Source organism: Rhododendron vialii, chromosome 7a, assembly GCF_030253575.1.
Source record: "Rhododendron vialii isolate Sample 1 chromosome 7a, ASM3025357v1".
NCBI classification, from domain to species: Eukaryota; Viridiplantae; Streptophyta; class Magnoliopsida; order Ericales; family Ericaceae; genus Rhododendron; species Rhododendron vialii.
In genome coordinates, this window is record NC_080563.1 from 19,816,976 (window position 1) to 19,949,273 (window position 132,298).

The 132,298-nt window shown below is 37.2% G+C and overlaps 5 protein-coding genes across 12 annotated transcripts; 2 read left to right on the top strand and 3 right to left on the bottom strand.

Annotated features, from left to right (window-relative positions):
- The first annotated feature begins 5,462 nt into the window (after positions 1-5,462).
- On the top strand, positions 5,463-16,519 carry LOC131331950 (probable serine/threonine-protein kinase SIS8). 2 transcript variants are annotated; one of them, XM_058365932.1, is made up of 14 exons: positions 5,469-6,159; positions 6,664-7,101; positions 10,145-10,248; positions 12,274-13,051; positions 13,124-13,400; positions 13,665-13,705; positions 13,833-13,901; positions 13,991-14,091; positions 14,322-14,400; positions 14,494-14,592; positions 14,719-14,787; positions 14,989-15,038; positions 15,148-15,324; positions 15,937-16,519. In XM_058365932.1, exons 1-14 carry the CDS (start codon positions 5,800-5,802, stop codon positions 16,046-16,048), a joined length of 2,754 nt encoding a protein of 917 aa, XP_058221915.1. In that variant the 5' UTR covers positions 5,469-5,799; the 3' UTR covers positions 16,049-16,519. The 2 variants fall into 2 exon arrangements, with proteins under 2 accessions (XP_058221912.1, XP_058221915.1); XM_058365929.1 differs by having other exon boundaries at positions 5,463-6,159; positions 12,274-13,400.
- Positions 16,520-23,258: 6,739 nt separating this feature from the next.
- Positions 23,259-63,991, bottom strand: LOC131333460 (uncharacterized). The gene is made up of 7 exons (XM_058367990.1): positions 63,927-63,991; positions 28,070-28,264; positions 26,711-26,781; positions 26,498-26,559; positions 25,928-26,413; positions 25,760-25,850; positions 23,259-23,626 (listed from the first exon to the last, which is right to left on the bottom strand). Exons 2-7 carry the CDS (start codon positions 28,209-28,211, stop codon positions 23,540-23,542), a joined length of 939 nt encoding a protein of 312 aa, XP_058223973.1. The 5' UTR covers positions 28,212-28,264; positions 63,927-63,991; the 3' UTR covers positions 23,259-23,539.
- A 3,946-nt stretch (positions 63,992-67,937) lies between these two features.
- On the bottom strand, positions 67,938-73,988 carry LOC131332833 (calcineurin B-like protein 10). Of its 6 annotated transcripts, XM_058367136.1 has the most exons (10): positions 73,951-73,969; positions 73,770-73,877; positions 73,410-73,581; positions 72,990-73,072; positions 71,147-71,206; positions 70,221-70,329; positions 70,077-70,129; positions 68,968-69,048; positions 68,764-68,876; positions 67,938-68,448 (listed from the first exon to the last, which is right to left on the bottom strand). In XM_058367136.1, exons 2-10 carry the CDS (start codon positions 73,791-73,793, stop codon positions 68,394-68,396), a joined length of 750 nt encoding a protein of 249 aa, XP_058223119.1. In that variant the 5' UTR covers positions 73,794-73,877; positions 73,951-73,969; the 3' UTR covers positions 67,938-68,393. The 6 variants fall into 6 exon arrangements, with proteins under 6 accessions (XP_058223119.1, XP_058223120.1, XP_058223122.1 ...); XM_058367137.1 differs by lacking the exon at positions 71,147-71,206 and having other exon boundaries at positions 73,951-73,975; XM_058367139.1 differs by lacking the exon at positions 68,764-68,876 and having other exon boundaries at positions 73,951-73,975.
- A 22,612-nt stretch (positions 73,989-96,600) lies between these two features.
- Positions 96,601-98,395, top strand: LOC131332835 (abscisic acid receptor PYL2-like). Of its 2 annotated transcripts, XM_058367143.1 has the most exons (3): positions 96,601-97,201; positions 97,295-97,398; positions 97,977-98,395. In XM_058367143.1, the coding sequence occupies exons 1-2, from the start codon at positions 96,788-96,790 to the stop codon at positions 97,349-97,351; spliced, it is 471 nt and encodes a 156-aa protein (XP_058223126.1). In that variant the 5' UTR covers positions 96,601-96,787; the 3' UTR covers positions 97,352-97,398; positions 97,977-98,395. The 2 variants fall into 2 exon arrangements, with proteins under 2 accessions (XP_058223126.1, XP_058223125.1); XM_058367142.1 differs by having other exon boundaries at positions 96,604-97,398.
- Positions 98,396-99,561: 1,166 nt separating this feature from the next.
- On the bottom strand, positions 99,562-100,140 carry LOC131332769 (uncharacterized). Its single transcript, XM_058367068.1, has one exon. The coding sequence runs from the start codon at positions 100,138-100,140 to the stop codon at positions 99,562-99,564; it is 579 nt and encodes a 192-aa protein (XP_058223051.1).
- Positions 100,141-132,298: the final 32,158 nt, after the last annotated feature.

Below are 132,298 nucleotides of genomic sequence, written 5' to 3' on the forward strand. Positions count from 1 at the left end.
ATAACTCACGGGCTAGCTTACTCGCACCTCATTTTATCATAGCGGCTCAATCCCACTACCTACTCAAACTGGGCTCAAAGAAATTGATAACACCTGAAATTTTGACCTAGAACCTTAGGAGGGAGCAGCAAACCCTAAGCCTGGGCCTTTTTTTGAACGGCCTAAGTCTCTAGGCCTTGACTATCGTACCAATTCCTTGGGGTTCCCACATAGTTTTTCTTGTCAAAACTATAACAGGTGATATTACAGATTCAAGAAACAGCACATCAAGAAAAAACTACATCTCTATACAAGGGATCAAGAAACCAAACAGGAGGAGACTTAGTCTTTGGACTACACCCAACGCCAAATAAACCCACCACTCCAAACAGACAGAGCACTACAGAAAATAACCAAAAACACCCACACAAGAGTGATAGAAGCCCCACAAATGAGGAGAAATTCCACATAGGGGACACCAAAAAAAAGAACCAGAAAAAAGAAGAGAAAAACACCGATAACAGAACCGGATAGAGTTTGCTGTACTGAGCAGACTTTATTAACCAACCTAGATCTCCACAAAATCACACAGACATGAGAGAGACGACTAGAAAAGAGACATGAAAAAATATTTAAAATGCCAATATAGGAAATAATGTATTCAATTTTTTTGACTTGTTCGAACCTAGTAAAAATTAGTAAAATCGAGATCGAGAGAGAGATTTTACAGAGAGGAGATTAGAAAAGATACAAGGAACAATATTGAAATTACATCATACAAGAAATAAAAGATCGTACCAATTATTTTTACTTGCTCAACAAATCTGGTGGATAGTAAAGATATTGTTGGATTTATAAAGATTGAAGGCCTAAATAATACCTGAACGGTAAAATAAACAAAAGTCTTTGTAAAAGAGGACCCCAAATAATCTGAGAATAAAGATACTCCCAAAACGAATTTTGAAGTGTTATTCGCTAAATGTGGATTATTTTTGTTTTAAGTGGACTTTTTAAAAATTTGTTATGACAATTTTGTAAATTTTATATTTCTCCCCTCGAGATGTACTAATAATTTACAAAAGTTTGACGCTGAAGTCAAAACTAACAAAAATATAAGACTGAATTTTTTTCTTTTACAATTATCTTATAGTACTAATAAAGTTAGACGAAACCCCCTAATTTTGTTTGAAAGTTTTTTATCATAAGAATTAGTAGTCAGACCACGTGACTCGATTAAAAAATTATATTAAAAGACTTCGACATGTTTTTAAGATCATCAATTTTTAAGACGAATTTCAATACTTATTATTTAGCTCTGCTCAGATCATTTTGGACCTACTCGTCAGTATTTAACAAACAAACTCGTTGATCAAATACAAAAGTCGGGAACATAAGACTTTCAAATCAGACGACTAAGAGAGAAATTTTTTCCTAATTTATTATTTTGGCTTATTTGAATTTTTTTTGTTAATTGTGAGTCAATTTTTTTAGTTTCTAATTCATCTTGACATGATGGATTTTGTAAGAATAAATAATTAAACCAACAGATTTTCTGTTGTTCTTTTTATCATTTTCTAAAAAAATTTCAAACTTTATTTCCTTTTCGTTATTTCTCGAGACAAATAAAGAAAGTTAAAAAACATATTGACGAGAGAAATACACACAAAAAAGAAAGAAAGAAAGAAAGAAAAGAAATCAGCAATAACATAAAGAATAAAGGTCATGGCAGCTCCACCTAAATCAATAATCTTATAATTTTTTCAAATTACTCTTTTTGTCTTCATCAGTTTACACACACCATGATTAATTTTAAAGAATCAATTCACCTTTTATTAGTGGGTCTCAATAAAGTAAGACAAGAGTTCTCAATGGATTGGCCTCAAAAAATTATAATTAACACGTTAATTATAATAAAGAAAATAAAAGAAAATTATAGAAAGTGAAGTGAAAGAAAAGAAAAAGAAAATTTATTTTTTTTCTCATATCCGTTTGATTAAAATGGAAATTTTGCAAGAAAATAGTAAAGAAAATAAGATATCCTTGTTTGGAGGGAATAAAATTACCGATATTGAAGAAAAAAGGTAAAGGGAAAAGGATAAAGAAAGAAGTTAGAGTAATTGTTGTTGATTTTTTCGAGAAAATAAAATTTTCCTACACATTTTGTGAGAAAAAGTAAAGCAAGCTCTCATGCTTTAGAGGATTATACAGAAACGTTCACTTTCTACCACTTTCTAGGATTCTTTCTAAGTGAACACACACACAAAAATGCATTTTTCTTTCATTTTCTACCATTATCTCGGTAATCAAAAGAATCATGAGTTCTACGCCTTGACTACTGGACCAACCATTGTAGTAAATTGTTGTTGCTGCCTGTCCAAAATATTTTTCGGTCTTTCCATTTCGCTAAAGTTCTTATTTTCAAGTATTTATTTTTCACTTTACGACACATGTCATTCTCTCAGAATACATCACATTTAATTCAAGAAATAAATACTTATTTTAAGGGGAGTGATTTTGACACTCTCCAAATTGATAACCGCACTCCCTCAGCCTTAGGGAGTGAGGAAGTGTGGTTATCAATTTGAGGAGTGTCAAAATCAATTCTCTATTTTAATTAGGCTGCGCTCTTATGAACTTAACTTAAATCTGATAGTTTTGTCCTCATTTGAATTTTTTCATATTTATTAATTTTGCGCCAAAATTTTGTGGGTTATTGATTCGTATTGACGAGAGGAATCGAAAAAATAATTTTTTTTTACTTTTACTCAAGTATTTTGAGAAATAACATATTTTTAGAATAAAAAAAAAAGTCACTACGTGAGGGCATAAGAACGTAGCCTTAGTAAAAAAAAAAGGGGGCAATTTTGTTCACCCTCCTTAGAGCATCCACAGTGGAATAATCAAAAGTGGATAATCAAAAGTTGTCACATCATCTTTTGGTTATCCATTTTAAGGGGTTGCTAAGGATAGCAATTTAGAGGTCCACAATGGTACAATCAAAATTGAATAACCAAAACTTACAACATCACCTTTTTAATTTATAAAAATCTAGAAATTGTGACATAGAAAATAAATTTTTTTAAAATAGTTTTCAAACTAATAAAAATAGGTTATTAGAAAAAGAGAAAATAATTTTTTAAAAACTTTGATTAAAAAAAATAGTTTTTGGAAAAAAGTTTTAAAAAAAACAGTTTTTGAATAGAAAAAGTTTTTTTTTTCAAAAGAACAGTTTTTGAAAAAAAAAGTTTTAATAAAAATACTGTTTTAAAATAAAACTGTTTTAAAAAAATTGGGAAAACAGTTTTAATAAAAAAAACGTGCAAAAAAACTATTTTTGCAAAAAAATAAAAACTATTTTTACAAGTATTTTTGTTATAAACATGTTGAAAATAGAAGAAAGGGTTTTTGTGCAATGATGGTGCACTTGATTGAGAAAATGTGAAGACAATTAAATTTGATTATTGGCAAAAAGTTGGTAGTTTTGATTATCCAATATCCAAAATTTAATGAGTTGCTTAGATATTTCTAAGTTTGGTTATTCCAATGTGAGCTATTTTTGAGCAAATGTTGCTAACTTTATAAACTTTTTTGTTTTGATTATACCATTGTGGATGTTCTTATAAAAGATGTTGATTCCATCACAAAGTGATATTATGCTTACCATGCAATACATTTTTTGGTAAACATGACATCACTTTTTGCTAAAATCCACATTGTTTCAATCAATAAAAAAAGAGAGAGGTGCTAGGGGCACATCACACCTCAGCCATACCCCTCTCACATACAAGTGGGGTCCGTTTCAGTGGGGTCCATCTGTATGTGAGAGGGGTGTGGTTAAGGTGTGCTACACCGATGTGCCTCTAACATTTTTAATAAAGAAGAGGGTAAAGATGGTGAACAAAACTCAACTTTAAAAAGAAGGGGAAATTATATTAAGCCCCCTCCAACTATACCTCGGTAACGAGTTGCCCCCTTCATTGTTTAACTCCGACACTTAACCCCCTTCATCTTTTATCTCACGCAAAATGGAAGATGCCGTTAACGGAATTGCTGAAATTACCAATTTACCCTCTTTCAGCCCTAAATAAGATGAGGAGAAATTACATTAAGCTCCCTCCAACTATACCTCGGTAACAAGTTGCCTCATTCATCGTTTAACTCGGACACTTAACCCCTTTCATCTTTTATCTCGAGCAAAATGGAAGATGCCATTAATGGAATTGCTAAAATTACCAATTTACCCTCTTTCAGCCCTGAATAAGATGATACCCTGATGATAAACCGGTCAGCCACTCGGTCGACCACCAGGTCGTCCACCCAGTCGACCACTCTGTCAACCGGCCAGTGTAAAATGACCTCCAACGGCTAGTTCCCACTGTAGTTCCTACCAGCAAATTCCATACTAGCGTTCAACCCATTATATACACGGGCAAAACTAACCCGTTCTAGCGTTATACCCGTTCGATGCACGGGACAATTAAAAAAAGTAGGTTGTCTTTTTGGGTAACAACTACCATTTCCAGTACTTTGTTTTTGTGGGTTGTAATCTTTATTGGAATGCACTACATTAATCAACCAATACTCATTCATATTGTACCTAAGCCAAAGCAGGGTACTTTTCAGTCACCATTTTCTTGTACATGCGGGATAAAAAAAAGAGAACAATCAAAAGAAAACCTATTTTCTTCCACCACGATTTCTTCTTCAAACATAGGACTTCCTTCTGCATTTGCCCAATTTTTTTCTGCATTTGTTGAACTTCTTTATGCATTTGTTTTTTCATTGCTTCCAACACTTCCACTCTACTTTCCAATTCATCAACCTTTCTCTGCAACTCTAACTTGCGGATCTATAAATTCTGGGTGCTCTCTATGTTGGACTGGATGCTCTCAGATTTTGGTGGGTCAACCCAGATGAAAAATCCACAACCAAATTTTGTCTGCAACTACAAATACAATGAGACCCAGTGCTACATTCCATCACACAGAGAGAAAGAGAGAGATTTTAGAGAAAAAGAAAGAGGGAGAGAGTATCGTTGGGAGGAGCAAAGAGAGATTTCATAGAAAAAGAGTGAGAGAGAGAGAGTACCGTTGGGAGGGGCAGAGAAATAGAGAGAGAAAGAGAGTGTGCGTGTGTGTGTACCGTTGTATATATTCTTGACTAACGGCTCACTAACGAATGGTGGTTAAGTGTCACGCGATAAAAGATGAAGGGGGTTAAGTGTCCGAGTTAAACGATGAAGGGGGCAACTCGTTACCGAGGTATAGTTAGAGGGGGCTTACTGTAATTTCCCCTAAAAAGAATACACCCTCCTTCACGCACGCACTCATATTACGACGAGACTAGCGTCAAGAGCACACGAGTTGGGATCAAACGGTGTAGATTACATGAGGTCCAGTAAACTCGCTGCAGCCGCAAACCACCAGAGTCCAGTACACCTCGCCTTGACTTTTCAGCAATAAAATAAGTGCTGCGTACATTTTCTGGGTACAGACTACAGACTAGTAAGGCGAGGAAGTGGATTGGAGGGAAGGAAGGTCCAGAACGGTTAATTTTATACTCCTAGTAATTCCCAGTGGTGGAACGAACCAACGAAAGCTTGACGAAGAAGGTGTCCGCAGTTTATAATCATAATCGAATCTCTCCCTTTCCGTCCATCTGTGCGCTCGTTAACCCCATTAGAGAGAGAGAGAGAGAGAGAGAGAGAGAGAGAGAGAGAGAGAGAGAGAGAAAATATCCAATTCGTCTAGAGAGAGAGAGAGAGAGAGAGAGAGAGAGCGTGAGCGATTGTGCGTCGGTCTCTATGCGAATCGATCGGCGATGTCAAAGATGAAGCATCTGCTGCGAAAGCTTCACATCCACCACCACCACAGGGTGGATCCTCCTCCTCCGCCGCCGCCCCTCCCGCCGTCTTCGGCGGCGTCCTCCTCGTCGCCGTCGGATTCGGCATTGACGGCGAGGACTAGGGAACCGCCGGCGGCGGCGGCGGCAGCGGAGAATCCCGTCGATTTCAACTTCTTCGAGGAGGAGTTCCAGGTTCAGCTCGCCCTGGCTATCAGCGTCTCCGACCCCGATTCGCGTGACGATCCGGAGACAGCGCAGATCAAGGCCGCCAAGCAGATAAGCCTGGGCTGTGCGCCTTCCGAAACCCTCGTCGAGTCCCTTTCCCTTCGTTACTGGGTATGATGCCCTTTCAATCTCTCGCATATTATTATGAATTTGACCTAATTGGTTCACTATTCATAGCTCTGATCTAAATCATTCTGTTTTCGCACATTCTTTTGTTTTGCAATTAGGGTTCAGTTCTTTCTGATTCCACAGTATCCAAGTTACATTTAATAGATGCTAGATGTTCCATAGTTTTCTTTATCACCGCGTAGTTGGATGCTCCTATTATTGGTTCTAGGGTTATGAACGATTATATGGCCAAAGAATCTAAACGAATCCTGTCCCGCCACATGTGCAGTAAAATAAATTGGTGATATGAATAAGTGATATACGACGGCACTCTATGTATTCACTGCTTTTGTTAACCATTAGAATAACTGTTAGATGCAATTACCTGTTTTGTGTTTGTGTTTGTGTGTGTTTATTCTGACTCGAAAGTTATTTTCTTTTTGAGGAATTGCAGTTTTCTTATGGGCATATGACTGAATGGGGTAACCATGTATTTGGTATGTGCAGAGTCTTAATTTTGTGAACTATGATGAGAAAGTGATGGATGGGTTTCATGATGTATATGGTATTCCTTCGAATTCAGGCGTGCAAGGGAATATGCCACTCCTTCTAGATCTCCAAGCAATTAGTGTTTCAGATAAAGTTGATTATGAAGTTATTCTAGTGAACCGTGCCATTGATCCTGCCCTGCGCGAGCTCGAGGAAAGAGTATATGCTATTTCTGTTGAACAGCGGGATTCAGAACAGGGTTGTATTAGTGGCTTGATCCAAAAAATTGCTGATCTTGTTGTTGATAGGATGGGAGGTCAGGTTAGTGATGCTGACGAAATGCTAAAAAGATGGACTCTCAGAGGCTATGAATTGCGTAAATCACTGAAAAGCATCATTCTTCCCCTTGGCTGCCTTGATGTTGGACTTTCACGCCACCGGGCATTGCTCTTTAAGGTTGTAAGAGATTTCCTTACTTCATACACCATTGTCGTGTTGCATGATAGTTGTTGCAGTTTATGTTACTGGGACTGTATGACTTTCTTCTGTTTTTTCGCATAGATGTTAAAGTGAATTTAATTAGTTAGTTTTGCATATTTTGCCTTGCTAGGGAGACAAAGCTGTTGCTTTCATAGAGAAGATGTAGTTTAGGACTTGTTTCCTATTTTCTGAACTTTGCTAGCACATTTTATAGCAATAGACGTGGGTTTTTTTTATTTTAATTGAAGTACGATAAGAGACAAAAGGTTGTCCATTGGTGAAAAGCATCGGTTTTCGACCAAAAGAGCAGGGACTCTTAAAATAAGGTGGTGTGTCCGTGTCGGACACGTGTGATGTATCATCAGACACCAACACTCCTTGGACACATGTTCGATACTCTTGTTGTTGTGTCTATAGTCGGAAAAAAAAAATCTTATTCAGGACACGTGTCTAACACTCTTTCAGCAACGTGTCCGAAACGTCATTCACCTCTATGACTAAGGAACTAACATATGATCGACACTTCTTGGACGCTTAATTGCGTAAATGTGACAATCAAAGATATCAAAATTTGACATATCACATTGATATGGAAAGTTGAAAAAGCAGTAATTCTTGCAATTTATCATATTAAATTCCAAATGGAATTTGTTAAGGATTTCTTGAAGATTCCTGACCGTGCCCATGTTTTGTTTTTTTTTAAGGATTTCTTAAGTCTCATGTCAACTAGATTCTTCATAACTTATCGTATCTTATCTCCTATATAGTTTGGGGCATGTACTTGTAGTGACGTATATTGATTACAATATATTTATTTATATGTAATTGAGCGTATCCTCTTCGTGTCCGTTTCCTACACTTTAAAGAATAACGTATCCGAGTGTCTATGTCTGTGTCTTGTCCTTGTCTGGTGTACTTCCTACTATCAAATGCTATAGAACAGACTACCATGCAGATAAGTTAGGTGTGCTCAAACTCTTACGCTACTTGTCAAGTGTTGAATTCAAGTTTCCATGCCAAAGTTGTTATATTCTAATAAGGAATTGTATTAGAAAGAGAGGCTTGAAGAGGTTTTTTTATCCGTCTTGTAGCTTTCGTCCTTGAATAGTGAATACTACTGCTGTATGTTCTTGTACTCGTTCCCAATAGAAGTAGCCAATTGGTTGTACTTTGTTTCTTACGTGTTCTCGGGAAAAGGAAGAGAGAAGAAGGGAGAATTTATTTCATTTCTTTCTTTCATTTGCCTTATTGGTTATCAAAGTGAGAAGAAATCAAAGAAAATTGAAAGAAAATATTGCAACAAGTTTCTTTTCGGGGCCACCAATTTTCTTTCTTACCCTTCACCAAAATTAGTAGATTTTGTTGGATCTTTAACAATATCCTTTGCAGAACCTACTGGAGGATGATATCTGGACTTCTTCTTTCTTCTCTTTTTTTCTCTCCTCTAGTTTGCCTGTATTTCTCAACAAACACAGCATAAGATGGAAGGAAAATTTGTCAATGAAGTTAACAGCATTCATGCAGATATTAATGCAGTTTTTATAAGTTGGAAGTTGAAATTGTTCCACCACATTGATACTTGAGCTTCAGAAATGTTACAACTTCTTTGATTGATTCCTTCTTTGTGACTTTACCATTTGATGGGGACTTATTGTTTCTCTTTACTCGACTTTTCTTTGGAAATGCAGTATCCTAATCAAAATCACGCTCAAAGTTAGTAGAGTTTGCCTAAGTTGAATGGGGTCCAATATTCTTCCATACCCTTTGTATGTTTGATTTTTAATGCACATGAGCTGGAAAAACCCAGCAGTACAATGCTACTTTTAGCGAGAGCGATTTTGTTCACCCTCGCTTTGTTCACCCTCGGTAAGGGTATGCTCATTCCGTATCCCAATTTGCTGATTGAAACCGTTTAGTTTTTCCAGATTCATTTGTTAGGAGATCATGTTAAAATTCAGCTCAATCGAATATCGTGCTTCATCTAGGAGTTTGTTTATTTTCATTCAAGTTCTTGACTGAAAAATTGAATTCTTAGATTGAGCACTTGCCAATATCCGATTAAGCTGTATTTTTGTATAGTCTCCTAACAAATGAATCCAAAAAAAATGAGCGGTTCCGATTATCGTAGTATGACACGGAATGAGCATACCCTCGCTGAGGTGACCAAAACGAGGGTGAACAAAATTGCTCTCACTTTTTGCCATTGTGTTAATATTTGTAACATGCAAATTTTCAGTACAGTACTCTGCCAATATGACTGAGTCGTTTGTTCTCCCAATTGGTTTGGTTATGTTTACCCTAAGTTTCTTGTGTTTTGCTCCAAGTTTCATACCTTATAGGTTGCTTTGTACAGGCAGAATGTGTGGCTTAAAATATTTTCTTCTTTTTTATCATCCACAGAGGAGAAATTTCAACTGGGGCTTAAGCATGATCAGGGGAATGATCTATATCCATACTTGTTTTTGGGCATCATGCTTTACACTTCATTAACTTTTTATGTTGATAAATGCACTTCATTAACTTGAATTAAACATCTATGCATTGAAGCTGAGTATTCCTAGAATTAATCTATCGGTACATTGTTTCAAATTGACGCTGTAGTCTTGTATTTCTCAAATTCCTGGAAATTTAATTAAGCAAAGCAAATTTTGCTATTGATGTTAAAGAATTAAAAGCTTTCCCAGTTGCACACGTATCACTCTTCACCCCTTCAAAACGTCTTTTGAATGATCCAAATTATCTTGGGGTTGTTAGGCTTCCTTTTGTTTTCTTCCTCTGATCAAAATCTTGTCTATTGCTCTATAGATTTCTACCATGGTTAAAAAGAATAGAATTGCTAAAACTCAAAATAGGTTATTGATTGTTCAATAACTACAGAATTCCTACTCATTTTAGTGGTGAAACAAATGCTGTGTTTTCCAATGACATCATGGCATATTGTCCCCAACCTTTACTCATATGTTCTGCCCCATCCTTGAATCTTAAATGAGAGATAATTATTTCATTGTTCGGGTGCTAGGTCCTTGCTGATACGATTAGCCTTCCATGTATGCTGGTCAAAGGAAGCTACTATACTGGCACTGATGAAGGAGCTGTGAACCTGATCAAATTTGATAGTGGAAGGTAGTAAATCCAACTCAGTCTTTTTAAGCATACTAAAAGAAACGCTTCAGAAAATTTGTTTTGCCGGTCATATTTTGGGATTTGGTGTATGTTTTTGTACCCACTGCCGGCTTTGGGCTAAGGCCCAAGAGGCGTGGGCCTTAAGCCCCCAAAAATGTCAAAAAATTAGGGCCCCTACTTATTTTAGGACCTAGTATATATGTATTGTTTTGGAGCCCAATTTTAAACCCAGGAAGACATTTTACATTTGGAAAAATGGAACACGGAACGCAGAAAAAAACAAAAAGAAAAAAAAAACAAAAAGGAGGAATAAAAGGTCACGGATCGCCAAAATCCCTTGGACGGTTTAAAATTATTCAGTGTGGTGGGTGCATGGATGCATATTTTTTTCTCCTTAAACACTACTACTCCAGTACTTTCCATTACAAACAAATACTATATCGGAATCAAAATTATTTAGTGTGATCGACTTTTTATTTGATTTTCGTTTACAATTACTAAGGGCCTCACTTTTAAAGATCGTCTTAGGCCTTCAAAATCTCAGAGCCGGCCCTGTTTGTACACATCCTCCCTCTCTTTAACTTTTTATAGAGAAATGGCTATTACCTTCAGATACTTCTAGGCTACGTTTGTTTCACGGGATAAAGTGACTGTTGGAATCCTCAACCAACAATATCTATTTTGGAGTTGCAGAAACCTGATGGGATAGGCACTCTGTTTTGGACAATCTGTGCCATATAGGCGGGAAAAACTTCATTAAGATGGATAGAGGGAGGGGTAAGGCTGGCATAAAGTCCTGTGAAATAAATGTGGGGCATCCACTTGACCCCGTATTTAATCCTGTCCCTACGAAAATCAGATCGCATCAGATTGAAAGAGATGATAGTCTTAGGATTGAATGTACTGGCAAAGTTGTCGTCTGATATAAAGTCCCCCCTAACTCTATCCATGCAAAAAACTCAGCCTTATCACTGAGACAATTATTTTCCGAACCTAGTAGCTTTCCGCATGATTTGCATACGGAAGAATATTATTTCTACTGGTAAGTATTTCCATTGTTAACAGTTGATAATTTTTCCCTCAAGAACACAAGCTATACATAAAAGCATTTCACGGTTTCTGTTGCTGCTCAACATGTCACAGATTTTCAAATGATAGTAATTTCTTCTGCGAGCTTCTTGTTGTTCTTGCATGGCAGAAATCATAAGATTGTGAATGAACTTCTTGTTCGTATGTTGTTCTTAAGTAGGCAACCATATCAAGAGATAGATTAAGGGAATACAAAGAGCCTAAGCTCTAATATCATTTCTTTAAAATCATAAAAACTAAAACATTGGAGATGTAGACACCTATTTATAGACTCAAGGACCCTACTAACTCTTGCAGACATAAATTGAAATAAAGCTCTCTAAAGGACTGCATCACTTAAATTGCTGGATTTGTATGTTCCTATGTTACCTAGTACGCAGATTGTACCAGTATGAGGAATGGGAACATCTACGTGGTATCCCAGCATAAATTGTGGTACGCTGAGGGTAGACTTCTATTGATAACATAATTATAACTTACTCGTCCAAGTGATAAACATTTAGTAAAACTGAGAATTGTTCTTCTAATTCTTTATCCAAAAACATTTCTAGGAGCATAATGACCAATTTTTTTACATTTTCCTTGCCAAAATTCCACGTGCTCTAGATTCTTATCTTAATAAGTTGATTTTTCTAAAACTTTTGGTGATCACTTTGGATCACTAAATTTACCCTTTTGGAATGGGTGTGTACCATGTTTTGGAACGTGCATATCAAAACGTAATTCACTAGGGTATAAGCGTTCCCTGGTAACATTCACAATCTTCCTTTGTTAAACAAGTGTAGTCAATCTTCATGGAAAATGTTGCATCTTTTCCACCTTGCCTTAAATTGTCTTCTCTCACTTGCCACAAAAGTACGTTTATACTTATAGGACTTCTAGAAATTTCTGACAAAACGATTTGTAATGACATAGCTGATTGTTGGTTTGATGCAGTGAATACATTATAGATCTCATGGGTGCTCCGGGCACGTTAATTCCTGCTGAGGTACCCAGTGATCATCTTCAAAATTCAGGTTTAGATAGAAGAAGCGGTTCAGATTATGCTGAAACTGTCAAAATTTTGTGTCCGGTGCTTGAAAAACAAATTGAGCCAGTGGCATTTTCACCCAACGTTGGCCGAGTTGCAAAAGATAGCAGTGCCGATTTAGCGGAAGCCGATTTAGCGGAAGCATCTTTTTCGGGCATTCAGACAAAAGGCAATGGAAAAAATGTTGACGAGAAAAATCGAACCGAGAAGTTTGAGAATGAGTTTGGTAAACTTCTTCCATCCCTACATAGATCAAATGAAGGCTTGTCTGGTACTTGTGGTAAAGCGTCCGATGCACAAAAAATGAAAGTTAAAGATGTTTCTAAGTATGTTATCAGTGCATCTAAAAATCCAGATTTTGCTCAGAAACTTCATGCAGTTTTGTTAGAGAATATCCCATCACCACCTCCTCATTCAGTTTTGTCAGAGAAAGTGACATCACCACGTTTGATTCTGGATAAGAAGTTTTATGAGCTGAGAGATATGCAAATGCCAGAAGAAATCCATCTGTTAAACTGCGAAAAAGTGGCTGATGGGGCTCAAAATTGTGCAGATGTACCAGAAAAACTTGAATTGGCTTCTAATGCTGCTAACTTTGGACATTCATTTCCTTCTGATACCACCACAAGTGAGGGATTTGTGCTTGTTAACTGTGGAACTAATGAAGTGAACCAGACTGGTGATGTGAGTTTAGGTCTTTTTCCTGTTGATTCACCTGGTATATTTGTAAGAGCTTTGCATGGGGTTCAATCTCAGGAATCGTCGATGCCCTCTGCAACTGAGTGTTTCGAAGGACAATCTAAAGTGGTCTTCTCTGGTGATGGTGGACAGTATGTTGGGGATAAAGTGGGAAGGGTTCTCAATAACTTTGAGAGAGAGAGAGAATTTGTTGTGAGATTGACAGAAACAGCCAGTAGTGGTCTTACTGTCGCTTGCAGTACTCATGTTGAGAGGATTAACCCAGAGCTGGGGGATGTTTCAGACTGGGAAATTCCTTGGGAAGATCTTCAGATTGGAGAACGAATTGGAATTGGTAAGTTACCTCTGGCTTAATTCAGGCATCCGTACTGAATTCAACTTTATCCTACTGGTCACTGTTGCCCTCCAAACGCAGATTCCAGGCACTACCAAAAGTAGCATTTTAGTGTGCTTACTTGGACTAAGTCGTGATGTATCTGCTCTTCTAGTGTAGACAGATTTATTTATTGGTTTCTTCTTATTTGACCTGTATAAAAGTTGATCTATGGATTGCTTATATTTGCTTGAATATTGAATGGCTGCTATTACCACCTTGCAGGTTCATATGGTGAGGTTTACCGTGCAGATTGGAATGGCACTGTAAGTTTTCATCTGCATACCCTAGGAACCCAATATTTTGTTGCAGGAACTGTAAATGATGTCCTAACAGTTCATGTGGTTTAGGACCTCATTTTGCTATTTTCATGATGACCTTATTCCATGGCAGGAAGTTGCTGTGAAGAAGTTCATGGACCAAGATATATCAGGCGATGCACTTGCTCAGTTCAGAAGCGAGGTGTCTAGTTCATTTCTTTCATCATTGTTAATGATCTAAATTATTTCCTTTCTCTGAATGAATGGACAACTGGTGGTTGTTTTGAGCAGGCTGAAATCATGCTGAGGTTGAGACATCCTAATGTTGTTCTTTTCATGGGAGCAGTCACCCATCCACCAAATCTTTCTATACTGACAGAGTATCTGCCGAGGTAGATTTCTTCTGCTTATTTGGATAAGTATTACTAATTAAAAAGAGGCTATTTTATTGCCTTTTCATCAGAGGCTTGCCTTTATTTTCCTAATGGTGTAGCCTGTAGGGGGGGTAGGGTATCATTGAATCGTTGACCATGCAGGAAAATGGAACTCAATGCAGACTCCATAACTGATCTATTTATCGCATTGCTATGTGGTGTTTCTCAATCATGTTTACTCTATGCAGGGGAAGTTTATACAAGCTACTGCATCGTCCAAATAATCAACTTGATGAAAAGAGGCGAGTTCGAATGGCTCTTGATGTGGTATGAGCTGTAGTATTTTGTTGCCCTCTTGTTTCTGCGCTCTGGTTCAGTTTCTTGTCACTAAACTTGCTAGTTGCTTTTAACTTCTTGTAGGCTAAGGGAATGAATTATTTGCACACGAGCCATCCTACTATTGTGCATCGAGATCTGAAAACTCCAAACCTTCTTGTTGACAAAAACTGGGTTGTTAAGGTTTGCTTTTGCATGGCCGACGTTATTCTGACTCACTGTGGACAGTGTCACTTTTACTGTGATCTGCACTTTTTAATGCTTATGGTGTCCTTTGTAAACTGTCCAACATACTGGTTGTATCTACAGGTTTGCGATTTTGGCTTGTCACGCATGCAGCACCATACATTTCTATCTTCAAAGTCTATTGCTGGAACGGTAACGGATTCATGATAGATTAAGCACTCTATTCAATTTTTTGTTCCCTGTTCTAATCTCGTTTTTATTTACTCCCAAAATAAGTGGAAAATGGAGACTGACAAATGTGCACACACACACAAACAAACAAACGGAGAGAGTGGTTTAGTTGGAATGTGAATATTGCACTCATTGTGAGGAATCTATGTCCTTGAATTGCAGCCTGAATGGATGGCACCCGAGGTTCTGAGAAATGAGCCGTCCAATGAGAAGTAAGTGAAGTTTTTTATGCGACTTAAAAGCCATGAAGGGCATGTAACTCATTATTGAATGTCTCAATCATTGATGTCTGGCTCTAATATGGTGTGAGCCGGTTTCCAGGTCTGACGTGTATAGCTTTGGCGTGATATTGTGGGAATTAGCAACTTTGCGAGTGCCATGGACTGGGATGAACTCAATGCAGGTTGTGGGAGCTGTTGGCTTCCAGAATAGACATCTTGAGATTACAGAGGAGATCAATCCAACAGCTGCGCAGATAATATTGGACTGTTGGCATCCGTAAGTTTTCTTTTTCGACCTTGTATTTATCTGTTCTATTTGTGGTATATGTGACTCTAATCCTGAAATCCTCTACCCTAACATAATTCATTCTTTCCTTGGTATATTGGTCTACAAGGCTACCCAACATTATTGACAATTGTATGGAACTCTTAAGTTAATATGACATGCTTTTAGCACCTTGACAATGCTCTTGAGCATCTCCAATGGTTGAATCCACTTTTTTCAGGCCAAAGCCATATTTTTTTGGCTTCGTACAGTTTCACAAAATTTTGGCAAAGTTTCTCTAGCGGAACCAAAACCATTTTTTGTTAAGCTTAATCCATTACAACAGTTGGATCATTTGGAACATTCCATTGAGATGTGGAACCATAAAACATAGAACACCTAAATGTTGGTGTAGCAATAATTGGTTTTTTCATATTTGTGCCAGCTTTGTCTGAAGAAAGGGCCAGAATGTTTTTTTGGTTGACTATGCAATCCATTGGAGGTCATTTTTTGCCAAATAATGGCTTTGGGAAGAGAAAATGGAGGCACTCTTACTTAATTTGCAGGTGGCGATGATTTATTGTTTTCCATATTGATAACCGCCGGTTTTGTCTCTTCCCGCAGCAATCCACAATTGCGGCCCTCTTTTGGTCAGCTCATTTCCCGTCTCAGGTGTCTTCAGGGTCTCCAGATTTCAGCTGTTCAGAGATCTCAAACTCATTCACTTGTACAATAAAAAAGAGTTGTGTAAAATATCCCTTGAGCTTCTTTGTGGGCTCGAAGAGCCTCCATCAATGGAAGGTTTAGTTGCAGTAGAGAATGTATCGGATTGGGAAGTGTTGGTTCAATCAAAGAGAGGGGGTCAGCACAGCCAATTCAGAACAGAATGGACAATCCTCCGAACAAGGTGCAGTGGAGGATACCATTTGGTGATGAAAGTAGGTAATCTATTATGTGAACAGTTCAAGGAAATACCCAAAAAAAGAAAAAAAATAAATGAAAAAGAAAGAAAGATAGAGAGAAGAAAAGAAATTGAAACAATTTATAAGGGAATGCCAAAAGGAAAAAAAAAAAACAACGTTTTGTGTTATGTAGCTTCAGGCGATAAGTGTAAGTAGTTTCTTTATTGTAAACATTGTCTCCGCAAGGTTCTGTTAAAAAAAAAATTAACAGAATTTGAATGATATATTTGCATCTGTTTCCCGTATTCTGCAAAATATATAGGTTGGTAAGCAGAGAGAGCAGCTCATGCATGAGAAATTGTTTCACAAGACTTCACAAACGCAGCTATTATGTTTTGCTTTTGTGCTGCATGAATCTGCATGTGCTCTGTAATTTGGTGTCCGTATAAGATGGTAACTCTTTTTTAACTGGAGTATAAGATGGTGACTCTTTGATGAGGATTTTATGACCAGATGGGGGTTAGAATAATCTTCTTTTTGTTAAATTTTCATATGAAGTATCTTCCATTGATGTGGAAACCGAGGGGCTTCTTGTTGCTTAGGACACAGTAGGCTGCTGAATGGGCATCATCCTGAGTCAGTCCGAAGTGACTCAGGAATGTAAACTGAACCGTTTACTTCGTCGAGCATGGATGTATAGAGCCCAGTGTGCCTTAGGTCAGTAGGCTCAACTGAATGGGCATCGTCCTAAGTCTCCAAATGTTATTCAAACCGCTCACTTTTAGAGCTTGAAGCATAGAGTCTAGAACTTGGACGTTGATAATGACGGGGAAAAGTGAATTTGCTACAAAATTAAGTTGCTCAGACAATGATGAGGATGGGGACAAAAAGACTAAAGTGGATTTGCTGGTGAACAACAATATTAAGCTTCTACTTAGCAAAAAAGAAAAAGAAAAAAAGAACGACATTTGGCTTACGTGCATAACCATATTTACCCTCACCTGGGTTTAAAAAAGAACGAAAGGCTACATAAAACCCTATTATTATGATGAACGGAAGATCGAGTAGCTCCGAGTGCACAGAACTATGGAACAAGCTCTGCACTTCTACTCCACTGCTTTTTCACACAATGAAAATACATTTCAACTAAAAAAAAAATGAAAACGAAAACCCTATCAACAAGAATCTTACATGACCTGTGTCACCACCCCCAACAATTCATGTGTGTCTGTAGGGTATGGCTTGATCCAACTTCAAGCGTTGTTGGCTTCTGGAATTCTCTCTTGGCCAACTCCGTGTTTCAACTTGCAATCAGAGAGAGAAAGGATTACTATGCCATGGCATTAGCAAACTTTCGCTTTGGCCTTTTCCGCGACTAAACATAACACACACAAAGTGGCAGATCCAAGAACTGGTTATGTTTAAAGAAAAATTAACAATCAGACGCAGTAAAATTATTTAAAACTCCAACATTCATCATTAAACAACAAGATGTATAATATATGATTAAAAGATGTTTTCGAAAAGAAGCCAAAAGGTTAGATAAGTCTCAAAAGTTTTTCATGAATACTTTCGCGGTGTGCCTCTAATGTTCTCATAAGATTATCTTTTCTCAAATTAACAGTTGAGGAAGTTAAAAGCATATAATCAAGACCTAATGCAAGTTTGTCTGGCTCACATCTGTTATGGGTTACTCGCTCCCGGCGGCGTACGTTTACAACGGATCGGTTCTTGGCTTGCTTGATGCCGGATGGTGGTTCAAACAGTTGTGGCACATCGTTTAGTTTTATTATTTTTGTTGTGTCGCACACACAATATACACACATTCTATGATGTCCTCCATTCCTTGGGCTTTTTGTTGGTCTTTGCTCATCGTCGACGCCCTTATATCTTCTGGCGATAGCATAATTTCCGTGTCTGTGTTTTGCAGATCAGTACTGATACACCACCGAATAGAGGTGGCTTTGCTGACTGAATTTGGCAAAGTCCTAAACCCTTGTTGGAATGTGGGAGAAAACGTGCATTGCACTGAGTAAAGCTTGGGCCGTTGAGTTCATAATTATATTAATTTAATGGGGAATTTTTAGGTCGGCCCCAAAAAGTAGGTTCGGACTTAATTTAGGCATGACAAAAATATTTCTCCTTTATTTCAGTTCTTTTTTCTTGACTTCTCATGCATTTTTACCATTTTGCCCATTCTTAACTTTTTGTGTACATGTCCGTTTTTAGTAAAATTTATATTCTTAGAATCAACTCTTTGACCCGTATTATTTCGGACAAAAATACCCTTGGCTATGTGAACTGGCTACGAGAACTGCCAATTCTCATAGCCAGTTAACATAATATTTCGGACAAAAATATCCCCGCCAGTTCACGTAGCCCAAGTTAACATATTATTTTGGACAAAAATACCCTTGAACTATGGCCATGAGAACTGAGGCTATGAGAGTTATATTTTTTAGAATCAATTTCTGAATCATATTATTTCGGACAAAAATACCATTGGCTATGTGAACTGAGTTATGAGAACTGGCTATATGAACTGAGTTATGAGAATTGGTTATGTGAACTGCCAATTCTCATAGTCAGTTTTATGAGAACTGCCAATTTTCATAGTAAGTTCTATGAGAATTGACTATGAGAAGTGACTGTTCTCATAGAGAACTAGCTTTGTGAATTGATTATGAGAACTGAACTATATGAACTGGCTATGTGAACTGAAAAAAAGGCAGTTCGCATAGTCTTACCACATACTAAAATATCATTGGCTATGTGAACTGATTATGAGAACTGCCAATTCTCATAGCCAGTTAACATAATATTTCGGACAAAAATATCCCCGCCAGTTCACATAGCCCGAGTTAACATATTATTTTGGACAAAAATACCCTTGAAATGACCATAAGAACTGAGGCTATGAGAGCTATATTTTTAGAATCAATTTCTGAATTATATTATTTCAAACAAAAATACCATTGGCTATGTGAACTGAGCTATGAGAATTGGTTATGTGAACTGTCAATTCTCATAGTCAGTTCTATGAGAACTGCCAGTTTTCATAGTAAGTTCTATGAGAATTGACTATGAGAAGTGACTGTTCTCATAGAGAACTAGCCTTGTGAATTGGTTATGAGAATTGGACTATGTGAACTGAAAAATAGGCAGTTCACATAGTCTTACCACATACTAAAATAACCTTGGCTATGTGAATTGGCTATGAGAGCTGCCAATTCTCATAGCCAGTTAACATAATATTTCGGACAAAAATATCTCTGCCAGTTCACATAGCCCGAGTTCACATATTATTTTGGACAAAAATACCCTTGAACTATGGCCATGAGAACTGAGGCTATGAGAGCTATATTTTTAGAATCAATTTTTGAATCATATTATTTCGGACAAAAATACCATTGGCTATGTGAACTGAGTTATGAAAACTGATTATGTGAACTAAGCTATGAGAACTGGTTATATGAACTGTCAATTCTTATAGTCAGTTCTATGATAACTGGACTATGTGAACTAGCTATTTAAACTGAAAAATACACAGTTCACATAGTCTTACTACACACTAAAATACACGGTACTCATAAAAAATATATAGTTCTTATAGAAAATATACAATTCTAATAGACAGTTCTCATGAACAATACATAGTTCTCATAAAAAATATGTAGTTCTCATAAAAAATTCATAGTTCTCATAAACAATTCTCATGAATAACACACAGTTCTCATAAAAAAAAATACAAAGTTCTCATAGAAAATACACACACGAACAAAAATTGAACAAAAACAAAAAGGTAATCAAAATCAAATATAGTTATAAATGTTCTCACCGCCATGTCTTAAAAAAGTAATAGTTCACATAGGAAATAAATTGATTTAGAATTGAATTTTTAACTGCCAAGTCTCATACTCAGTTCTATGAGAACTAACTGGCTATGTGAACTGAGCTATGAGAATTATCAATTCTCATAGTCAGTTCTATGACAACTACCAGTTTTCATAGTCAATTCTATGAGAATTGGCTATGAGAAGTGACTGTTCTCATAGAGAACTAACTTTGTGAACTGGCTATGTGAATTGACAATTCTCATAGAAAATACACAGTTCTCATAGAAAAATATACAGTTTTGATAGAAAATACATAGTTCTAGCAGAAAAATATACAATTCTCAAAGAAAATACACACATAAACAAAAATTGAATAAAAACAAAAACAAAAAAATCAAAATCAAATATAGTTATCAATGTTCTCACGGCCAGATCTTATATGGAATACTTCTTAACAATTACAGAAAATACAAAAATTTATTTACAAAATTGAAAATGTACGGGTGGAAAAAGGTGTCCTACCAGAAGCAAAACAAAAGGAAGTAGGCGTCCACTAAACGACATTTCGAAAGCTCAAAGGGAAGCCACCATGGCCTCCGCAGGAGGAGGAGATGCCAAATTGAACTGCGGCGAGTATGACGGCAGCGACTTCGAATGTTTAAGCGGCGGGGAAGATGGTGGTGGTGCGGAGGCAGCGAATAAGGCGCAGAAGCCAAAAATTACGGTGGCTGAGGCATCTCTTCGTCCATTTCTCTGTCGTACATTGTCGGGTTTTTTTCCAAGAAATCGAAGTTTCTGACGAAGAAATTGGAGGACTCCATTGACGACTTCTTTACTCGCTCTCTAGGGTGTTCGGCGGCAACGGGGTTGCGCATCAGGCAGCTTTGGTGTGTGGGTGTGTGTGTGTGGGGGGGGGGGGGGGGGGGGGGGGGGGGGGGGGGGTTTGTTTATGCCTTCGTCTAGGCTGCGAGCGCTTTTATTTCGTTTGTTGGGATTTGGGGCAAAAACATCCGTCACATCACATAACCAAGCCATTCAGCTTCGGCGAAATATATTAGGGTTGGGATGAAACCGAACCTAAAATGGAGGATTGGCCTCTAATTTTCTATAATTTAATTAGTTAAGTAAAGTGAGGGATTTTTTTTTTCTTTTGTTTTTGCCAATATTGTATACATTTGCGGGATTAGTAGGGTGTTAAAATGTTAGTCAAGAGAAGGTTCAGAGGATGTCCATAGACTTGAATTCCAAATCCACCCCTTGTGGGACTTGAACTCCAGCCTCCACTGAAGGGGAAATGAGATAATCAACTCACCAAGCTTGAATGGTTTCTCAAGTGAGGGATTAGTTGAGCTGGGTCAGTTGTGGTGGATTAATTGAGACAGTTTTTCCTTGTTTTTGTTTCGTGTATGAGAGGGGAAGGAGCTATGAAGGGCATGTTGAAAAGTGTAACCAAAAGCAATTGAGACAAGAACTCTCAATCTGTCAATCTCAAATCTATCAATAAACTCTTCCTTTCTTCTTCATTGTTCTTACTTCTTGTTCAATCCATAGCACCAATCATATCAAGTACTCTGTGTTCCATTCCTTAGACCTTTGTTGGTTTTCGCTCGCCGCCGGCGCTCTTTATCTTGTGGCAATAACACAGTTATACTTTTCTTGCCATCAATGAAGTTTTTTACGCTTCCAACAAAAAAAAAAAACCTATGTCGAAAATTCCACAAAGGACATAGGATGCGTCCAGTAGCAGAACATACTGGGTTGTTCCGAGTGTATTGTATGATATGTATAAATAAGTACCCTTACCCCTTTTTTTTTTGACCCGATGTACCCTCACCCTACAAAATATTAATATTAATATTTTTTGCGTTAATGTATCCTGGGAATAAAAAAACGAACCTTTACACTTAAATATGCACCCTCACCCGATTTGAGTTGAACTCACATAGCTTGGCTTACTCTATCAAGCAACTCGTGTCTTACCCTTTCTGGCAGGAATGGGCAAAGGGCAAAACCTATCTCATAAACAAATTAACCACTAAAACACAAACAAAAGGGTGCGGGGCAATACTGCCATTATGATCACAAAATCTCAAGGCAGGAGTACAAAGCTTGCGGAACCACAAGACTTTCACTCAATCAAGAACTCGTGAAAATTCAATGTTAGCAAGTGAAACCTATCTCGGTTAAGTGTGTGATAAACGATATCAACATGCTCCAAAACATGATTCAAGATGCAAACCATGCCACGAACAGTAATCCATTATGCCCTAAAAGACATGAAGTCAAACTACAATCTCAGGGACCCCTATTGCCAAGGTGACTCGAAAGACCTACTCGGAGAATTCAATGTAGCACTTGCTGCACTTCTACCAGGCCCCCGGAGCAAAGGTTCACATATCCTTATCCTTGCAAACAACTCAAGGCAAAAATCTAGAAATTGACATCATAAACTTCATAGACTCGAACCCACTTTGCCCAAGCAACATAGACAATGTTGTGCAAAGAGAGTGCTTCAATTCACCATCAAAGCTCACAAACTAAAGTGAATCGATGAAAAAGTCTCACCGAAACAACACTTGAAAGTTTTATCATGAGTAGCCAATGTCAAGTAACATTTATGCAGTGACTCATCATTCATCAATCATAATGAACCACCAATTTTTGGTTGCTGCTTGTTATGAACTTTCCCAGTGGTTCCATTTCAGCAATAAAAAGACATCGCAATAAGATCTGGTTCATGGGTTCGTGTACCAAGTGTGACACTAAAGAGTGCCATGTGTGATGTAATGCATAGTTGCATACATTTAGCGATTCAAAACCTTCCCGCAATGGACTTGATGTTATTTGTGACTCTTTACTTTCTGCTATCTTGGCCTCTTTATATGAGCTCTATAATGATTCTATCAGGGGTCAATTGGAAAATATCAGAAAAGCTTTCACATGCAGAAATTGCGTAGTCCTGAATATCAAAATTGCGAGAACTGCTCTGATGGTGGTCAATGGAATGTTGTTTTACTAAAGAAAATGCTTGGTTACTTGGAAAAAAAATGATATGGTGCCACTGTTCAATGGCCAGCGTAAACAGAGAACCAAACAAAGCCAATGCTCTTCATCCTCCAAAACACAAGGAAATGGGGTGATAACATTACTTGATTATACTTCAGAAGGCTTCAATGAATAAATACGAAAGTTAATTATCAAAATCCAATGACAAGATACAGTATATCACATTTATTTATTTTTTGGAACTTCAGAATATAAAGCACAGTATCACATGGTGACCAGCCAACACTGATTAATGAAAGTACATATCACGCGAAGAGCAATTATTATTACAACTGCTTTCAAAATACCAACCTCAAGCATAACATTTTAAGCAGTCACAAATGTTTTTGACCACCAGGGTGGCTCCTAGTTCCACCTCATAACTTTGCTTTAAGTTAGAAGTCAGAGATCTGGTCACGCATCTAGGTTTTCTAGTATTCTACCTCATGCTCCATATTTGGGGGCCTTCCAGAGCTTAAATGCAATTTCATGTAGAAACCTATCAGCCGGTATTGTAAGCAATCCACCATGCTGCATGGAAAAGGAAAATACTTGGTAATATAAAGTGAAAAGTCGAATTATATATGGTGTGCTCAAACACATTGAAGATGTATAACAAAGAATTGGTGTTTGCACCGGGCAGGATATTTTTGTACATGTACTACAATCATACTAACATTTCTTGAACTACAAGAATTGGGCAAATGAAGGGAATGCTTAAAACAATATCTATGAAATGAAATGTTTAGATAGGGATTTAGATTTTTGTCTTTCTTTTTTTGTTTATTCAATTCAGATTTCTCTCAGATGAAATGAAAGGAGGGAGAGAGAAGGTTAAGTGGTCAAAAATTTAAGAGAGCTCCGTATTTAGAATTCTCTATCTTCATGTTTGAATTTGATTAGGATGCCCTTACTCGAGATGAGGAACATGGGATACTCTCCCTAGATAGAATATGTTCGTAAAAGGGATATTTAAATGATGTCCACATGGGTAGGAATATAAGATTAAAAAGATTAGAGTACATATCATTTTCCTAAAACATATTATGGTTGACCTTTGATGTGCAAGAAATAGCTAAATTAGCATCCTTATAAATTCAGGTGCCTTTTGGAGGATTCCAAACTCTTATCCCCGTTTGAGATCAACCTACATGGAGGTCAACATCACTTGCCTGAGGCAATCACATGGTATATTCTCAAATTCTACCCATCTTCGTTATTTTCTCTTGCCATATTAATTTGAGTTATTGACTGTCAATGCGGGTTGGTTCTCGTTGCTTATTTGCAGTAAAAATACTCTTACTCTACCGGAGTACCCTTCAAAAGATCATCTGAAGGACAAACTACTTTTTACCATTCAAGAAGCCAGTGAAGGATTTCAAATCCACTGATCTTTCAAAGGTGCGGTTAAAATGGAAAAAACATCTTTCCTCGTTGTTAGTTCTCTGGACACAACCAGGAAAGCTGTTTTCCATCTTAATCGCACCTTTGAAAGATCAGTAGATTTGAAATCCTTCCTCCTACCTTCTCGAATGGTAAAAAGTAATTTGTCCTTTAGGCGCTCTTTTGAAGGGTACTCCCGTAGAGTAAGAGTGTTATACTGCATAAAAGCAACAAGTAAGCCCTAATTGACAGCCAATAACTCAAATTAATATGGCCTGCAAGATAAAATAACAAGGATGGGTAGAATTTGAGAATATACCATGTCATTGCTTCAGGCAAGTGATGTTGACCTCTTTGCAGGCTGATCTCAAATGGGGATGAGAGTTTGGAATCCTCCAAAAGGCACTTGAATTTAAAATGATGCTGATTGAGCTATTTCTTACACATTAAAGGCCAACCATAATATGTTTTAGGAAAACGATATGTCATTCAATCCCCCTCGCCAATCTTTTTAATCCTACATTCCTACCCATGTGGACAGTAGATTTGGCCACAATATATTGCCACGCATGTTCATCATTTAAACATCCCTTTTACTAACATAGAAGAGAGTATCCCATGTTCCTCATCTTGAGTAAGGGCATCCTAATCGAAACCAAAATTCAAACATGAATATAGAGAAATCTAAGTACGGATCGAGCTCTCTTTAAATTTTTGACCACTTAACCTTCTCTCTCCCTCCTTTCATTTCATTTGAGAGAAATCTGAATTGAATAAACAAAAAAGAAAGACAAAAATCTAAATTGCGTAGTAGACAACTTGAGTAATTATAGCAGATGTTGGTCAAAGCAAAGAATGAAATGCTTAAAACACTACACATGCTACGAAACTCTTAACTACCCATGCACAACACTCAAAGTAAGCGTATAAAATAAAGACAAACGTAAGTTCTTGGACATCCCACCCAATAAGCATAGGTAGTAATCCAATTTACTAAATCCCAATGAACAAAACTTTAATCATATGCATTAAATGCTCTATTGCCCCGTGTAAATGCCATTTTACCATCACATTAACCAAATGGAAATTGTGTTATGTGTCCACTTGTCCTTGGACACAAGAATTTGGTGCACCAGACACTATAGACATTTACACCACCTCCCCTTACCCCCGTATTCGAGTCCATGTAATATAACATTTATGGCAGCATATAATATCAGAACGTAAAGGTTCACTCAAAGCAATCACAGTTTTGTAGTACTAATCCATTTCAATTGGTACCTCTTTAAAATCTGCAAACAAAAACGTCTCTACCGAATCTTTGCGGGTTACAGCATTCTGCCATTGTGCAGTTAACATTGGACAATAGTGCCTGTTAAAAAACAAATCAGCTGGAGTAAGGAGGCACATAAAAGTTCTGGACGCAAACTATCAAGCTTCCATTTTTACCTAACATTGTCCCGTAGATTCCTCCCTTTCACTGTGTAACTTTGGCGAGGGAATAGTAAGGAAAGATTAGAGTTGTTCTCATCTTTACCCACAACAGAATAATTAAGATCATCACTCTCTGATACAGGACCATAACTCATCACAAGGGACAGGTGCAAACGGGAACTGATTTCATGTTCTTGTTCCTCAATGTGCATGATTTGACCAACCAAACCATTCAGATTGCCTGTGCTTTTCTGACCATTCTTATCACCTTCTCCAATGTGAATAAACACTAAATCGAATGGGCTTTTTTCCGAAGTCTTCCCTTGTTGAAATCCAAGTAACTTCAGCACCTCAAAGGCCACAACGTCAGGTGGTGACTCATAATTGGGATGACTGTTGTCAATTATGTCACTCCATTGCAACATCGTGAAGCCTAGTTTGCCTCCAAAAGTTATCAAACTAGAGTTGTTTGTGATTATAGCGGATCTCATTCCCATGAACCTGATGTTAAGTAATTAAACAAACTGATCCTACTACATCATATGTAGAAATCATTTTAAAGTGGCATGAAGGAACTCTGGTAACCTGTCCGAAACGCTAGGCACCACATACTTCTGATATCGAATTTCAGCAGTATCTACCCCACTCTGAAGAAAACAAAATACAACTGTCATTTTTTACTTGAGAAGAAAACATATTTCTATATAAAGCCCTGAATAAGTACAAAATACAACTGTCATTTTTTACTTGGGAAGAAAACATATTTCTATATAAAGCCCTGAATAAGTGTGATCTCACTGTATTGTGATAAGTTTCAGAAGCATCCAGTAGCTCTGCAAACTCTCTAACTATCCTTGCATCCTCACTTTCTGCAATCAAGTAAAAATTCCAAAATTGACAAATGAGACAAGAAAGCGAACAAGATTATTTTCAGGTATTGATTGGAAGGGGGAGAGGCCAAAGCTTCTCATTTACTTTTGAGCAACCAATTGGCTTCAAACGTAGTAGCATGATTCCCAAAAGATACAGTGATGTATCAACAAAGATTAAAAAAACCGAGAGAGAGAGAGAGAGAGAGAGAGAGAGAGAGAGAGTTGCAAAAGGCACAGAAGCCAGAAAGGACAATTTCATCAACAGCCAAATTGTCCAAGCCTCAGCAAAATAAGCACCTCAGAAGTTAAGAATGCGTTATGCTCAACCCTTGAGAGGAAAAATAACATCCATAATTCTAGAACCAACAAGTACCTTGATTCTAGTTCTATACTTGCATCTTCTTCTTCTTTTAAACAAAATCAGAATTTGTTTGATGTCATAAGTAGTTATCTAGGACTAGGATTGAACCCGACATTTAAACCTTGGCATGGTCAGAGACAAAAGCTTGAAATTTGAATAGAAGTTTCAGTCACATACTATAGCACAAAACTCATATCTACATTGTTTACGTACCTGCACGGAATAGCGACAAGCCGACGACAAGTCTGAGACTTGATACGAAGTTGGGAAAATGGATACACAAGTCCCTCTCCGATTGATACTCTCTCTTTTTTTCTTTTTCTTTTTGAAATGCAATTACAGTGAAAATTGGGTTCAAAGCTTGATCTTATATTTCGCAGTTCAAACGGTTTTGATCACATCAGTTCTAAAAGTTTCCTAACTTCGCCTACAATCTATGTTAACTCCTTTCTTATGAAATAATTGCACACTCCAATCCTCACTCTTCAAATAATTCATCAGATTCCATATAAACAGTCGCAAGGTTTTCCATATAATCTTTTTCTTTTTATATTTCCCAAATCCTTATCATTCGATGAAAGAAAATGAATGCTCCAATCCTCACCCTTTAAACAACTCATCAAATCTTCTTAAACAACCCAACGCTTATCTCCAAACCCTCTTTGCCTTCAAATACAATTACTCCTACATCTACCAAAGATGAAAATTTAAAGCCCAAAATACAGAAATTTTGATAATGATGGGGCCCGTTTTTTAGACGGGACTAATTGCGAAGGATTAATCCCGTTGGATATATAAAGCCCATCGGAGTAACAGTAAGGATTAATCATATCATATCCCTGTGGTTATGTGTGTGTGGGTGTATCACATCCTGTGGTATTTGTGCACTCATCCAATACAGTGGAGAGAGAGAGAGGATCGAACCTGAAGGAGGGGAATTGGGAAGGGACAAGAAACCACAGGAAGCTCGAGATGCGAGGGAGTGGAGTTGGGTATGCGATTCATTGATGTAACGAGCCAACCCATCTCCGTACACCACCAATCCTCTGCTCGGCTTGTCCGCCATTGATCTTCTCTAGCTACAAACCCACCTCAGAGAGAGAGAGAGAGAGAGAGAGATTACGGAGGAGAGGTGTTTAGCAATCCCCGCGTCAGGGGTCTGACACGGGCTTGTTACCAAAATTCTTGTTTTCTTTCCGATCGATAGAGAATCGACCGGAAATCGTATAGTAAGCTTGCTGGAATGTGAGTGTGAAAAGTGTGGAATTTGGTTATTGTCGTATTTCAGGACTTCTTTGGAAACAAACAATGAAGTGGATGGAGTATGACAGAAGATTAACAAAATGGACTTTATTAACCTCGAAGTAGAAAAAAAATCAATCAAGATGATTGAGTGAACAATTACAATTTAATTCTACTCCTAGAAAAGAAAAAATAAATGTCTGATTGACATTGTTTGTGTGTTCTTAAATTGTCTTGCACTTTGATTATAAATAGAGATCCCTTCATTTTTGAATTCAAATCTTCCCTCCAAAGTAGCAGTTGGAACTCCTTCAACTTCTGGCTAAATAATTTCTTCAACTGCCGATCATGCCCATGTCTGAAAAACTATCTCGTTAATTGTGGTTAACATGGAATCATGGGACTTAATTCCCTTTGACATCTGTCACCTGATCAACGGACCAAAGGACCATAAAAATACGCCACGTGTTGGTCAATCGACGGACAAGACTTTTCTTAGTTTCATTATCGATTCAATTCCATCCTAATTAATTAAGGTGAGTCCATTTTATTCTTTTATTGGCCCATATTTACCCTTGCCACGTGTCGCCCGATCGACGGGTAAAAGGAAATCTCAATTATGGTACAAATAATGCCCCCCTTATTTATTTGAGTTAAAATCATTTAACTCGAATAAATAATTCCTTCACCTTTTTAAAAGGCGTGATCAACACACGGGGTTCTCCCAACGTATATATACCCTTTCGTTTATAAAAATTAGGGCACCATTACAAACAATCAACTCCGGAATTGATAGCGCCCTAGAAAGCTCTACTAAGCAAAGCAATGGCCTCAAAGGCTTCTTCCAAGTCATCGACTCCTCAGTCAATCAAGAAGAAAGAATCGAGTTCTCAGAAAACTGAGATCCCAACGGAGTCATATTTTCCAAGGTACCCTCAATGTCTAAAGGAGGCACCTCAGTTACCTCTCTATTTCATTCCTGTAGTTAATTATCCCTCCAAATTCATATTGGGTCCTATTTACTCTCCAAATTCCCCTGACGCATTACCGACTTACTTTTCGGTGAGTTTCGACGAGTCTTTGCTCTTTTCGCTCCCAGGTCTCCATCGCACTGGCTGGAATACCAAAGGAACAATTCGATCATAGCCCACCGTGTTCCCATCTTGGGCAAAATGGGTTGATCGTATGAAGAGATATTTACATCTCTCGTTGCATGCAATGGGTATTTATGAAGCTATAGACCTATCTACACACGCCTTCGAATTTAACCCTAATTTGATTGTTGCTGCTGCTTGTTTTTGGTCTGTTTCATCCAACGCTTTTGTTTTTCCGTATGGCCCCATGAGTCTCACTGTTTTGGACGTTATTCATCTGACTGGCCTATCGAGTACAGGCACAGAAGTTAATGCTGCCCTGGATCATCACCCTTGTGATCCACCGTTCGAGGATTCTGATAACTCATGGAGTTATGCAAATTTTATATCCATTTTTAGTACTTTTGATCTCAGAGAGCCATCATTTACTGAAAAAGTAGCATTTTACTTGTATTGGCTCAACAAATACGTACTATGTGTGTCTGGTTTGAAGATTACCAGGGAATATTTTTGCTTAGCCATTTGTTTGGCTCAAGATGCGAAGCTTGCATTAGCTCCCTTCGTGCTAAGGACATTATATAAAGGATTGTGGACATTCACACAGAATAAAATCACCTGCAATTGTGGTGGTCCGTTCTGGATCCTCCAAGCATGGCTGTACGCCTATTTTCCATATCTTAAGCCCATGAGTTTTTATCCGAAGAGGAAAGATGGGGGCGAATGCTTGAACTATGCGGAACACTTACTAGCTCATGAACCCAAACATGAAGATTCATCTTTCAAGAGGTATTTCAAGGCTTTTTATAGCCCTGTTTTTGAAGAACTACCTAATTGGCTTCCTTTTAAGGACTGTCATTACTCAGCATCAAAAAGGATAGAACCCATCCTTAAATTCTTAGTTCCAACCGAAACGGTCAATGAATTTTGGGCTAGTATCTTGATCTCGAGGTTCCTATCGATAGGATTCTCTCCATCAATTACACGCTTCTCAAACTGCAGTTTTGAAGTTTATATGCCAAATCAATGTGCTAGACAGTTTGGCTTGGTGCAAGGGATCCCTGTCCCTCATACTCATCCAAGGATTAAGGATTTGGCTAAGACAAGGCCAAATGTAACTCAAATTTCTTTGATCACGGAATTGATTGGTCAGTTTCAAAGTATCAAGGCCAATTTCCAGCTTGTGAGTTTTGTGGCCGATCCTTCTTTCACTTCAGAATTCAAGTTGTTTTAGGATTGTATCAAACCTACCATATTTAACAAAGAGTTGAGTAACTGTCTTTTGAGGCTTGACCCTGAAGATTCCTTGCCAGGTATCCTCTATTATGTTTATGAAATCATCCTTTACTTAATGGTCATAAGGGTTATATTCTTACTATTGATTTCTCATAATTTCAGTTCCTAAGAAAGTTCCTGTTTCTAAACCAAGAGGTCCAAGAGGTCAAGATAAAGGGAAGAAACCTGAGATTTTACCTCCAACAAAGAAAAGAACCAGGAGTTCTCAAGTTCAAGATACATTGCGAGATCCTCCACTTATGGCAAATGCAATGAAGGGACTTAACTTACCCGATCGACAGACAAGTCCGACAGAGATAGCTGAAGACTCAAAGATATTGGTAACATTTCAAAGGGTAATAATTTCATTTTTTCTGCTAATTTATTGGACTTAGATATCATGTCTTAGTCCTTTATTGATTCACTTCTTTTCTTTTATGCTAGAAAACAAGGAGAAAACTCCAACTGACACCTCAATTAGATGATGAAGGTGATAAAGACAAAGGTTCGATTACAAACCTGTTAACTCCTGTCAATCCCTCTTCTGTCAATAAACCTGATCTTTCATCTAATGCCCATTCACCTTTGAAACGTCCAGCACCAATTTTGGATGAAGGTGACAATATTTCTGACATGGGAAACATTTCAACTTCCCCAGGGGTTTTACCATTCGATCCTATTACTGACCTCATTTTGAGTTCAGTTCCTAATTTTCCTACGATTCTGGAAGTTGAACCTCTTGTAGAAAAGGAGACTTTTAATGTTGAACAGCCAGAGATCCATTCCCCTACTCAAGGAGAAATAATGCCAGAGCCTTTTCTTTCAATGGAACCATCGATTGAGGCTACTGAGGTCCTAGAGCAGCCACAGACTGAAGTGGGAATCGACACCCCAGATTTGACCATTAAATCCACAACTCCAATGGCCTCTCCTCCATCTGTTAATAGGACTGATGCTGATTTGACAACCAATTCACCAACCTCTGACTTGGACCTCATGCTGACTAAAACCAAGAAATATTTTGAATTCTATTCAAGGTCCATTTCTGAACTTTCTGAATCTTTGACTCCTCCAAATTCCTCTGAACTTAGTGAAGAGACCAAAGATGAAATGAAAACCTTCTTTGAGTTGCTTGAGCTTCCTTTATTGGAAATTGCTACTGATCACACTACAGCTTTTACTAGCTGTGTGAATTATTTGATATCCAAGAAGATTTTTTCATTATCTGAGCAAATCAAACTTGAGGAGTTTGGCTCAATTATAAGCGAGAGTCTGACAATAACAGCCTATTGCCAGAAAGAAATGAAGAACAAGCAAGATACTCTCAGTCAATTTGCAGCTATTTCAACAAAATTGGACACAATGGGGAGCAACATTCATCAGCTAAGGGATGAATTGCAACAAATTGAGAATGAAAAGGTTGAACTCCTTGCACGCTTAAGTCAACTCGATGAGCAACAGAAAATTTTATTAGCACGGAAAGAGTTGATCAATCATGAATTGTCCAAGATTTCCTGTGATGAGCAAGGGACTAAAGCCATCATAACAATGGCCAACACTGACTTTCTGAAATATTAAGAGAAATACAATGCTACAAATAGCAAGTGGAGCTACTTCTCCAAGTTGTTCTTGGAAGTTAAGTCCAAGAATCATTAGCTAGTCTGTATAGTACAACTGTAAATTTGGCCTATATGTTTCAGGCTTCTTTAGTTGTATCTTTTATTCTCTTGTAATGTTTAACCTACTTTTCAGGCTTTTATGGCTTTTGTCTTATGTGATAAGAACATTTATATTAATTTTGAGTATGTTTATCCCATTCCTGCATTTCTCAAAACTCTAAGGATCTCTAATCAATTCCCGTTTGGAATCGATAGGGAAATACCAAACCTCACATGTTTACCTCTTTACACTTGAAGCAACAAATTATGACTATTCATCAACCCTTATTGATAGGGTCACTTCATGTGGAGGCTTCGGTCACGAGCCCGGTGACCGTGCCAGACGCCGGGAACCGAGGTCTAGGTAGGGATTTTATTCCGAAGTTCAATACAAATAGGTCGTGACGTATTGTTGGGATAAACGTCCGGTAGAAGATCCTTCTGTGCCAGCCTTGGTAAACTACCAGCAACACGCAATATAATTGCGTAGACGTTCGCACAGAGCTCACGCAATGAGAGTTTGTTATGCCAGAAGGGATCAAAAGAAGATATGTGGCAGACACAACAATTATGGTCAGATCTGATCATGTGCTCCGTAACCTTTTTCGCTCTTGTCGTCACATGTGACGTCACCCGAGGCGGTTACCCGAGCGTATCTTCCATGTGCTAACTTGGAGGGCAAGCAAACCTAGGTCTATAAATACAAAGGGATACTCATCTTTTAGAGGTATGTCATTCTACCCTAATCCTAGATCTATATTCTCCCATGAGGTCTGACTTGATCGTCGGAGGGTCACTGGGCTACTCTAGCCCTAGTGACTTGTTGCAGGTCCAGAAGCAAGAGAACGAACCTACGGAAGGAGAACCCTAACCCAGGCCAAGATCCTGTCAAATCGAACCCCTACAATTGGCGACTCTGCTGGGGACGCTAGCCTGATCTTGAGTATTCATCTCCTGTTCTCCAAAAGGCCATCCAGATATTGTGGAACTTGAAGAAACGCACCGTAGCGACACTACCCTAGGATTCAGCCCTCTCGGAGGCCATGACCTGACCCCTGACGGAGCCAACGCCCAGGGAAAAGCTCATTTGTCCATCAAAATCAGAGCCGAAACCTCAACACCAGATGGCACTCCATCCTCTGAGCTCCACTCCTAAATCCGACACCTGGAAAGGAAAATCGACAACCTATCAACGGTTGTAGAATGGGACAAACATGTCCGAGACGAGCTGGCAGAGATAAAGCACCTCTTGCAAATCTCTCCATCTCAATCCTCCGGAAGCCGCGGCGGAAGAAGACACCATCACAGCCCTTCCCGCAGCCGTGAAGGAGGCCGCCTGGTGGAACACCGGCCCGACCCTCAGTCAAAGACCGTTTGGAGCCACCAGATGCAGTTGACGGCCGAACCAACTGGGAAGCAAGGAGCAGAGAGCATTCTCATTCTCCTAATCAATCCCGTCGGAGGTTATCCGCCTTCGAAAGGCTCGGAGCAGGAAGCATCTCTACCTCTTCCACTCATTCGGTTTGGATCGGCAGGAAACGGCGTGAATCCACCCCAAGCATCATAAGGCCCACCAAGGAAGCCCGTAACAGAAGCCCGGTTACAAAGCGCCTCAAGCCTTCCCCCCGGGATAGCCAAAGAAACCACGAACGCTCCCCCCGTAAGTCATCAAGCATCATTCCGAAGAGAAAGGAGTATGAGAGGCTGGATCAACTTGCACCGAAAAAACGCACCGCACCTGAACATCCAGACGGTTTCAATCGTTCGATCCGACCTCACCGCGATGCCAGACTCGAAAGACTCACGACCTCTTCCTTCACGAGAGAAATTGACTCGATCAGCCCCCCGAAAGGATTTACCCAGCCTAAGTTTGCCAAGTACGATGGCAAGACCGAGGCTTACACTCATCTGGTACAGTACAAGCTCGTCATGTCCCTTTTTCTTCGGAACGAGCCTTCGGACGATGCTTTCTTATGTAAGGTTTTCTCTACAAGTCTCGGCAACCTGGGCCTCACATGGTTCAACCAGCTCCCAGCACGGTCGATTTCTTCTTTCGACTCCCTCTGCAATGCCTTCATGGCTCGGTTCGTTACGAGCAACAAGCACGAGAAGGAAATTGATTCTCTCATTGCTCTCCGAAAACGAAACGACGAAACACTCCGACAGTACGCCGGTCGCTACTAGGAGTTGTTTAACGAAATAGAAGGCTGTGATGGTCTCATCTCGGCCCGGGGATTCAAACTCGGTCTAACCTCCCAAGACGAACAGGTCTACGACGACCTCGCCCGCCACAAGCCCAGCTCCATGAAGGACCTCATGACCCGTATCGAGGTCTGGTGCCAGCTCATCGAGTCCAAGGCCGAGAGGGGCATCGAAAAGTCCACAAGTTCAAAAACAGCATCTGCTTCGGTACCCGCCCCAGCTCCCATACCCGTCTCGATCTCGAAGAAACAGGTCAACAACATCAAGCAGTCCCCACGGAAGGGACCGAAGCCAAATGATTTCAACGCCGAAAAAATCGTCTTTACCATTCCTATCTACCGGATCATAGAACAAGTAAAAGATCAGCCCCTTTTCTCCTTCCCAAATCAGAAGCTTGGAACCGAAAACGGGAAGATCAAAAACCCTATCGTTCGGTGCAGTTACCACAATGAACAAGGTCACTTCTCCACCGCTTGCAAACCCTTTATGTCTTACTTAGAGCAGCTTGTCGCGGAGGGTCACCTTGATAACCTCATTGACCACGAAAAAACCAGGGCCCGGGTGCAGCACATAGAAGGCAGCACCGAAGAAGAAGTTTGAACGATTCATGTTATTCACTGCCCTCTCAATTCCGAAGCCGCTCGCGTCCTTCGTGCCGAACTATATGATGCCACTTCCTCCAAGCATGTCATGATGGTTGGTCCCGAGCCCAAGCGCCCAAAAACAAACGACGGCTCCAAGTGGACCATCACCTTTACCGAGAAGGACCTTAACCGCGTCCAGCTACCTCATAACGACGCCCTCGTGATCACGCTGCGTATCGGAACCTTTAACGTCCGACGCATCCTCATTGATCAAGGTAGCTCTGCCGAGGTCATGTACTACTCTCTATTTAAAGACCTGAAACTCTCGGATACCAACCTCCGTCCCTCTGAAGTCCCCCTCATTAGGTTCAGCGTAGCCCCGGTATGGCCCCTCGGTATGATCACTCTCCCCGTTCGTGCCGGTTCGGTGGTCCTCGACATGGAATTTGTGGTGGTCGATGTTCCTAGCCCATACAACGCAATTGTCGGGCGTACCTGGCTACACAAACTAAAGGCCATCGCCTCCACTTATCACCAGGTGGTCCGTTTCATCGGCGCCAATGGGCGACAGGAAGACGAATACGGAGACCACATCGGGGCCAAAAGATGTTATGTCAACGCAGTCCGAAGCAGTAAGCAGACCTCCCGGGTCAACTTCATCGAGGTTCCCGAGGACCCAGTTCTAGAAGACATCGGCAGACCTGCCGACGAGAAATCCGAAGAAGACCTCGTCACCTTTCCAATCACTGAAGACGGTTCTCGTTTCTTTCTCATCGGTTCCTCACTCTGTGATTCCGACAAGAGCGAGACGTTCGATTTCCTTAAAAGGAACTTTGAAGTATTTGCATGGACCCCATATGAAATGCCCGGGGTCGACTCCTCGTTTATCTGCCATGAGCTCAACATTGACCAAGCCAAACGCCCCGTTGTGCAAAAAGCACGGCGATCCTCCCCGATCCACTCCGAGGCCGTCATAGACGAAGTCAACCGGCTCCTAAATGTAAAGGCTATCCAAGAAGTGCAATACCTTAGATGGCTAGCAAACACCGTCGTGGTCAAAAAGAAGAATGGTAAGTGGCGAGTCTGCGTTGATTATTCCAACCTCAATGATGCTTGCCCGAAAGACTATTTCCCCCTCCCGCGGATCGACCAGCTCGTCGACGCCACGGCCGGCCATGCCCGACTCAGCTTCCTGGACGCCTACCGGGGCTACTATCAGATTGCCATGAGCGAAGGCGACATTGAAAATACAGCCTTCATCACCCCTCATGGGATCTTTGGGTATCTCATTATGCCCTTTGGCCTGAAAAATGCCGATGCCACCTTTCAGCGAATGATAACCAAGATGTTTAAGCGTCTGCTCGGTGACGCCATGATAGCCTACATTGACAACATGGTAGTCAAAAGCATGGTTGCCAGCGATCACCTATCCCACCTCGCCGAAACCTTCAAAATTCTCAAAAAACACAAACTCCGTCTCAATGCCGAAAAATGCACCTTCGGCGTAAGCTCCGGTAAATTTCTTGGCCACATCGTTTCCCGACGCGGTATCGAGGCAGACCCTGCTCAGCTAGTTGCCATCGAAAGACTCTCGGCTCCACACAACAAGAAAGATGTTCAGCGTTTAACAGGCATGGCCGCCGCCCTAAATCGATTCATTAGTCGCTCATCCGACAAATGTCAGCCATTTTCCGCCCTCTTAAAGGGTAGCCGACGGAGCTTCAATTGGACAGAAGACTGTGATCGAGCCCTTCAGCAGTTGAAGACCTACCTATCTACAGCCCCCTTCCTCGTCATGCCTCGGGGTCAAGAAAACTTGTTCCTATACTTAGCTGTCTCTCCGCACGCTATAAGCTCGGTGCTTGTCCGAAAGGATGGACGGGAGCACCAGCCCATTTACTACTCAAGCAAAACAATGACCTCCGTCGAGACGCGTTATTTACCATTAGAAAAGCTCGTTCTTGCCCTCGTCTCAGCTTCCAGGAAGCTCGCCCCTTACTTCCAGTCACATCGCATCATCGTTCTTACCGAATACCCCATCGAGTCTCTCTTCCGGAAGGCAGATCTCTCCAACCGAATCTCTCAGTGGGCCGTTGAACTTGCCAATTTTGAAATCCATTTTCAGCCTCGGACAACAATAAAAGCCCAGGTGCTCGCCGACTTCATCGCCGAACTTACTTCGCCCGATACACCTGCTTCGGCTCCCACCCCAAGCACCAAGGCAGCACTCCAGGCCAACCCTAGCACAGCCTGGCAACTTTTTCATAGAGATGTTTGGAAAATGTACGTTGATGGCGCCTCCAACAGCCGAGGCACAAGTGCAGGCGTCGTCCTCCTTTCCCCCTCCGGTGTCCTGCACGAAAGCTCACTCTCCATCAACTTCCCAGCCTCTAACAACGAGGCCGAATATGAAGCACTAATCTCAGGACTCAAGACTGCCGAAGCCATTGGCATCGAAGAATTCGTGGTTTACAGCGATACTCAATTGGTGGTTAACCAACTCTTCGAGGAATATAAAGCTCGGGATGATCGCATGCGTACCTACCTCAGCGCCGCAGTCCAGCTCATTAAATGCTTCAAAGCAATCAGAGTCGAGCACATCTCCAGGGAACAAAACGCCCACGTCGACGCCCTTGCAGGGCTCGCTTCGGCATGCTCATCTACAGGACACCGTTCCATCTCCTTCAATTCCATTGACAAGCCCAATTTTGAGCTCGAAGCGCTAGATAAGGAGGTACTCAACATAGAGCTTGGCCCGAGCTGGATTGACGAAATCGTCGGTTACCTGCGAGATGACTCCCTTCCCCCCGACAAAAAGGATGCTCACCGACTCCACAACAAGGCCTCTCTCTTCTGGCTCAATCCAAACTAGAAACTCTACCGAAGATCCTTTACCGGTCCATATTTACTAGTTGCACACCCACACCAAGTACAAGGCATCATTGAAGAGCTCAATTCCGGCGACAGCGGTTGTCACTCCGGTGGGCGGTCCCTCGCTCACCAAGCCATTTCCCAAGGGTATTGGTAGCCAACAATGAAGAAGGATTCTGAAGAGTTCGTCAAGCGTTGCAAGAAATGTCAAATGTTCGCCCCTATCATCCATCAGCCAGCCCGGGATCTTAGCCCTCTCACAAGCCCTTGGCCTTTTTCCCAATGGGGCATGGATATCGTCGGTAAGCTCCCTGTTGCTCCAGGAGGATTTAAGTTCCTCCTAACCGCCATAGACTATTTCTCAAAGTGGGTCGAGGCCGAACCCTTGGTAACTATTGAAGAAACAGACGTCATTCGTTTCGTTTGGCGAAATATCATTTCACGCTTCGATGTCCCTTTCGCCATTATTACAGACAATGGACAGCAGTTTATCGGACAGAAATACCAAGCCCTATTAGATGAGTACGGCATCAAATGGGACACATCCACTCCGGCTTACCCCTAGGGCAACGGACAGACTGAGGCTGCAAACAAGGCAATTTCATCCAAACTTAAGCGACGACTCGAGTCACGCCGAGGCAAGTGGGCCGAAGAGCTACCCAGGGTACTCTGGGGCTACCGTACTACACCTCGGCGATCCATCGGTCGCACTCCTTTTTCCTTGGCATTTGGAATGGAGGCGGTCATCCCCCTCCAAGTCGGGCTCCCGACAATGCATACAGAAAACTTTGATGAGTCGGTGAACAATGACAGCATTGCTTCGGATCTCGACTTAGCCGAAGAGGAACGTGACAACGCAAGGATCAAGCTCGTGTCATACCAACAAGAGGTTGCAAAAGGCTACAACCGAAGCGTCCGCCTTAGGTCGTTCAAACCTGACGATCTCGTCTGGAAAAAAGTGGTGGAGAAATCAAAAAAGCGAAAGCTAATGCCCAACTGGGAGGGCCCCTACCGAGTTCTTAAGCACCTTGGCTCAGGAAATTACAAGTTGGAGAAGCTTGACGGCTCTCCCATTACTAAAACTTGGAACTCAAATAACCTGAAGAAATTCTATGGCTAGCAACCTTTCGGCCCCAAAGATCCGTCGCTCTACTTTCTTTCAGTTTTACCTAAGTTCGTTTTGGTGACAGCCTACTTATGTAATGACAGTACCAATCAAGTGTTAATGAGAACAATCTTTCCTTGCCAACGTTTGTTCTTTTTTGTTTTTATTATTTATCTTCACTCGGTTCGATCATTGATCGGACCGTTTTATTTCGACTTTCGGGGTTATGTCCTCTCTTGGGTAATTCCCTCGGGCAAAACTTCCTAAAAAGTCTCCCCGATCTTAGTGATCATTTGGACTCGTGGTCGTTGGCTTTAAGGATACTCGGCTTTTCCCGAGCCCCTTATACTGACCTACCTATAGTCATTCGCTGCTCAGTTTGGCTGCATCCCGAGGTCCTGGCCAACGCTATCTCACCTTCGAGACCCCAGCCCAAACCCCCTAGCAGTCCTACCGACTCATGAGTTTACACGAGTTTGCACGTCACTCGTCTACTCTCCCAAGTAAATAGCCGAACCACCCTATCCCGAAGCAGGGGCATGAAAATTCAAAACTCAATAAATACTTGCTTCGGATTCCATAATTCTGTCCCTTTCGACCCCCCTAAGGCAGGGGCTTCGGATTAAATCACCTTTCCCTGAATAAACATCTTTTTTATGCTTAGCAAAATGCTTCGGCTAATGATTCGGTTAAACTTGTTTTACAACTCTTCAAATCTCCCCAAAGCAGGGGCATCATCACCCGAGCAGCAAACCAATCATACAAGCATTTCAAAGATAACATTCAGGAAAAGAAAGCATTCATTCACAAAGTAAAATGAGTTATAGCACCAAGTCATAAACAAAAAAGTACAGCTTCGGTATCAAATATTTACAAACTCTGGAACGGCAAAACTCCAAATGTCTGAAGCCGTCCAGTCGACTGACAAATCAAAAAGATTGAAGTATTTCCAGAGATAAGAGGTATGAAGTTTTCAGGAGCAGGGGCACTGGGATCAGCTTGCTTCTTATAGACACCTCAATCTGATTTCTCGATCGTTTTACTTCGTTTTCGGTTTCTTGTTTCCCCGATGATGAATCAGGTCGAAAACAGTCTCGAGAACTTGGAATGGCTTGAGTTTGGCGCATGTGGAACCCACCCTTAGCCCTAAAAACCCTTGAATCCAAACCTGGGCCCCAGGTTTGACAGTCGCGCGATGCACTGGAACCCTCGCGCGATGCTTTTCTGCCAGGTGGTAGTCAAAGTCAAAGTTTTGACTATTGACCCTCGCGGGGTTAGCTTGACCCTTGCGCGATGGTTTCACTATCTCGCGCGATGGTCAACACCTGTCATTTTCACCCGGATTGCGTGGTGATCAGGGGGCTACAGGCCTATGTGACCCCGTTTCGTCAACTGAACAGCGTTCTGGGGGGCTCCCCTTGCACCACCTCTACCCCATTCTCCCATCACCTTTGCCCCCCCACTTCTCCACCAACCAATTGTGACCAGCCTTGTTGGCTGGTTGCATGGCCTTGTCTAGCCACCAACCAACTCCTCCTTTTATAAGACCCCCCCCCCCCCCCCCCCCCCCCCCAATGCTTCATTTCAAGGGGTTACCAATTTTTCCTTAAGAAAAAAGAAGAAAAGCTTGAATATAAGCACCCCATATTACACTCCCTCCCACATGGTCACTATCCAAGCCTCACCACCTCATTCAAGCCATCTCCAAGACACTCAAGCAAAGGTATAATACCTTTCTGCTCGCTGTTCGAACCCCTGAGGGGGGCTGGCAGGGTCAAGGCTGGTAATCAATACCAGTTCTGGCCCTAAAGCTAGCAAGGTTTCAAGAGCCGTTGCCAAGCACTCCCTCGCGCGATGGTCTCATTCACTCGCGCGATGGTTTTGTCTGCACGAGATTGGACCACGTGGGGAAGGGATGTTGGTCTTTAAGCTTCTTGTCGTGTTTATAGTTGCTTTCCAGTCTTTTAAAAGTATTAACTCACTGCTTCGCATGTTAAAAATCATAGTTTAGCTTAGTTTACAACTTCACTTGGTTCGGAATGCTCCTGGGGATACTCTTGAACATGTCTCAGAGCCCTAAGCATGCAAAGCAATTCCTACAAGTCCAGTCTGAAAAATCGCGCGCGTGTATCACTCCCTCACGCGAGGGTGCTTTGTTTTCCAGGGATTGCCCTTGCATGAGCAGCTTGGCCTTGGCCTCTATTTAGACACCCCCACTGTTTAGGGGTCATGTTTCCATAATACTTCCATCTGTCTGTTGTAATATTGTTTACTTTCAAGTACTTATAAACTGCTTGGTTTGCACCTGGGTGAGCACTGGTCCTTCCAGAGCCTAGAAAGGGGGTGAAATTCAAACCATTGGTGAGGTATCAACACTCGCGCGAGTGTATGGTATTGTCGCGCGACGGTTTGCTTGCATGCAGATGGATTCATGCATGCAAGCTGGCCGTTTTTTCGTACCAAAGTCATACACAGCATTGTCTTGACGTTTGATTGATGTTTTGAATTTCATTCCATTTAATTACTTATTATCTCGCTTATCCACGCCATGTCTATCACATCCTGCAAACTGTTACAGTTTTAAATTCCCGATTAACTGTTCCCCCGCCCTAATTGGCTAAAAATTGATTAATGAAATAGAACCGCAAAACAAACATTTTTCGCAAATGCCTAAGTAGAGACCAATCTCCGGATTGGGCGAGAGGGGTGCCATAAAACCCTTCCCCTCTCGTAACCTGGCTCCCGAACCCAGATATGGTTATGACGGACTGGTTTCTTAAACTTTTTCAAATCAATCAGCGCGACAAGTGCTTCGAAATACGGTTCCTTGGGTGTCGGACCTTCAAACCCGAGTGGCGAATCTGTATTTTCGCTCGCGCTTGCTTCCCCGCTCGCGCTCCCTCAATCCGGGCCCTTGCATTTTAGAATCCGAAAATTCCAAGGGCACGCTGCCCACATTTCTCGAACGCTTACAACCCCGGGTTTGGCACTTGCTCATCCTCTTCCTCGGGCATTACGAGTTCTTTGGGAGGTGGCTGAGGCACGGTTCAAAGCTCGGAGTCTTCTGGCAGATTAAGCTTATTTACTAAGGCTTCGTGGCCATACCGAAGCCCATCCAAGAATCGATCTCTGAAGAGCTCGGTTTTGATCTCCTGGACTTGTTTCTTATACTCCACTCCGGCTGCGTCCCAGCTGCGTCCCAGCCTTCATCGTAGCCTTTATTCCTTGCAAACTCGACCTCCCGGGCTCCAGTAACCCTCAGGGTGTTAGCGTCCTCCTCGGCTTTTGTGGCTCTTCCCTCAGCAGCTATCCGTTCCCTGTCGCACCTCTGAAAGTCGGCTAGGTAGAAGTCACAAGTCTCCCTCGCCACTTTCAGATCATCCTCTCTCTGAGCAAGGGCTTTCTTTAGTTCTTCAATTTCCTGCTCTTGTGCCTTACATCGGTCATTAACCACCAGTGCCCGAGCGCCAGCTTGCCAGCAAGAAAACCAAAGCTTCATAAAGATAGAAATTTCCAATTCAGCAAAAAGGTTATGGAATATCACAAAAACATACATTGAGGAGGGCCTGTGCGATCTCTCCGGTCATGTCCTTGGTACAGCCCTGCACCACTCTGGCATCTTTCGGTAAAATGCAAGATTGAAGCATCCCGAACGTCGTGCCGATATTAGAAACACTGTCAGCATGATGAATTTAGCGTTCGGCATAGTGGCGAAATTCTGGAGTCTAAGGGAGATCCCTCGGATGGATCCGAACCTCGGTGTCGGTCTCCCCTCCGCTCCTCCTTGGCGATATGAATTATTTTCAGTTCCTTCCCCTGATCGCCGCCCCCTTCCTCATACCGAGCCCTCTTCTCCGGGGGCCCTTGAGGAGAAACGGGAACCGCACTCGAGGTACCGGCCCCAAGCGTACCGGAGACCGTGCCAGTGCCTCTGTCCCTCGGCCTCTGATGCCTCAAATTCAGCACTTCCCTGCCTCGGCCTACCATTTCACCATTTAGCCCGGTCCTTTCTGGCGTTTCTCGGTCGATCTCCTCGCGTATGATACCCCGAGGTCCTGAGGTGCTACTTCCTGCTTCGGTCGTTCCGCCTCCTCTGCCTTCTCCCCTTTCGCTCCCCCTTCCTCTGCCTCGTCCTCGCCTTTGGAACCCTCTGTTGCCGCGGCCTTTTCTTCAAGTAGCTGGTATAAGAAGGGGTATAACCGAGCAATTCAGGTGCGTACCGATTCGAGATAGGAATGGCGAAGGCGGCTGTTATCCATGCACGGACGGCTTTCTCCCGAAGCCCCGCAACAACACCATCGGCTGCAAGAAAGCATCAACAGAAAGGTCATTACGTGCAGATCTAAAAGATATACATATGCAACATGCGTACCGAGAAAGAAATTCTACCGACCAGGAACTCCGGGCTCAAATTGAACCGTGGTAGCGGTATCTACACTCTCCCCGGGCCCAAACATAAAGTTTTCGGTGACCGAGACATAGATATTCGCCCACTCTTCAGAATCAGGAAGGTGGTCGATAAGGAATGTATCGTATCCGGTCCTGCCGGAGAGATAGTGACGGTCGCTCTCTCGATTAACCCCTAGCAGGTATACACCGAATAGCTCTTTGAGCCCAAAGGTGAGGTTATATTGCATTCTCAACTCTATGATGCTGGTGATGATCCGATAAGAGTTCACCGTGAGTTGAGAAGAAGTGAGGGAAAGGACTCGGAGCACCCGTCGGACAAACAAATGAAGGGGAGTCTCCCCTGTTGAAAAGGGAGATCTTTGGGATCGTCGTTCTGTAAGAGCCGGACCTCGACATCCTGGGGAATGCTGTAAACCCTCTTGAACTCAGCATAGGCGGCCGAGGTACCGTCGAAGTACTGGTTCCTATACGGGCAAGGTCTCATCGGTCTTCTCCAACTTCGAACCTCCTCGGGAGCCCCTGTATATGGTCCCGGCCCTTGGTCCGAAGTACAAGGAGCTTCCATCTCACGAGGATCGAATGATGTTACTTCTCGAGGAGCTGCGGAAGGGTCAGGAGGTTCAATACGATCAACCGGGGTTCGAAAAAGTGCTCGAATTTGGAGTACTTAACGGATGTCTTCGGGAATCTCGACAGGAGAATCTGAACTACTGGAACTGCCCGAAGAAAGCTCAATGACCATTCGCCCCTTCCTAACTAAAGAAAAGAATTCAAGAACCTGTTAGCTATGTGCTTGGGGAAACAGGAAAATCTAATGCACGGGATAGAATGGTCATTGCCCTTCGGAGTTTCTAGACTTCGGTCTTTGACAAAGGCAATCCTCCTTGATAATAACTCCCACGGTCTATGATCATCCTTACGGCCTCGGGAAGGACATAGGCCTCGGGAAGAATCTAGGCTTCGGGAGGAACATGAACAACGCCGGAGAAACCCAGCGCCGCCGCGAACTAGATGAGGGTGAGTGGTTGCTTAGCCGTAATGCGCGCGAAAAACGACGAAAAACGTGAAAATAATGGTCAAAACATGAAGATTGAATCAAGGAGGTCAACATACCTTAGATTCGCGTGAAGATCCCTGATCAAAATGCTCAAAATCTCGATCGAAGTGCGGATGACAATGGCGGCGGCGGTTTGATTTTAAAATAGCGGAGGAGTGTCCCGTTCTCTTTCTCTCTCCCACTTTATACCTAGACGGTTTAAGGGGGCGCGCGGGAAACGAAGCGTCGCGCACCGAGTCATTGGATCACTGACACGTGGCATCATCCGACGGACAAGAGTGACAGTTCTGCGCCGAGGTCAGAGTGCCGAATTACCGAGCCATTGAATCTTTGACGGGTGTCATCGGAAGGACGACCCGTACCAATCAACTGATATGGCACGTGCCGAGACAGCTATCAACTCCTAACACTTCGACGATGATCAACACGTGGCCTCTAGTGCTGGGATTGACGTTTCGATCATCACCGATGTCGTCCTTTCTCTCCGGCAACCTATGTATTGGAAGTCAAGGCATGACGGTTCACGAAAGAGATTAACTCCTTAAAGTAGAGACTCGACGCTTCAGTGAGTCAAGGGGCTATTGTGGAGGCTTCAATCACGAGCCCGGTGATCGTGCCAGACGCCGGGAACCGAGGTCTAGGTAGGGATTTTATTCCGAAGTTCAATACAAATAGGTCGTGACGTATTGTAGGGACAAACGTCCGGTAAAAGATCCTTCTGTGCCAGCCTCGGTAAACTACAAGCAACACGCAATATAATTGCGTAGACGTTCGCACAGAGCTCACGCAATGAGAGTTTGTTATGCCATAAGGGATCAAAAGAAGATACGTGGCAGACACAACCATTATGGTCAGATCTGATCATGTGCTCCGTAACCGTTTTCGCTCCTGTCGTCACATGTGACGTCACCCGAGGCAGTTACCCGAGCGTATCTTCCACGCGCTAACTTGGAGGGCAAGCAAACCTAGGTCTATAAATACAAAGGGATACTCATCTTTGAGAGGTATGCCATTCTTCCCTAATCCTAGATCTATATTCTCCCCTGAGGTCTGACTTGATCGTCGGAGGGTCACTGGGCTACTCTAGCCCTAGTGACTTGTTGCAGGTCCAGAAGCAGGAGAACGAACCTACGGAAGGAGAACCCTAACCCAGGCTAAGATCCTGTCAAATCGAACCCCTACACTTCATAAAACCATTAACCGACTATTCCGTTTCTTGATAGTGGATATAAATTGTGGCTAAATATTAACTCTTCATCGATGGGATAAACCAATGACATCCCATGGGAAACACCAACCGCCTCCTCCACTTCCTGATAGTGGAGATGATCAAGCGTAATAACTGCTCGATCAACTGCTTAGAAAACTGAACCGTTATTGATCTTTTCTTTTATACATTAAACCTTTATGGAATGGTTTCACATCGACTCTCTTTTATTTTAATTTGGCTTCTCATTTTTAGTAATTTTTTCTGCTCATAGTCAAACTGAAGCCATGGAAATTGATCTAACCACCCCTTCGTCTTCTTTCGATGCCGTCGATCAGCCACTCTCTCCCATTACGGCCATTTCTGGCTGGGATGACCCTTTGCCATCCAATCCTCCAGCCAGTTGGAGCGTTAAACCACCCACTGAAAGGGTGGTCGTGAGAATGGAGGATCCTCCTCTGTATCCCAACTCAAGTATTCGACGCTCATATGTCAAAGTCAGCTATCAATTCCCCTGGGTCAGAGAGGAACCAATGGCTATGCTATTGGATTCACTACTTTCCATGCCATATAGGCCAATGCCATTCTGAAGATTTTCTAAACAAATCATTGCCTATTATAACATAATTAATGGCCCTTTGCTTTATATTTCTATCTGTTTTTTCACTCGGATTCTCTAGGAATTTCCTTATTGGAACTCTCCAATCATCAACCAAATTTAGTTCTATAATATCAAAATCATTCTTATCTCTTTCGATAGAGAAATGCAAGAATCTCTTTTGGACTCTTATTAATTTTTCATTTTGTCCTTCTGGAATCCTAATTTCAGAAGCAATTTGTGCCTTTTGATTAGCATCACCATTTTCTAATCTATAAACATGTTGTAACTATACTTCATCAAAATATGATACAAGAACTTTAACTTTCTGTAGTTGTAATTCTAGCAAAGGATGATTGCACTTATATTCTCCTGTTATTTGTCGAATCGCCAATTGTGAATCCCCCGTAACATTTAAATACCTAATATTCAATTCTTTTGCAATCTCTAAACCGATAATCAAAGTTTCATTCTCAGCTTGATTATTGGTTAAAATCCTACTTTCATCTAACTGAGAAGAAAACTGTAAAAGTTCCCCTTTCGGAGATGTAAAAACTATGCCTGCTCCAACCCCTCTGTCAGTTTTAGAACCATCGAATGATAATTTCCATAGTTTTATTTCAATCATATGTATATCAAATTCATCCTTTTCCATTAACATGTTAGGATGATCAGCTACAAAATCAGCTAAAGCTTGCCCTTTTATTGTCTTTTGAGGCACGTACTGTAAATCATATTCTATTAGAGATAACAACCATTTTCCTTGTTTACCTCTTAATATGGGCCTTGTTAAGATATATTTAATGATATCTGTTTGTGCAATTACATGCACCGTCGACGGTAACATGTAATATCTTAACTTGATTGCACAAAAATATAATGTTAAGCATAACTTCTCAATAGGCTTATATTTTATCTCACATTCATTTAATCTCCTACTAAGATAATAAATGGCTTGTTCATGACCATTTTCATTATCTTGAGCCAAAAGACAACCAATTGATTGGTGTCCTGTTGAAATATACAATTTTAAAGGTTTTTCAATTATTGGTGGCATCAGAACAGGAGGTCTTACTAATGATTGTTTTAAAAACTCAAAAGCTTTTTGATGTTCTTTTTCCCATTTAAAATCTTTCTGAGACTTTAATTTCAAAAGTGGGGAAAAAACAAGAGTTTTTCCAGATAAATTGGAGATAAATCTCCTGAGAAAATTTACCTGTCCCAAAAACTGTTGAAGTTCTTGTTTATTTGTTGGAGGCTGTGCTTCTATTATAGCTTTAGCCTTATCTTTATCAACCTCAATTCCTTTCTTATGAACCAGAAATCCCAAAAAATTTCCAGCAGTAACTCCAAAAGCGCATTTCATTGCATTCATTTTCAACTTGTATTGTCTCATCCTCATCAAGACTTGCCTTAAGTAGTCTATCTGCTCATCAAATATATGTAATTTTACTACTATATCATCAATGTAAACTTCCATAAACCTTCCAATTAGGTCATGAAAAATTACATTCATTGTTCTCTGATAAGTAGCCCTTGCATTTTTTAATCCAAATGCCATAACAATCCATTCAAACAGTCCAATATACCCTGGACATCTAAATGCAGTTTTGTGTGTATCTTCTTCAGCAATAAATATCTGGTTATACCCAGAATAACCATCCATGAAAGAAAGAAATCGATGGCCTGCAGTTGCATCCACTAAATGATCTACAACAGGCATATGATACTCATCTTTTGGTGATGTTGTATTTAAATTTCTAAAATCAATGCATATTCTTACCTTACCATTTTTCTTAATTACAGGAACAATATTTGAAATCCATTCAACATATTTAACAGGCCTAATAAATTTGGCCTTAAATAATCGTTCCATTTCTTTCTTTACTTCTCTTTGAACTTCAAGTGTCATCTGTCTTGGAATTTGTTGATATGGAACAAAGTCCTCTTTAATAGGAATTTTATGTTCAACCAATGATCTATTCAAACTAGGTATATCAGGATAGTCCCAAGCAAAGCAATCTTTAAATTCAGACAATAAGTACTTCAAACGATCCTTCATTTCATTAGGTAAAGCAGCACATACATGAAGAATTCTAGGATTTTCCTCTGTTCCTACATTAAAATCCTCTAAAAGATCTTTTACTTCTGCTTTATAATCATCAAGTTTAGCAGGAGCAGCTTTAAGATCTTCCATAGTCAATTCCTTAAAAGTCAGAGGACTATTATCCACTACATAGTCTGCCCAATTACAAGAAATAGGCTCATCAGCCTCTAATTTCCTAGATACAATAAAAGAAAATAATCTCTTAAAAGTAGCTTTTAAAGTAGCTAACTCTTCATTTACATGGCTCAGATTGTCACTAGTCATAAGAAATCTTTGATTTAGAACCACTAGACCTTAGTATCATGTTAGGTCTAACAAAATCTCTACTTATTTCCTTAAAACCATCTGTAATGTATTTAAGGAATTGGCTTTCAGTAAGGCTCACCCCTACTGACTTTACTTCTGAACCTTCAAACTTGATCGGCCATAAGTCTTCATCATATAGACCTGCCTCCACATTGTTGGTATCTGCTTTGAATGGATGTTTGTCTGCCCAGAAAATTTCCATTCCACCAACATCTTCATCCTCTCATTGTTTCAAAAATATTAATGCCTGATGTAAAGAAGAGGGAACACAACCGTTTATGTGAATCCAATCTTTGCCTAACAAGGCATTATATATGGAAGAAGAATCGATAACAAAGAAAGTAGTGTTCATTTTTCTGTTTCCAATTTGTAATTGCAAAGAAATCACACCTTTAGCAGGTGAACATCCTCCTGTAAAGTTTTCAACTGTCACTTCTGTTGGGATCAAGTCTGACTCATTTTTGTTCAAGATTTTCATCATTTTTTAGGGCAAGATGTTCACTATAGCTCCATTATCAATCAAAACCTTATTAATAGGTTGTCCATTGATATGAATCATAATATATAATGGCTTTAAATGCCTGACCAAGGCATTTTCAGGAGTCCTCAAGACAACCACATCTTTTCCTTTTGTGTCTTTCTCAATTTGAATAGACTTCTGTTTTGAGTCTTCCTCTTGCTCATTTATTTTTACTATAGCATCTGTTTGGTCTTCAACATCCCCTTCTAAACTTGTGGGTTGATTAGGTTTTGCTTGAAAATTTTTTGGCAAAACTAAAATCATGTTGCAATGGATTCTAGTAGGGGAAACTGACCCGAATTGGATTGTATCCAGTGCTTGGCCAAAAGTGGTAGACTTTTGAGAGTCTACTTCATTCTTGTCATCTTTTTGAAATCTTCTTTCATCATATCTGAACTGTTAACTGACAGTAGATCATCATCTTCATCATCTAATTCTTCCATCTTCTTTTTTAAGCTCTTCTTGAATTCCGCCTTTTGCTCCTTAATCGATAGAGCAGGGGATGAACTTGAGCTTTGCCCCCCAAGCCTTTGAGTAATGGTTGGTTTGATAGTTTGCCCCCCAAGCTTTTCTACCTCTTTCGCTTTTTGTTTAGGCACTGTTGAAACTGGTATAGTTGACTCTCTAGTCCAAACCATAGGGACTGTCTAATTTAGAACTGTTCTGGCCTTTATTTCTGGCCACTGTGTTGAATCCATCATTATCTATTGGTCTCTCCTTTCTCTTTCTGAAATCTTCCTTTGTAACCTCCTTTTTTGAGTGTTGGTAATGGGAACAAATTCCCTAACATTTGGGAATTTGGGATGTCTCACTGTATCCCACCCGTGATGCTCGATATTTGGTGGAATTACCATCCTTCCTTGATATCCACCTCTAACAAAAGGCATTCTTCCCCTTGATCTTGCACCCCTTGGGTAAAAACCTCTTCCCCTTTCATTCATAAATGAAGGAGGATAAATTAGGCTTGTATCTGGTTTCCCTGGTAGTGCTGGAATCACAGGATACTCTTTAAATATGAATGGTCCATCATCTTCTCCGTACAATTTGAGTGATTCAGAAGGTATAAAAATCCCAGGGTCTTCACCTTCAAAGATCAACTTTGGTCCTACATAAATCTGCAGATCATTACTTCCCATAGTATTGAATCTAATGGAACCTTTAGCATAGGTACCATTATACTCTTTTTCTGCAATAATCTCTTCCCCTGACTTGATCTCCTCATCACATCTCAAACAGAAATAATTCTCAAATTTCTGCCTCACTTGTACGTCCTCTTCTCTTTCCATAATTTCTTCTTCTTCTTGAATCCTTCTTTCAATTTGAGATGCCATTTTTCCTTTCTTCAATCTGGCAGTCACCATGTTGACTTCCACTAAAGGAAAAGGATCAATATCAATACCCATCACTTCCTTATTTCCCTTAGCATATTGTAACAGGCCCTTCTGGATTAGGTCTTGCACACAATTTCAAAATGTAACACAATTGTTAGTATTGTGTCTAAAAGAATTATGCCACTTACAATAATCTTTTCCTTTTCTGTCCTTTTCAGGAGGAATCATATGCCCTGGTAATAAAGTTAAGAACTTTTGATTAATTAGTTCATCAAATAGTTGATCAGCTTTGGACAAATCAAATGAGTATTGTCTAAAATTTGCTTGATTTCTCCTATTTGGATGAGATGAAGGCATATTCACAGGCTTCTCAGCCTTTGTTAAAGGGTCACATACAATTGGTGCTTTTCCAATCACTTGGGCAACATCAATCTCTACGTCACCCTCTATATCTTGGTAATATGTACCAAGTGATTTACTTTTTCTGTATTCTCCTTCCATAAGAATAGCCTCATATTCTATGGCTTTGGAAGTAAAATCAAATAAATCTCTGAATTCAGTTCCAGTAAAGTGTTTCTTAAAATCATAGTCAAGCCCTTCCTGGGCTATCTTAACTATTTCAGACTCGGGGATGTAAAAATGACACTGATTCCCGATCTTTTTGAACCTGTTCATATATTGTTCAACAGACTCTGAAGGCTTTTGTTTGATTTTAGCCAAGTCTGCTACTGAAATTTCTGGTGCATGCCCAAAGAATTGAGTATGAAATTGTTCTTCCATTTCTCTCCAAGAATGAACAGAATTCGGAGGCAAACTAATAAACCAAGAAAAAGTAGTTCTAGTAAGAGAATGGGGAAACAACTTTCATTTTAGAGCCTCATCCAAATCTGCTTCACCTATTTGCAGGCAAAATCTTCCAACATGCTCTATAGTTGACTGATTTTCTTCTCCATTGAAAAGAACTAAGTCTGGAATTCTATAATGCCTAGGAAAAGGTACATTATCAACCCAATTTGGATACGGTTTCCTAAACATAGATTTTTCAATTCTTCGTAATCCAGGACCATACATGTCTTGCATAATATTCGTAAGTTGAGCCCTTAGATAGGGCTCCTGAATTCTTCCAGTTTGATTAGGACGAAAAGGGATTTCAGATCTAATATCATACCCATATGGATAATCTTGTCTTTTTATGTTTGGTGGATCGTACCCATAAAGATTTGGATCACCATTAGCCATATTTGGAATGTTTCTGTTATCATTCCTAAAAATGTTTGCATAAATATTTTGCCCTCCATGGGCATTATTTCCAATCTCTGTTCCCATAGGGACAGTAGTTGGTATACTTTGATAAAAGCTCTGATTTTGACCATTGCTAATATTATTTGGAACTCTATTCATTCCAGTAAAAATAGTTTCAAAAGTTGAATTATCAAATACCTGTGCAGAAGGTACTTCAATACTATGGTTAGCATATCCACTGGTCTGTCCAGGGTTAACGTTTACGTTAACTGAGACTTCTACCGTTGGTTGATTTCGTGCCATTGCTGCCTTAGACATAGCCATCAAAGTTTTGGCTATTCCACTTTCTGGATCATTTAAGACTCTTGCAAATTGTTGGACCAAATCACATGACTCGATCTCTTGACCATTTGGTTGGCCACTTTCTGGACTCCTCTGGTTTGGATTCACAGTATTGATTCCATTTGCATCACTTCCACCATTAGTATTGGCAGAATTGTTGTCATTGTTGCCATCTGTTGGCAATTTATTCCTAGTCTTTTGTGCCATTGCTTACTCCCAAATTAGTAAAGAGCCCTCCTTCTAGCGCCAAAATTGTTACCAAAATTCTTGATTTCTTTCCAATCGATGGAGAATCGACGGGAAATCGTATCGTAAGCTTGCTGGAATGTGGGTGTGAAAAGTGGAATTTGGTTCCTTGCCGTATTTCAGGACTTCTTTGGAAACAAACAATGAAGTGGATGAAGTATGACAGAAGATTAACAAAATGGACTTTATTAACCCTCGAAGTAGAAGAAAAATCAATCAAGATGATTGAGTGAACAATTACAAGTTAACTCTACTCCAAGAAAAGAAAAGATAAAGGCCTGATTGGCGTTGTTTGTGTGTCCTTAAATTGTCTTGCACTTTGATTATAAATAGAGATCCCTTCACTTTTGAATTCAAATCTTCCCTCCAAAGTAGCAGTTGGAACTCCTTCAACTTCTGGCGGAGTAACTTCTTCAACTACCGATCATGCCCACGTCTGGAAAACTGTTTTGTTAATTGTGGTTAACATCCTCTTTAATCGTGGAATCATGGGACTTAATTCCCTTTGACATCTGTTACCTGATCGACGGACCAAAGGACCATAAAAATACGCCACGTGTTGGCCAATCGACGGACAAGACTTTTCTTAGTTTCATCATCGATTCAGTTCCATCCTAATTAATTAAGGTGAGTCCATTCTATTCTTTTATTTGCCCATATTTACGCTTGCCACATGTCGCCCAATCGACGGGTAAAAGGAAATCTCAGTTATGGTACAAACAGGGCCCCATCCATTTCCCGATTTTATCCGAGAGCTGGCCATCCGGTTTTCCGGTTTTACCTATGCTCTCTCTCTACCCATGCGCTCTCTCTCTCACTTTCTCGCTCTCTCCTTGCATTCTCTCTCTTATTTTATTTTTTTATAAAATTATAAATGCTAATAATTTTTTTATCTATTTTTTTAAAATAAATTTTATATTTTTAAAATCTAGTCAACGAAATCTATCAAACGAGCTTAATATTGATGGTGAAATAATGTAAAACGGAAAAATTATATTTTTTTGGTAGTTTAAAATGTATAAAGAGATTGAAAAATTAAGTGTTCCAAATTTCAATCCGTTTGAACCGGTAGAAAGATTTTAATTTTCTGATCATTTTATCCTAAAAAGTCATAATTAAATTTTTATTATAGGACTCTCGTTGATTAACCCTAAGAAAATCGTAGAATCAAATATCTCTTAGAGTTAATCAACGAGAGTCTTAGAGTCAAAATTTAACTATGACCATTTAGAATAAAATGATCAGTACAATAAAATATTTCCACTGGTTTAAACGGATTGAAATTTGGAATACTTAATTTTTTAATCATATTTTTTAATATATAAACTGTCTGAAAATTTTGAAATTACGTATTTTTTTAAATAAATTTTATATATTTAAAATCTACTCAACGAAACCTATCAAACAAGTCTAATATTGAATATGAAAAATTAAATAATTTTTTTGGGTCCAATATATTATCTCTTTGTTTTTTTTTTTTTGCCCTTCATTTTTTGAAACTTCTATATTTGAGTTTTCAAGTAAATTATGTATGTTGAATCCACTTAAATTTACTTTATATTTCTCTGAACAGTCAATAATGCAAACTGAAATCGAATTTCATTTAATTATAATTGAGTATATAGAACCAATACATGAACATAAATAAATACACAAATTTAGTCAATATTTCCGTCAAATTGTGGTTGTCGTCCCAGCGGATCTATCTGCATCACTTTGTACAACAATTGGAGGCGTGATTCATAAGGATGAGCCCATCTGTGTGCTTCATTTGATGTATTTGGCCTCCACCATATGATGATGGGTGGTACAGGGTAATGACGATATAGGGAAACTTGCACGAAGTGATTGTCATTAATACGGCCAATAGCTATATGTGTGCGCGTTTCTAATGGAACTGGATGGGAGCTCAAGTGAGTGAAACAACTCGAAGCAATCATATCGAATGTATGTAGTACAACATTGTACGTTGATGCAATGACAAGTCCCAATGATATAGAATCCATCCAATGATCCTCTGGTGCCGATGGCTGGAAGCAACAAAGTCTTTGTAGCACTTGGGATACATAATTACGTTCTGGATAAAGCTGATCGTACAGGACCCTATTTTGTTCAATCTCTTGGATAAGGTCCTGTCGTACTTGAGCCCATTCATCTTCAGAACCATAGAGTTGCGCGGCTATCGCCCTGAAGCCACAATGACTGCCAGCTCGAACGTCAACACAGTGGGAAATATAACGTTGATACTGTTGAGGAAATTTCTGAACGAAATGATCCCTCCCATTGCTCCTTCGCGATGTTGGAATACGTGAGGCCTGAGATTCTGAAGTGGATACTGTGAAGGAAGGTATACGACATCTATTCTACTCATCTCTGCCTATAGGTCGACCCCTGTGTTCTGTGTTGTATGCTGGAGATCGAACTTTGCAACGAGATGGATCCGCCATATCGAGAAACCTGTCCATCATAGACTCTCGACTGTCAGAATCTATTTCATTTAATCTTTCAATAAGCTGAGCTGCCCTGTCAGGTCGTGCTCCCTCATTAGTATGCCTTTAGGCTTGCATGGACAACGTACTCCAGTGAGGGTGTATAGAGTTTAGCGGAATTGGTCTGTCCTCAAAAAGATAAAGTGAAATATTGTGAAAACATGGCAATCCGTGTGTCCTTGTGATCTTACAAAAGCAAAGGCCGGCTTCGTTAGCAGTGCGTCGTGCCTGCTTATGAATCAAATTCATTGCCTGTAATGAAATGCGACCTCTGATTTCACTATAAATGCCTTCATGTAGATGTATGTGTCGTAGAATGTTGAGAGATTTTTGGAACGACCCCTGAATATCTCCAAACTGATTGCTCAACATCTTTTCTATTTTCTAAAAAGATGTTTGAAGCGAGGACATGGTATCTCCCAAGTATTGTTTGAGTCTCGCATGCGCAGATTCCGCCTTGCAATTTAATAATACACTATGTTAAATAAGAAAGTTACATAAAGCATTCTTTAGTGCAGGACAGTAAATGTACAATGACTATAGGAAAGTTACATTTGGCTTGAATTGCTCTCGAGGTACATAAACTAGTTTATATATGCTGCAACAAATCGCTCTTTGTAAGGACCTAACCATGTATCCCAAAAGTATTGTATGGCATTAGAGTATTGCTCAAACTTTTCGCACATGACATTCCACCTCTGTTGCAAAGACATCGGTGTCGATGAATGAATAAACAACTACCATGCCTCGAAAAACTCGTCACACCTCGTACCAAGCATAGGGCTCCACTTCTTCATTACACACTGGTTTATGTGCCAAATACAAAGGATGTGTTCTGCGAAGGGGAAACATATTTCAATGGCGCCAAGAAGTGCCAGATCCCTATCTGAAACAACCACCGATGGCAACGCTGTCCCTTTTCCAACCATCCATCTCTTTAAAGTATCCAATGCCCATATCAGTCGCTCTTTTGTCTCATTATTTAAATATGCAAACATAAGAGAGTAAGTTTTCATTGTGGATGTGATACCCACAACTTTCAAGAGTGGAATCCGATACTCATTACTCTTATACATCGCATCAATAATCAACACAGACGAAAAATTGACAGATAGCTCTAGGCTTCTAGGATGAACCTAAAGACTATCTGTGATTTCGTTGGAGTGTTTATTTGTAAGATAGTCATAAATGTAATTTTTCTCTTTTAGTTCATTGAAGATGTACTCAATAGGAGATAGACCCCACAGTTGCTCTTTCTTATACTGTGCCTTCACATTGTAAATACTCCTGATTCCTGTACTAATTGACGAGTCTTGTTGTCTCAGGAAACTAAGAATTTCTCGAGGCGCGGTGCTGCTAGACATATCACGAACTAATTGCTACTGGATTGGGGTCAACCTTGACGGGTACTCATGTCCCTCAAAATTTTTCGTTGGTTCATGGTTATGAAAACCTTTAACAACCTTCAAACTTCACATGACACCGTCTGGAGGTTGTGGTACACCTCGCAACTTAAACGGACAATCACATTTTTTAGTTCCAGTAATCCTTTGTATTGAATGCCCTTCCAGTGGCGGTCTGTACAATCCTCTCCTTTCACAAACAATAATGCACTTCGACATCTTATTGTCCTTTATACTAGCAGATTTACTTATGACAATCACAAAACCATTTTCCTTACCAACTCTCCGCACCCAATCTACCATGATAGCTCTAGTTTCAAATATCTATAGCAAAAAAATATGAATACCTATAAGCACAATGTAATATCCCGTATTTTAAAATATTGATTCTTGCATGTAAGCTTTAGGTGGCATATAAGTGAGGGTGTGTGCACGTGAAAAGCTGGTAAACTTGAAACATGACAAAAGAGTAATAGATATGCTCATACCATATGATAGCAGTGAGGACTCTCACCTAGATAATACAATTACGATTAGGTGTTATGGTATAATGAATAAGTTTTAAAAAATTTCTAATTAGTCTACTACGCGAATTTGGTATTTTTCTGAGATGGAATCCTGGACAGTTTTTGTAGGCGCTCGCGCGGCTACACACGGGATTTTGCATGGCTAAGTGGCCGGAATAGATAAGACATGTTGTAATTCTAGGACAGATTTTTTGAGCTTCAGTTTTTGCCATTTTTGACTCTTTTAAGCTACGAATTGTTACTGGGTTTCTTCAAGTAAGTTGTAGATCTTTTTGTTGGGAAGATTTAGCCCCTGGAATCAACTGAAACGGATTTAAAATGAATTAGTTATGATTTTTTTTCTGCAAGCTGCATGTCCAGTGTAGGACGAATCTGGAAATACCCCTTTTGTTTTGAGATTTTTGCTTTTGTTTTGTAAAGAGAGTCACTATATTATTTTTTTCTAGAGTTACATCTATGGATTAGTTAACTTTGGGGACTAGTATTACTTTGATTGGATTAAAAATGAGCGAGTTATGCTCTTTTTGTTAAAAAAAAATTGAAAGTTAGTAACTTTAAAAAAAAAATGCTACATTTATAATCTCAAATCTTAAGTCTTTTGGCAACTAGTCACAAATATGTATAATTACAACAGTAATAACTAACTCGGTCGATCGTAAATTCGGCTTTGTAATCATGGCCAACGTAGGAGCTGCTTTCCTCACAAGGAACATCATTCGCAACATCGTTCTCAATTGACCAACTATCCGAAAATAAAAAATTATACTGATCCACAATGTTCTTATATGAAATACAAAAATGAAATGAAAGTTGAGGAAATTGTGAGGATGTGGTGAATGAGAGTAAGTGTAAAGTAGTTATATATATATAGAGAATTGAAGATAAGAAGAAAATCTGAATGAATTGTTAAAAATGAATATAAGGCATTGAATTTGCATCGGGAAACTGAGTAACTGGCATATTGAAGATAACGCATTGAAAATCTAAATGGTATCAACTAATGCTGCACTTGCATGTGTCGAAAAAAGGGAAAATGAAATGCAACTAGCAAATTGAAGATAAGGCATTGAAAATCTGAATGCTATCAACTGTTGCTGCACCTGCACCTATCGAAAATGAAATGCTCTGTTGTTGCACGTGCAACTGAGTAACCCAGCCTTATCTCTCAAATTGTGAGCCAATATCTCTCACTCTTCTATGCATTTAAGGATTTTGGTATCATTCGCTGGTTTTATATTTTGGGTTTAAAAAATATGATTAAAAAATCAAGTATTCTTAGAGCCCGTTCTGCAAACGGAAAAAAATCCTTATTTTTTAAGAAGACATCCTTATTTTTTAAGAAGACAATTTCAAGTTGAAAAATTATGGATTTTATTGAAATCTAAAAATATGAACTATGGATCTTGTTTGAAAGATCTCGATGAGATCTTTTATACGATGTAAAAATAAATAAAAATTTATTTTTCATTTACATTATTTTGAGGTTGAAAATGTTAAATAAGCTATTTATTTTTTAAGAAGGTTTCTCGAACGGTGCCTTAGGGTGCACCCTAAGACTCCTTAATTTTTGGAACCTCATTAGACAGTTTATACATTAAAAAATTAAGTATTCTAAATTTCAATCTGTTTGAGGAAATTTTTTATTTTTTTATCATTTTATCTTAAATGGTCATAATTAAATTTTGATTCTAGTGCTCTCATTGATTAACTATAAAAAAGTCGTAGAATCAAATATCCCTTAGGGTTAATCAATGAGAGTCCTAGAGTCAAAATTTAATTATGATCATTTAAGATAAAATGATTAGAAAATAAAAATCTTTTCACCGGTTCAAACGGATTGAAATTTGGAACACTTAATTTTTCAACCTCTTTAGACAGTTTAAACTAGCAAAAAAATATAGTTTTTCCGTTTTACATTATTTCACCATCAATATTAGGCTCGTTTGATAGATTTCAAATATATAAAATTTATTTAAAAAAATAGGTGAAAAAAAAATTATTTGCATTTAAAATTGTATAACAAAAAACAAATGGGGGGGGGGGGGTTAAAAGGGGGAAGCTGTGCCCGTGTCAGGGGGATTAGGATTTGGCTTTTATCCCCACCCCTCTCTCTCTCTCTCTCTCTCTCTCTCTCTCTCTTATTTTATTTTTTTTATAAAATTTTAAATACTAATAACTTTTGTTTCACATAGTTTTTTAAATAAATTTTATATTTTTAAAATGCACTCAATGAAACCTATCAAATCAGTCTAATATTGATTGTGAAATAATGTAAAACGGAAAAACTATATTTTTGTGGTAACTTAGACTGTCTAAAGAGGTTGCCTTGTTCTCTTCCCTATTCAAAAAGCATTTTTCAAAAAATTCCCCATATATTCTTCCTACTTCCAACATTTCTCTCTTTATTTCTCTCCACTTATTACCCCTACTATTTTTCAAAAAACTTTTTAAATACCAAACCAAACACAACATGTGTGTTCCAACTTTCAATCTGTTTGAACCAGTGGAAAGATTTTAGTTTTCTGATCATTTTATCCTAAATGGTCATAATTAAATTTTGACTCTAGGGTTCTCGTTGATTAACTCTAAGAAAGTAGTATAATTAAATATCTCTTAGGGTTAATCAATGAGAGCCCTAGAGTCAAAATTTAATTATAACCATTTAGGATAAAATGATAAAAAAATTAAAAATCGTTCCACTGATTCAAACAGATTGAAATTTGGAACACTTAATTTTTTAATCATATTTTTTAATATATCAACTATTTAAAGAAGTTGAAATCACGTATTTTTTTAAATAAATTTTATATTTTTGAAATCTACTCAACGAAACTTATCAAACAAGTCTAATATTGAATATGAAATAATTTGTTTAAATTGGGCCCAATGTATTATCACTTTTATTTTTATTTTTTTGTCCTTCATTTTTTTTAAACTTCTATATCTGAGTTTTCAAGTAAATTATGTATATTGAATCCACTTAAATTTACTTTATATTTCTATGAACAGACAATAATGCAAAACTGAAATCAAACTTTATTTAATTATAATTGAGTATATAGAACCAATACATGAACATAAATAAATACACACATTTAGTCAATATTTCCATTAAATTGTGGTTGCCGTCCCTAGCGGATCTATCTGCATTACTTCATATCACAATTGGAGGCGTGCTTCATAAGGATGAGCCCATCTGTGTGCTTCATCTGATGCATTTGGCCTCCACCATATGATGATGGGAGGTACAGGGTAATAAGGGTATAGGAAAATTTGCACGAAGTGATTGTCATTAACATAGCCAATAGCTATATGTTTACGCGCTGCGAATGGAACTGGATGAGAGCTCAACGGCAAGTGAGTGAGACAACTTGAAACAATCATATCGAATGTATACAGTACAACGTTGTACGTTGATGCGATGACAAGTCCCAATGGTATAGAATCCATCTAATGATCCTCTGGTGCCGATGGCTGGAAGTAACGAAGTCTTTGTAGCACCTGGTATACATAATCACGCTCTGGATAAAGTTGATCGTACATGACCAAATTTTGTTCAATCTCTTGGATAAGGTCTTGTCATACTTGAGCCCATTCATCTTCAGAACCAAAGAGTTATGCGGCTATCGCCCTGAAGCCACAATGACCGTCGGATCGAACGTCAACACAGTGGAAAATATAACGCTGATATTGCTGAGAAAATTTCAGAACGAGGTGATCCCTCCCATTGCTCCTTTGCGATGTTGGAATACGTGAGGCCCGAGATTCTGAAGTGGATACTGTGAAGGAAGAAGGTATGCGACCTCTATTCTGCTCATCTTTGCCTATAAGTCGACCCCTGTGTTCTGTGTTATATGCTGGGGGTCAAACTATGCAACGAGATGGATCCGCCATATCGAGAAATCTGTCCATCATAGACTTTCGACTGTCGGAATCTATTTCATTTAATCTTTCAATAAGCTGAGCTGCTCTATCGGATTGTGCGCCCTCGTCAGTATGCATTTGGGCGTGCATGGATAACGTACTCCAGTAAGGGTGGATAGAGCTTAGCGGAATTGGTCTGTCTATAGAACGGTAAAGTGCAATATCATGAAAGCATGGCAATCCGTGTGTCCTTGTGATCTTACAAAAGCAAAGGCCGACTTTGTTATCAGTGCGTTGTGCCTGCTTATGAATCAAGTTCATTGCCTGTAATGAATGCGACCTCTGATTTCACTATAAATGCCTTCATGTATATGTATGTGTCGTGGAATGTTGAGAGATTTTTGGAACGACTCCTAAATATCTCCGAACTGACTGGTCAACATTTTTTCTATTTTCTGAAAAGATATTTGAAGCGAGGACATGGTATCTCCCAAGTATCGTTTGAGCCTCGCATGCGCAGACACTGCCCTGTAGTTTAATAATACACTGTGTTAAATAGAAAAGTTACATAAAGTATTCTTTAGTGCAGTACAATAAATATACAATGACTATAGGAAAGTTATCTTTGGCTTGAATTGCTCCCGAGGTGCATAAACTGGTTTATATATGCTGCAACAAATAGCTTTTTGTAAGGACCTAACCATGTATCCCAAAGGTATTGTATGGCATTGGAATATTGCTCAAACTCTCCACACATGGCATTCCACCTCTTTTGCAAAGACATCGGTGTCAATGAATGAATAAGCAACTGCCATGCATCAGAAAACTCGTCCTACCTCGTAGCAAGCATAGAGCTGCACTTCTTCATTATACGTTGGTTTATGTGCCAAATACAAAAGATGTGTTGTGCGAAGGGGAAACATATTCCAATAGCACCAAAAAGTGTCAAATCCCTATCTGAAACAACCGCCGATGGCAACACTGTCCCTTTTTCAACCATCTATCTTTTTAAAGTATCCAACGCCCATATCAGTCGCTCTTTCGTCTCATTATTCAAATATGCAAACATAAGAGAGTAAGTTTTCTTTGTGGATGTGATACCCACGACTTCCAAGAGTGGAATCCGATACTCATTACTCTTGTACGTTGCATCAATAATTAACACGGACAGTAAAGTTGACAGATAGCTCTAGGCTTCTAGGATGAATCCAAAGAATATCTGTGATTTCGTTGGTGTGTTCATTTATAAGATAGTCATAAATATAATTTTTCTCGTTTAATTCTTTCAATATGTACCCAATAGAAAATAGACCATCCAGTTGCTCTTTCTTATACAGTGCCTTCACATTGTAAATATTCATGATCCCTGTACTAATTGACGAGTCTTGTTGTCTCAAGAAACCAAGAATTTCTTGAGGCGCGGTGCTGCTAGACATGTCACAAAGTAATTGCTCCTGGATTGGGGTCAGCCTTGACGGGTACTCATGTCCCTCAAACTTTAAGCTGGTTCATGGTTATGAAAACCTTTAACAACCTTCAAACTCCACATGACACCGTGTGGAGGTTGTGGTACACCTCGCAACTTAAACGGGTAATCACATTTTTTAGTTCCAGTAATCCTTTACATTGAATGCTCTTCCAGTGATGGTTTGTACAATCCTCCCCTTTCACAAATTTGAATACATTTCGGCATCTTGTTGTCCTTTATACTAGCAGATTTATTGACGTATGACAATCACAAAACCATTTTCCTTGCCAACTTTCTGCACCCAATCTAACATGCTCTCTCTAGTTCCAAATATCTATAACAAAAAAAAATGAATACGTATAAGCACAACATCATGCAACCTACTTTCAAAATAAGTAACAAATATGTATAATAACAATAGTAATAACTAACTTGGTCAGTTGTAAATTCGGCTGTGTAATTACGCCCAACGTAGGAGCTACTCTCTCCACAAGGAATATCATTCGCAACATCGTTCCCAACTAACCAATTATCTGAAAATGAAAAATTATACTAATCCATAATGTTCTTTTATGAATTACGAAAATGAAATGAAAGTTGAGGAAAATTGTGAGGATGTGATTACTCAAAAATTGCTCTCAATCTCAATTTATGCAAGAGTACATCATCAGATTATAAAGCCAAAGGAAATTAACGTTGAGCAACGGGCAATTGTTGATAAGGTGCTCAACCATAGGCATATTCAATGCTCTGTAAGTTCCTGCATCTCTAAAGTTGCAGCTGCTCTGCAAGTTGATAAGGTGCTCAACCATAGGCAAGTTGATAAGGTGCTCATCTCTAAATTTTTTTTGATTACTCCTACTTTCTTCCCCACTGTCATCCAATGTTTAGTTTATTAAATTATACCAAGTGATGCTTAGTCATCAAGCCCCAATTCACCTATGTGCTTCACGTCCAAAACTCTTCAAGGCTCACATGCACACAAAAGCACCACGTGCACTACAAGGCACCGATTGCCTCTCTTTTTTCTTTTTTTTCGTTTGAACCAGTGGAAAGATTTTAATTTTTTGATCATTTTATCATAAATGGTCATGGCTAAATTTTGACTCTAGGGCTCTCGTTGATTAACCCTAAGAGATATTTGACTCTAGAGCTCTCGTTGATTAACCCTAAGAGATTTTTGATTCTACGACTTTCTTAGGATTAATCAACGAGAGCCCTACAGTTTAAATTTAATTATGATCATTTAGGATAAAATGATCAAGAAACTAAAATCTTTCCACCGGTTCAAACGGATTGAAATTTGGAATACATTTTTCAACCTCTTTAGATAGTTTAAACTATAGAAAAAATATATTTTTTCCGTTTTACATTATTTCACCATCAATATTAGGCTCCTTTGATAGGTTTCGTTGAGTAAATTTCAAAAATATAAAATTTATTTAAAAAAATACGTGAAAAAAAAGTTATTAACATTTAAAATTTTATAACAAAAAAATCAAATAAGAGAGAGAGAAATTGCTGGGAGTGAGAGAAAGAGAGAGAGCACCGGGGGGGGGGGGGGGGGGTGGGGAGTAAAGGAGGAAGTATCGGTCGTGTCGGAAAGGCCTGACACAGGGGGCGGTTAGTAGTTTGCTTACGGAGTGATGCCAGAGTCGTCCGGTCCTCTCCATTCATAGGTAATTGGAATTCCAATTCAATATGCTTGGATTGCCCAAGTAACTCCAGCCCGAAAGTTCCATCTTTTATTTTACTAACATCCCGTTACTTTTCAAATATTTTCTAGCCCTAAAGTTCATTTGGTATTCTACGAGTGCTCAATTACTTTTTTAAATATTCTCCAATTCTATAAGCGTCTTCCCTCTCCATTAAACCTGCCTACAATTATTTTTATCAGTAAGCCTGTTTACACGGACTTTTTCAACACAGATTGTGCACATATCATAGTGTGGGGCCCATTTTGGGTCCCACATAAACGATCCAATCCATTCATTTAATGTAAAATATTTTTTCAAAGGCTTCCGCAACATAAAAGCTCAATCCAACACCTATAAGTGCTTGATCCAATAATCTAAATTTTTATTATCCTGAAATCTAAATGGAAGATGAAATTAACAGTCCTGAGATTAATAGTTCCTAGACTATTTGTCTCAAATTAATTTCATTCCTAATTTAACCCAATCCCACATTTGATTCGTGTAGGATTACTTATGGGATAAGAAATAATATTTGTTAAAAAAGTTTCTGAAAAACATTTTTCAAAAAGAAAAGTTTTGAAAAAGAAACAATTTTATTACAAAACAATTTGGGAAATGTTTTTTGTAGTACTAATTTTTGAAAAAAAAAATTCTTAAAAAGAAATTGAAAACAGATTTTTGGGAGAAAAAAAACTAGTTGAAATCAATCCCAATATCATCGAAATATTTTTAAAAGCAATATCTTATTTGTTAATCCTACGTAATCCCATCCCCCCATATAGGAATAAATTAACATTGAGATTAATAATTCCGACAGTCATTTCGGGAACCAAAAGTGGAATAATTCGGAATTATGGACATTTAGTCCTATCCCAGACATTTAATTCACGAATCAAACTAGACATACATGAAACTCTCTATGCAAACACAATGGACGGTCCAGATGCACTTTCAAAAAACACAATAGATGGTTCAGATTCACTTTAAAAAGTGAAAATAAATCTAGACCGTCCATTATGTTTTCATGGAGTTTCATTTTTTTTTTTTTCATGTATCCTATCTTTTCTCTTCATACTAGGGTGGCGTACTTTTTTTCTCTCCTTTCTCTGGGAAAATTAGCAAACAGTGGCTGTTAGTGGAAGTAATTACCACTTTGATGGTGCCAGTTTGGAAATCACCAAAACCATGGTATGTTCTTCAAAACTATTGAGCAATACATGGTACCGTTACTTGTCTGGACTATTTTGCCCTTATTTTATGGTGCAAGTCAAACAAAATAAAGGAACACATCCATTAGGAATGTCGAAATAGTGCACTTAATTTCCATTAGGGATGAACTCAGTTTTAATTACCTCCAAGTACAACCTCATGATAAAATTACTTTTTTACCTTGTAAAACTATTAAAATTCACTAAATTTGATTCATTGAACCTTATGAAAGTGCCTAAACCCCCGGATACCTTAGGGTAGGGTAGTTTTCTCTAAAACTAAGTGGCGACTCTCAAAACAATAAAGTGTTGCGGCACTTCCGAAACAAAGACACACCGCAACGGCCAACGGGTGTCGCGCAAAAAGCGGAGGTATCCACAATTGTTAGGTAGTTTTTTGTTATAAAAAGAGGAGGTGAGAGGAGTGAAGACATTCATTGAGTTGTTTGTAATGAGTTGGTACGAGAACTCCCTGACGAATCTTATTAGTGCCCAATAATGCATATTCTTGATACTTAAGTTCTCTAGTATATTGTGTTTGTACATATATGTTGTCGTATTTATGCAATATCGCACGTAAGGTGGTTTTTGTGTATTTCAGGTAATTCGTATAAATAAGGTGTGTTTGAACGCCAAAGAATGCTCCGGGTGCAACCAAGTACTCAAGGCCACGTGCCACCCCATTGTGGTGCATGAAAAGATGGTTTGGAGGTTGCTCGGGTCGCCCAAGGGTCAAGGGAATTGAAGGACATGTAAGGATTTTACCAAAGTAATTCATCTTCCGACCAGCTGAGGGTAGAATCATCATAACTTTTGATGTACAAACTACTTTTGATCCAAACTACTTGGGTTAAAAATTAGACTCGACAAGCTTTCCAACGGTCCAAAGAACACCCAAATCCGAGTTCGGGAGTGTCCGGAGCGAGCCCGCGAAGTTGCCCAAAAAATCTGTCAAGCAGGTACCGGTACTGGCCAACTCCCAGTACCGGTATTGGGTGTCCAGAGATCAATTTTTCCAGCCCGTTGAAGCCTTATACCGGTACGGAGGCATTTCCAGTACCGGTATTGCATGGAAAAATCTGTAGAAATTTGTTAACTTTTTCAACCTTCCATTTATGGAAAGTTTTCACTTTTGGAATATTTTTTGGATATTTTGGGGACTTTTTGGTCCTTTGTAACTTATCTTTAGAGTCCTATAAATAGGCTTGTATGCCTTTTATAGAAAGTATGGCCATTTCTAGTCTTTTTTAGGCCTAAGTCTTTCTTTTGCTTTTTAGGAACTCCATTGTTAGTCTTTCAAGCTTTAGAGTGTATTTCTTTCAAGAACTCCTTAAGGTAATTGTCTTATGTTATTTTCTTGCTTGTTAATGATGTAGCTACTTGTTTGATCTTCTATAAAATCAAGTTTATTTCCGTTTTTATCAGTTAAATTTCATGTCTCTTTTTAGCTTTATGTCTTGCTCTTTTCATTATGTTTGAGTAGTCGATTAGGCTCGGCTATGGGGTGAATAACGCTTCGTGATTTAGGTTAATCTTGTCTTTCTCAACTCTAGACTTGAAGGTTGGCTTGGAAAATGAGAAGGTTTCGCCTTTTATGAAAACTTACCGATGTTAATCTCCGGTGATCATGTGCTTGCTCACATGGTTCCGGAGCGATGTCTCAGTTCGTGTTTGCCAAAAGAACAAAAGACCTCACTTGTTTTCCATACTACACTCCTAGATTTATTGGTTTCATAGTTAAATCTTCCAGTTGATAGCCTATGCCGTGCGATTCAACCGAGTTTTTGTTGAGAATAGTTAGATGACTTAAGTTACGGGCGTTAGTTACTCCAACGCCTTGCCGCTTGTTTAATCTAGTTAAAACTCATTTTCTAGTTTTTTTCATAAGAGTGTTTCACCACCTTTCAAAGTAAAATCAAAAGTTGGCCATCTAAATGCCGGAAACCCTTACATCTACAAATCCGAATTGGCTATAAAGATTATCTCTGTGGGTACGATCCCGGACTTTCTGGTATTTATACTAACAATGACCTAGCCCTACGCTCGGTGTAAATTTTGGTGGCGATACCCCATGCTAGTCGATGATTCATAAAAATCTTTTGGCAATGTTAATTTACCACTATTTGTTTGAATAGTAGTAATTGTTTTGTTTTATTAATTATTTTTATACAATAAAACGACGACTACTAGGCCAAAAAAGGGCTTGGCGCTAGGCTTCTTTGTGTTCTTTTGGGTTTGGACATGTTTCCTTAATTGATTTGTTTTGCATCAAGAGTTCAGATATTCCATTTTGGGCGTCATTTCATTATCATCATTAGGAATACCTAGAATTCAGCTTAGAAAATACAAATAATCAAAATAGGGGTTTTTACAAGAAAGAATGATTTTTATTGAATCTTGCTACATAACGATATTACTTGTGCTTCTTTTTTTTTTCAGCTTTGAATTATTAAACTCGATAATGTGATTAATGCAGGTGCAATCTAACTTTTAATTAATTAAAACTCATATTAAAAAATTAAACTATTACTGTAGTATTTTTCTTTCAAGAAAGAAAAGTGCAAAAAATCAAGCCCTATATAACCCGGGCTCAAGTTCAATCCCGAACCTTTTGGGCCAGGCAGGCTGTTTTTTCATCCATAGTCCAAATGCTCAAATTGAACGACTTACAATCCATGGGTGTTTCGTTCCTTGGCAATTATTCTCTTCAGGGAGCAAGTGGTACTCTAAACACAAAGGTCGTTGAAAATTAGTTAAAAATCCCGGAATGTATACAACCTTCTTCATGTTTAGAACAGGTCTCATACAAGTTTTTGTGGCAGCAATCACTAAATGACCCCTAGTTATATCTATTTTACAACTCTCAAAAATGCATAACTCCATCGATCCAAGTCGAAGGTGTACAGAAAATAATTACACTCCAAATGTTTTCGAAGTTTTTTTCTGTTTGAATACTGTACAAATACAATTTTTCTGGATTCTGCAAAATGAATGAGTGTCATATAATCGAGCCACGCTGCAGTTTGGAGACTTGTCTTGGAAACACTGCATCTTCACCATTTCCAGCAATGATGTACAAAATAAGGACATGGATCGAAGCCTTTTTGGGAGCTAAATGCGGCAATGCTTTAAGCTCAAAAGCCTCCAATCTTTTTTATGTAAGGATTTCATTCCATAGGCTTGAAGGACCTTGAAATCTCAGTCTTCAACCTCGGTGTTGAATACAAAACTTGGAAATGCTGTAGTGATGTCCCTGGAGTTGAAAATCACAAATAAAGGTGGATCGATTAAGTTCAATGTCAAGGAGACAGTCACATTCCATCCAGTCAAATAGATACTAAAACAAGCAGATGCTCTAATTAAGCAACCAGAGTTTCAAACCAAGATTGACATCCAAATTATGGACTTCGGTGATGAATAGTGACAAAGCTAACATTGTTTTGACAGTTTTTCCTTTACCAATTTTTTCCTGAGAGAGAGAGAGAGTTCTGAATTTATTCTCATCTCAAAAGTTTTGAAAGAAAGAAATAAAAGAACAGAGCAAGAACACATGCGAGCAAGTGTGTACTTCAAATAAGGAAGAGTCATGTTCTTTAAGAGGTTGGGATGCCGAAGAACAAAGGCTTTCCATTCATCTTTGTCAATTTTACCGTCGCTGTCAGCATCAGCATCAGCAAATGTCTGTCCGAGGAATGATCCAATAATTATCATATGTTCCTTAATGGAAGCAATAATTGAAAGGAAAGGAGTTCAACAATTGACAAACCCTCACCTTGTCAATAATAGCCTCAAGAAGATCATCAGATAGCTTCATGTCAGTTTCCATCATGATTGCAATCACCATTTGCTTCACCTGAAAAAAATTGCAATTTGCTTGTAATTTCAAGATTGTCTCAAGGATTGCAAAGAGTTAATACGACGAAAAAGGTAAAAGATCATTGAATTTACGCAAATAATGAAATGCAAAAAGGACATCTTCAAATAATCTTGGATTCTGATAATTTTACAACCTCTGGACAATTTAGAGATATTATAATGACAGAAATCAAATATAGGAACTTCAGTGGAACAAACAGGTCTAAGGGCCGATCAAAAAAAAAATACAGGTCTAAGGAAGGCCCTTCAATTATTCACTATCGACTCCATTCTTTATTCTTCTTTTTCCTTTTTCTGATCCCATTTCTGTTCTCGCTGTCTCTCTCACGTATTACAGATAATACATGAATGTTAAGAGACAAATGTAGTTGTAAATGAAAGTTCCCAGGCGTTTGAAATAATCAATTCAGCAATCTCATTCAAACAGCTTGCAAAGCCTTAATATTGAATTCAAAGGGTTCAAAAGCCTTCAAACAGTCAGTGCTATGAAGCACCAACACCTCTAAACGTCGAAGAATCGCAGTGTAAGGACACGGGGACACGGCGGGACACCTCGGAGATACGTATGGGACACGCCACGTGGCGTGTCCCATATTTTAATATTAAATTTTGAGGGGGACACGGCTGGACACCACTGGGGACACGGCGGGGGCCAAACTGCAATTTTTTTAAAATTTTGGGGGCCAAACTGTAATTTTTGAAAAAATTGGGGGTCAAATTGTAATTTTAAAAAAAATTTGGGGCCAAATTATAATTTTTTTAAAATTTCTGGGTGTTAAACTATAATTATTTATTTATTTATTTATATAAATAAATATACAAGTGGCGTGTCCCCCGCCGTGTCCGTGTCCCCATTTCTTTAGAATTCCCGTGTCCCGGTGTCGGTTTTGGTGTCCGTGTCCGTGTCCGTGTCCGTGCATCATAGAGTCAGTGTTTCTTGGAGCATATACTTGTTTTCGACATTGGTTTTGTCAAAATTGCTAAATCACAGTGCAGTATACTTACTTCGTCTCGCTCTATAAACCCAGTTTTCCTCAAGTCATAAAGCCTAAAAGCAACTGCAAGACAACATAAAGGTACCACCAAGAGGTTAAATTTCTGTTGATGCATTTGGTTACAAGAAACAAAAGAAAGCATCTGATCGCTTACAGTCTATTTTGTCTTCCTTGGGCGCATATGGATGGAAGACGCTGAGTGCATGGACAAACTCATCAAATTCAATGACACCATTTTTCTTTTCATCAAACAGATCGAAAACCTAGGAAAATTCAAAAGTACAATTGTATGAATAATGAATATATTCAACTAACATCTACTTGACCTTGCTTTCAAATTACCAACAATGCATAAATAAAGCACATACTTCATTCATGTCAAAAAATTCCAGCAATAACTCCAGAATATCTTGTGACGGCAAAATTTCAAAAAAGCAGCCCTGAAACTTATCTTTTACCATTTAAGAACCATGCAAGTCTTTTTCTGCCATACGCAACCCTCGCCCAAGCCCTTTTCCAAAACAACCCCAAAATTCAATTGTGGGAAGCAGTAGTAGGTGAAAGTTTCCTAACTTATCCTACATCACTTCATATAATTGCAGCATCTTATTTCACACTTTCTATTTCAATGTAAAAACTAAAAATCCAATGTCACAGATACGGATGATTTCCTTCCCCTATTCCCGAAAAAAGGATGAGGATTTCATTGAACCTTTGCCCTTTGGACAAGGGGGTTTATCCCCTTTTGAGAGCCCTTTTGACAAGGATCAATGAGGGTAAAAATAGGGCCTTGGGAAACTTGGAACCTTAGGCAAGGGTCTAATAACCTAGGGAAGGGATAGCTCTGTCCACAATATGAAATTATATGTGATGCGCACAGTGGGTCATCTTCTTTTATTATGTTAAGAAATTTGATCCTTCTTAGCAGGAGTCCCATACTTTTTCCAAAAGTGAAACTTGAACAACTTGGCATATGGGAAAAATCCATGTGGTAGTCAAACCATGTTTTTCATCCATGCAAACGAACAGGAGATTTGTATATCAAAGATAAAGGGATCAAGAATAAGTTGTTGCTTTTACCCGATCTAGAAAAAGATTTTCGCCATATGGAGATCTGAGCAACGCCAACTGAAGTTCTTCCTGTAAAGTCATATAATCCAACCAAAAACTTAACATTACCCTTCAGCCTTCGGTAAATGTTGAAAAATAAGTATAGGTATGATGCAACAACAAATTATCACAAATTTGATCAGATTATATGATTGGATAGGTGTTGATAGTCTACAGATAAAATTAAAATAAACACAAATGAGAGGTATTGTAACTAACAATAATTGCCTAATCGAATACATTTTATCTTTTCCGTAGCTTTCTAGGATGCTCGGTTAGTAAAAGCCAGCTTTCAAATTATAAGTTACAACCTGAAATCGGCTCCCAGTATCAGCAACTCATTTACTACCAAAGACATGAGGGTGCAGTATATACTATATACTACATCATGGAGAAAGTTAACATTCTATTACACTAAGCTTGCTTCATGAGCTTAATTTTCCCAACAAAGATGTGATTCAATAATGAACTTCATTTCTCTAACGAGAAGAAAGACATGAAATAAATATTGCATTGGTGCCAACATGATCAAGGACGGAGAAGTTTCACTTTTTGCTAAGTCATCTGCTTGATACAGAGGCTCTTCCTATTCAACATGAAACCCACAATCCAAAATTTCTAGTAGCTCAGAAATAAAAGGGATGCTCATAATTTTATAGAAGAGCCGCGATTTCCCAAACTCATTTCCGACATCCTAGGAACTAAATTCACCAAAAAAAAAAAAGAGAGGAACTGGAGTTACCAGGGTGGCAATGGTGCGGGGCAAGGTCCGATTTGACATACCCCATTCCCGATTCCAAATACTAGTTTATCTACCTTTTCTCCTCTCCAACCTCATTAATTAACAGGGAATCAATTTGTCCCATGATCCGTGGGACCTAACGGAAAGAGTTGCAAGAAAACTCTGAAAACTTACCATTTAAGAAAATTTTGACTCACCAATGCTTTGCACACAAGAGGCAATTCATTGACATCTTGCAATGTCACGCGATCTATTTTGCTGAGGTGAATGTCATTGTACTTCCCTTAATAAAGTTCAACTATCTTCAGGTGCTTATTATAATTATTCTCCTTTTGCTTGTCAAAGTGGATGCCAAACCTGAGGTTTGGTCGCTTTTTCATTCAAGCACAGTTAGATCAGATCTTAGTTCTAGAGAGAGGAAGATCCTGGTAACTAGTATCAAATAAGATTTGGCCTCCTGGTCCATCGTGTCAGGGTGAAAAGTACAGTCTCATATTTCCACTTTACATGGCCCTATGACCCTATCAGGACTGAGTTACTGTTTTGGATAGTACCTAAGCAGCACATCAACCAGCCACAGCTGAATTAGCAGGTTCACGCGAAGGTAAACTAAATCCTAAACTACAAATACACCAAAAACAAATGACTTGAAAGCCAGTATGAATGTATAGCATAATGACAAATTTTCCATTCTTGTTGATACGTATATAAATTGATTGCAATTGTCCTTAACCTCTGATTATGATTTGGCCTTATCCCAACTGTGAATGGAATTGCAATAAAAAAGTCACTAGCAGCCTGTATGGAGTTGCCTCATCAACAAGTTATTACTAATCATGTTATTATTGCACACACAAAAAAAACACAGAAAGATAAGTCCCACTATGTCTTACCCAAAGTAGCATAAAATCTAAAAATACAGACAGATAAGTCTCACTATGTCTTAACCAAGGTAGCATAAAAACTGCAAAATCTAAAACCCCTCCCTTGAAAAAGAAGGAAATAACTAATTGCAACCAATGAAAGAAGGAAACAACTAATTGCTATCAAATAGTGAAAGACAAGCTATACCTTGTGAATTAAACCGTCGTCAATGATTGAACAACTTAGCTTCTTGAACAATTCATATAATGCCTCGACTTCATTAACCGTAACTGCAAATGAAAAACAGAAACTAAGGTTGCAATTGGTTGTTCAAGTTTCAAACATGAGTTCGAGCTGGACTCATTTAACATATAGCCCAATCTCAAACGATTTTAATGGAGCCGAGTTGAGTAACTTGATTCTTTCAAGCTTAACGAGCTGGTTCAAGCTAATGAGCTTACAAAAGTGTGTTTGCAATTTTCTTTTTATCATTAAAATAATTTTTTAACGAGCTGAGCACAAACAGAGCTCGAGCAGTTTGGTTTGTTTAGCAGGCTGATAGCTCTATCTGAAAATCAGAACGGAAAATTGAGAGACAAATGGAATTATTTAAGGAAAATTATTTACATCGAGTTTCCTCAGCGAGTAGAGATAGCTCCATGTAGCCGTACCGACTTCTCTTGGTGGTCTGCTGGCAATCGAAGCAACTGGAGACGGCGTAAATCAGAATCTCGACAATGGCAATTATCGGGATGAATGCAACGCAGATTCGCTCGCCTATAGTCAGGGAACTCGAAACCTAATCAATCAAATCAAAATCAACACAACAGATCACGAGACTTCATCGAAAACAAAGTAAAATTCAGATCCAAACACATAAAAACGAAATTGAAGGTGTGTGTGTGTGTGTGTATATACACATATATATAATACATAGATGAATATTTATGCATCTGCAGGGACAAAGGGGGGGAATTATTGGAGTACCGATGAGTTGCTTCTTGGATCCATTGGTGTGGGAGCTACGAATCGTCACATTTTTCTGTCTAGAAAAGAAATATAGAAATTCTCTCTCTCTCTCTCTCTCTCCACGAAGATGTGGATAGGGAAGAGGAGGAGGGAGGGAGGGGAGGAGAGAGAAAAGTAGGACGATGGTCCAGGTCGGTACGATGTTGCGTCCAAAGCAACCTTATCTGAGTAGTCAAGTATTTTAATTATGTTGTAATAAGACTAAGTCTCTGTTTGGAAACTATAGAAAAGAAATGAAATGAACGAAAAAGAAAAATAGAGAAAAATGAGAGGAAAAATTTATTATTCACTGAATTTAAAATTTTTATTTTCTTCTCTTTTTCTCTTTCAACCAAACAATGAAAAGAGAAATTTTTTAAATTTTCTTTTCTTTTCCTTTCTTTTCCATAAGTTTCAAACATAGCCTAAGCTTTTGCAATCAATTCCATCTTGAAAAATTTGCCGACCCCCTCTCTCTCTCAATCCTAGCCACTACAACTCCTCTTCTCCTTTTCCCTTACCTGCGGATTCCATACCCGTGTGCAGCAGCAACAGGAGAAGGCCATGGCACTATTCTGACTCACTTTCTTTGTTGTTTCCTTTTTTTCTTCTGTCTCTCCAAATTAACGACTAGTCATCTGATCTATGGGAGTTTTGTCTCTCATTTTACGAGAGTTATTAGTTTTGTCTTTGGACGAATTTTGTCTACAAATCGAGTTCTCTCAATCAAGGTTGCTTCATAACGATATTTGTGCTTCAACGTTCTATTCCTACACGATATCTTTGGCGAGGCAACTCGTGGCGGCTTGGCGGATCTGTAGTTTTTAGGAATTCATTGGTGCGTTCATCCATGGTTGGAGTGCATCTTATCGTCTGGGTATTTGGTGTCTTTATCCTTAACTTTGCACTTTTTTCGTTTTAAATTCCTAATTAAATGTTACGCAGAGTTATGATAAAAGATATCGATTGCCTTGTGATTTACTCGTTTTTATTTGTTAGACGATTAGTTTGATTTTATCCAAGTTCTTTGTAACAATCTCCGTTTTGTAAGTGTCGCTGAGTGTTCATCAATACAATATTCTATTCTTTTTAAAAAAAAACCTTATCTGAGTAGTCGTTGGTGTCACACGGAATGATGGGCTCTAATCCGATCTTATACTCTTTACATATTTTATTACTAATTACCTGCGTATTACATGCACCGTCCCTCCGATAATGGAGAAAGCTACCGAAGAATAACCTTTCTATTTTTAGGATAATGTTATTGTTTCTGTAAATGTCACAATATTTAGGGCATAAACCCCACGGATAGCTTAGGTGACAATCTGAATGAGCTATAAAGTGTAAACCTAGACGTCTTGAGTTCGAAACTTGATAATTTCGATCTTAGGACTAAACCGCAAGAAGTAAATCACCTGTAGATTTTCTAATCCAAAAATTATTTTGACATTATCATTTTAAGTATAACTCGGAGTATTCTCAACTACGGTCGGAAAAATCTGCTTATGCACCAACTATTAAGATTGATATCACCTGGAAAAAAAAAAATCTCAAGCATGAAACCTTAAGAGGAAGAAAATGTTAAAAGCCTTAACCAACAGATTAGCCCTTGGGTTTTGACAAGTAAATTTTTAGTTTTATATGTTCAGCTAAGGGTTCTTAAAAAATAAGAACTAGTTTATTTGTAAATTTTTAAACTTAAAAATAATGTATTTATGAAAATAATTTTTTGATTAATTTTTTTTTTTGACAATTCAAAGAGATCTCATGGAGATTATCTAAGTGACAAGATAGTCCTAAACAGAACTCAATTAAAAAAAAAAAACAGAATTCAAGTTACTGATCCCAATTAATAGAGACAAAGAGGTCGGTTTGGTTTGATTCAATAATGAAACCTTTTTTGGTTTGGTATGGTTTGGTTTGTCATGTTTGGCTTTAATTAGAGCATCTCCAATTCACCTCTATTTCTCCAAAATAGAGGATGGATGTGACACATTGAGGGGAGATTTTATAATTTATTCTCTTTTTTCTTCACTTTTTGTAATTTTTGGGAGAATTTTTTAAAGACCCACCGTCCTTTTTAGAGTTTGGTCCTCTAAAAGTAAATTTGGTCCTCTAAAAATGGAGGATCAAAAGTAAATTTGGAGTATAAAATTCCTCCAAAACTCTAAAAAGGACGATGGGCCCTCAAAGATTCTCCCAAAAAGTACAAAAAGTGAAGAAAAAATGAAATAAATTACAAAATCTCCCTTCAATATGTTACATCCATCCTCTATTTTGGATGGATTAGAGATGCTCTTAGTACTCACAGTTTCTTTGGAAACCAAAATAGGAGCAACACGTTAGGATGAAAGGAACCGTCTCAATCAATGACTGTGGAGATGGTTTTCAGCCGTCCAATTTCAAGACTTTTGACTGGTCGTACCGTGCAAGTGATTATTCAACGTTTCTACAGTATCATCACGTGGTGTTCCATGAACCTTTTCCGTCACAGACATTGGTGGTGGTCACCAAATTGTGGAAGTCATACCAATACGTGGCAGACACTTTGGTGCTCTAGAAACATGTACTCCCTCTATCTCATTCTGTTTTTGTTTTTTTTTTTTTATGTTCGTGTCAATTTTTATTCGCTTATATCTTCTAATATGAATCTAAAAAATATGCAATATAATTCAAAATTTTTAAAATTATGAAAAATATTATAGAATAGAACATATAAGTATTCAAAGAATGACATGAATAACAAAAATAAACAAACAAAATAAGACGGATGAAGTAATAATTTTTCGTCGCACTGAGACAGAAATGTCGCAAAGATGGTAAGAGAGAAATTGTTCAGCAGGATCTAACTATAGTATACATCCATGAGTCTTCTTTCGATTATATTTTCAACTTTTATAATATATATATCGTCTAGGCAACGGTAAAAACTTCGTTGAAGTATCGTAACACTAAAAAATAACGATCAAGCTATTTTTTTTATAACCGGATGTTCAGTTCAAGTTAGTCTGCACGCACAGCCCTTGAAGTTAATGAATAGAAAAACTCTCGGTGGTCCTAACATTTGGAATGTTTAGCCTTCGTAGGATTTAAGCATGCGATCTCATTGGCAACAATCAATATTAGCTTTCTCATGTCCACTTTGCCAAATCCCTTTTTTTCCCACCCCCAATTCTTCCTCTCTTCCTTCATTCTAAACTCTCCGGCCGTCTCCCCACTGTTTGGATTTCTCTCTCTCTCTAGTTGCAAGATAGTTGAGACGCTTTACTTAGGGTAAGCAGTTCTCCCACTCCCCTTATCATTTTTGGACTACAGAGGCTCAGATTTGGGAAGTGTTGGCTCTTGAAGTCAATCAGATTGGCCACATATTTTTGAGCTTTCCGAAAACAACGATAAAGGCGTGTCCATCTGATGATCTAGCAGTGGAAACAAGCTTATCAAGAGACAACATCCATGGACTCTCCACCCATCCCCAAGAATAGAATGATGGGGCAGACACCAAATCTGTTTTTTATTTTTTTTCTTTGTACTTTTGACGTTATTGGTTATTTTTATTTTGTTTTGTTTCATTCTTGTTGTAATTGTTTTAGTATTTACATATAATATGTCTCTGTTTCCTAAAAAATACAGGAGATGTTGTAGAACCTAACAAAACCTACGAACATTATTTTACATAGTGATGTCTCAATCATTGGTAAAACTTTAGAAATTGAGATGAGGGTTGATAGGATACGTTAAAATGGTCCATAAAAGAGAAATCAAGATTCACCGTATACCCTTTTCATGTATCAATATCATAACATTTTCCAATTGAAATAGGATTGACTTCAACAAAGAAATGTGCCATATGAATGAGTAAATTAAATTTGTTGATTCGAATAGTGCTAATAAATTAAAACTAATCCAGTTTATAAGAGTGTAAGACGAGCTTAGTTGAGTAGAAAGTAGGAGTATTGGCTATGCAATTCTAACGAGTTTCAAAAAGTATTTATATGTGGCATTTAATACTGTATACGTTTGTTGAGCGAAACTCATAAAACTAACATTCTTTATTATGTGTTTCAACGTAATTTCTAGATGGAATTATTGTATGTGAAACGAGCAAACCGAGTCAGGCTTGTTAGTCATGAGGTTATCGGGTCAACCTTTGCCAAATGCAAAGTTGATTACGTCTTCCCCATTATGAATGCTCTTTGTTTAGTTGGCACTTTTCCGAAGAAAGTTAACCGTGGACTTGCTTACACATTTGAGTGTATACGTTGATCACCCATTCGATATAATATTCATAACGTTTAAAATATTTCTCCCATCAATCGACGAAAACAAAAACAAAAACATTACCAAATAGGTGTTACTATTACATATGCAATATTGGGAAGCCTAAGAAAAATGAGTGAATAAACTTACGATATGAATTCGATTGTGCCCTATATATTTAAGAGACCTAAAAAGCAATAACTATAAGACCATAAACATTTGAAGGTCCCAAAAGGGCAATTTTGAGGTTTCTGCCCGGGACCGGCCTTGAGTTTATATCCAAGGCATGCAACCTTGGATTTGCAAATATATATATATATATATATATATATATATATATATATATATATATATTTTATTGCATTCTAATTGGTCCAGCTAGAATGCATTATGCACGAGATGATTTATTAGTTAGATTCACGGGAGTTGGGCTCCCAAGCTTGAGCTCTAGATCATCAGGTGCTGAACTTGGAATAGTGGACTGGAGTTGAATTAGCCCAACAGGTTTTGAAGGCTGATGATGGGCTTTGCGAACTTTTACTTCTCTGGAATGGGAATCACTATTTGTCCTCTCTGTCCCCACCTGCTAAAATATGGGGAAAAAAGTGGATGGATTTCTGAGGAGGAAAACAAATTATATTCAAACAAAGCAAACCAAACCAAACCAAACCAAACCACACCACACCACACCACACCACACCAAATAGAGCATTTTGAGGAAAATCCAGGTTATTCCATCCGAAAATATTGATGAGAAAAAGAGTTGGCGAAAGGGGAGTGATTTTGCTACTCTCCTTTTTGTTAATGCCACTCGTCTTTGTGTTTTATAGTATAAATTTATTTTGTGAGAAAAATGGAATGACATTAACAAAAAGAGGATTGACAAAATCAATTCCCTTGTTGAAATTCTTTATTCGTATGTTCTAAACTACCCCTGTACCGCCTCTCAATTAGACCTTAAATTGACATAATTTTTCGGCTCCTAAACATGCGTGCCCCTTTATTCCAATGCATCAGTAGCGACATCATGACTAGAGATATGCATGTTTGGTAAAGGGCTGTAGACAATTGAACTGACTTGGCTGATTGTTGATTTTTGGTATGTTGTTTCGGTTTTAGAAGCTTAAAAAACTTGTTCAAGTTTTATCATCTGCTTTATAGTCGAGCTAGTTATCCTAGATGAGCTTTACTCGAGTTAATCAAGAGTCGAGCTCGGAGCAAGAGCCCATAAAATTAACAAGTTTCAATATGTGTTCAAAGTGGGTCCAGGGATGCTGCAAAACAGCTCCCGTAGAACGCTGTAGGGTGTATCCAGACTGTCCAAAAGTGTTTTTAGCGATTCGACTTAAAAACAAACTCTTACAGGAAAAAGTTCAACTTTTCGCTAGAAGAGTTTATTTTCAATCCGGCCATTGATTGCCGAGATGGATGGTCCGGATGTGTCCTGTAGGATCCTCAACGTGAAGCTACTTTGCAGCATCCCCGAATCCGTTCAAAGTTGGTTTGTTATAATGGGCCAATCTGAACAAACTTTTACTGAGTCGAACACAACTGAGCTCAAGTAAGCTTCTACAGTTTACAGCCTTAGTTTGGGCTTCTGAGATTCTAACATGTAAGCGCAATTCTTAATAAATTGGAATATAAGAACACAATTTGTGGACATTTGATTACGACCATCAAGATAGAGAGCTAGACTCAAACATTTCAGAAAGTAAGTTGTTTAGGGACACACTATAATTATTCAGTGGCCATATTCTCCACGTCACGTGGTCCACCAACATCTTCCACAATTATATATTCATATGGAGCCTAAATGCTTACCCGTTTGCCGACACGAGATGAAAGGTAGATATGCTATCCGCCGGATATAAAATCATGGATCCACATATATCAGGTAGTTTTTGGTAAGCAAACTATTAGCATTTAGCCGGACTAGTTAGCCAGGTGGATTATATATGGTGGAGGAGTTAGATATAATAATCCCAGACCTCTCCTATCGTTATTATATCCGGCTAACTTTTTACCTATTTGCCCTCTCGTCTCTTCAATTCCTTAAACAAAAAACAAACAAAAACCCCAATCATATCATTTTTTCTCACCCGGAAAAGAGAGAAAAGGGGCGGGGGCGGAGGATCAAGGCAATGGTGGACGATCTTGGCTGCTTCTGGACTCCAAGTTAGCTATTGTTCATCTCCTACGTTTCCTTCTTAATTTCTACTCCAGCTCAGTCCTCTGTTTTTGTCCAAAATCCCCCAAACACAATTATATATGCTTAACCCATTATTGAATGTTGGGAGGTAATTACTTTAGTAGATTATTATCCAAATGTGGGACAGTGGGAGAGGAAAGTGTTATACATATGTCCTTCTTCTAACGATTTTTCATAATTTATATTTTTCTTTTAAGGAAAAAAATCCAGTTTGAGTCTTAAACAATTTATTGAGGGCAAGTTAGTAAAACACCATTTTTCTCATTATCTATGTACACATATCCACTACAAAACAAACCAAGCAAATACATATTCCCCCTTGTATGTAGTACTACTAGTATCAAAACAAACCATGTATAACTAATCTCCCCATATCTATTCTTATATCATGTTTTATATCCCGTAAAACATATTCCGCATGCAAGGGACCCGTTAGTATTGGATTTGACATGGATGTGTGGTCCTTGAAGCGGTTGGTATTACGTGGCGTTGTGAAAGTTCAATTTTGTTCACCCACAATGTTCCCGGTCCTATTTCAATGATCGAAGCAGTCCATCCCCTAGATCATGATATTTTAACTAGTTTCGCAAAAAATCAATGCAATTGGATATCGGGAACTGCTTGTTTAAATCTCCATCTTTCAGTTCAGATTATTGTCAAATTTCTAAACTGAAAAAATTGGGTGATTTCATATCCAATTGAGCTAGTTTTTTGTATGAAAAGTTTAAACATCATCATATTCTAAGAGATGAATTGTTCTGATCATCGAAATAGAACTAGGAACATGGTACCTAATGATCATCCACTTTCAAAGGAGGGTGAACAAAACTGAGAACCACCTCATAATTCTTCTTTTCAAAAGACGGAGAGAATGGGGGACAGAGAATGCCAGGTATGTATGGACGTACCTGCAGATCGAATAGGCTTCTGCGGAGTTTCCTTTTGAGGGGCGGATTCTGTCTCAGAAAATACTTCTGGGCATGACTGGCTACTTGAGTTGGAGTCCTTGTGGTCACGAAGCGCTTTGAGATACTAATCCAATTCCCTTTTCGTAGCTCTTTTAGCCCAGCTAAGAATTTCTGGTGCTCCTCCGTAGTCCATGGCACTCCTGATCGATTTTGAGAAAAAAAAACTCGCATGTTCAAATCCAGAAATCATCAGGGAGAGAAAACCAGAACAAATATATTTATTTTCAAAATCACATTCTCTTGGTATCTGTTTTCGGAAACTTTGCGTTTTTTATTTTTGCTAGACGATGCACATTAGTGGAGTGGGGGTTAGCGGGATGTTAGCATGTTGGTCAACGAAGGACTTGGAGGCTATCCATAGCCCTAAAACCCCAAACTTATACACCGTGGAACTTGAATCTTGGTCACCACTGTGGGAAAAGAAGAACAAACCACCTATGTTATGCAACCGTGGTGTTCCCTAAGAAACTTTGCGTTAACAACTCTATTCCTACATTAAAAAAACTAGAACACTTTTTCTATGTTTCTTTTTAGAATAGTGATTTTCACACTCTTTTTTTTATTCATCCGAACTCTATTCTTTGTGTTCACCCAAGTTTATCCTTGTTTCCCCATTGAGAGTACTTGTTTACAAATGAAGAGGGAATAATGAGGACACACACATTAAAATTAAGTATGAATGATATAAATGAGAGTGTAAAAATTCTCTTTAACTTGTTCCCTTTCAAAAGATTTCCCGGAGAAAAGAAATATTTCCAAAAACTGTCAACAATGACGCTTGTTTTTTGCTCTTTTTTTTTCGGGAAAAAAAAAGATATGAAACATAAAAAAAAAAATTAAAACAAAGGAGGAAAAATGGGGTGTACTGTACACAATCTTATGTTTTGAGCCACAATGATTCGCATCTCACAAAAAAAATCTCATAATTGAACACCGATAATGTTACATCTTGTACCACAAAAATTCATAATCAAATCCACAAAAATTCAAAAACAACGCCACAAAAATTTATAACTTTGCGTTGTCCTTTTTAAGTTTCTCCGTTCCATATTCTTGGTCTTATTTCACTTTTTGTGCCACTAAAACAAGGGAATTGATATTCGCGCTCCAAAATTTACTGCATGCGCTCCACCTTTTTGTTTTTACACTGTGATGTTGCCAGCAACATCACAGTGTAAAAAAAAAATATACATTAATGTTGCCAGCAACATCACAGTATAAAAACAAAAAGGTGGAGCGCCTGCAGTAAATCTTGGAGCGCGAAAATCAGTTCCCTAAAACAATTGTCTATATCTTACATTCTATTGTTTTTTTAAAATTTCGAAAACTTTGATTAATAGAATTTTTTGAGATATATCAAATAAGAACCATATTTGATATTAAAAATATTATAAATTAAAAGATATAGCCAATTTTTTTAGAGGTTCCAAATAATAAACAGGACCAAGAATATAGGACTGAGGGAGTACTATAGAATTCATAGATTAGACCATCAAATTCGTATACGTTGGACCAAAAATTCGTAGAAGTAACTACGAAATATAAAATGAACCACCACAAAATTCATATCTCGGGCCACAAAAAATCATAAGGGTTGTCCCGTACAATTTTCCCGATTAGTTTTGAACCTATAGGGTCCAAATATGTTTTGAGACAAAACAGACAATTTTCAGTGATTGAATAAATTAAAGGCGTACTTAATCAATTGTTCTTAAAGATACGAGGTATTATTTGTGATCAATAAGTTTTCTATTATTATATTTGGGATTAAGTATTCATCTCGACGAGTAAAATCAAATAACTAATAATAAGATGAACTGAGGTTAAAACAATGCAGAAAAGATAAGCAAAAAGAAGATACTACAACAGCCTTATTTTTGAATTTTTCATCGTAACAACCCGAAAATTTTATTATTAATAATATCATTTAATTAGTGTTATTAATAATAAAATTAATTATTTTTCTTGATAAGATAAATACAAAAAAAGAATTATCCTATTTTAATTATTTTCAATTACTTGCATGCATGCATACAATTCCTTCTATCTCTCCCTCTCCTACTCAGTCTCAACCTCCTCTCCCTGATCGTATCTCCACCCTTATTTTCGTCCACCTCAAGCCAAGAGTTAGAATTCCATTAAAACTCAATTTTATCAACTTTTATAAAAAAACTCTCTTATATATACTCCATTAATCCGACCCTAGGGCATACCACAAAATTCCTCACGCCCCACCAGTCCAAAGAGAGAGAGAAATCGGAGAAAAATCGAACTCCAATCCATGGAGTTCTAGAGAGAGAGAGAAAGAGAGAGAAAAGTGGGTTTGCATTCCAAAGCCAATCGAAACCCGAATTGATCATTCCAATCACTTCCCTCAACCCCAAGCACCCCCAAGCATCGTTCAATTCGAGCCCAAGGTTTCCCGATTGCCAAAACCGAAGTCATCTTCCCAAAAAATTCAAGTTTCGGTTTTAAATCAATTCGTTCCGATTCAAGGTATTATAATCAATTCCAAACACTTCTCTAAGTATATTTATTGTTTTTAAGCTTAACCCTATGCTCTAAATGGACCCATGCATCAAAACCGTGACGAAAAAGCAAAAAAAACGAATTCTGGACTGTACCTTGCGGTCCGCAGGTTGCGGACCGCAAGAACCAATCGCGAGTTTGCGGCTGGGCTTCCCACTGCAAGGTCAAACGGTCAGACCTTGCGTTTTTCACTGTTTTGGTTCGAAAACGACTTTTCGACATCCCGAACACTATTTTTGACTCCCGAACTATTTTTCCTAGACTTTTCACACCTCAAAGATCATAACTTGTTAAGATCATATTTTTTTATTTAATTATCTATTTATTAAATTATTTATTCGTTATCTATCAAAGTTTACAAACAAAAAATCTTTGCGACCTTCCAAACAACGTTTTAACATCCAAACTAATTTTTCCTAGACTCCTTGCATCTCAAAGATGATATCTTGTTAAATTAATATTTTTTAATTTAATTTACTATTTATTATTATTTCTATAGCGTTTCCGATTAAAAATTCTTTACGACCTTATAACCTTATTATAAATGCCCGAATAATTTTATTTAGACTCTCTATATTCTGAAGATGAAATTTTGTTAACAGTAACATATTTTAAATTTATAAATTATTTATTATCTATTTACTTCACTTTCGGCCACTTTATTTAAACGTCTTTATTTAAATTAATCCCGTGACCTTCCGAACCCAATTTTTGACACTCAACTGGTTGCATAGGACCTGTAGGACTCTTATTAAGGTCATGATAAATATTTTAATATTTTTATCTAATTAATGTATTTAATTTGTTTTGAATTAATCTATTATCTTAGAATTAATTAATAAGAGCTCAGAAAATTTTCCTTTTAATTTCTTTTAAATATCTTACTTTATTATTGACATTGTGACCATACAAGATTAAGGGCAACGGCCCGTTCATAATAAGTTGCGTGATTACATTGTTTATTAACTGTTTTAATTATTATTGATCCGTTGTATATTGCATTGATATTAATTTGATTTGAATGCTAGATCGGACCTTAGAGACATGGGGTGGTGTTGCGAAATAGAACTCATCTAGACGATGCTAGATAATGGATAAATTGAAAAGTTTTATTTTTAGATTGCCTGTAGGCGGGATTTTGAGATGTGATGAGTTGGATGTGATGGTTTGAAACTGGCAAAGTAAGTCCAGTGTTGATTGATGAATGATGATTGGAAAAGTAAGCCCAATGATGAATGATGTAGTGATACTGGCAAAGTAAGCCCAGTGATGATTGTGAAGTGGTATATAAGATAAGCGAACCCTAGTTATGATTCGGGCATGATAAACTTTCTTTTGTTGTAATGAGAGGGATACACGCTAGGTACATAACTGAAGTGCAATCCGTGACAACAAAAGAAAGTGAGCTCATGGGACAAGGCGGAAAGATCCCGTGGAAGAGATCTTAGATTTCACGTCAAGTTAATGGATAGTAATGAACTGATTTATGTGGAACAAACTCTGTATTACTTTTTCGCACTATTATTATCCTGTTGCATGCTAACTGTAAAGTAAGAAGGGTAGTTGGGTTGGATTATACTTCGGGGTGAGCTCGTTCACTCAGGTACGGATTGCCTGGCTTCCGTGCCAGATTTTGCAGATAATCAAGAAGAGACACCAAATCTCGAAGGTGAACAGTTTTATGCGGAAGAGAACCCAGAGGTGGGAGCTGAGCCAGAATATACTTGGGATCCGTATCAAACTTAGAAGATAGCTCTGTTATTTTGTTTAGTTTATTTCCACAAAGACTATTTTCAGTATTTCTACGATAATTTGTAATAGACGAAACTGTAGGGTGAATTATCCGGTTTGGATTTTGAATTTTAAATTCAATAAATTTTTAGAAATCAATATTTAAAACCTTCGATTTTATTTTCAAAAATCGGGGCGTTACATTCATCTTTCAACTTATTTATTTTACTTTTCTATTCTTCTCATAATCAAAACAGATGGTTACTCCAAAAGAATTAATGCTACAAAAATTCATAAAAGAAAAATAAACGGAGAACATGAACACGTAATTTAGGCCAAACTCACCCTACTTTAGAACGAGTTAGGATGGAGAGAGAGAAACGGGGAGAGAGTGTCATACATAATACATAGTGGGCATATGTGAAAAATTGTTTCGATAAATTTTTAGATTCTAACTTCAAAAAATTGGCATAGGCTTTAGAATGTATGCCAAAAATTCTATAGAACTGATTTTTAAAATCTGCAGCTTCTAAGAACTTGAAAAAGAAAGAAATTCTCAAAATTCCAAAGCTGAGTTTGGGTAACTTTTAAAATTCTGCAGTAAAAATTTTTTAAAAAGGAAAAAAAAATTCATAATCTTGCAGCTGCAACATATTTCTCAACGTCTACTAAAATTCAAAATCTAAAATCTGCAGCAAAATCTGAAGCTAAAGTCTAAAATCTGTATCCACAACTATCGCGCGCACACACACACACACACACACACATACTGGAAAAAAAAATGACAATAAATTATTTACACCGCCGGTGTAAACATTTGTTTCCTTCAAATCAATTATATTGTATTGCGTCACGTCGCCATGCTTTGTTAATTGGGACCACTGTTTTGACACGTGTCGCAATGCAATTGATTTGGAGAAAACAAATGTTTACACCAGCGGTGTAAAGAATTTATTCTTAAAAAAAAAGTAAAAAAGAAGAGAGAATTTAATTTGAACTCACCTTTCTTCCTGTCACGAGTTGGCCGGCTTTTATCCGAGGGATGTCCAATGGGAGGAGTATATGAAGAAGATGGTGATATTGGTGTCGTCGATGGAGTTGAGGGGCAGCCCATGTTGCGACTCTTGTTCATGGAATCAATCGAAGGTGGTGAAGAAGAAGAAGATGTGAGATGATCAACAAGTTGGACTCCAAAGAGCCAAACCGGCCTGTTAATGGAATCAATAGAAGGTGGTGAAGAAGAAGAAGAAGATGATTGATGATCAACAAGTTGGACTCCAAAGAGCCTAACCCCAGTACCAGTATCAGTACCAACAATAATATTATTGCTAACTACTGATTTCTGACCATCGGTTTTGCTGCAAGTCCTTGAGTAATGACCTGCGTTTCCACATTGTGAACACTTCCTCATCACCATTCTAAATGACACCGACACAAATTATTACTACTCAAATTCACAGTTAGCCAACTGTGAGAGAGAGAGAGAGAGAGAGAGAGAGAGAGAGAGAGAGAGTGAGTTTAAGTTCCTGGTGGTATATATAAATAATGACGGCATTGGTGGGTGATGCAGGGATAGGGATCCTCAGAATGATCGATCGCTCGAAGCAAGTAAGGAAAGTAAATCTCAAACACCAAAAATCTAGAGGAACTCTCCCAAAGAGTATTTACTAATTCAATATCTGTTTGCTTGGATGTTATGGTAGAGAATAACTTCTTTACGGCTGTTCCGTAAAGAGTTATTTACAGCACCCAATCTCCGCCGTTCACAAGTGTTTTAAACGGTCTGAATATTAATATAACTTTTTCGAGGAAAAGTTTAACTTATCTCCGCGAAAAAATTTCATTAGAATCTGGACCGCCATAAATAAGTATATCTCATTATGGTAAGCCTTTGAAATCAATAAACTGAATCAATATTTCTGATCGAGGATTTTGCATTCCTTATGCACCAATATTTCTGAATCAATATTTCTGAACTTTATGTAATTTTTGTTTGGTCGACAGCTCATTAAAATGTTTCTTAATGTTGCACACTATTTAAATTTTATTACATATTAAAAGTATCTTTACTGCATAGCGCGCATCAATTATTAACATCCACTCAGTCATATGATTTAAGACTCCATAAATAACAGAAGAACCTTAATTAGACGAAATTGGAAACGGAAAAAACAGGCAACTGAATCTCCATAAATCACAAAAAAAAAAAAAAAAACAACAACAACAACAACAAGAAATTTGCCATGGATGGGAAGTATGAGTTATATTCCTATCGATTTACCTAAAAAAGAGTTATATTCCTATCTAATTCTCACTTCCGAGAAAAATATTGATCGAATCTTATGCACCAATTAATGGATATTTAACTTCTTGGATCTTTCATTGTTGGCATGATGTCAAAGAGAGCACGACATGTGGGATGGACTGAGGGATCTTGTAGGTCAGCTTCGGGCCATCTATTTCTGCGATGAAAAGTTCGGATTAATAGGAGCTCGAATTAAATCCGAGCTGTTGACATCAAAATAGACGGCCGAATCGATTGCCCCACAGATCCTGCAATGCAGGCTGTAGGATTTCCCATTCCCGCGTGGGGTGATCTTATTTGAATAGAGAATGTCAATAATTTAATTTTTAATATTGTATATATCGTACATCAGCAGGCACTACAAGAAATTACACAATTGCTGACTAAAATTCCCGACTAAAATTATTTTAGTCGGCGAATATCAATTTTTTTCCAAATTTAACAAATTAATAAATGGAAAACATTTCCCGACAAAATAATTTAGTAGGGAATAGTAAATATTTGCCAACTAAATTTACATTTGGTTGGCGAATATCAATTTTTCCTTTCTTTTAAACAAAATTCCAGAAAAGGAAATATTTGTTCCGACGACATTGATCACAGGATGAAACCTTTCCGATCGAAACAGTTCAATTTTTTTTCCTTCTTAATCATAAGATTTCCGTAAATTTTTGGCTCGATCGGGTTAAGGAAAGCCGTTTATCGGCACGCAAATTCTTAAATTAAAAGAATTTTGTTGTTTGATCATGTGTCTATCCAAATAATGTTACAGAAGCCACACGATCAAGAGAAAATTATTATGATCGAGACTGTTCATTTTGCTACACTTGGTGAATAATTCGTTCTCGTAAATTTGCAGCTCGATCAGATTTAGAAAAACCCCTTTATAGAAAAAAAAAACCCCTTTATTGAGACATGAATTCATTAGAATAAATAGTATTTTTGTGCAATCAATTGTCTAATAAAAAACAATCAACTATAACCTCGGTAAGAATGATCTTTTAAATCATATTAATGAAAACAAAGATAAAAGATGGTTCTAACCGGGAAAAAAAGACCTAAAAAATTTGTAACTCGATCAAATAATTTTCTAATTTGCGCATTGGAGAAATAGGTTCTGTCTGTGAACGTGTGATTGAAATATTTCTCTTTTAGTGTGTGTAAGTCCTAAAAAAATATTAAGAACTGCTGTAAGGAGTTTTTTTTTTTTTTTAAGAAAGTAAATTTAAAGAAAGATAAAAAAGTAAATTTAAAAGCTTATCAAAGAAAAAAGAAAGTAAATTTAAAAGTTAAAGGTAAAATAGACGAAACCGAAGACTATAAGTATTTTTATTACCAAAAGTAAGCAGAAGTACTGTTGTGGTGGAGTGGATGGTTGTGAATGAATTGAATGTCGGAGGTCTCCGGTTCGAGTCCCGGAGGAGCCATGTTGTAGCAAAAGAATTAACCAAGGCAAATACACTTCAAAAATGGAAATTACATTTTCCACTTTGGTCACACCCCTTGATTTTTTCGTAATTACATTTGACACCACAATGCAATTACTGTTGCCGACTAAATATTTAGTCGGCAAAAGTTTATTTTACCGACTAAAATAGAAACCACGACTAACTTTTTTAGTCGCTAAAACCATACATTAGCCGACTAAACCTTATTTAGTCGGCAAAAACCTTTCTCGACTCTCATCCCCTGACTAAGTTGCCGACTAAAAATTTTAGTCGGGAAAACCATTTGCCGACTAAATAGGCCACATTTGCCGACTAAACAATTAGTCGGGAATGGTGTTTTTTCTTGTAGTGAGGGTGTTAGTAAATTAGTTCGCAGAGGATTTGATTTTGCTAACCTCTGTCCACTTGGCGGAGGATAATACACACATAATTTCAAACAAATTTGGATATCAAAGCGTATCTCATGAATTTTTAATACACTTTCACAAATATCAGTACACCTTTTAGTTATTATCCAATACTCTTTGAGCGGATGGTAGAACAATGCTTTTAACAAAATGAGTTTTCCTTTTTTCCTCGCAGGCCTCTTATGGTACTCCAATTTATGTGGTTCATATTTGGTTTTGCCTCGATGTACCTTTTGTCGAGTTTCTAATAAAATTTTGTTGCCTATAAAAAAAAAAAACAAAAAAACAAAATGAGTTTTCAATTTTGAGAGTTAGAGAGCAGTAGTGAAAAAGAGGCCGGGGGCGGGGAACTTTTTCCATTCTTGGTTTTGGCTAAGTTTACCGCACATATTAAAAGACCAAATTACCCTCCTCTTAATTGGGTAATAACCAAATCCTCCCCACATACTATTTTGGATTAATGATGGTTCATAGCATTTTTTTTTTTTTTTTGTATTTAGTTGGATTTGAGTTAATTTTTATTTTAAGTTTATTGTTTTCTTTTTTTCCTTTTTGGTTGGTAATATTCCCTTCTATAAAATCTAGGAATATCGCAATAAAATCTATGATCATAATAATATTAGGATGACTCGCTCTATAATAGGATGCCAACTCACCCACTTTCAAGATTGTTCTTGTTTGACCCTACGATTCTTCGTCTTGTGGCGACTCGTGCTTCATTCTTGTGCTGTGATGCTGTTAATGTTAGGACAATATAAAAAAACTTTAAGAAAAATTAACACATACAAAGAAAAATACCCTAATTTTTCTGTAGACCATAAGTTGTAGATAAATATACTCCCTAAATTCTAGCGGTAAGTGGGTTATAGGCAGGGATGGATTTACACGGGGGCACGCGCCCCCCACTCGAAATTAAATTTTTTTAATTATATTTTTGCATAAATTAGCATAATTATGAAAATGTGCTAATATATAAACATACACACTTGTATATATCTCGAAAATGTACATATATAATTAGTTTTATGCCTGAATTTCATCATATGATGCATTTATACTTGTTGCTTTGCGAGATGTTTGTTGATTTGGAGCTAATTCTTTCTTGATTCTCTTTATTTTTAACGTCTGGGAGAAATATTTAAAAATAAAGTCATTAACAAAATTAACACAATCATTCTAAAACTTGTCGATGTTCATTTAAAATTTTAAAACATACTTTAAAAAAATTGTCTGGGATTTTGTGCTCATTTTTATCTAAGTTAACTTAAAGTACGCATTATAAATTTTTGTAATTAGTAATGCATGCTTTAATTTTGTACGATCTTACAGTGGTTGACTACAAAAATAAACTTTCGTTATTATGATTAATAGGTGCCCCTATTAGGATATATTCCTAAATCCGTCACAAGCTATAGGTGAAGTGAGCTCACAACATCTATAAGAAATGAATTCCTTCAAGTCATAAATTACATACCATTACATCTAGAACAATCCTCGACATGAAACAACCAGCGATCATGTTTTTCATGCGTCGCGGTCACCATGCCTAGTAATAATCTGTATGGCATGTAGAAGTATATAAGTTGTCTTCATCTATATAATAAAACAGAGCTGTATTTGAATCCAAAAAACAATCAACGTTTAAGATTTGTCCCTCTTTCTGCATAAATCATCATCCTTCATTCTACATTCCTTTTAAGTTTTCCATGTTTCCTTAATAAGGGAGATCAAAATGGGATTAGAGGAATAAGAAAAAAAGGGAATAAAAGGAATGAAATTTTGAACCTATAAAGGAACCTATCCCGTGCAAAACGATTTTGTTAAAAAATGGAATTAGAGAAACAAGTGTATGGAAAGAAATGTATACTGCACAAGAGATTTTAAAATCCTTTAAATATATCACACCCTATTGATTTTGGTATGATAAGCGTCAATATATGGACTACCATAATTAACTCTAAAAATTCCGCCTTGGGTCGATTTAAGCCGTGATTAGGATCTTTCAAAAAGAAAACCTTTACTTCCTAGCTAGGACTTTTTCTCTCTTTCACCATTTATGCTTCCATATATCTATACTAGGATTTGCCCATGTCTACAACACTACCTATCCCGTTTGGAATTATCCTTTGAATCTTGGAACACAATAATGGGTATCAAATTTGCCGGTAGTTACAAACTCTAAATCGATCTCTTTTTTGGTGGCACAAAAAAGAATTACTTGAAAGAATTACCTATGCATGAGGTATGGGCAATTTCTGTAACTTTCAAAAAAAAATAATGCATTGGTAAGATCCAAATTTAGTGGATCTGACATTTTTTAGAGAATTGCTCGTGCCTACGGCACTCCCAATACATTTACCTGTATAATTTTTCGGACTTATGGTTAAAAGTTAGTAACTAAATAAATGTAAAAGGAGAAACATAAAAGAAATATAAAAAGTTCTTCTAACATTTTTAATCCCACTACACAACTATCATCCGGGATAACATTAAAAGAAAAAAAAATCATCTCTTTTTAAGTCTTCGACCACAAATATTTGCTAAAACTATCATAACTCTCTCTTGATGTTTATTATAAAAAGTATATATATTTAGGTTGGAAGAGAAGCCAATCTGCATCATTCCTCAAAAAAGTGTTTTGGACGCAGTATCTAGGCACTTCTCTAATATTTACAGCAAACTAAATCAGCCATTCTTGCACAATATTGATCCCATCAAATTTAACTATATTCCTATGAATATTTGCTTTTACAAATTAGGGAACTCAAATTCAGTTATCTTTTTTATATTCCGTTACCCTCTCAACCCCCACCAAACCACCTCTCCCCTCACCTAATGCACGCACATTGCACAATCACCACCCTCCCACTCTTTCTCTTCACAATAACAAATTCGTAAAGGAAAAAGCATTTTTGAAAAGAAAAAAAAAAACAGAAGGGGTGAGAGAAGGAAAAATGGAAAAAGATGTGAAGGAAATAAAAGTTTTCCTCTCTCTTTCCTCTTTCCTTTACATTACCAAACACCAATTTATTGTAACAATCGCAAAAAAGAAACACGTTAACAGCCCTAGAATTTTACCAGAAAGTTTAGGGAGAAAACCTCTGTCATAGTTTGCTTATTAAAGAAAAGTATCCCCCTCTCTCATTGCAGCACGGTAGCTTTTGCATAAGCTCATTGAGTACGGATGCAGTGTGATTTATTGCAGCACGGTAGCTTTTAAAATATTGTTATTCATGGCAGCACAGTGCCTCGGCCGGTGGTGGTGTTCATGCAACCACCAGTTGTAATCTTTTTATCTTTTGGCTGTTAGCATTATCTTTTTCTCATTCAGCACTTTCCCTTTGCTCATTGTCAGAGCTGAAGGCACGGCTGCATGACCACCACCTGATAGCTCAAAATAGGAGGCTATGTGAATGTATTTCTATGACATGAGTTGGAACCACTTTGTTTGGTTTTCTAGGCAAATACAATATTGGCATTTTTACAACATGCCTGCTTAGTTTTATGGGATTGCAGTATTTTCACTTTTTAGATTTTGTGTTTTGAAATTGCCATGCTCGAAGGTTTTACAATTTTTTCTGTGCTTCTATGACATGAGTTGGAACCACTTCTTTTGGATTTCTAGACTATGTAGCAAACAACTGCTTTGTGAGACAGAGCAATCTCTTTTTTTAAGTTGCTAAATTAAATGATGTTACAAACTACTCTTTTGATGCTCTAGCAAAGTGCAAAATTTACTGATTAGGTCTGACCATTACAAACAAATTGCCGAGCATCTCCTGGTTTGCCAAACTATTATGTGTACCATTTTATATTTTCATTGGTGTTTCGATGGTTCTTTTTCTTTTTTTCTGTGTACCGTTTGCCGAACTAGAACTAGCAAGTGATGGTTTTTGAATCTTAATATTTGCCCACATTTATCCCTTCATTGGGCATAAATCACACTACAGCAAAACTTCAGGGTGCAGAACTTCAGGGTAAACAAGCCAAATTGGCGAGTTTTAGCTTGAGCTTTGGATCAGTAGCTTTGAAAAAATTGTAATACTCTGCACAATTTTGAAAAAATTAGCACGGTAGCTTGTGCATAAGCTCATTGAGTATGCCAATGGTTGCACACAATTGTCCGAAAATATCCAAAGCTCGAATTGGACCAATAGCTTTCGTTGTCTTCAAAATGTGTTGCACCGTGCTTTCAGACACGGACATTCGCTAGTACCCATATATTGTATATGTAGGGGTCGGGGTCAGGTGTGATGGGTAATCATCCTTGGGGTGCAAAGTGGAATTTAGGCTTAGACCGAATTGTGTAGGACAGTGAATTTAAGGACCAAAAATCATATGAATTGTTCAAGCTCTTAATGATATTGGATTAAGTTGATTTTTATTTTCATTGTTCTTAAAAATATTTGAATAAATTAAACTACTCTAATTATTTGTGTGAAATCTACCCAACAATCTAATGTGTACCATTTTGGTGTACCCATAAATTTTCTAGTTTAGGACATACTTCTTCTGTTCCATATTGAGAGTCTTATACTCTCTCTTGCTATTTTTTAATAAAAAAATTAATTACTTTCGTGTATAATTTTTTAAATTTTTTTGTACAATATTAAATATCTCGATGAGATTCTTAATTTAGTGCAAAAAAATTTAAAAAATTAAACTCGAAAATAATTAATTTTTTAATTTAAAAAGAGACACGATTTTTTGTAATAGACTTTTAATATAGAACAGAGAGAGAGTATGACGAATACGCGGCGGGATCAGTTGGAGTATTCACATGATTCACGAATCTTACAGCCTTTCCAGTTTTGCATGCACACGAACGCGTCGCCCTTCCTTTAGTGCACTTGTCATTTTCCTTCTTTTGCTTCCCTTTACTTATTACTTTATCCATGTCTTTCCTTCATTTTACAATTACGTCCCCCTTCTTTCTTTTTTACGACAAATATTATTATTAGTAGATAATAATAATAAGAGAATAAATTTTTTACACTGTCAGTGTAAATATTTATTTTCTCTAAATCAATTGCATTGCACCACGTCGCCATATTTTATTAATTTGAATCACTGTTTTGACACGTGTCGCAATACAATTAATTTGGAGAAAATAAATGTTTACACCGATGGTGTAAAGAATTTATTCTCTAATAATAAATGATTGACTTGCTTACAACATAACATGTTAATTTCTAAATTATTGTTGGGGTAGTTTTTCGCTATTATTCACTTTTCGTTACTAATTGTCATTTAGTTTTTCATTAAGAATTTGAGGAGCAATCATTCATTCATCCTAACGAGAAAAATTGAGAAAAAAAAAAACCAAGAAAAATTTGGAAAAAAAATCTAAAGTTGATAATACCGTTCACCGATAAAAAAAAAAGTTGAAAAACGTTTAGAAAGAACAACACTAGTGACAGAAACAACGATTGTCTTAAATATTTTCGTCTTCAGTAAACTTTTTTTTTTTTGGTTTTGGTCGTAGGATTTTACTTTTAGACTACTCTCGTCGGGATGAATGACCAATCTAAAAAATTGAACATGAATCTACCAAAAGACAGAAAACAATTACTCCGTAAAACAATAATTTAGGATTTTCATTGTCAGTAACAACAGAGTCGGATAATCATGCCACTTTTGAATATTTATTTTCCTTGTCAATATTCTGTTCCAACAATGAGGAAATATTACTTGATTAATTCACTACTAGGTGCTTAATTGCTAGTTATTCTAAATTAACTTCGGGAAAAAATTTACTACTAGTACAACGACGCAATTAAACAATGAAATGTTCAATCCCCGTATCACTTTTATTTGGACAATAAATTCTATAAATATACTTTCTCCATTCCTCTATAAATATACTTTCTCCATTCTAAATTGTTAGTTCCTTTTCAAAACTTGTGACATTAACGTAAAAATTGCTTATCTGAAATAATTTTTTCGTCATAAAATAAAATTCTCAATTAACTCTTTCAACTAACCCAAAATACTCTATAAATTACGTACAAAAATATTCTACTTTTTAGTGAAATATAACTCCAATTTCCTAAAATTTGGAAAACTCAATTCGGTGGATATTATCCTTTTCTATTTTTAAAAAGGGGCCAACAAATGAAAATTTATTATTTGCTTCTGAAGCACCATCACGCGATGCTCCAAAAATTTCTATCATCACACATTGTTATGGGTTCATAAAGCGTATGAATCCTACGTAAATTTGTGGTGGTAGAAGAACCTGTAGCCCCACGTGACGGTACTCCATGAACACTGAGGGGGTGTTCGGACAAATAAGCCAAAGTGGCTTATTTTTTGTCCTTATTCAAATTTTTTTCGTATTACTTGGTTTATTCTCATTTTTTTGGGGATTATTGTATCTTCATGACGAGAGGAATCTAAAAAGTATAAAATTTTGATCGAAATCCAATATTTTTTGAATAAAGACGAAAAAAGTGGCTTATTGGCTTATTTTTGTTTTTATGTGGGTTTGTTTGGCTTATTTTTGGCGGGAAAGCCAATGGCTTTTTTGTCCGAACAAGCCCTGAATGGTCATTCCCAACAAGGGAAGTGCTACAATACACACTCCTTATTTGGGTGTGTATCATATGCACCCTTATTAAAATACACCAAAATGTTATGAATCCCAAAATGTTACGAATCTATTGCTAAAAAGTTACGAATCATATCGTTGAAAAGTTACGAATTTTTAGTATAAAAGTTATGATACGAAATAAAATGTTATGAATGACCGGTCCTACAAGTAATTTTTTATGAGGTGGCATAATATGAACCACACAATAGGTGCATATGGTACACACCTTAAAGGGGTGTGTATTGAAGACTTTCCCTCCCAACAAATTAAAACAAAGGAGTATAAAAGAAAAGGATTGACAAGTTGTAAATAAAAAAATAAACATAATAACCCCTCAACATTTAATGATCACAGATGCTCATATGATTGTCGCCCATATATCCCTTTTCTTCAACACAAAGAAAGACCCAAAACTTTGTCCTCTATATATCTCCCACCTCCTCCTACTCTTCTTCTTCTTCTTCTTCTTCTTCCATTCTTGAAACAAATTAACCGTTAGAAGCCCAAAAAACCATTCTAAAATAACCCACTCTCCCTCTCTTCCACTCCCCATGGACCTTAACCAAATCCCCCATGGCCTAACCCCGGAGGAATTCACATCTCTCGAGCCCCTCATTCGAACCTATCACACATTCGAGAGGAGTCCAAACACATACACCTCCCTCATAACCCAACGCATCGACGCCCCGGCGCACGTCGTCTGGCCGTTCGTCCGCCGCTTCGACAACCCCCAGAGGTACAAGCACTTCATCAAGAGTTGCACCATGAAGTCCGGCGACGGAGGCGTCGGCAGCGTCAGGGAGGTCACCGTCGTGTCGGGGCTCCCGGCGTCGACGAGCACGGAGAGGCTGGAGATTCTGGACGACGAGAGGCACATCCTTAGCTTCAGGGTGGTTGGTGGCGAGCACAGGCTGAACAACTACAAGTCGGTTACTTCCGTCAATGAGTTTGACAAAGGAGGGAAGGTTTATACGGTTGTTTTGGAGTCTTATGTTGTGGATATACCGGAGGGGAATACTGGGGAGGATACTAAGATGTTTGTGGATACTGTCGTGAAGTTGAATTTGCAGAAGCTTGGGGTGGTGGCTATGGCATCTTTGCATGGACATGAATGAGGGTGTTGGAGGTTCAACCGGGGGTGCCGATCCAGCGGTAATATATAGTAAGTGCAATTTTATTCACTCGCCCAATACGTGGATGAGTGCAATTTTGTGCCCTCTCCCAATATGTAAGACGATCGTTACTCACTTTCAATGGAGTCTATCCCGAGTCCTACTTCAATATACATCGGATTTGTTCACTTCGTAGTTATAGATTTTTCGGCAATCCTAAAAAAAATCAGCTTAATTCTAAGCGGTAACTATTTTATTAAATAATATTTGTTTTTTTAGAGTTTTAGTTTAAAAATTTAGAATAAGAATTACGGAATTGATTTTCACAGTTCACACTATATTTTTTGATATCCGTGCGCACTCTCTTTTTTGTTTTTTAGTGTTAAAAATGTATGTTAAATTTTTTTTTTTTGGTGCTAAAAAGCAAAAAGGGAGTGTGGATATAAAAAAAAGGGGTGCGAAAATCAATTTCCTAAGAATTAGTCATAAATTAAGCACTTACCTATACCCAATCGAGTTGATTTTATTAACTAAAAAAATTAAGACCAATGAACTGAACGGTACTGGTGCAGTTTTTATATTTTCTGTTTTGGTGTTTGTTGTTGAGAAACTTTTATATATATCCCAGGTTTAGGTGAGGTGGTGGTGTTTCCCACCGGTCCGTTTTCAATTTTCCGGCCATATTTCAAGCACACTTTGATGATTGGCTCTGTTCACCTTGAAATGGAGGGGGACACCTCCCCCTCTCCTATACCTGAGATATACTGTATAAAAGTTTCTCGTTTTATTGGTTCGGGGCAGTTGCAGAAGGAGCGTCGGTGTTGGCTATGTTGTATTGCAGGTTTTTCTGTTGCTTTGATTTACTTTAGTTTTGGCTTGCTTTTCTTTGCAGTAGAATGCATTTTTTGGTTAAGTTATGAGGTTTGGAGGTGTTAGGAAATTTGGTTCGGGCCTTTTTTTACTTTAATTGGCTCTTGTTATTTTAGTTGGCGTCTTGCCTTCTCAATTTTTCATTTTTTTGGCCTTGGATGAAGTTTGTTGTTGTGATATTGGTATGTTTAATATTAATTTAAATTTCTCAAAGATTAATAAAAAAAATTTGCCGAGGAAAAAAAAATTAAATGAGTGGTACTAATCATCAAAGTGAGATTCAGTGTAGGCCTCACACAAGATGGATGAACAAAATTACACTCGCGATAATTAGGGCATTCGTATTATAGTCGATATATTTAGCAATATATCGGCTTATATATTGCTAAATATCGACGTCCAAAATTCCAAATATATATACACACACATTGGGTGGTGATTGTGTAAAATAACAATCATGTTGATGGTGGGCCGGTGGCGAGGGTTTTTTTTTTCCTAAGCAAAAAGAATTTGTTAATTTTTATAAAGGATTACAAAAATTAAAAGGATCAAAGGCACACCGATAAGAAACTACCCGGAACGTAAGAGAAGGCAAGACGCCAACCGCACATCAAAAAAAAATCACAAAGACCACATGCACAGCCCAAAAGACCCCGCTGAAAAAGCACGAAAACAAAAGCAACAAAAGAGAACACTCCCAACCTGCCACAACTCAAAATAAAAAAACTATAGAGAGAGATGTACCATCTACACAGTCATCTTCTGCTTCCGTGACAAGCTCCTCATGTTTTTATTTGAATGTTGGAACTGGTTTGTATAGTCTAGTTCTTTATTTTGTTGTCCTGGATTCGGTTATACATAGTTTTATGGATAACATTGAAAACTTTGCAAATTTTTGTTTAATAAATATTGGTATTGGTGGTGGACCCTTGAGATACGATCAATTACTGGACGTACAGACAGCTTGTTTCTTTGTATGACTTTGGATTCTGCAGGTTGGAATTTATTTGTATATTCTTTACTTTTAAGTATATATTCCTTTTTTTTTTGAGTAAGTTCAGTTGTGTATAGATTGAATGACTATCACTGCAGTGGCGGCTCCATAAATTTTTAGAAAGGTGTTCAGAAATCTTTACTACCTCTAAAAATTATGACTATGTAAACAAAAATTTATCTATTAATATGATCAATGCCACTAAAAAACAAGAAGGTATATATGTACTTTCTCTATCACAAAAAGTTAGTCCACTACGAAAAAACATGTACAAAAAGTTAGTCCACTACGAAAAACATGTACTTTTTTTTTTTTTTTAACCAAAACGATAGGAAACTTTTATTATAACTCAGAGAACTCCAGTACAAGAAATAAGTCGGTTATCTTTTCCCAAGGGAGAAAACAACCAATCAGGAGGCCTAGCTTCCCAAGTTCTAACACCAGAACCTCGCAAACCATGTTTCGCCAAAGCATCTGCTACACCATTAGCCGATCTTCGAACAAACACAACCTCACACTCCCGAACCAAATTTCTTAATCTTCTCACATCTTCCACCACCACCTCCACTTCAGTGGAACACGCTATCTCACCTCGGATACACCTCACCAACTGTTGTGAATCCCCCTCCATAACGAGCGAATCCAAACCCAGCAAAATGGCAAAATCAAAAGCTGCCCGCCATACCATAGCTTCCGCACATAAAGGAGTACCCACCACACCCAGATTCAGTGAACGTGCTGCCACAAAAGATCCATTCGAATCCCGTGCCACTATCCCTGCACCCGCCTCTGCCAATCCATCTGATCTGCTTACCCAAGCCCCATCCACATTAAATTTCAGCTTTCCACCCGTCGGTTTCTGCCAACATGGAGCCAACTCCCCACTTCCCATTCTTGGCTGTCTCGACTCCGGAATTTGTTTCCTCATTGCACACTAGCATTTACAAGTTTTTGAATTTTTCGCATCAAATTAAATTCTTTTTTATGCAAAAAAATTTGAAAAATTATGTACTATGAAAGTACTTTATTTTGTTATTCAAAAACACGTATGCAAGTGGATTAACTTTTTAAGACAGGAAAACAAGATATTACAATTGCCCTCGATGCAATTTTCATAATACCCGCATTATTACTGTTAAATACATCTCAATATAAGTAACCAATCAATTATTCAACCACTAATTTCTCATTCAATTGCACAGATTGCACTCTACTACATTTGATTGATTTGTTGAATGGTTTTTTGGGTTGTGTGTTGATGAAAGGGATAAACTAGAATTAAACTAAAAATATTGGAGTACATAAATATATATGTTCTTAAAAAAGTTTTTTTTTTTTTTAGGGTGTTCAAGTGACCACCGTGGTTATTATGAAGAACCGCTTCTGTCACTGAAGTTTCGTTGCACCCAGATGAAAAGAGAAAAAAAAAAAAAAGACTGTCGCTGCAATGTTGGATATTTCCGTATATATATGTAGATAAAAAAGAAAGAAATAGTTTGAGGCCAGGGATTTTTGAATATTTTTGAGAGAGAGAGAGTTGTAAGGTTGATGTTTAGCAACTTGGTAGAAGAGACCTTTTCACGTGTTGATTCAATGTAAACCCTACGGGGGACACGTGACCATAGAAGAACTTTCCCAAATTTCTTCTTGGTACTTTAACCAACTGCCTTCTAGCTAGCTCGGCGGTTATTTTCTGGTCCTTAATTTTACAGGAGAGATCAGGGTTCTTTCAAATCTTTTGTGAATTAGGCTCCGTTCCGGAAAGGAAAATAAGTACTTATTTTTTAAGAAGGCAATTTCAAGATCAAAAATCATGTGCTTACATAAATTATTTTCCTATGAATATGGATCTTGTTTGATAGATCTCATTGAGATCTTTAATACGATGCAAAAAAAATTGAAAAATTATTTCTCATTTACATTATTTTTGAATTTGAAAATGTAAAATAAGTACTTATTTTTTAAAAAAGTGTTCTGGAACGAGACCTTAATCTATTACTAATTTCTTTGCTACTCTTCACTGATGTATACTTTCTCAGTCCCATAATATATGACATTTTTTAGGAATACGTATCATTTTTAAATAGCATATATCTTTCAATCTATAATGTTTTAGGCGATTTTTTGAACTTTCTTTCATAGAACAAATTAAACTCTATCAAACAAAATCCATCTTGTTTATAAAAAACATTATGGATTAAAAGATATAGTTAATTTTTTCATAAGGCTAGAATAGTAAAAGTGCCAAACTTTATGGGACAGAGGAAGTATGATATTGACATTATCTTCTGTGGACTAACCTATTAATTTCTCCGCCGATGTATACAATTGACCAGAAAAAAAACTTATAAGGCCATTCACAGTGGTATAATCAAAAATGGATAACCAAAAGTTGACACTTCAGCTTTTGATTATCTATTTAAGAGGTTGTTAAGCTTAACAATGCTGAGGTCCACAATGGTCACTTTTAGTCCATAACCAAAATAAGGGGTCCACTACAATTTCACTCCTCATTATGTTTTCCACCATTGATCACTTCCTCCCATTACGTTTTTTTGGGGCAAAAATATATCGTTTACGTATCTTCCTTAATTTTGGGGAAAATTGGTGACTTCTATTCCTCATATTATGAATTTGGGAAAAAAAATCATGTACTAAAAAAAAAAATCAAATGTGTTCTTGAATTTGAAAAAGAATGCAAGGTTCTTCATGTACTCAATCATAAGGAGAGGAATGAAAAAAGAATAGAAACAGAAAAAAAAAAGTGAAATACCTTAATCCGGCGACAATTAGTTGAATTGTAGATGAACGAAAGATATGAGCTTCACTTTTTGAGGAAAAGAAAAAGAAACAGTTTGTAGGTAAAAAGAATGAGATATAGAGCAAGCGAAGAATAAAATACCATTTGAAACATGCGTGTATACAATTTTGGAACCAATGGGAAATGATATTGGCACTCCAAAAATTGATGCAGGCACTCCAAAATCAGTGTAATTCCAAAGTCATTTTCCTTTGTTTTTTGGAGTGCTTGCATTAATTTTTGGAGTGCCAATATCATTTCCCCCAATGGGAAATGATATTGGCATGTGAGATCCACAAATTTTGATTATTGAAAAATATTGTTAGTTTTGGTTATCCAAAGCCCAAAATTTGATTATTTCTAAGAATGTTGCTAAGTTTGATTATACCATTGTGAGCCATTTTTACACCAACATTGTTAACTTTAAAAATAATTTGATTTTGATTATACCACTGTGGATGGCCTAAGTATCCACTTTTTAAGTTAGTTAAGCACCTATTTTTCTTTACTGTTCTAGAACTATCACATTTCTGGTTATGCAACCTCACTTCAATACTCTTTTGAAAAGAAAAAAAACCCCACTTTAATACTACATCAAAAATCAATCACATATACTCCAGCTCTCCTAGGCCACACGAGGTCTCGTCAAATACTTAGGCTAAATTTCGCTCAATTTTTAGTACTTTTTGAAGTTTTTATTATTATTCATAAAAAAAAATTGCCCTCGTTAATTTTGTGCCAAATTTTTTTGGATTATTAATTCGTCTTGATAAGAGTTATTGGAAAAGTAAAAAAATTTATTTTTACCCAATTATTTTTGGAAATATCCAATTTTAAGCCAAAAAAGCCAAATTTTTTTACTTTTTTTTGCTGAAAAGTGGATATTTTCTAAAATATTTGGATAAAAGTAAAACTTTTCCGATTCCTCTCGTCTGTCTTTCGGCTAAATATTTTTTACTTTTTTTTGTTGCTGAAAAGTGGATATTTTCTCAAATATATTTGGGTAAAAGTAAAACTTTTCCGATTCGTTTTGATTCCTCTCGTCCGTTGAGATAAATCAATAATCCACAAAAGTTTGCCGAAAACTAACGATTGATGAAAAAAAATTGAATAAAGACAAAACTTTTAAAAAATTCTTTAGTTTAATGAAACTACACCTTAATTTGCGAACCAAAATCTTGAAAGCAGAAGTCATGAACTCTATGATAGTTTGTCATATTGGGTCAATAGCTGTGGCATGTACCTTTAACCAGTGATTATACAGAATACGAAGTATGTGTTTGCTATATTTTTTTTTTCAGCCATGTGTTTGCTAATCAAAGTTACCCTTTTTACAACCCTATGTTTCATTGACGTCTTTATGATCCTTATCCAATTCATTATGCCATATACATGCAAGTGCCCTCTCAAACCGCGTCACAAAGTCCAACAATGAATTTTTCTTAGACACATACCTCTTGAAGAAGGAATGAGTAATTTCAGCTCTTTGACTAGTAGTTATGTGTGCAGAAAAAATGTGTCTCACGTATGCGGGAACTCATCTCTCACGAATTTCGTATATGTTTTATAACCAATCATTGCCGGATAGTTAGCTTTGTTTACCACCTCTACCCATCCAGCCTCGAACAGTTCAAGGGTCTCAGAATTCCATATACAATCTTAAATTCCGCATAATGTTCTTTGTAGGCCAATGCATTTATTCTTTCGGAAAACTTATTCGTAATGTGCCACATGCAATACCTGTGAAGCGTATTCGAAAGGGCAATAGTAATTGCTTTTGTCATTGCAAGATCCTGATCAGTTATAGGCATTGCTTTCAACCATTCCTTCAAAAGCCACTCAAAAGTCTCAGCTGTTTCATCACATAAGAAGGCACGCCCAAAAAGAGTAGTCTGTCTATGGTGATTAACCCCTAAAATAGGTGCGAAAATCATAGAATAACAGTTTGTGTTATACGTAGTATCAAACACCATGACGTCCCCAAATACTGGTGTGACTTTCTAGCGGTTGCATCTGCCCAAAAACAATGTGTCATCCTATCCTCATCATCTTTCTCGATTGTAAAAGTAAAACCATCATTCTTTGCTTTTTTCAGATTGAAAATGCTCGTGCAGCATATCGGCGTCATGTCTGTCTACCGTCGTCTTCTTATCCCTTTTATAATTATACAGATCTTGCAGTGAGCATCCAACATTTTCAAGAACTCCCGATTCCAATTCAAATAGAGTCATTTGTTGATAAGTTGGCACATTTGCTGCTGACAGTTGTTCTATTAAAGCTTTTTTGGCAAATGACACCTTACGATGGGATGGAAGCAAATGCACCCTCCTCGGAGACGCAAATGGGTGATTATGACCCTCGAAAAATTGGGACACAACATACTTTTCACCCTTTATCACAGTAGCCAATTTTGCACGACAATTCTCTCTAGTTATCCCCCGACGCCGTTTGTTTGGTTGAGTACATTTTTGGACCTTCAACCCTTGTTTGAAACAACAATACTCCTTCCTAACAATTACATTTACATCGGCTGTACTCTTTCTGCTAGAATGTGATTGGGTACTAAAACCACCTTCTTTAGCATAACGGTTGTAAAATAGCTTAACTTTCTCTAAACTGTCAAACTCTTAGTTAATTTTCGGTATGAGGTCATTCTTAACTTGGGGAGTGTAAAGTCCTTGTATAGAATTTGCAGATGATTCACACACAGCATACTACAATCCAAAAGACAAAACAAAAACAATTGATCAACTTCGTATAATTTTTAACCCAATGAGGGAGGGAGAGAGATAGACCTTGGTTGGTGGACGATCAGTGGTGGCATAATTGTCACGCCCTCGATTTTCAACATAAATAACAACCATTTTCAATAAATACAATCAATACCGATGTACCGATAATACCCAAATGACTTATTTTCCCCCAGTTCTCAAAGTTAAAAATTTAAAAGTTACAATCCTGGCTCAAAGCCCCAAGTTATACAAATACCAAAATAATATTACAGTTTTCATTATTCATCCTTTCGAATACTACTTTCAAATAAAATATAAATTCAACTCCTCCTTTATACCTCCGAGACACATGAACAACAAGCACGAGATGCACGTCATGCCGACTTCCTTGCTTTTTACCTGAAAATGATAGGTTGAGCTACACTAGTCCAGTAGAGAAATCTATACTCAAGTTATATGAAAATGCAATAACACATGCACCAAACCCGAATGAGACTCAACAAGCAAACATGAGATACAAGAGGGGTTACCAAAATGAACTGACAAATTTAGACTTCAAGATTCTGGACATCTTAGAGATAACCCTAACCATTCACACGTCAACTAGAAGTAGCATTAAGACTCATATCAATCAACAAACAACAACAATAGTTCAACCATCGAATAACTTTTTCAATAAATGCCACAAACCACTTCCTCTTTCATACCATCCACCATAGAGCCTCATTTCATAAAACTTTCCTTTTTGATTTTGCAAAAAACAATTTAGAGAAAACTCAAGACCATCATAGGTCAAGCTCCGTTGATTCGAGCTTGAATGTCAGAATCCGTTGATTTGTGCCCAAATACCGGATCCGTTGATTCGCTCAAGAATACCGGAGGATTTTTATAAAAAATCCTCTTTTCAAAACAAAATTTCTTTCTTTAATAAAACCTCAAGAGGATCAACCTTTCATTCACTTTTTCAACAACGACAATCTTAATCAACAAACAATCCAAACGTTAACATAAACGTCTAAGTCAACCATAATTCTCTTCATCAAGCGAGACATTCAACTGTGCTACCACCCCTTGCGTCACATTGAATTCTCTCCACTTGGGTTTCTGCATTACCACATCTTGCGTTGCGGGCCCTCTAGAGTCTCTGCATTACGACACATTGCGTTACAGGACCCTCAATTTAAAATTATCAACTCAAACATACACACATGCATAATCAATCCGAATACAAGAAGACAACATTTTCCCAGTTCACCTTCTTTCATTTACCGCCATGCATTGCATTACAAACTTACAAACATGTCCGATCGGATCATTGGACAAGCATCAAGTTCATCCATAACACTCACCATATTATCCTTTATAGCCCATAGTACTACTATTAACCTTACGGTACATTCTCTACCCAACGACACTCATATCATACTCTAACGAGTACCAAGAGATAAGATCGAATACGAGTCATTAAGACACAAGCAACCATACTCAAGAGTGACTCAAACGTGTTTTAATCATATAAGGAGTCATAATACGGAACGAAAACAATCTTAGGAGTAGCCACAGACATCGAGAAATTGATACACCTCTACTCAAATGGTAATAACTTTCTGTGTACTAAGAGTTTTCAGATGATTCCCATCGCAAATGAAAACTGACTTCAAGACCTTCGATTCGATATAAAATTTGCATGAAACAGACATCGGACGAAGAAGTTATGACCGTTTAAAGTTTGCTGAAATTCAGAAAACGGGCTGAAATTTCCAGATTCGACCGAAACGCAAAACCCAATCTCAAGCATGAAACCAAGCACGATCTAGGTACATAAACATCACATAAACGTATAACAAGGGTAAGAAATCCCTACCACAACGGGTTTTGAGCAAAACCCTAACTACACCAAGTGTCATAAGGTTGAATCCACCAAAAACAAACTCCACCCAAACTTTGCTAAAAGATCTAGAGAGGTTACGACCCAAAAATAAGATAAACAAGCAAGGATCAATAAGTAATTTAGAGGAGAGAGAAAAACGTGATAGGGGTTCAAATAGTGAGAGCAAGAACACAACACTTAACTTTATTTCACCAAATGTGAAAATCAAGTGTTCTTGAGGTTGGAAACCCTTGGATCTTGAAAATTTGAGGTTGAAATCATGAGTTTTGGCTGAGATTAGAGTTGGGTAGGTGAAAGAGGGTGTTTTCAGATCTATTTCGTGTGTTTGGATGTGAAAAATGACAAAAGGGGATATTTATAGAAGTCCAAAAAGCGTGCTAAAAATTACAGAAAAACACAGTATGTACCGGTACTTGGCAACTCTCAGTACCGGTTCATAAACCCAAAAATGTCCAAAAAACACAACGTCTGGACTCCATGTACCGGTACTGGGCGACAGCCAGTACCGGTTCAAGCTGGACAAAAAAATGAATTTTTTTGCAACGGTCACCGAATCAAACCCCACTTGCTACCAACATTTCCAAACAACAATTCAACCTCAAAATACAATATTCCACGTATTTAAATGATGGGTAAATTTTACAAATGGTCTCTCTAGTTTGCATGAATTCTCATTTTCGTCCCTATAGTATCAATTGTGTTAATTTTAGCCCTATAATTTGCATTCTGTCTCAATTTCGTCCCTCTCACTTACGGCGTTAATGAAATAAACGGAATTGGAGGACAAAATTGTCATTTCTCCTCATAGAGGGACTAAATTAAGATTTCATGCAAACTAGAGGGACTATTTCTATAATTTTATTTTTTACTTTTGTTTTTGCAAATAAATTCAAAATACATCATAAGTAATATATTTCTCATCTCATTTTATATTGAATAATCAAAATATGTTGAAATTTTTTAAAGTTTTTATTATATATATCACAAAAAATATGAAAAAATTCGAAAAGCAACCCCTATGTTAAATGTCTTGGTATTGTATTTTTTTTCAATTGAATTTTCAATCTCGTTATTTTCTTTGTCACATGATTAAAAAGAAAAAGTTATTCAGTAGTATTTAGAAATCTTGTAATTGTGTTTAATTCAGCAATAAAACACTATTGAATATTAAGAGATCGAATACATTAAAACATGGGTAAGATCACTCATATAACAAATAAACACAAATTTTGAACATTTTTTTTAACGGGTGAAAAAAATAAGGAGATTATAAGAACATGATACAAAGACATTAGCTAAGGGGTTGATTTGTGCATTTTCTAATATTTTTGTAATGTGTAATGAAATATAAATATAAATTTTTCAATATAGTTTGATTACCCAATAAAAAATAATTCAGTTGTCAAATACATTACTTATGGTCTTTTTTATTTTATTTGCAAAAAACAAAAGTAAAATGCAAAATTTTAGAAATAGTCCCTTTGGTTTACATAAAATCTCAATTTAGTCCCTCTATGAAAGAAAATGACAATTTTGCCATTCAATTCCGTTTGTTTCATTGACAGCGTCAGGGAGAAGAACGAAATTGATACAGAATGAAAACTATAGGGTTAAAATTGATACAATTAATATTAGAGGGTCGAAAATGAGAACTCGTGCAAACTAGAGGGACCATCTATAAAATTTGCCCTTCTTTTAATTTTGTTGCACATGCTTTTAATTTATTTGTCAAATTCATTTTTGGGTTCGTTTTCAATCTAAATATATGGAGAATTTAAACAATCCACTGATCATCAAGTCCACCACTATCAACTGTCTCACCTTCTACACCCATTTGTATTGACACCCAAAATAAAAAATGGAATAAAATTTAATTCCAATCTGGCTCCCAAAATACACTAGGTAGCATTAATCTAGTTATTATTATTCTTTATGATGCGTATAAGACGACTCAGACAACTTTGACAATTAAAACAAAACAAAACAAAACAAAAAAACACTTAATCAGGTGTTTGTAGTTTGTACTGCTTACAAATAAAGAAACATTTCCTTATAATTAAGAAAAAAATGGAAAACATTGGTTCATCAAGCATGAAGAAGACAAGGACAAAACACTACTCCTACACACCTTGATTATTTTCCTCTTCATGAGAAGGGACCGAAGGAGGCCACAGACCAAAAAAAGATCGGGTTTGCATATGGGCACCATCACTCAGTGTTGTGAATCCTCCACAACCAGACATTCTCTTATGATCTAGACAGCTGAGTCAGACTATAATGATGATTTGAACTTGTTTTTTTAAATAACTAAATTTCTATTAAAGTTCATTGAATTCTCGAAGTAAAAAAGAAGTCTTATATATTGATAGTTAGAGTTCCTTTTAGGTAAGAGCATCCTCATTTTAAATAAAATGCGGACATCCCCTTTTCTCCCCTTTTCCGATCAAATTTCGATGATCCGAGCCACTCAATGTGTTCAGAACGTGATTTTAAGGGTAGCTTTCCGAAATCGGCAAAAAAAATGACCGGGAAGGGCTTGATTTGAACAGTTTTTATTTGATCCGTTCGATTAAATACAAACAAAAACTACTCGGATCAAACCCTTCCCATGCAATTTTTTTTGTTGATTTCTCGCGAGTACCCTTAAAATCACGTTCTGAACATATTGAGCGGCTCAGATCATCGCAAATTGGTCGAAAAATGAACATCCTTAACTTAATACGGTAAGGACGCCCTTACGGGAAAGGAACGTCCTTAACTCAGTATAATTGCTTCCAATGAGTTTTAATATATTGAAACTGTTGCGTAATAGTCTCATTGCCCATGCTATCAAACACTTTTTTATTTCCGATGCAATTAACCAATAGTCCAAAGACACACCATTCACAATTTTAATTGACCTCGACATAATTTCATACATTTCACATATTCCAAAAAAAAAAAACCATTTTGTTTTATAATATAGATGCTGCCTTATATGATCAAATAGGAAAATATCTTAAAATGATAATTGATGGTTTATGGAGAATACAACTATCCTGTAGAGTAGTCGGGGTAATATAGACAATTTATTTAAGTTGAGAACATAATACATTCCGACGTACCTTTAGGCATGAGCATTTGATGGTTATAAGGTCCATTGCCCTCCTAGAATTTAGCCTTAATAAAAAGACATATTACCCAAGTGGGCTTTTGTGAGGCCCAATTTGTTGGTCCGGATGTGCATAGATTGGGCCACGAACCAAGGGGCAGATACCAATACCTTTGGACTCATTTTAGATTAAGGCTCCGTTTGTTTCGATGTAGAATAATATTTTTGGGCGTAAAATATTTTCTATGTAAAATAATTTTCTAACAAATGATTTTGGTTATTTTATATTCCAGTGTTTAGCTAGAAAAATATTGTTCAAATGAACGAAACAATTGACAAATAGAATTTGAGAGAATAATAATTTTATAACCACACACAAATACTTATACACACACTTACAAAAGGAGTGGGGCCCCACACACACTGTACAAGCATTGTTGTTTGAGAGAAACGTTACGGCAGAAACTTGGAGGATAGATTTAGCCAGTTGGCAACAATCGAAAGCCTCTCTCTCTCTCTCTCTCTCTCTCTAGGATGTCGCTTATGGATTATTGGAAGTCAAAGAAGGGTAAAATGACTTATGGGTGATTTGAAATGAAAACAAATTTTGCTATATGATGGAAAACATTTTACTTAGGAAAATATTTTACTTACTTTTGTCCGACTAGACAATGGAGAATGAGAAAAAAAATTATACAAAAATATTTTACGTTGAAATAAATGGAGCCTATTACGGGTGCCCATTGTTGAATGCCATTAAAGGCTTAATTGAAACATTCTCTAACATCAATTGATTTTAGGAGTTATGGTAATATATTATAAGTACCTATACATGAATAATTATCGATAATATTCAAAATCAGGTTTATAAAAAATGAAAATTTTAAAACTCCGGCCCTGACTTTGAGGTTTGTCTTTATATATTTGCATGTGTTGAAATACAGATGAAACCTACTTCATTGCCTAAAAGAAAAAGATATCAAGTCTCATATGAAGATAAAGAACCTGTACGTATAGGCCTGATTGGTGGAGGTTGCTTTGTTGGTACAATTCTCAAAAAGGGCAACCAAACACAACGAATGTCTTTTGCTAGTAATACTCTCGGTGCTCATGTAAGCTATTCTTAACCACATCAATTATTTGTGAATTAATATGGTGCCATTGCTATTATTATTTCTCTTTTTGTTAAATATAACCTTCTCAGTTTTAATTTAGAACATAATGTTCATTTACAAGGTTCCATGTATCAACATTTGTATTATATATTCTCATCGTGTTCTTAATATAATTATTTTGAGAAGGGCAAGTTTGAATTTGTTGTAAGGAGAAGCAAGCAGAGCAATATTGATATTACAGGTAACCGCAAGCGGTTAGACTAGTAGTCAAGACCTGAGATTTAAGAGTAAATTTGCTCATTCTTATGTAAATTTATTCTTAATGGGGTTAGATAATTAACATCTTACGTTATGCCAGGATCTAGAACTATCATGATTATCACAATACAAACATTAAGCGGAACTTAAGGAATCAAGAACGGCGTACCCAGATCCATTTATACGGAACTTGAACAATCCGGTAAGTAATTGTAGTGGCCATAATTTAATAGAGCATTAAGCCCTAGGTGGAAGATAGGTTTCTCTCCCTTGCCTTTCTTTCTAGACGTTTAGTATATGAACTTAAATTGATGGAACCCTAAACACTCTTTTATAGGCAGAGAGACAACTGGTTTCTTTATTAAACATTGATACTAACTTTCCATCAAAGTATAGCGTATTTAGGAAACAACTCTATTTAACCAATAGAATAAATCTTAGGCATAAGACATGGAGAATCCCATTAAACCCATAATTCATATGTGCCATGTATAATGCACGTGGGCCACCACAAGACCAAATCAAAATTTAGTCTTACATTCTCCCACTTGGCCCATATGATAACTTAAGTAGAGTTTAACAAGGTAAACATAAGACGCGTCATAAATCCATATCAATTTCTTCTTAACTTGGTCACAATCATATATAATACTATAATTAAACAACTCACTAGTGCGAGTCATGGCGGTTCTACATCACAATGACATAGTCCCTTCCGTGTACCACAACACTAGCAAACTGCTTAACATAGTCTTTAGGTGAAAAGTGTTTTCATAAGGTCCAACAACAAAGTCTTTTGTCAAAGACTATTCCTGTAATCATAAACCATTCATATACATGTATGTACACTGTTCATTACAGGAAATTATTAGAAACACTTAATTGAGATCTCTCAAAGTGTCAAACAATATTGTCATCATATTGCAGTCCATAAGTTACAACGTTATGGGTTACGCTTAGACTCTTTCTATTATCATACATCTTAAATGTCCTTGCATTAACCCCTTCATAAGTGCATCTGCAATCATAAGCTGTGTGCTTATACCTTTAGTGACACTTTTGTTTTTGAAATTTTTCTTAAAAAGGAAAATAGTTGCGGAATCATAAACTCCTAGCGACTTGGCCATGGTGTCAACAACCCCAAGTTCTAAGATAAACTTCCCAACTGCTATCCATGAAGTATGGCCTCAAAGCATGCCATAATTCTATCAATATAATAGATGAAGTAATGATAGTTACGCTAAAACTTTTGTTTGCTCCTTCACATAATAGGAACAACTAATCAAAAGTAAATTTTCTACTATCAAAACTTCAAACAAAAATCTGAATCTGAACAACTAATAAACTCAAGATCGCCAGACTTTCTTAATGTGAGCATATAACCTTTAGTTTAAAAGTTCATGAGAAAAAACTTTTAAGTGCAAACAATAAATATCATTACAGCAAGCAAAGTACCGTCAACATACATGTCAAAAAAAACATAAACTTACTCCTACTGATCTTTGGATATATACACCAATTAATAATGTTTTTTTTTTCTTAATTCCAAAGAAACCAATGGTATCAGCAAACGTAAATAACCAATGGCAGGGAGCTTGTTTACATCCATAAGTTGACACCCTAGATTTGTATCAAAGTGCTCTTTTACTTAAATTGAGAAACCTTAGGTTTATTCATATAGACTCCATCATCTAAGCTTTCATTCAAAAGCTTATTTTCACGTCCAAACATAACTCCCAAATATAAAGAGTTACCTACCAAAGCCACAATAATTTTTCAGCGAGTTTTTCTCGGATACAAGAGAGAAGGGCTCCATAAAATTACGCCTCATTCCTGAGTGTAACCCTTGGCCACAATTTTGACTTTATATCGTTCTATATTGCCCTCTAAGTCAAATGTAGTATTGAAGACCCACTTACAACATACTTTTTTGTATCCTTATGGCAATGCAACGAAATTTCAAACTTCATTATGTTCCATTGATTAAACTCGATCATCATTCATGGCATAAATCCATTGAGTAAAATTATCACTTTACGCGGCTTGTGAAAATGAAATCGGATTAAAAGCATTAGTGTAGATAAATCAAATAATCATTCAAATAGCAAATCTTTTGTTCCTTTGAGATATTCTTAATGCTATCTTTTGTGATTGTTTTACAATTTCTTCATAGGCCTCAATCTCATTATGGAGTGATTGACAACTTACTTATTATTCTAAATCATTATGTTGTTTAACAATGGTAAGAATAACATCATTCTAAGTTATGGGTAAAGACACTTATACCCTAATTTTTATGTGACCACATTCTATGGTTTATCACTTCCACTGATTTCACCATTCCTAACGAATCTGAATGACCGATTTCTATAATTCTCGTACTATGGTTAAATAGTAAAAGTCATACCCTTTGAATTTTGCTAGAGTAACCAATGAGGTCATCATAACTCATTCTAAAATTCAAATTCTTTTTATGTGAACTAAAAATTCTAGCCTCTGCTGGACAATCTTAAACATTCAAGTCCTGAGTTTGATTTCTTTTCCATCCATGGTTCAAAAGAAGTATTTGAAACTGTCTTACTAGAAACCTGATTCACATTGATGCAGCAGGCTTAGAATTATATATCCACCACATAATGGGTATTTCGGAGTTAAAGACATACTTCTAACCATATCCAATAATGTATGATTACCTTTCAGCTACTCCATTCTGCTGTAGAATGGACCTTCCATAATATTTATCACCCATGTCCTATATGATGACTTTTTCATTATTTTTCTATTTGCCCTTTCTACCTCAACAATGTACACCTTAAGAGTACTAAAGAAAAGCTAACATAACACGAAAAACCATCTATAGGTGGTAAAATAGGTTTCCTAGATGAAATTTTTTACGTCTATATGAATAACAATAAGAAGCCTATAATTTCTGGTGACTTACTCCTTACTAAATATGATTTGCTTGTACTTAATGTAAATCACACACATAAGAGATTAATAAAAATTTCGTCATATATTAATCTCACAATATGTTTAATTGAAACATAGTTTCAATCATCAATGTCACAAGATGAAGTAATTTTCATTCATGAGACTACTAACCAAAGTAACATTATGATGTAGCATAAGGAGAGTTCTTAATAAAATATTCATCAAACTTTAATTCTTTCAAACATAATAACATACCATAAGACAATAATTGGTATTTTTCAATCACCATAAAATTTGGTTTCAAAACTTGAAAGACATAACAATAAAATTTAGTTCGAAAAAAGGAAACTAAATTTGTAAACATTATAGAAACCACAAAATGATGACTAACTCTTAAATAACAAACGATAAGTCATAAAGCCCTTTTAATAAAAACTGTAACCAAAATCTTTACAACTCAATGTGCTTATGATTTCAACAATTTCAAATCTCTCTGCATCTTGGTTATAAACTTAAGTAGTAGCTCATAATCAAATCACTTCATAGATGAGGGACTTACAATTAGCTAGGTTTGATTCGAAACATACAACATTAGTAATTACTTTCCCCTTTCGAATCACTTCCTACGTTTATGACAAACTTTCTGATAATGTCTCAACTATTTACAGAGGTGGCATATATCATTGTCCTTTTATTCTTTCGAGTCTAAGATCCTTAGTAGACTCATTAACACCAAATGGTGCTAACTTGATGTCCCTTTTAGGCTTCCTGCACTTAAATTCTCAAGTACTTTAGTTAAGTAAACCAAATATAACATTTTAATGGCATCCTCAAGCATTCTAAGCACAATAAACATAATAATGCCCCCTTTAAATATTCACACAAACATAAGGCTTAGTCTATTCCATTTCATTCATACGTTACAAAAATAAAGTAATTTCTCAAAAATAATACTTTCTCAAGATCTAGTATTCAAATAAAACTAATCTTGTTCTTTTCAAAATGAGAAACTTAATTAGTTAAATTAAAATGAAATATACTAAGCATATGAATGTGAAATAGATATAATTAACAATGCACATATAATATATGCTCACTACAATAATGCTTTGAGTTACCAATAAGTTGACAAAATAAATTTTGTCCAAATAGTAATAAATAGTGTAATGGTGATCTGCCTTTAGGTTCATCTAATGTTACACTATTAACAATTATGGTGATTCCATGTCAACAATAGGACTAATCGATAAGGATTCATTGTTACCTTTGAGTATCCAAATCCAATCTCAATTATGAATACTTATAAATTATCCTATTCCAATTCACTAATCACTTAGAAGTGGTGCACCTTTGGGCCTACCTAATATCCATGCAACTAGAGAACTGCGATTTGTAAAGTCATTATTCTTAACACTTAAAAATGGGAATAAGTTTCATATATAACTTGATATTTATGAATCATTCCAGTTGGGCCACTTTGGTGACTACCAAACTGTATCGCAATAAAAATATCAAATAAAATAAGTGTTAAGTTTCAGTAATTTAATTGAAATCTATGAAACATTTCAGTCGGATCACTTTGGTGACTACCGAACCGTATCTTAATATTGATTTCAATCAAGATAATGACTTTTGCATAAACTTTAGGTAATTTAAAAGAAAAGTATCACTATGTTAACACCTCATCATAATAGGTATTAGAATTTCATAATTTGATTAACATCTATCAACATGCCGGTTGGATTGCTTTAGCCCAAACCGTATCTTTATATAGAGTCAAATCAAACTAGTGACATTTTCATGGACATTAGGTGAATCTTAAATTATTCACAATTCCATAATATGATTTGATATCTATGAGTCATTATGATCAGTTCACTTTGGTGACTACCAAATCTCCCATAATATAGATTCAAATCAGTAACTTTCTTTATGGACATAAAGTGAATAGTAAAATTTTCACAAATAAATTTTCTAACATGACTTAATATCTACGAGTCATACTGATTGGGTCACTTTGATGACTACCAAATCTATCATAATATAGATAACAAATCAAAACAATAATTTTCACACAATCATTAGGTGAATAGAACAAAAATATTATTCACAATTCCTCATGATTGTAATTTATAAAGTCCCCGTACACACAATGGACAAAACATAAAATCAATCGACCGCCATCAAATGGAATTTAACGACGTTCATGGCGTACGTACTGCCGCGCTACGGAATAGGATTACAACCGGAGCATAAGACAAGAAAAGTAAACCCCACCAAAACGCATATTTTTACACCCATGGCATACAAGCACATCATTAAGGCCAAATTAATTCTCTTGTGTGGGGTTTGCATAATCTCAGTAGAAAATTGTAAGTTCCAAGACTCCACAAAAATAATTCTCATAAGAAGACAATATGGGCACCATGATCCATGCATAGCAGCATATGTACATAATACATTCATGGCCTTAACATCAAATTCATAAGACATCAAATCTATGTACTGCTATATTAGACTCTATAAAATCCATGCATCCAATTAATACCCCATCACTGCCATGATCAATTTTATGATCGGAAATCGGCCAACCATTATAGGATATATGCGTAATAATCCAACTTTTTATAATGGGAATTCATGCACCGATCGAAGTCGCTGTAAAATTGAAACAGCAAGTTAATCATTCAATAACGAAAAATCACGATGTTCATAAACCAATAGCTCTGATACCACATGTAAATTTATTCTTAATGGGGTTAGATAATTAACACCTTACGTTATGCCAGGATCTAGAATAATCATGATTATCACAATACAAACATTAAACAGAACTTAAGGAATCAAGAACGGCGAACCCAAATCCATTTATGCGGAACTTGAATGATCCGGTAAGTAATTGCAACGACCATAATTTAATAGAGCATTAAGCCCTAGGTGGAAGATAGGTTTCTCTCCATTGCCTTTCTTTCTAGACGTTTAGTATATGACCTTAAATTGATAGAACCCTAGACGCTCTTTTATAGGCAGAGAGAGGACCGGTTTCTTTATTAAACATTGATACTAACTTTCCATCAAAGTATAGCGTATTTAGGAAACAACTCTATTTGACCAATAGAATAAATCTTAGGCATAAGACATGGAGAATCCCATTAAACCCATAATTCATATGTGCCATATATAATGCATGTGGGCCACCACAAGGCCAAATCAAAATTTAGTCTTACATCTTAACGTCTCAAGTTTGAAGTCTCTCCAAGGTGCTACAGACGGTTTGCCTGATTGTCAACTTGAGGGCCGGAGAATTACCAAAGGTGCATGCAAGTTGGTCCGGAAATAAATATTGACATAATGACAATATGACACATTGACATCCCTAGTGACAGCATGATCGAAATTAATTACAAAGCAATAACATAGAAGTAGACAATTGTTCCATACTTTAAATCAATATAGATCATACATGCATGGAAAGTGATTATAACGCTAATCGTCTACTTACGTTCCAAAGCAATACAACCTCTAAAAATCCTTAAGACTTCTTTTCTTTTTTTCTTAAGAATCGAAATGTTCAATCCTATTCGGAGCTTGAAACAACATGCCAGAGATATAGTAACTAATACAAATATTTTGTGGTGGCAAGAGCACGGTAATGGCACAGAAAAAGCACTGGCACGGAAAAAGCACGGATGTAATATTGCTGATATATAACTAATGTGTGTATTTTTCATATTGCTCAGTATGCCGTGGTTCAAACAAGACGTGGCGAAAACAAGTTCAATGGAGCTGGAGCGACACTTAGCTTACATAATCTGCATGCGTGTTTCCGGATTCAGTCTTGTTTGTTTGTTAGTTTTGGGTATTTTAGTTTTAGTAGTGGGTGGAGAGAGAAATAAGGTAATGATTGGAGAGAGGAGTAATGAGTAGAGAGAGAAATGAAAGTAATAATTTGAGATATATGGTAATGATTAGAGAAAGAAATAGGGTAATGATTAGAAAACAAAACTAAAACCAAATAAAAAGAGAAACGAACAAAGGCATTAGTGTAGCAAGATTCATGCTTCAAACGGGGTTGATACCATACAAGTAGGGTGGAGGGTAAGTCACCATTGTTGTTTGCGAATTGTCAAGATTCTATCTTAACATCATATAAAAGTTCTCTAAGGTAAGCAAATTTTTATGTTTCAGGTTGAATCCAATGTTGTATGATGCATGTAAAAAAAAAAAAACATTGGATTGTGCATGCATGTCAAAAAAAAAAAAAAAACATTGTATGGTGATTCTAAGACTAGAAGATTTATATGATTGGATGTAATATTCTTTGTCTTGGTTCTACTTTTCTTAAAGGGATGTGCTAAACCTTGTTACACCTATTAATTATTTGTTTGTTTATACAAACAGACAGGCCAATCTCATAGTTTCAATGCTAGATGTCCATGATTCGTTCTTGTGAGATTGGATATACCTTTGGACTTAATCCATCCCCAAATTTCTATTCCCAAACAAGCGATGTATGAAGTGCAGCTTTACATCTACCGGGTAAGGTTAATTATCGCACTTCTCTAATTCTTAGTTGGCTTGGGAAAAAGGATTAGACGAGTATTTGCAGCAAGGAACTTTTTTTTTTTTTTGGGTAAGTGGAACTTATTAAGTTGTTTTGTCGTAATAGGACCTAGCTAATGAAAATTGTTGGCTTTTAGTTGGAAATGACAATACCCAAGTTGGATTTTGGCCAAATATAATATTCACCGGACTAGCGGACATGGCTTCCTATGTAAAATGAGGAGGAGAGGTGTTTGGTCCCCCAGGCACACCTACTCCTCGAATGGGCAATGGTGCTTTTTCAATAGATAAAACATAATATAACGCATACTTCAAAAATATTGAAGTCATTGATGGTGGCGGGCGAAATACCGACGCCTATAACATAGTGCCCTTTGCAGATAATATCAGACAATATAAAGGTTTTGATGAAGAACACACTAGTTTGAGACATTTGGTACTGTATGGAGGCTTTAATTAAACCCTCCTTCAAGCTGATGTGATTGATCTTCTAAATCATTTTTTGGTACTCTCTTACCATTGCTAATAAAATAAGTGAACCACAATGCAGAAGATAATGAATGCAATTGAATTACTCTCGAGTTCTCTGGCTGTGTCATTACAATTCTGAAGATTATAAAGATCAATAAAGCAACTCCCATGGAATCCATTTTAACAAATCAACAATCGAAAAGTCTGTATAATTTCTTCAGCCAAACTTGAGTTAAGAAATGATGCATGTACATTAATTGCCATTTCATACCAATTTATCAAAGTAGAAAAAAATTAACTTTGATTTTAAAAAATGGCTCAAACTATCTAGAATGATCTTTTACATGCTCATCTCTACTTACAACCATTATCAGCTTTTGATTTTATTCTATTTCTTTACTTGAGAGGCAACACCGGTATACAATATCAGGGGTATGAACCCAATCCATGAGAGTTGATTAATGTATGGGCTTTCTCGTCAAGATGCACTATATGCAAGGGTTTTTAGTTTTAAGTTTGAGGAAATAAGATTTGAGAAGTACGTAAATTGACAAAAAATATTTGCCCTTGAGAGTTATATGTATTCATCTACGATCCCAATTAATTAAATGCTAGGGTTGATTAATGTACAACATAATTTTTTGTAAAGCAATTGAACTTTAAATTTATGATTGTCCCCATCGTGAATAATTCCTAGAATCGTCATTGGTTTACATATAATTTGCAATAATTCTAATGGTTGTATTTGTAGGTCATTCTAAAATCATACACCATGACATCAAGGCGACGAATATTCTTCTCGATTCTAACTTTGAGGCAAAAGTAAGATTTCTTCATTGCAATGGATTGACAAGTATGTATAATGTAGTAAATTAACTGCGGCCCTATTTTGTTGCCCGAGTGTGTTTCTCATTTGTTTTATTTATATGAAGTTGGCATTCATTTTGATTTAGAAAAACTTGTAGATTTTTACCCCTTACCATTAGTTATATATGATCGGCAAGATTTTATTAGTTATTGTTGCAACTTACAAGAAGTGGAATGATGGTTTTAGTTATAGCTTAAGAAGACTAGATTCAAATCCCTAGCTAATTGGTTTGTCCAGACTTCCTTTTTACTTTACGGAAAAGTCTACTATACACATCTCTTAAAAATGTGTATTATATGCACCTATTTTATGGTTCATTCATAATATTTTAGTGTATTTCGTAACTCAGGTTACATCAAGGTCTCTGAATGACCCGGATTTTCAACCCTTTTTTTTTTTAATAATAATAGTAGCATTAATATTATTCTTATTAGTTCTTATATATATATACATACATACAGTCAGGTTCCGGTGAGGGATCCCGCATTTTATTAAAATGCGGGACTCCCCTTCCCGATTGAATTTAGATGATCCGTGGTGTGTGTGTGTGTGTGTGTGTGTGTGTGTGTCTATATATATATATATATTTCACTTATACATGGACCAAACATGCATGCATCTCTTCCTCTCTCTTTTATTACTTTTTCCCCACGCCAAGCCACCTGGTTCATTGCCCCTCGCCAGCCCTATCCCCACCCAAAAGCCATGTACATTCCCCCACATTAAATACGATCTGATCACTTCCAAGCTTGCACCCCACTCTTTCTCCTCCCACACTCCCCTATATAAACCCACCTCCTTCACCTCCGAAAATCATAGCGCCCCCCCTCCCCCCCAACACACACACACACCCCGCTGCAAAAAAGACGAAAAAACCAAGCTCCAATCCATAAAGTTTTAGAGAGAGAAAGAAAGAGAGAAAATGGGTTTTGTATCCTAGACCCAACCAAGATCCAAATCAACCATCCCGATCACTTCTTACAACCCAAAGCATCCCCAAATAAGCTTCAATTCAACCCAAGGTTCCCCAATTGTCAAACCCGAGGTCATCTTCTCCAACTTCAATTTTTCGGTTTCGGATTCAGTTCGACCAACCCAAGGTATTATAATCCATTTCAACCTCCTATCTATATATATTAAATCACTACAACAAAAATTACATTTTACAGCGTTCGAAAAACGCTATTGAATGCCATAGATAGCGTTCTTTGGAACGCTGTATTAGCCGATGCTGTTAAAAGTCAAGACTTTTAATAGCGTTTTTTGAACGCTGTTTTAAATAAACTTTTAATAGCGTTTTTTGAACGCTGTCTTTGATAAACTTTTAATAGCGTTTTTTGAACGCTGTCTTAGATAAACTTTTAATACTTTTAATAGTATTTTTTGCATGCTAATTTTGAGATTCTTTTAATAGCGAGTTTGTCATTGCACCGCTCATTTAATATTATTTTTTATTACATTCAGCACCAATTGTAAAACAGTTATTAGAAAAACACGAATATAATCTAAAACTTCAATGTTGCAAATGTAATTAATCAAATTCATTCAATCGGGCAAAGTATTCATTACACTAGCTTTCGAAACAACTCGAAAACACAAATTACATGAAAGAGTTGCAAGAATTACAATGGATTCATATTGTACCCAGGTGTCCAATGTTACCAAAGGTAGCCATAAACAAGCTAACCAACATATTACTTAAAAAAATTTCTATGCTACAAGCTTGTTGAAATTGATGCAATCTTCGAGCAATTTGGTCTTGCTTTCCTCCCAAAGCCAAACACGTGGAATTGATGCAATCTTCTTGATTCCCTGTGGTACAAAATTTTGGATCAATAGATGGGTGTAGAATAAGCTCATGATTCGCGAAAGTATTCATACTATAAAAACACAAGCATTATTAAATAAGTGCATCACTACAGTGTGTGTATGAATAGCAGAGGTGTAACTCCTACCCTCCATGCACAAAATGGAGCAAAGTAGACTGAAAAAGTAAATCATAGTCTCCTACACATATCAGATGGAGGCACACTTGGAACCAGAAACAACATAACAGTTGGAGGCACACTTAGAACCAAAAACATTCTGAAATATGGGCACGACATCAACAAACTTCGTAGTATGCTTGATAGTACAACAGCAAAACCATTCCAGAATGACACAAACCCCCACAAACATCACAGTTGGTACCCCCAATGGTAGAAAATATAGACACAGCAGCAACAACAATTCATCATCAGCAAACAATATCACTATCGACAAAATTTCTCCAATGTCATATATGAAAAACAAGATATGGAAAAATCAAGCGAAATAGAAAAATCAATCTGTAGAAGATGCACCTAAGGGCTGAAAGGTTCCTTTATGTGGAAAAGATGGAAACAACAGCAGCCGCAAAACAGCATATCACATGGAGGCACACTTGGAACTAGAAACAACATATCAGGTCGAGGCACACTTAGATTCAAAACCATTTCGAAATATGGACACAAAGTCAAGAAACAAGTTCCTAGATGGATATTTATTCAATGGTTGGCCATCCTACGTAGACCATCAACTAAAGACAGATTGGCCACTTCGGGATCATACAGAAGCTATGTTTCATGGCAAAGGGTAAGGAAACCCACGGTCATTTATTTTTTACTTGCCCTTCTGCAGCTCAAGTATGGCAAATTGCCAGGCTGAAATGTGGTGTGGTCCATCATGGATGGGGGGGCACTAGTATGTGTTATTTAGGGGAGAATCCCAACTTTGAAGATAATCACAAGGTGTGTCTGGACTGGGGTAGCCCTTTGTATGTCTTAAAGTATGCTTTGTAAGCCCATTACAGGTGTGTTTGGCTGTGCCTTATTTTATGGGCAGAGGTAGTTTTGTTTAGCTAGCTTTTCTAAACATGTGGAAAGCTGCAGGAAACAACAACAAAACAACACCAACTGAAGCAACCGTCAGCACCAGAAAACAAAAAACCAGAATCAGAACAACACCAAAGTAGCAGATATTAAGGGCTATATTTTAATACATGACATCAACCAATTTCCTCCTTTAGTAGTATTGTACACGGAAAAAAATACCTTACATCAACCAGAAAATAAGTTAACAGATCATGCTATACTAAGGACTATATTTTGAAGGGAAATTGAAAGTGATGGATAATTCTTAGCTATCACAACATCCAGAAAAAGCTAATACCCAATGAAATACTAAGGAGTAAGGACTAAATTTTGATGTTCATCAACTGATCAAAGAGATAAAGTCATTTTTTTTCCCATCTAATCAAAATGAAATTCAGAGTCATACTTAATCCTTACAAATATGGGAATAGTGTAGGAATTTAGGATTATCACTTAAGATTCTACATGATCCTTGAGATTAGTAAAGGACGAATTAATAGGACAGAGACGAATGTTCTAATACCAATTGAGGTACAAATATGCAAAACTCATAATGAAAAAGGAAGTGGCCAAATATGCCCTAGTCCTTTTATTTGTTTCTTTATGTTTATGTCTTGGGGGAATAATAATCTTCCTTATTGTTCCGCACATCATGCGACAGTACACATCTAAACATGAGTGTGTGAGGTACCAACTATTTGACTACCCACAAGAGATAATGGTGCGGAATAAGATATAAGCATTTAGCAAACACAATGCATATATATATATATATATATATATATATATATATATATATGGCAACAATAGAACTAACCAAACAAACAAGACTGTAGGTCCTATGGTTAATTGCCCCTAATTAAACAAAACCGTAGAACACAATTCACCCTTACAAGCGATACTTATATATTTGTTCAAGGAGAAGGTCTGAAAACATGCAGAAATGGTAGTCGTTTTGAAGTGGGAAGCTAAATGGCAATGCAATAAATGCCCTCCTTTACAAGACTCCAAAGGGTGGATAGATTGGGACCAATCATCTCACTTCATCTGGAAAGTTTGGATACCCTTATATCAGGATGAGATGTAGCGCAAATTAATGGGACTCTAGTGGCAAATTGTTTTTAATCCAAATGCACTTCAATTGAAAATCTCATTAGTCATCCTACAAATTTGGTTCCGTTCAAATTCTCGGTGGATCCACAAATTTAAGACATCAATTTGACTTAAATGTATTCATAGGCAAAACACGTTCTCTGCTGCTCAAATTATCAAAATCACCATAGGCGAACATAGCTAGTCCAAGACAAAAGTGACGTGCATGTGTTGCAGGATTGCTGCCATTAGCATTCTCCAATAAAATTTTGTTGTCTGTACAACATTCCTCAACAGCAGCTTCAATGTCCTCAATTGAGAATGAGACTTCCAACTCCAATTTGCTAGTTTCTGAAATTCGTCTTTGAAATACACCACCCAAGTCAGGTCTTCTCCAAACCTGCCCCTTAAATATGTTCTGAAAATGTTGGACGGCATACCGTCTAAGTTGGCCTGGATCATCATACACCATCTCTTCAGATTCAATAGAGCCAAGAAAATTCCTTCTAAATTTGTTCTTGGCCACGGGTTGAAAGTATTTTGTGTTCTATCAGCAAGCCTTAACCAGTTACTTCTAGACTGTTGTCTCCAAAAACTTTCCCCCACTTTGTCCACTGCCTAGAAGTCCTGCCTGCACTTGTCTCTCTCAAATTTTCTCCTACAGTTGAAGGTCTCAATTCTGCAATCAAACCAAATTGGTTTAAGCTGGCCATCATTGTTTCCCTTTAAGTTGTCAAGTTTCCAAACTCTAATACATTCCATACCTTCAGTCTTGATTTCACCTCCTTTAACTCCTTCACTGCCAAATACCAAGCCTCCTTCACAATTTGCATGCATCTAGGATGAGAGAGCCAAGCATTCACAAGTTGAATGGCTTAGGAACCCAAGCAACCCCACCACCCCCGAAGACCACGTTAAATTGATCCAGCCATTGTTAAGACTTGAGATAGTAAGAACCTGTCTAGTCTGCTCTGGAAATTCTCCAATCACATGTGGTGTGTCCAAATTCTTTTATAGTGCTCAGAGGAACCACTAATCCCAGTTGGTGAAAAGTCTTTTGGAGGCTAAATTCTGCCATTTTCATTTTAGAGAAAGTTGACCTCATACCGAAAACGAGGTAAGTGACGCACATGTGTAGCGGGCACCCACATTGCTGCCATTAGCATTCTCCTATAAAATTTTGTTATTAATGTTTTTCTAAGTCGTTGGCATGATTATATAATGCAAGTTGAATACCCAGTACATTAAATAAACTTATTTTGTCTTTCTGACATAAAATATAGGAAGCTGAAAACCCAATTGAGTGAAGGAAAAAAAAACACTTTCTTGAAAGCAGCATTGTTTGTTGTCCTGTAAAAGAAAGTGGAGTCCCGGTCATTAGTATTCGCAAACGTTGTTTCTACCTCTTATTTCTAGTTCATTTCTTGTTTTGGCAACAAAAAACTTGCTGATTCTATATTCTAAATCAATAGGGCCATCTTCTTATACAACTTGAGACTTATTTATCAGAATGTCATGACATCTATTTCCTCTCAGGAATTAAATCAAACAAGTGGCAGGATGAAAGAATTGTACTCTCTAAAGAATTATCTCCGTGACTAATAATGAGAGGATGTAATTGCACTTGCCCAGAAAACAAGCAAACACAAATAATATCACAAACCATGAACTGTGAAAGAATATCACAACGTGAAGATTGAATATAGCTATAAAAAGTAGGGACATGTGCATCATGAAATTTGAGCTCAACAAGTAAAGATAGCATGTGGAGACAAAAAATTATGGAAATCAAAAAATTGCCCATTACCTGTGGAGAAGAAGATTTGGGATGGAAATAGATTGGGGGCAGGGGAGTGTCCCCATGACGCACAGAAACAATATTTTTCATCTCCTATTTCTTGAGCTTGTTATCCGAATGAGTCAGTCAACCTAAAAGCCCCACTATGTTATCCAAATGAAAACTGATACCTTGACGAATGTAAATCCAAATCCTACAAGTGCAAAATCTGTTTAAATCCTAAACTGATTATAAAATTGTAATGGTCTTCAATTAAAACCCTACCTTTGTATTTGGGAAAGAATTAAGGAAAAAAATCAAATCAAACCTGGTGAAGACTCTCCGAACAACGACCTCTTTGCTTCAACCAGTGGAAAAGGTCTAAATATATCTTTGATTCTTCTCCAACTACAGAACGAGGGGGCAGAAAAACGACGAAGTCGAGCGATTGGTACGAAAACAGTCGTTAATCATTAGAAATTAAGAGAACAGAAGAGCAAGGAACTAAGTAACTAACCTGCAACTCATGATTAAAACCCTAGAATAGCAACCAAAACCAGCTCACAGGGCTTGAGATTTCTCGGTCGAGTTCGTAGAGTGAGTTTGGGAGATCTGGATTCTAACGGCAGCTTGAGATATCTCGGTCGAGTTCGTAGAGTGAGTTTGGGAGATCTGGATTCTAACGGCAGCTTGAGATATCTCGGTCGAGTTCGTGGAGTGAGTTTGGGAGATCTGGATTATAGCTGCCGTGTGAAAAGATCGAGTGAAAAGTTTGAAAGGGTGTGCCCCTCTTATATTGGCTGAACGCTATAGATGGTTTAATGGAACGTTGTCTTTTGCCTTCCGTGTATTTCCTTTGTCGTAAACGCTATTATTGCTTCTCTTTTATAGCATTAGTAAAAGAACGTTATTGTATAATGCTATTAAAGGTCATATATGTTGTAGTGAATGTTTTTAGGCCTAGCACATAGTCCCATAGGGTCCCATGCATTGAAACGATGAAGAAAACCAAACAAACCTGAACATGCCCGTAACCTTGCTGCTACAACCTGCGGACCGCAAGAACTAGAGCCAAGGTCGCGGCTAGGTGCTCCACCGCAAGGTCAACTGGTCAGACCTTACGGTTTGTACAGTTTTGATTCGAAAGTGTTTTGCTACCTTATGAACACCATTTTTGATACCAAGACTATTTTTCCTAGACTCCTCACTCCTCAAAGATCATATCTTATTAATATCATTTTTTTATTTTAATATCTATTTATTAAATTTTTTCTTATTTTCGTTTAAAGTTTACAAACAAAAAATCTTTGCGACCTTCTGAACAATGTTTTTAACACCCAAACTATTTTTTCTAGACTCCTTGCATCTCAAGGATGATATCTTGTTAAATTCACTTTTTTTTCATTTAATTAACTATTTACTATTATTTTCACGATGTTTCCAAACAAAAATTCCTTACGACATTATAAACCATGTTATTAATGCCCGAGTAATTTTTTTTAGATTCCTTACACTCCAAGGATGAAATGTTGTAGATCTCAATATATTTTATTTATTAGATTATTTACTATCTATTTATTTTACTTTCGGCAACTTATCTTAATATCTTTATTTTAAAATAATCCCGCGACCCTCCGAACCCAACTTTCGACACTCAAACATGTTGTATAGGACCTTTAGAACTCTTACTAAGGTCATGATAATTATTCTAATATTTTTACCTAATTAATGTACATAATTAGTTTCTAATCAATCTAATTTCCTAAAAATAACTAATATGAGCCTGTTTGTTTTACTTTATTAAAAACTTTTACTAAAAGTTCCTTGCTTTATGATTAACATCGTGACCATACAAGGCTAAGGGCAACGGCCCATTCATAAATAGTGGTGTGATCGCATTGCTTGTTATTTTGTTTTAATTATTATTTGATTAATTGTATATTTTAGATTGGACCCTAGAGACATAGGGTGGTATGCGAATAGAATTCACCTAGACGATGCTAGGTAATGGATAAATTGGAAAGTTTTATTTTTAGATTGCCTGCAGACGGGATTTTGAGATGTGATGAGTTCGATGTGATGATTTGAGACTGGCAAAGTAAGCCCAATGATGAATTGAAACTGGTGGGAGTCCAGTGATGATTGTGAAGTGGTGCATAAGATAGACGAACCCTAGTTATGTCATGGCATGATAAGCTTACCCTTTGTTGTAGTTATTGGGATACACACTTGGTACATAACTTAGGAGTATCTGCGACCGCAAAAGGAAGTGATCTCATGGGACAGGGCATGGCTAGCGGTTGGAGAGGAAAGGTCTTGCGGAGGAGATCTTAGATTACAAATTAAGTTAATGGATAGTAATAAACCGGTTTATGTGGAAAAAGCTCTGTTTTACTTTTTCGCAGTACCACTATCATGTTGTTTGCTAGCTGTAAAGTAAGAGAGGTGGTTGGGTTGGTTATTCTACTGGATGATTTATCACTCATAGATACGTCTGTATCTTGGCAAATCAGTTGCTTCGGCAATCAATTTGCCAGCTGATGCAAGATTCAATAGTGGAGCGGTATTGAGATAGGAGGAAAACCAGGGGCGGAGATCGAGTATGCTTGGAATCCGTATCAAGCCTAGAGTCGGCTCTTGAGTTAATGTATTTTGATTCAGAAAATCTATCTTGGGATTGTAATAGTTAAAACCTCTATTTTTTGAAAATTATATTTATTTAGCAAAATTTTCTTAAGATATTATTTTCTTTTGCTCCCGAAAATCGGGGCATTACAGTCTCTGCTGATCTCAATGTCAAGTCTGAGAGGGTCTCACATGCTGGAGCAGTCTAAGCTAGTCAACTTTTGTTCTAGAACTCATAACTTTTTAGCAATACTATTCGTAACATTTTTACGATGATTCATAACATTTTGGTGCATCTTGTAACTTATATACTAAAAATTCATAACTTTTTAGCAATACAATTCGTAACTTTATGATTTGTAACTGTTATAATAAAATCGTAACTTTTTAGTAATACAATTTGTAACATTTTCTTTATGAATCATAACATTTTAGGGGTGCATATGATACACACCCAAATAATGGGTGTGTATTGTAATCTTTCCCTACTTTTTTTATCGATTATTGTAGTTGTTAGTAAACCTGGAAATATTATGGGCACAACAATGGCACAAAAAAAAACACGGGCACGGAACGATATGAGTAAATATAATAGGACAAGTTGTAATATTTATTTTCTAATATTTTGTGTAAATTACTTTCAACAATTAATAATTTTGGTTTGCCGAGTAAAACAAAAACCTCATTGGTTAATAATTTTTACTGTGGAAAACCTTATTCCAATTAGTAAGATGTATTTTTTCATAAAAATGGACCCTTTAGTTCTCATACTCCCATGTAGTTCTCATACTTACAAGTATGCCACCGAGTATTTTTAGGTCTTGTTTTGATTTGGATGCACTTTTTTTTTATATATGTGAGACCCCATTCCAAGGATCCCACATCGGTGGGAAATGTGAAGTTAATGTAGTTTATAAGTGATTCCGACTAATTACTGTATAACTTGAGGTTAATTTTTTGAGACACGTGTTTCAGTTAAGGGTTAAGCAGATCAGCTGATACGAATCGTTACAATATATATCACATAAGACTATTATATATTTTGGCCCCCTTAAAAAATTTCATTTTTTGGGGTCTAAAGCCATGGCATCGTGTACTTTAGTCCAGAGCCGTCTTTGTTTACGAAATCAAATTAAGGTGTCTAGAATAGGAACATAATTTTCCCATGGTACAAGTCCACTGGTCCATTCAGGAACTTGGATTGGTTCATGCCGTATAAAATGGGCAAAAGCAGTCGATGAACAAAAATAAATAAATTCGTGGGCAAATTTCACTGACCTCCCCTGAGGTTTCTGACATTAGCAGAAACCTCCCCTGAGATTTCTGAAATATCACTGCCCTCCCCTACTTTTTCTGACATTATCAAGACCCCTCCTGTTAACTTGTTCACGAACGGTGTTAGCTTTTGTGGAAAAAATGACAAAGATAACATTGCCATTCCATCTCTCTGTCGTGTAAACCCAGCAAGAATTCTAATACCATTGTATACCAATGTGCATCACAGGTCCAATTTGCACATGGCTTGGCTCATGCTTTTTTTCCCCTCGTGGTGGGTCTGTTCTTCTAAGGATAAGAATAATGGAAAAATTTTGCTCAAGCACATCAAATTCTTATGCTATAATCAGTAATCAAAAAAAATTCTAACTTCTAATGTTGGATTAATTTAGGTCTAGTTTTCCTTCTTTTTTTTTATCCTTATTCAAATTTTTATCACATTTTTTTGCGTTAATTTTTGTGTGTAGATTATTAATTTATCTCGACAAGAGCAATCCAAAAACTAAAAATCATGACTTTTACCCAATTTATTTTAGAAATATACCAATTTTACCCAATTTACACTTTTACCCAATCGGGAGTGCACTCAGGCCCATCCAACATTTAATTATTTGACATTCTTTTTTTTTTTGCCTTGTTTACATCGGGAGGGTTAGCAGGGGGTTAGTAAGTTATTCTACAAAGAGTTCAAAGACTGTCCATAACCTTGAACCCTCAAACACCCACGACGGGACTCAAACCTGGTCTCCCAAGGGAACCAGGAGATGCCAATTGAGCTACAAGCTTAAATCGTTTTGCCAAGTAGGTATTCTATTTAAAAATTTAGATCGGATACCAGATGGCTTAGATCAAATAATTTTTTAAGACCAATGTGTTCTCGTTATCTGGTCAAAGTCATTTTTACACAAAATATCTATTCGGAGAGACGAAAACTAGCTATCAGATGGCTTAGATCAAATAAACGAACCGAAGAGGGTTCCGATAATGGGCGCACCCACACATGTTTTGCGCTAGTGCACAACACCAAACAGTGCTCCCCTTGCTTATAAAAAAAATAGTGCTCCCTTAATACACAAACCCCTTCTTTGATAAATGCTCAATTTTTTTTCATTATGTCGCCTTAGCAAATTCTAGAAGTAGTTCTAGATCGGTGTAGGATTTCTCCCTAAAATTTGAATCGTCATTTTTTCTTGTAAACCTTATCTGCTTTTGAAACTTTTTTATATAGTAGCCGAAGGTCAATAGTAGTTGAAAGAAAAAGGGGTCAATAGTAGTTGTAGAAAATAGTAAACAAACACAATGAGTTCTATATTAACAAGAAAGACTAAATGGGCAATAAAAAAGAAGAATAAGAAAGGCAAAGCTGGAAGGGCATTTGTGGCAGTTTGAAGGTCATATAACATGACATCAGCATGACTCATCCATTTCTGTCAAGGCACCTGACGATAAGTTAACAGAAGGGGGAGTCTTGGTAATGTCAGAAAAAGTAGGGGAGGGCAATGATATTTCAGAAATCTCAGGGGTGGTTTCTGCTAGTGTCAAAAACCTTAGGGGAGGTCAGTGAAATTTGCCCATAAATTCGTCCGTCCGATGACTCAGAGAGGAGTATCTCTCACCCAACCCGGCAGCCCGCAGATTTGAGATTTTATTTCAGTTTTGCTTGCATCAGCATATTCATATTGCGGAAATGATACACCTACCGCGGCTCATCCATCGCCCTGCCCACCACACACTTTCCGGACCCACTTCGGCCACCGGACACCCGATCTGAACCGACCAAAAATTCTAAAAAAAAAAACCGAGTGGGTCTACGCTAGAATCAATGGCATTTGAAGTGTGCAAATGCTCAATCCGAACTTCCATTTTTTAATGCCTCGGATCATTTGATTTTTGTAAGTTCGGATCGAGTACTTACACACGTCGGATACCGTTGATTCACGCGAAGGCCCACTCGGTTTTTTTTTTTTAAATTTTTGGTCAGTTCGGATTGGCTGTCCGGTGGCCGGAGTGGGCCCAAAGAGCTTGGGGTGGACGGCGCGGTCGATGAACTGCGGTGGGTGTATCATTCCTTCATATTGTTTATTCACTACTACCTAACCTTCTTTCTCAAACTAGAAACTGAAGTAGGACACGTTTTCTCTTTCTCAAAAACAGTGCAACAATGCAAATCCTGGGTATTTCTCACATCAAATTGCCTTAACAGCAAGTTGTAGGGTGCAGCAGGGCAAAAAGTATGTAGTTTCCTAACCCTCTTTACCCCCTTTTCCAAGCTGTCCTACAATACCTACTAGTAGTATATACTCTGGTAAAGCAACTCTTTTTTTTTTTTTATAATAGAAGTCGCTCAATTTATTTATAATATTTTTTAAAGATTTCTGTAAAAATCAGTTTAGTCGGATACCGATAAGAGTTTGATTAATTTTTCAATCAATTTGATTAAATCAGTTCAGTCGGATTTCGGTAAGAGTTTGATGAATTCTTCGTTCAATTTGATTAAGCTCTTAACTATATTCGACTAATTTGATCAAACTTTAACCTATATTTGAATTAGCTGTTTTTTTTACAGAGATACCTAAACTAATTAGGCGACTCTAAATATTTATGTAATCACGAAGTGGATTTCACATAACTTGATGTACATTCAGTGCACCAATTTATCCATAGCTGGACTCAACAAGCAAAGGCCTTCTCTCATCTCAAAAAAAA

Excerpts from the sequence above, each read along its gene's own strand:
- LOC131331950 (XM_058365929.1), top strand. The coding sequence starts at position 5,800 with ATGTCAAAGATGAAGCATCTGCTGCGAAAGCTTCACATCCACCACCAC. Across the intron at positions 13,401-13,664 it reads TGGAGAACGAATTGGAATTG|GTTCATATGGTGAGGTTTAC; the intron begins GTAAGTTACCTC and ends ACCACCTTGCAG. Across the intron at positions 14,788-14,988 it reads CAAAGTCTATTGCTGGAACG|CCTGAATGGATGGCACCCGA; the intron begins GTAACGGATTCA and ends CTTGAATTGCAG.
- LOC131332769 (XM_058367068.1), bottom strand. The coding sequence starts at position 100,140 with ATGAGGAAACAAATTCCGGAGTCGAGACAGCCAAGAATGGGAAGTGGG.
- LOC131332833 (XM_058367135.1), bottom strand. The coding sequence starts at position 73,793 with ATGGATCCAAGAAGCAACTCATCG. Across the intron at positions 73,582-73,769 it reads ATCCAAGAAGCAACTCATCG|GTTTCGAGTTCCCTGACTAT; the intron begins GTACTCCAATAA and ends TTGATTGATTAG. Across the intron at positions 69,049-70,076 it reads GGTTTATAGAGCGAGACGAA|GTGAAGCAAATGGTGATTGC; the intron begins GTAAGTATACTG and ends AATTTTTTTCAG.
- LOC131332835 (XM_058367142.1), top strand. The coding sequence starts at position 96,788 with ATGGACCTTAACCAAATCCCCCATGGCCTAACCCCGGAGGAATTCACA.
- LOC131333460 (XM_058367990.1), bottom strand. The coding sequence starts at position 28,211 with ATGGCGGACAAGCCGAGCAGAGGATTGGTGGTGTACGGAGATGGGTTG. Across the intron at positions 26,782-28,069 it reads TCCCAATTCCCCTCCTTCAG|AAAGTGAGGATGCAAGGATA; the intron begins GTTCGATCCTCT and ends ACTTGATTGCAG. Across the intron at positions 23,627-25,759 it reads TGTTTGCAGATTTTAAAGAG|CATGGTGGATTGCTTACAAT; the intron begins GTACCAATTGAA and ends TTTTCCATGCAG.